At 36.8% G+C, this 142349-nt stretch overlaps 12 protein-coding genes and 1 pseudogene across 19 annotated transcripts in view; 2 read left to right on the forward strand and 11 right to left on the reverse strand.

The window, feature by feature from the left end:
* The first annotated feature begins 6987 nt into the window (after positions 1–6987).
* On the forward strand, positions 6988–7886 carry LOC117930066 (expansin-A23-like). The gene is made up of 2 exons (XM_034850512.1): positions 6988–7123; positions 7222–7886. Exons 1-2 carry the CDS (start codon positions 6988–6990, stop codon positions 7839–7841), a joined length of 756 nt encoding a protein of 251 aa, XP_034706403.1. The 3' UTR covers positions 7842–7886.
* A 2877-nt stretch (positions 7887–10763) lies between these two features.
* LOC117930280 (polyadenylate-binding protein 7-like) lies at positions 10764–62828 on the forward strand. Of its 2 annotated transcripts, none has more exons than XM_034850842.1 (18): positions 10764–10853; positions 23525–23540; positions 23641–23717; positions 38988–39053; positions 39172–39243; positions 41400–41472; positions 41700–41737; positions 41848–41964; positions 46935–47051; positions 47147–47227; positions 47322–47390; positions 49917–49994; positions 50112–50279; positions 60189–60299; positions 61366–61434; positions 61555–61617; positions 61739–61935; positions 62306–62828. In XM_034850842.1, the coding sequence occupies exons 1-18, from the start codon at positions 10845–10847 to the stop codon at positions 62622–62624; spliced, it is 1740 nt and encodes a 579-aa protein (XP_034706733.1). In that variant the 5' UTR covers positions 10764–10844; the 3' UTR covers positions 62625–62828. The 2 variants fall into 2 exon arrangements, with proteins under 2 accessions (XP_034706733.1, XP_034706734.1); XM_034850843.1 differs by having other exon boundaries at positions 10765–10853; positions 23644–23717.
* A 1207-nt stretch (positions 62829–64035) lies between these two features.
* LOC117930813 (F-box protein At5g39250) lies at positions 64036–70547 on the reverse strand. 2 transcript variants are annotated; one of them, XM_034851555.1, is made up of 3 exons: positions 70438–70547; positions 66018–66176; positions 64036–65066 (listed from the first exon to the last, which is right to left on the reverse strand). In XM_034851555.1, exon 3 carries the CDS (start codon positions 64988–64990, stop codon positions 64241–64243), a length of 750 nt encoding a protein of 249 aa, XP_034707446.1. In that variant the 5' UTR covers positions 64991–65066; positions 66018–66176; positions 70438–70547; the 3' UTR covers positions 64036–64240. The 2 variants fall into 2 exon arrangements, with proteins under 2 accessions (XP_034707446.1, XP_034707445.1); XM_034851554.1 differs by lacking the exon at positions 66018–66176.
* A 6212-nt stretch (positions 70548–76759) lies between these two features.
* On the reverse strand, positions 76760–82698 carry LOC117930689 (UDP-glycosyltransferase 83A1-like). Its single transcript, XM_034851322.1, has 2 exons — positions 82183–82698; positions 76760–77845 (listed from the first exon to the last, which is right to left on the reverse strand). The coding sequence occupies exons 1-2, from the start codon at positions 82661–82663 to the stop codon at positions 76962–76964; spliced, it is 1365 nt and encodes a 454-aa protein (XP_034707213.1). The 5' UTR covers positions 82664–82698; the 3' UTR covers positions 76760–76961.
* A 5834-nt stretch (positions 82699–88532) lies between these two features.
* LOC117929817 (UDP-glycosyltransferase 83A1-like) lies at positions 88533–93189 on the reverse strand. Its single transcript, XM_034850237.1, has 2 exons — positions 92666–93189; positions 88533–89597 (listed from the first exon to the last, which is right to left on the reverse strand). Exons 1-2 carry the CDS (start codon positions 93144–93146, stop codon positions 88714–88716), a joined length of 1365 nt encoding a protein of 454 aa, XP_034706128.1. The 5' UTR covers positions 93147–93189; the 3' UTR covers positions 88533–88713.
* A 4712-nt stretch (positions 93190–97901) lies between these two features.
* Positions 97902–99671, reverse strand: LOC117929720 (UDP-glycosyltransferase 83A1-like). Its single transcript, XM_034850106.1, has 2 exons — positions 99191–99671; positions 97902–98785 (listed from the first exon to the last, which is right to left on the reverse strand). Exons 1-2 carry the CDS (start codon positions 99669–99671, stop codon positions 97902–97904), a joined length of 1365 nt encoding a protein of 454 aa, XP_034705997.1.
* Positions 99672–101003: 1332 nt separating this feature from the next.
* On the reverse strand, positions 101004–102849 carry LOC117929691 (UDP-glycosyltransferase 83A1-like). Its single transcript, XM_034850071.1, has 2 exons — positions 102369–102849; positions 101004–101887 (listed from the first exon to the last, which is right to left on the reverse strand). The coding sequence occupies exons 1-2, from the start codon at positions 102847–102849 to the stop codon at positions 101004–101006; spliced, it is 1365 nt and encodes a 454-aa protein (XP_034705962.1).
* Positions 102850–103467: 618 nt separating this feature from the next.
* Positions 103468–105394, reverse strand: LOC117929956 (UDP-glycosyltransferase 83A1-like). The gene is made up of 2 exons (XM_034850403.1): positions 104882–105394; positions 103468–104719 (listed from the first exon to the last, which is right to left on the reverse strand). The coding sequence occupies exons 1-2, from the start codon at positions 105357–105359 to the stop codon at positions 103836–103838; spliced, it is 1362 nt and encodes a 453-aa protein (XP_034706294.1). The 5' UTR covers positions 105360–105394; the 3' UTR covers positions 103468–103835.
* A 1325-nt stretch (positions 105395–106719) lies between these two features.
* Positions 106720–107639, reverse strand: LOC117930067 (UDP-glycosyltransferase 83A1-like). Its single transcript, XM_034850513.1, has 2 exons — positions 107276–107639; positions 106720–107030 (listed from the first exon to the last, which is right to left on the reverse strand). Exons 1-2 carry the CDS (start codon positions 107637–107639, stop codon positions 106720–106722), a joined length of 675 nt encoding a protein of 224 aa, XP_034706404.1.
* A 2802-nt stretch (positions 107640–110441) lies between these two features.
* On the reverse strand, positions 110442–112291 carry LOC117931025 (UDP-glycosyltransferase 83A1-like). 2 transcript variants are annotated; one of them, XM_034851869.1, is made up of 2 exons: positions 111701–112291; positions 110442–111424 (listed from the first exon to the last, which is right to left on the reverse strand). In XM_034851869.1, the coding sequence occupies exons 1-2, from the start codon at positions 112185–112187 to the stop codon at positions 110562–110564; spliced, it is 1350 nt and encodes a 449-aa protein (XP_034707760.1). In that variant the 5' UTR covers positions 112188–112291; the 3' UTR covers positions 110442–110561. The 2 variants fall into 2 exon arrangements, with proteins under 2 accessions (XP_034707760.1, XP_034707758.1); XM_034851867.1 differs by having other exon boundaries at positions 110442–111508.
* Positions 112292–118949: 6658 nt separating this feature from the next.
* On the reverse strand, positions 118950–128224 carry LOC117931446 (annotated as a pseudogene).
* A 225-nt stretch (positions 128225–128449) lies between these two features.
* On the reverse strand, positions 128450–137021 carry LOC117931444. 4 transcript variants are annotated; one of them, XM_034852447.1, is made up of 10 exons: positions 136759–137021; positions 135591–135971; positions 132709–135374; positions 132475–132611; positions 130874–132173; positions 130326–130807; positions 129999–130047; positions 129636–129883; positions 129348–129455; positions 128450–129021 (listed from the first exon to the last, which is right to left on the reverse strand). In XM_034852447.1, the coding sequence occupies exons 2-10, from the start codon at positions 135778–135780 to the stop codon at positions 128784–128786; spliced, it is 5418 nt and encodes a 1805-aa protein (XP_034708338.1). In that variant the 5' UTR covers positions 135781–135971; positions 136759–137021; the 3' UTR covers positions 128450–128783. The 4 variants fall into 4 exon arrangements, with proteins under 4 accessions (XP_034708338.1, XP_034708339.1, XP_034708337.1 ...); XM_034852448.1 differs by having other exon boundaries at positions 130326–132173; positions 132709–132813; positions 132922–135374; positions 136759–137020; XM_034852446.1 differs by having other exon boundaries at positions 128450–129018; positions 130326–132173; positions 136759–137020.
* Positions 137022–139815: 2794 nt separating this feature from the next.
* LOC117929569 overlaps positions 139816–142349 on the reverse strand; it is a 48335-nt gene continuing 45801 nt past the window's right edge. For both annotated transcript variants that reach the window (XM_034849884.1, XM_034849883.1), the window contains exons 14-15: positions 141122–141190; positions 139816–140387 (exon numbers count right to left, since the gene is read on the reverse strand). In XM_034849884.1, the coding sequence (XP_034705775.1) occupies positions 140115–140387; positions 141122–141190 (342 nt within the window). In that variant the 3' untranslated portion in view covers positions 139816–140114. The remainder of the gene's footprint in view (positions 140388–141121; positions 141191–142349) is intronic.

Below are 142349 nucleotides of genomic sequence, written 5' to 3' on the forward strand. Positions count from 1 at the left end.
GAGTTTTTATTTTTAATAAGATAGAGTAAACACGTTATGCTACTCCCAACTAAAATAGTCCATTTTTAGTCTTTGATTTCATTATCAATGGTCTTTCCATTTCTTTTCCCTATTTATAAAATATTTTTATAAAAAATAAAAAGAAAAAGAAAAAATATATATTTTTAAACTCTTTTTTCACCTTGTGAGTGAGTTTGACTTCAATAATATAAAATGGTTTCATGAGATTTGGCCAATCGTCTTCATCGTGGGATATCATTGAGAAATAGGAATTTGTCTTTCCTACGATTATTTCTACTGTGAAATGAGTCAATCATCCACTTTGATATCTTATTGAACAAAAACGGTGATATTGTTCCCCTATTGTTGGAAATCAAGCCCACGTCGCCTTCCATCCTGTGCGTTCCTCCCCATATTTAGCATCCTCTGTTTACTTCCCTAAATTAGTGAAATATATTGCCTTTATTATAATTGATTTAGGAGTAATTCTAGCAAGGTAGTTTATTCACTTTCCATGTAAGAGTTTATTCTCTTTCCATGTAATAGTTTATTCACTTTCCATGTAAGAGTTTATTCTCTTTCCATGTAAGGTAAGAGTTATTCCTTTCCATGTAAGGGAAATTCCGTCCGGTGATAGTATACCAGTCCGGAATTGTCTCATATCTGTAGGCTATTTATTTATGCTTTCTTTCATTGTAATAAGAGTATCATAGAATGAATTGAGTCTATGTTCCTCCATAGTTAGTCTTCAAATTCTTCATGGTATCAGAGCAGGTTTAATCCTGTCTCATCGTCTTCATCTTTAGTCAGTTTTTTTTCTACTCAATTCTATTCTTCTAGGTTATGCCTAAATACGGTCCAGCCTTTGGAATGGCTACCAACTCATCATCCTCTACTTCTGATATCATCATCTCATCGTCTTCATCCTCTCATCAAATGGAAACCTCTCATCTGCCAATCACAGCCCATAAACTGAATGGGCAAAATTATTTGCAATGGTCTCAATCCATATTAATGTTTATACGGGGAAAGGAGAAAGATGACTACATCACCGGAGCTTCGGCGGCACCAGAAACCACAGCATCAACCTACAAGAAGTGGATAGCAGAAAATAATATGGTCATGTCCTGGCTAGTCAACTCTATGACCCCTGACATTGGTGAAAATTTTCTGTCATTTGATACTGCCAAAGAAATCTGGGACATTGCAAAAGAAACTTTCTCAGACAAGGAAAACACATCTGAAATCATCCAGATTGAAGGCATCCTCCACGATTTGCGTCAAGGAAACCTTACGGTAACTGAATATTTCAATACTCTTACTCGTCTATGGCGTCAACTTGATACGTTTGAGGTTCATAACTGGAATTGTGTTACAGATGGTTTGTTGTATAAAAAGATTGTCGAAGGGAAACGTGTGTTTAAATTTTTGTTAGGTTTGAACAAAAATCTTGATGAAATCAGAGGAAGAATCATGGGAGTAAAACCTCTACCTAGCCTCAGAGAGGCATTCTCTGAAGTGCGTCGTGAAGAAAGTCGGAAAAATCTCATGATGGGATCCCATCAACAACTGAATATGGCAGAAAGCTCGGCTCTTAAGACTCAATTCGCTCCTTTTGACAACCGTCAAAAAATTAAAGGAGGTAGACCTTGGTGTGATCATTGCAGAAAGCCGGGACACTCAAGAGAAACTTGCTGGAAGATTCATGGAAAGCCAGTAGATTGGAAGCCACGTCAACCACTTGAGAAAGAAGGACGAGGCAATCATGTGGCTACCGATGAACAATCGCCACAACCTGAAGCTAGCCCTTTTAATAAGGAGCAAATGGAGATGCTTCAGAAACTACTGTCTCCTCTTTTGTCAGTACAGTCACAAACTGGCTCATCTTCCAACCAGCTCATTGGTTCCGGAACCTTGGCTCACAAAGGTAATTTTTTGAGTGCCTTTACTGTTGGTAAGAAACGTAAAAAACCTTGGATCGTGGACTCAGGAGCATCTGATCATATGACGGGAGATGCGACAATTTTTGATACATATAGCTCATGTCCAAATAATTTAACAGTCCGAATAGCAGATGGTTCACTATCAAAGGTTGCCGGAACAGGTTCAGTTGTGCTATCAAGGGATCTTACTCTCAACTCTGTTCTCCTTGTTCCTAACTTGGACTGTAATCTATTGTCAATTAGTAAACTCACTAAGGAAAAGAGGTGTATTACTAATTTTTCCTCCACTCACTGTGAATTTCAGGATTTGGATTCGGGGAAGACGATTGGCAATGCTGAGGAATGCTCTGGACTCTACATCCTTAAGGAGCTCCATGATCCACAAGAACAACCTCAAATGGCAGTTGGTAGTAATTCTTTTTCGGTTTCATGTCAAAATAACGATAGTGCAATTATGTTGTGGCACTATCGCTTAGGTCATCCAAATGTTATGTATCTCAAGCATTTATTTCCTTCATTATTTCATAAAAATCCAAAATCCTTTGAGTGCGAAATCTGTCAATTATCAAAGCAAGTCCGGTCTCATTTTCCCATTCAACCCTATAAAGAGTCTAGTCCATTCTCAATGATTCATAGCGATATCTGGGGTCCGTCAAGAATAAAAGATGTAACTGGTACTAGGTGGTTTGTCTCATTCATAGATGATCACACTAGATTAACTTGGGTATTCCTCATGAAAGAAAAATCTGAAACGAGTCAAATTTTCAAAAATTTTAAAAATATGATTCAGACCCAATTCCAGTCAAAAATACAAATTCTAAAGTCTGATAATGCTAGGGATTATTTCAACTCCATTCTAGGAGAATTTCTAGCACAAGAAGGGATAGTTCACTTAAGTTCATGTGTTGATACCCCACAACAAAACGGAATCGCTGAAAGGAAAAATAGGCATTTGTTAGAGGTGGCTAGATCACTAATGTTCTCCATGAATGTTCCAAAATTATTCTGGGGGCAAGCTGTCCTTACGGCAGCCTACCTCATCAATAGGATGCCGTCTAGGGTACTAAAATTCCAAACACCTTGTCAAACACTCCTAAAATCCTTTCCGACTACTCGTCTCATCTCCACCGTCCCACCCAAAATTTTCGGGTGCTCTGTTTTTGTTCATATCAATCAACAACATCGAAGTAAACTTGATCCTAGGTCACTCAAGTGCATCTTTCTTGGGTATTCTTCAAATCAAAAAGGGTATAAGTGTTACTCTCCGGTCACAAGAAAATTCTACAATTCAATGGATGTCACATTTTTTGAAACCCAGCCTTACTATCCCAAAAACGATATTCAGGGGGAGAATTCAACTCAGGAATATCAATTTTGGGATCTTGAGTCATTCAGTGAGCCACCCATCATCACTGAAAATCACATTCCTCCAGAGTCATTTAATCAGCCCGAGTCCATTGTTGACTTGTGGGATAAGGAGCACATCCAAGAGGAAACGGAGGAAGGAGCACTTTCTCAACAAACCCATGAGGCTGAACCGGGTCCTAATCCAAGCAAACTTCCAGGTAACAACGCTCCTGATGGTACTGTTGATTCCGAGTTAGAAAATGATATTCTTAATATGCCCATAGCTTGGAGGAAAGGAATTCGATCATGCACTCAGCATCCCATTGGAAATTTTATTTCTTATGATAAGCTATCACCTACGTTTCGTGCATTCACTTCTAGCATCACAGAGATACAAGTTCCTCGGAATATTCAGGAAGCTTTCAAGTATCCTAAGTGGAAGGCGGCAGTCGATGAGGAAGTTCGGGCGCTGGAAAAGAATGGTACGTGGGAAATTACTGACCTCCCAAGAGGTAAGAAACCAGTTGGGTGTAAGTGGATTTTCACAGTAAAGTACAAGGCAGATGGTAATGTGGACAGGTATAAGGCTCGGTTGGTTGCCAAAGGATTCACCCAATCCTATGGCATTGACTATCAAGAAACTTTTGCTCCAGTTGCCAAGCTCAATACTGTTCGTGTACTTTTATCCTTGGCAGTTAATCTCGATTGGTCACTTCACCAACTTGATGTGAAGAATGCCTTCCTCAATGGTGACTTAGAGGAAGAAGTTTACATGGACATTCCTGCTGGACTTGAGACGACATCAAACTTCAACAAGGTTTGCAGACTCCGAAAATCCTTGTATGGTCTCAAACAATCTCCCAGGGCCTGGTTTGAACGGTTCACTAAGGTAGTGAAAGGGTACGGATTCGTTCAATGTCAATCTGATCACACATTATTTGTGAAACACTTCCCAGAAGGGAAGCTGGCAATTATCATTGTATATGTGGACGACATAATTTTGACAGGTGATCATGAAGAGAAAATTGACTTACTTAAAAAATTACTGACAAAGGAATTTGAGATCAAGGATCTTGGAAACCTCAAGTACTTTCTCGGAATGGAGATTGCTAGGTCAAAGAAAGGTATAGCAGTCTCACAACGCAAATACGTTCTGGACTTATTGAATGAAACAGGAATGCTAGGATGCAAGCCGGCAGAAACACCTATGGATACAACTGTCAAACTGGAAGAAAGTGATGGAAGTACGCCAGTTGATAAAGGAAGATATCAACGTCTTGTGGGGAAACTCATCTATCTTTCTCATACAAGGCCAGACATCGGCTTCTCCGTTAGTGTGGTAAGTCAATTCATGAATAATCCAACCGAAAAACACATGACTGCTGTGATCAGAATATTGAGGTACCTCAAGATGACACCAGGAAAGGGTCTCTTCTTTCAAAGAACAACAAAGAAAGAGATTGAGATTTTTTCAGATGCAGATTGGGCAGGTTCAGTGACTGATCGGAGATCAACTTCAGGCTATTGTTCATTTGTTTGGGGGAACTTGGTTACATGGCGAAGCAAGAAACAGTCAGTGGTAGCTCGTAGCAGTGCTGAGGCAGAATTTCGTGCTATGGCACAAGGTATCTGCGAGGGAATCTGGTTGAACAGGCTGTTAGAAGAATTACGGGTTCCATTGAAGCATCCCATGATGTTATACTGCGACAATCAAGCTGCCATCAGTATCGCTAAGAATCCGGTTCATCATGATCGAACTAAACACGTGGAGATAGATCGACACTTTATCAAGGAAAAGATTGAAGAAGGAGTTTTCAAAGTCAGCTACACTCCGACAAACTGTCAAACGGCTGACATTCTCACAAAAGCTCTTGCTCGAGTTAACTTCGAAGATCTGACAGGAAAACTTGGAATGATCAACATCTACAACGCGGCTTGAGGGGGAGTGTTGGAAATCAAGCCCACGTCGCCTTCCATCCTGTGCGTTCCTCCCCATATTTAGCATCCTCTGTTTACTTCCCTAAATTAGTGAAATATACTGCCTTTATTATAATTGATTTAGGAGTAATTCTAGCAAGGTAGTTTATTCACTTTCCATGTAAGAGTTTATTCTCTTTCCATGTAATAGTTTATTCACTTTCCATGTAAGAGTTTATTCTCTTTCCATGTAATAGTTTATTCACTTTCCATGTAAGAGTTTATTCTCTTTCCATGTAAGGGAAATTCCGTCCGGTGATAGTATACCAGTCCGGAATTGTCTCATATCTGTAGGCTATTTATTTATGTTTTCTTTCATTGTAATAAGAGTATCATAGAATGAATTGAGTCTATGTTCCTCCATAGTTAGTCTTCAAATTCTTCACCTATTGATAAAAAATTTGGATCTTTGGGAAGTACCATGATCATCTAGTAAGAAGATTTTCCATTTTTTCAAATGAATGATTTGAAGATGTATTGATTCAAAGATATTGCTTATACTCAAATCGTTTTTAGTAGAAGCGTTTTCTCTATTAAGAGAATCACCAAAGCCTATTTGACAGTAATTTTATGAAGCATTTTTAGCCTAACAAGTGCGCTTGAAGAATTTTATAAAACATTTTTAAAGATTTAAAAATTTACTTAGTGTTGAAAAATCACTTGTAGTGTTTTTTGAAAGAACCTTTGGTAAGTGATTCTCCTAAAAACACTTTCAAAGAAAATACTTTCATTTAAAACACTTTAAATAAAAATACTGCTTCACGCATTAGGTGTGTGTTTGATACTAATTTTAAAAACGTTTCTAAACTTTTTAACATTTGTATGATAAAAACTTTGAAGTGTTAGAAGGTTAGAAGTGTTTTCTAAAATCACTACCAAACAGGTTTTAAGAGTCTATTTGGTATTGACTTTAGAAAATGTTTCTAACATTTATAATATTTAAAGTATTTTTTCCAAAAAACACTATAAGTGATTTTCTAATATTATAAATAATTTTTCAAAATTTTAAAATTTATCAAACTCCTAATTTTTTTTCAAAAATATTTTTAAACTAAAAACGCTTTCTAAAATCACTATCAAATAAACTCTTAATTTGATTCAATATTTTCTATAATACCTAATTTTTTAATATTTTCAAATATTAACCCATGACATTTTTTAAAATCCATGTAAACTTAAAAAGTGCATAATAATTTGACCCACCAAAATTTTAATCTTGCAAAGGCGGTATTATTTCATATTCATAAATCACTAATTCTTATATATATACAAGGAAGATTTCTCAACTTCCCTTACCATTTCATATCTATTTTGAGTTGTTACGTATATGATCAGTAAGTAATAAAGAGTGGACACAAAGAAGATTATATTTTGGGTCATTCCCTTCACCATTGATTAAGCCAACATTACATCCTTTTACTATTAATTAAGCCAATGCTACAACTTCTTCTCTTATTTTGTCCACTTCACTTAATGTCTTGGGCAAAAAGCCAAACAAAACTCCATTATCATTAAGCAGTGTAAGGATGAAACTAACCATCCTTCAAACTTCTTACTAGATTAAGTTATTTCAATGCCATATATGACAGGTTGGTTTTACATCAACATTTGTAAAACCATTCTCATCCTTCTTCTACCCAACTTCTAAATCCATGCATTTCTATAAATTCCAAATTTCTCGAGTTTGCCCACATGTATAATCTTTCTCCCCAACACACCCATGGCCGGCTCTCATTTTTTGCTTGGTGGGGCAATGTTCACGGCTCTCTTGCTCTTAGGCTTAGCCAGCAGTCAGACGGGATGGTATGATGCCCATGCAACGTTTTACGGTGACATGCAGGGCAACGAGACGATGCGTATGCTTGTCTTCTGCATTAATGAAAACCTAGCTGCTTCTCTCCTAATTATGCATATGAAAGATGGATATTAATCGATTTGTGATTGGGTGTTGCAGAAGGTGCTTGTGGATATGGTGATCTCTTCAAACAAGGATACGGACTGGAGACCACGGCCCTGAGCACAGCGCTCTTCGACAATGGCCTTAGCTGCGGAGCATGCTTTGAGATCAAGTGTGTGAACGACCCACAATGGTGTATACCCGACGCTGGCACCATTACAGTAACTGCAACCAACTTCTGCCCTCCTAATTACAGCAAGCCTACGGGAAACTGGTGCAACCCTCCTCTGCAACACTTCGACTTGTCCATGCCCATGTTCGTAAGGATTGCCAAATACAAGGCCGGGATCATTCCTGTGCAGTACTGTCGAGTTAGGTGCCATAAGAGAGGAGGGATCAAGTTTAAGATCAAGGGGAATCGGTATTGGGTACTTGTGTTGGTGTTCAATGTTGGGGGTGTGGGGGATGTTTCCAATGTCAAGATTAAGGGCTCCAACACCCAGTGGCTTCAAATGTCGCGCAACTGGGGACAGAATTGGGAGGTCGGGGTGGTGCTGGTGGGGCAAAGCTTGTCGTTCCAAGTGACCACAAGGGATCAGAAGATGGTTCAGTCCGATAATGTTGCACCAGCTGATTGGAAATTTGGTCAGACATTTGAAGGGAAATCAAACTTTTAGCAGTCTTCTTACGTCTTTGGGTCATCCCTTTCTTCGCTGCACCATAGGCCACAGGTTGAATAAAGGTCTATCATCTATGTCTGTGGATAGGTTGACGATCAGATTGCTTTGAAGATGGCTTTCTCAGCAGCTGCTACCACTTCTTTTTGCCTAGTTGCCTCTTGTTTTTTTTTTTTTCTTAAATAATATATATATATATATATATATATTGACTTTTCAAAATAAAAATAGTAAAAAATAAGAACTCCTCTATTCTATTTTCTTAACGCTTAAAGAAAGTCAAATAATCCACTGAATGGATTTTCAATAAATATTCTTCAACTTTTTGGCCCTTCTACAAAATGATATTATGTTTCCTTTTCTTCTCTATTTTGTATTGGAAACAAAATGGGTTATTTAATTTGGCTTCCCAAAATTGGTTTTTTGGATTAAGGGAAGGGAAAAGTGGGTTTTTACTCCATAATTTAAAACATATAGAAAAAAATTCCAAATTTTATAAATCAATTTTATTTTCATATATTTTAAAATATATGCAATTTTTTATACGTTGGATAATTATTTATTGGAATGACTATTTTACTTATCAAGTTAATAATATCAATTGACAATTCTTTTTTTATATTTTATTGTGAGAACGGATTTGATATTAATAAAATAAAATTAAAATTACAGTTATTATAAAAAAAACCTTAAAATTAAAAATATAAAAATAAAATATTAACTTTCATTTCGCTAAAACATATTAGTAGAAATTATAAATATCGAGAAAAAGTTGAAATATAATAGGAGTCAATATTTATTTTTTAAAATTTTAAGTTTTTTTTGGTCTTAATTGTATTTATTTTTTAAGTATTATAGTTTTAATTGTATTTTTAAAATTTCTTATTTTATTATTATTGTCAATTGATAAATTTTTTTTATTCAATTTTATTTATAAAAAAAGATAAGAAAATGAGTGGATTTATATAATACATGATATAAATTTATTATTAATTAAGGAATTGAAAATATTTTATTTATCACTTGAAGATCACAATGATTTATGTCACATATTATATAATAAAAATTTATAATATATTTATTTGTAAGATACTTTTGTCAAATTAAAATGATAAATTAATTTTTTTAACAACTTTATTTAATATTATTAAGTAAAAAAATTTTCAATAAATAATTGTTTTACTCATGAAGAAATGTGTGTATTTTAAAATACTTTTAAATGAATGAAAATAAAATTAATTTATAAAAGTTATAATTTCTTCTCTTTTTAAATAAAAAACAAAAAATTAGTGAGTCAAGACCCATTTTCCCGAAATTTAGTTTACTTATTTTGAAATTTTATTATTAGGAGAATATATTTTTTTCAATATTTTATTTTAGGTTTTTAATATCATGTATTTTTTACACCATGACTAATTCCCACCAAGATTTTGCCGTGTACAACCATATCATTCTATTTCAAGTTCTTACTAGATTTATCCAACTTATGAATGACAAATAGCAAATTAAACAAATACAAACTATCCACTCATCCATTAATGTTAGAAAAGACAAAATTATAAAACTGGTTATCTCTAATTCAGTATTAATGACAATGACAAGAAAAATGCTACAATTAATATTGTTAAAGACACTGCTTCATTCTTCATTGACATTATAATTGCTCTTATTAGGTATGAATTAATAGGAATTCGTTTAGCCATGTTTTTAAAAAACACTTTTAACTTAAAAAATTTTGTTAGTGAAAAATGAGAGTTTCTTTGAGCGTGATTTTGGAAACGCTTTTAACGTAAAAAAAAGTTTTTTTTTTATAAATAATATTTGATAAAATTTATTAAATGCTTTTAAAATATTGAAAAATTATTTGAAAATTTGAAAGATCTCTTGTAGTATTTTTTAGAGAAATATTTTATAGGTAATTTAAAAAAAAAACATTTTTGGAGAAAACATTTTCATTACTCGATGTAGTAAAAGGACTTATGGTTTAGATGGTGATACAGATAATGGAATAAAGTGCTGCGCTTTGAGACTTAGTAGTTGAATCTATTATTGTTTTTAATAATATTTTCTATTGTATAATATGATGTTATTTGTGGAAGCAAAGACGATAGGTCAAATCATCGCTAATAATAATTATTATAATGATTATCAAAATCAATTATTTTTTTTATTTGATCATAATCATAATACCAAAAACATCAGAAGGCACATTTTTATCTTATTAAATGCATGAATTACACCTTATAAAAATGAGTCATATTCAATTAAGAGTATGTTTATTACTGATTTTATGAAGTGTTTTTACTTTTTTAAATACTTAAATTTTTTATCTTTCAAGCATTATAAAGGTTAAAAATACTTCTAATAATAACTATCAAATGCACTCTAAATTTGTCACAAATAAATTATAAGCTTTTTGTATTGGAAATGAACTCCAACAACTAGTCATTATTCCTTTTTATTGGATTCTAAAGAAAATTTTAATTTTTTATACCATTGTTTTGCTATATTACCTAAAGACCATCATGAGAAATTATTCAAGTTTTTTTTTTATAACAATAACTAATGTTTTAAAAATCGGATTGATCATTAAATCAAAAAAATTATTGATTCACAGTTTGATAGTTGGATCGATAGTCAAACGGAGAATGTCATAAATATATAATTTATATTTTATTAAAATAAAAAATATTTTTTGGAACTTTAGAGATTCGCTAAAAATATAATTTTATTTAATTTTTTTCAATTTACTTGAGTTTGTAGTAACTTATCTAACATTGCCAAAATAAATGTAAAACGGCGTCGTTTGAAGCTGCAACGCAGCGTTTAATTCGACTGAAGCCCACGAGGGCATTTCAGTCACTTCGATCGAAATGGATGCTTCCAATTTTACCCGTGTCATGGTCACTGCCTAACACATACTCCACTGGCTGGTCCGCGAAACATTTTTATTAGGGTTTTGATTTTTTTTCCTTTACGATCAGCTCCAGTTTCTCCGTCTCAATGGCGCAGGTAATTGATCGCCCTTTTCATCTGTTTGATTTTCCATGGAAACGGAAAAATACGAAAGACAAGAGGAAATTATAATTCATATGTTCCTTATTCTTTTTGGTTCTAGAAAATGTAGCTTCACTCTATCAAACCGAATTGTTGTACTTAGTTTGGTTCAATTTTTCATGTTATTTCAGCCTGCGAAAAAAATTTAATTCGAAAAGCCTTTTTTTCCCTCTTTTCTTTTATTACGTTGTGTAATTGCCACAAGTTTGCAGTTTCTTGTCAAATTTCAAATCAAGGTTTTGATTAATTGAATTTAGAAGGCTAATAATTTCTTTATCTGATGATTGAACGAGCCCTATTGTTTGTGTAGAGTGATGTTCTTGATTTTACTTTCGTTTTCAGAATTTTGGTATGGAACTTGCTAATTGATATCAAAACTAGTAAGGAATGCTCGTGGGTGATTGGTCGTTTAGAGGGTAGGTAATTTATTTTATAGCAGGATACGAGGTTACATCCATCGCAACTTAGATTGGAAATAATCCACAGAGAGTTTCTGTGTGTAGTGGGGAGTCCAGTAGGAAGATACATTTGGTCGGGTAGGATGTAGGGTGTTCTAAGAAGAATAAAGAGGGTGGGCTTAAGGGAACATGAGGCAGGTTGATTGATGGCTTCAAAGAGGGTATGAAAGATATGCAAGGGATGTGTGAACATTAGCTAATGATGGCTATTAAAATGAGATATGGTTCTTGAATAGGAAGACATTAAGTTTGGTATTGTTAGGGTGTGGAGATATGGGGTTCTGGAACTTTGGGTAATGGACTAGATCTCAAACTCTAGTGGGTTCTTTCCACACTGGTGAATCTCCCTAATGCTGTGTTTGGAACCAAATCCTGAAGGAGAAGAATTCAATTAATGGAATTTGAAATCAAAGGAATTGGATTACAATTTCTTTCTCATTTTTGGTATAAGAAGAAGTTGAATCTTTTTAACTTGTTTCGTGTTTAAATAAAATCAATTATAAAAAACAAATAAATCAGTTACAACAAATTGTAAAAATTAAAAGGTTAGTTTAAGAAAAATAAAAGAGAAGCAACCCACATGAAGTTCTTAATTCATTCAAAATAAAAGTTAGGTTTTTTTTTTTTTTGATAGATGAAAAGAAAGATATATTAATAAGGACTGCTAAAAGAGCAATCTATGGTATACAAAATGTATACACCTACCACCAACAAACACCACGATAAGCCAAAGTTACAAAATAAGAATGAATTAGGCTAACCCATCCTCACCTAGAGCCCAACCAATTTCTAAAACTAAAAAGAGTTAAAGGAACATCATCTATACACCCCTTTACTTTTGACCAAAGAAAACAAACAAAAGAACTTTTTAGACTTTGGATTAAAGGCTCTTTCCTGTCAAAGGCGATTCTATTTCTTGCCTTCCAAATCATCCAAAATAAACATAATGGACCCACTCTCCACACCTTTCTGTGCTTCTTGTCCACAAACGAACCATGCCACCCTAACAAAGTATCTCTAGTTGATGATGGTCGCTTCCAAGACACCCTAAGAAGGACAAAAAGCAACTCCCACAAGACTCTTGTCTTTACACAACGGACAAGGAGATGGTCTATGGATTCTTCCTGAAAATGACACAAAAAACATCGATTCGCCAATGACCTCCCCATTTTCTGGACTTGATCCAAAGTAAAGACTTTTCTCCAAGTTGCCTCCCAAGCAACGAAACCGACTCTAGGTTGTGCCCACGTCTTCCATATGTTGCTCCAAGGAAAAGAGATCGATTTCCCCGACTCCAAAGCAGTATAGAGCGACTTCACAGTGAACTTCCCATTCTTTGTCTTTGTCCAAAGCGCCCTATCTTCCTCATCCCTATGCACCCTCAACCCATCCAAGCATGAAAGAAACCTCTCCACACTTCCCGCTTCCCAATTATTGAGGGGTATAGAGAAATAAGGGCTCCAACCCCCCTTCCTAGGGACAAAAGAATCTCACACGTCCTCGATTCACACATCCTTAGAACTTGTTAAGGCAAATAAGGATGAAAAAGAGCTACACAAAGAAACATTCCCACACCACTTATCCTTCCAGAACTTGACCCTCCGCCTGTTACCCACCAAGAAAGGGATCCTACTACTCACAATACCCCACTTCTTCCTTATGGTTTTCCAAACACCAACACTAAATCCCTCCCTTATCTCCCTAGAACATCACTCCCTTTCTTCTTCCCCATACTTCCCATTGATAACATGATTCCAGAGGGCCCCATTTTCAATAGCAAAACGCCAATTCCACTTTCTCAGAAGAGCCTTATTAAGAGTGGAAAGATGCTTCACACCCAAGCCCCCTTTCCTCTTGTAAAGGCAAACTGTATCCCATCACATTAGATGTAGTTTCCACTCAAGAACTCCCCCACCCCAAAGAATGTCCCTTTGGATCTACTCTAATCTCAATCTAATAGACCTTGGGATGCATAATAAGGACATAAAATAGACCTTGGGATGGAACTCTTGTGTGCAGCCCAAATTAAGCTTCTTTGCATGGGAGGCTTCATGGGGGAGAGTTCTAACCTTGGATCGTTTGCAAAAGAGAGGTTGGGTTTTGGCAAATAGATGTTTTTTATGCCATACGTGTGAGGAGTCAATTGACCACCTCCTCATTCATTGTGAAAAAACAAGGGAAGTGTGGATGTTGCTCCTTTCTTTTTTTTGGAGTTTCTTGGGTTTTTCCTCTTTCGGTGAAGGAAACCCTTTTAGGATGGAGGGGCTCTTTTGTGAGTAAGAAGAGGAAGGTGGCATGGCAATTGGGACCGTTATGTTTGTTTTGGGTCATATGGAAGACTAGAAATTCAATTGCTTTTGAGGATTGCGTGTTGTCCATTCAAAGGCTGAAAGTTTTTTTTGTGTATTTACTGTGGTCGGAAACCAATTTGTGGATAAAAGATGGTCCTTCGACCTTAATAGATTTTATAGATTGGGTGTGTTTGCGATAAGGGAGAAGGTTTTTTGTTTTTTTCCTTGTTGTATGGGCCCTTTTGTAAGGGGGTGAGTTCCCTTATTCTGTTATTTTGTGGGTCGCTATTTTAGCGCCTCTTTGCAATACAATCTTATATTTATTGATAAAAAAAAATAATAAGGACATAAAATAAATGGCAAACTAGACAAGCTGCTTTAAATAAATGTAATTCTCCCTCATTTAGAGATGTATTGTCTCTTCCACATGAACAATCTTTTTTGAAACCTCTCTTCCACACCATCCCAAACCCCAATAAACTTAAATGGGGCACCCAACGAAGGTCCAAATAAGAGGAAGGGAGCCCACCCATCTTACAACCAAGCTCAAAAGCCAAATTCTCAATATTGTTCACCTTTCTCGTTGAAATTAACTCACTCTTATCCAAATTTATTTTCAAACCCGATAGGGCCTCAAACCACATAAGCAATTGACTTAGATAAGTCATATGCTCCTCACAGGCTTCACAAAAAACTAGGGTGTCATCTGTAAACAACAAATGGGAAATATTAACCCCTTCTCTACCCTTGCCCCTCATTTAGCAGCCCTTTAAGAAACCCTCAGTGATTGTCTTTTTTATTAAACAACCATGCACCTCCATAGCCACAACGAATAAGTAGGGTGAGAGGGGATCCTCCCGTCTTAAGCTTCTAGAGCTTTGAAAGAAATCAATTGGGGTACCATTAACCAAAACAGAGAAGCTTGTTGTGGAGACGCACCTTTTCATCCACCTAATCCACCTTTCACCAAATACAATCTTATGCAAAACCAATAGCAAAAAAGCCCAATCCACATGATTATAAGCTTTCTCTATGTCAAGCTTGCAAAGAATGCCACAATGATTACTTTTTCAGAATGGAATCAATGGCCTTATTGGCAATAGGTGAAGCATAAAATTTTTTTCTTCTCTCCACAAAAGCATTTTGAGCCTATGAGATCACTTTTTCAACCACCTTTTTGAGCCTATTGGCTAACACCTTGGCTAACCACTTTACAATCTGCCCACTAAACTGATTAGTCTAAAATCCCTCAAATCCTTTGCCCCACTTTTTTTTGGAATTAATCCAAAAAGGTTGCATTCAAGCTTTTCACAAAACTTCTGTGCTCGTGGAACTTTCTAAAGAAGCTCATAACTTCATTCTTCACAAAATCCCACGAAAACTGCCAAAAAGCCATTGGGAAGTTATCCGGTCTTGGTGCTTTATCACTGCCGCGACCCAATAGAGCCCCGTGGGGAAAAGCTTTAACTTTAGACCAAATCTAGAAGAGGGGTTGGGCTTTAGCAAATAGGTGTTATCTTTATCATACAAATGAGGAATCCCTAGATCACTTACTTCTCCATTGTGTAAAGACAAGGGCTTTGTGGGAGATGTTTTTTTCTCTTTTTGGAGTTTCCTTCTTCGATTAAGGAAACCCTCTCTAGTTGGAATCGGTCTTTTGTGGGTAAGAAGCGCAAGAAAGTTTGGAAAGTCTGCTCCTTGTCCATTTTTTGGACAATTTGGAAGGTAAGGAACAAAATCACCTTTGAAGATGATGTGTTGTCCATCCAAAGGCTAAAAGGTTCTTTTGTGTAATTATTATGGTAAGAGACTAAGTTGTTTGTAAAAGATGGTCCTTCGACGTTAATAAATTTCATTGATCGGGTGGGTTCCTTTTGAGGGAGAGGTTGTCTCTTGTATATCCTTTTGGACAGTTTTTTGTTTCAGCTTTAAGAGGGTGAGTGTATCTCTCTTGTATTTCACGGGCCGCTATTTTAGCATAATTTTTTAATACAATTATTTTTCTTTACTTATCAAAAAAAAAAAAAAAAGTCCCAAACACCGCCTCCTCTTAAAAAGGCTCCTCTAGCTTTGCTGCCTCCTACACCCTTAAGCTCTCAAACAACAACCCATCTATACTGGGCCTCTAATCTCTCGAGTCAGAAAGTAGCAATTGGAAGGCTTGGACCACCATTTCCTTGATATCAGCCTTCTCTGTGAGCCAAGACCCATTTATCTTGATTTTGGCTAGCGAATTCCTTTTCTTGTGTGCGTCGGCCATCTTATGAAAAAACTTGGTATTTCTGTCCCCTTCCTTTAGCCGCACTTCCCTTGATTTTTGTCTCTAAGAAATTTCTTCCATCAAAACCCATTTTTTAAACTCCTCTTTAGCTTCATTTTTGGCATTCCACTCCTCCAAAGATAGAATACCGGACCTATTCTTAGAATCACAGAAGGCCATCTGTTCCATAGCCATTGCCTTTTTGAACTGAATTTTTCCAAACACATCTCTATTCTTGTTTTTCAGGTTCGACTTCAAAGCTTTCAACTTGCTACCAAAATGAAGCTTGTAGACCAGCTAAACCTGTACCCCTCCCACCAGCTTTTCAACAAGTCCTTGAAGCCCTTTTCTTTCAACCACATAATCTTGAATCTAAAAGGAGTTGTTCCTTTCTTCACCCCTCCCCTATCTAGAATAATAGGAGCATAATCAAACACTAGTCTAGGGAGAGCACATTGCACAACCACACCGAAATGACACTCCCAATCCTCGGACATGATGAAACAATCCAACCTCGACTTGGCTTGATTATTTGGACCCTCGCTCTAAGTAAAAGGCCCCCTAAGCAATGATAAATCTTTCAACTCTAAGTCCTCAATTACCTTAGAGAACCTGTTCATGGTAGTTGATAGTTTACCCCCTCTATCATGCTCGAGTTAGAAATCTATTCATATTAAAGTCACCAGCCACACACCAAGGGTCACTCCAAAGACCCTTAATTGCCCCCAGCTCTTCCTAGAAGTCTTCCCTTCCCCCCTTAGTGTAGACCATGCACTCCTGTGAAAATCCAACAAAATTTATCCTCATAGTTTTTGAACCTGCACGAGATCGAGAAATTACCCACTTCCAACCCTATCAACTGAAGCACCCGATTATCCCAAAACACCAATACTCCACCCGCAATACCCCTTGAATTCATTGCTCCTTATTCTTGACATCTATCCACATTGAGGCTGCACATTATCCTAACATTCATCTCTTGGATCTTTGTTTTTTGCAAACACACTAAGTCCACCCTTTGAGGCTTAATCAAGGCTTTAATAATCTTTCTTTTTTCCTTGTCGTTTGCCCCTCGAACATTCCACGATAGAATTCGTAAATTCATTTGAAGCCTGAAATAGTCTCCACAATTCCCTCTTGCTCCACGAAAATTGACTAAGCACTCAAGTTTTCTCAATTCCCTCTCAAACTTAGAAGATCCTACTTTTTTCCTCCTAGCACTTGCATTTTCCTTCATCTCTTTTCTTACTTTCATCTTTTTCATCAAATTCAGAATCTCCCCCTCAAACCCCTCAGAAGACATGCCTAGAGCCTAACTAAACTTTGCCAAACAGTTGGATGCCCAGCAAACTGAGTCACTTCTCTCGTAGATGACAGTCCTTCCCCCATCCTCCTTGCTGACAAAGTCCCACCTACTTTGTCAACTACTCCTACCTTTGAAGAAGTTGGACCACCCACCATCGTCCCATCAACCACAATAATCCTCAACGGGTCCACAAATGGCTTACTATTTTCAACAAAATTATCCACACACCCTACAACATTGCTATTTATTGCATCCAAGGCCCCTTTGAGAAAAGAAAAAGGAGAATCCCGCCCCCCTAAGAAGGAAGAAGACTAAAAGGAATCAATTGAGTACCTGGATGCCTTTTCCAGTAGGGCTTCATTTGTCGGCAAAGGATGTCGGGGCTTTGACGCCTCACCTGACTGCAAATCTTGACACATCCCTTCCCCGACAAGATGCTCCTCTGTCTAAGTCTCCCCCGTTATAAGGGGCTCTCTAGAAGATCTAGCCCCTTTTAAAGACTGGATACCCTTGGGCCGGCCCATTACCTTATTTATAGACCCAACGGGTTGTCTCCCAGTCTCAACAGACCAAAGCCCACAGTCCTCTCTCTCTCCTTTGGCCTGACCCAAAGAAGATAAGTTAGAGGCTTCCAGCCTCTCGACCTCCTTTACAGCCTCAAGGCCCAACACAATGGGCCTAAGCTCATTCTCTCTCTATAAGGCCATAGTGGGAGCTTTGACTGATGTCCCACTTTGTCCTCTAGCTAGACTCCTTGTCCCATTTCTTCTCCAAGGACTTTCAACAGTGCCTTTAGTAGAGATGCTAGAGATCACCATAGCTTTACTACACCTTTCTCCACCTTCACTCAACACGATCTCCTCTGCAGATTGTACTATCGGTTGTCTCCAACTCATGCTCTTCCCAACGCCTGTAACATCATCACCCCTAAGCTTTCTCACTCCCCTACTTCTGCTACTCATCGAAGCCACAACCAACACCCATGGTGGAACCTCCCACCACCTAGTAGTGAACTAGGCAAGTCTCTTCCCTCTGATTTCACCAACACCCTCACCCATTGAAGTGGAGAAAAACTGGCTGTATCTTTATCCATTGCCATGAACCGTCCACAACAATCACCAATCTTCCTGAACGCCTCCCTGCTTCAAAAGTGCAGAGGGAGACCACCAACCTAACCCAAACTTACTTGGCGTGTGCATTTTTTCGAAAGCACCCCACCTCTGGACCCCACCTTTCCATATGCAGAATATTCTCCTTAAAGCGTTGAATCCCCTTGTGTCCCTTTTTGCCTCAGCTTTGTTCTCAAACATGAAAGTAAGAGACCACAATCTAACCTAGCAACATTCAACCCCCGTTTCAAGTTCCAATGATAGGCACCCCAACTTCTCAACAAAGCAACCTTTGAAACTGAACAGGAAATCTCTCCCCACCGCCCAACTAGACACCACCCAAGCTGTTCCTCCCTGACCATTGTTTCCCTTGCCCCAATTTGAACCCAAATAGCCTCTCCATAACGTCCAACCTTTTCATTAGCAACCTCCACTAAAGATTGATTTGTTTTTGCCAAAGCACCACGAGAACTCTTCTCACTCCCAGCACCACCAAAGACAGGAACAAGCGTTGATTTAGGGCGGGTGACGATGCCAAGGGTGCGAAGCCTCTTTGCTAAGGTAGCCCATCCTCCTACAAACCCCTTACCCTCCAGGAACACTAGACAAAACTTCTTCACTTCCAAATTCCAAATTGAGCACAAAATGAGCCTACCCACCTCATTAGACCGGCGTTCCATCCTATACTTCCTTCCCCCATTCTCTCAGCCATTCACGAGCCTCTTACCACTATCCTTCCTAGAACAAACTTCCACACTTTCCAACAAACACTGCAGACTAAGCTCTCCAAACCTTATCCATGAAGAAAAACCTTTACTTCTCTCCGAAGTAACTCCTCTTAACTTCCCTTCGCTCACCTCCACCAAGATTTTGAAAGACTTAGTATCCACCACAAACCAGCTCTTAACTAGTATTTCTTATACTGGTTAAAAAAATATTAAATGAATGTGTTAATTAGGATGATAAAATAGTTTCTAGTTGAATCCCTATATTAGCTTACTGTCAATTATAAAAATAAAAAATATAATTGAAAAACATATGCAAGATGAAAATTCAAAATTCACACAAATATCCATACCAATTTGAATTTTTTTTGTTTTTTTTGAGATGACTATATTATTTGAGAAGTATCAAAAGTAAAAAAAAAATGATGATGGTGATGATAATGAATGCAATAAATAGAAGACAATGAAAGAAAGTACATTTATATTAAGTTACAAAGAAGAATAAAAAGATAAGGATGATGATGAATGCAAGTGGCTGTGGAGATTTACCTGTGAGTGGTATGTTATATGAACAAAAGTTTGTGAGGGAGTATGGAGAGATGATAGGGGGTTGGTGCTTTAGTGGAGGTAGGGAGACTTTTGCTGGTGTCTTTGGAAACCTGTCAGTACAGAGTGGTGAGACTTTCAAGTAAGATCCGACTTTCTGTTGGTAATGGCTGGTGGACCAAACTTTGGTCAGATATGGTATGTAAAGTGCTTTTTAGGGTCAATTTCTGGTTTCCTTCAATTTAGCTGGTCATAAAGAAGCATGGGTATTAGACCATTGGGACAAGGGTGGGTGTGCCAGGGGTTGCTGGAACCCCACAATTAGACGGGAGTTTTTTTGATCGGCAGATGGAGACAATGGAGCATTTTTCAGCATATCTTTGATGGCCATACATAATGAAAAGAAGAGTTTGTGGCATGGTAAATAAGTGTTCTCACTGTTTGCAACAAGAAGAATCGGCTGACCATGTTCTAATTCATTGTGATGGTAATTGGAGGCTGGATCTATGATCTTTGGTGTTCATCCTCAGAAGCTAAGAGATAGGGTAGCTTGGCAGCTCCGTGGGGCATAGGAGGAAAGGTGGTTTAGAAAATGACCCCTTTGTGCTTGTTTTAGAATATTTGAATAGGAAAAATAGATGAGTGTTTGAAGGTTTGGATTTAAGATGTAGATGGTGAAAGATATATTTTTAAAGTCATTGTTTTCTTAGTTGATTTGTATTGCTTAGGTTACTAATGTATTATTTCTAGGTTTTGTTGATAGTTGGGGGATGACGTAGGCAAGGGTGGGGTTGTTTGGCTTCTTATTTTCTTTTGGCCTTGGTGCAACTTGTATGCATCATGTGTTATTTTGTAGTGGGGTTGTGTCTCCTTTTTGTTACGCGCCTTTATTAACTCATGTCATCTTAATTTGTCTGTATAAAAGGATTGGTCTTGAACTTATACAAATCATAAAGAATTAATAGACAAGGAGTATGTTAAGCTCACAAACCTTGTTTGCAAATTGGCCCTTATGTAAAGATTATATTGCACCTAATTTGTGTTTTGTGTGCATTGCTTTGTTCAAGAATTGGTTAGGATGGTAGTTATAAGCTGTCATCTATAGCATAAACCATATTATTGTGTGGAAGCTTGTTTCTTTTTTAGTTGGTTCCACTCGTTAAATTTCCCAGATTATCCTATGATGTCAATAGTATCCAATCTATTCAATTGTTGTCACTATTCATTCATTTTGGTGGCTACACAACTTGATTTGTTCATTTATTGAATTTATAACATCGTTTGTATTTTTGGGAAGGATTTCTCATCCTTCTCATGCATTTCAAGCTTGGTATTAATGAATTTTTGTTTTAGATAAAAAAAATATATAGTATCTTTTATGAAAGGATATGGGTTTATATTTTAAGACTTCCAATATAAACCTTGCATTGTGCACATTATGGAATGAGTAGTGGCATGTGTTATGCATACTTTGTCCAAAATTTAGGTGTAAGTGGAAGAATTGGCATGCATTGCTTTGTTTTGATAGAAAAAAATATATAGCAAAAAAACTCACTTTAGTTGGGAACTAGATTCTAGATGATGGCTGAAAGGAAGGGAATTGACTTCCTCAGCTCTAAGATAGAGAAGAGGGATTTGACAGGGAAAAACACCAATTTTCAACTCCTCCCAAATCATTTTGTCGATAATTTCTTTGCTCACTGACTTATCTTGCAATCTTGAGAAAAAAGACTTAACAATACCTAACTCCGAATCATTAAAGTGTATAGAAAAGCATAGATTCCATTGACCCTCTCCTATTGTCACATTCCATACATCTGCTACCCGCCTTTGGACAATAATGAAGCATACAAGGAAGGAAGGGATAGACACAAGTGCTCATTTCCAGAACTTCACCCTCATACCATTACCTACTAGAAATACAACCTTACTATTGAGAATTCCCATCCCTTCCTGATAGTTTTCTAAACACCAACCTTATACTCATCTTTCACATAATAAGAACACCAACTCCCTTCTTCCTTCCCATACTTCCCATTTGTAACATGTTTCCAAAAAAACATCCTTGTTAGAAATGAACCTCTAATCCTAGTTACGAAGAAGGGCCTGATTAAGAGATGAGGGACTTCTAATGCCCAAACCCACCTTCATCCTATCCATGCATACAATAACCCATTTAACTAATTGAAGCTTTTTCCCTAATGCCCCACCTCCTCATAAAAAGTCTCTTTAAATCTTCTTTGGTCTCAACCTTACCTTTCTAGGGATTGCAACCAAGGACATTAGTAGATAGACTGGATAAAGTATTTTAAATCAACGTGAATCTTTCCTCTTTAGAAACATACTGCCTCTTTCATATTGATAGCCTTCTACGAAATGTTTACTCCATCCAATTCCAAACTGAGCTTGATCTGAATAGAGCACCCGAAGGCAAACCTAAGTAAGTAGACGGAAACTCTCCCACCTTGCAACCCATCTCCATCGCTAACTCCACTACATCCACTACCCCCTTAATTGGGATCAAATCACTTTTATCCAAGTTTACTTTTAATCTCGAGGTTGCTTTAAACAATATGAGAAGCCAACTTAAATGAACCATTTGATCATGGGAATTCTCATAAAATACTAGAGTATCATTTGCAAACAAAAGGTGGGACACCTCAACATCCTTTTACCTAATTTTCCCCTCACCTTAAAACCCAACAAAAAACCACCATCCTTAGCCCTTTCCAAGAGGAAACTTAACACTTCCGTGGCCAATGCAAATAAATACAGGAAGAGGGGTTCCCTTTGTCTCAAACCCCTAGAACCTTGAAAAAAATTGGAAGGGGTTCTATTAACAAGCATTGAAAATCTTCCTGTGGATATGCACCATCTAATCCATCAAATCCATTTTTGACCAAATTGCATCATTTCAGAAATAGCCATAAAAAAAGCCCAATTAACATGGTCATAGTCCTTTTCAGTGCTACCACTGGAGGACCTTGACATGGTCATGCACCATTTAAGCAATGACCTTACTGTCTACAATGTTACTGTAGTATGATCCCTTTTGCTCTTCACCTTGGTCCCATTAATGGGATTTCCTTGGTTACTATGTCATGTTCACACCTTTCCAATTACTGATTTAATTGTTAAAACCTTTTAATTTCAGTATTTATACAATGTAAGTTGATAATTTGGAGGATGAGAAGTCACTTTTATAAATGGATATGGGTTATATTTGAGGATTTGGGCTTGCATAGAATGGCCTTCATTCACAAAAATATTTGGTCTTTTATTTTTTTATTTTCAATTTCTATTCCATTCTCTAGCTACAAGTTCCCAACTTCTTTTTATTTATTTATTTATTTATATTGATTATTGATAACCACAATATCCCCATTTCTTCTATTTTGATATTGCTTGAGGCTGGGCCAAACTGGCTCTTCACTAATTAAATAGCATAGATTAATATATAATTGGTTTTAAATCCTCATCTAAAGTGATATGGGGCCTAAAGATTATTTGGCAATCTTACTAAGATATGACTTAGTTCATTGTGTTTGGCATTCTATCATTGTTGTGATTTCTTTACTTTAAGTTCACTTGATTTTCTTCATATATTATCAATTAATTTGGGATATAGAATTGATAAACAACATGAATAGCAAGAACTAAAAATGGGATATCTACAATATCCTAATATATTAGTTTTGTTTTCAACAATATGACCCATTTTTATTGCATCTCCCACAAAAGAGGTTGAAAATGATCCCTCCTCTTTCTTAGTTTTTGTCTTTTGAGGACTTATTATGTTCTTGATGGTTTTCTTTCTGTTTTTTTTTTTGGTGGATAGCCAAGTGCTTGTTATTCACAGTTTCTTTTCTATATTTGACTTTTTTCTCATTTGGTTTAATTAGTTAACTTTGTTAATAATTTTGTCTTGCAGATTAATGATCTATCGGGTAATAATTTAATAGAGAACAGTACATCTCTCTCTCTCTCTCTCTCTATTTTGGAGTTTTAAATCTATTAATGATTCATTCAATGCTTCCTTGGATCTAGAAGAGCATGCAGTGAAGGGGTCAGAGGTTTTTGTTGGTGGTTTGTCTCGTACGATAACTGAAAGCAATATTCGAGAGGTTTGTCATTGTTTACATGTTTGCATTTTATAATTCATGTAAAAGAACTTACATGGAAATCAACTTTCTTAATTTACTTTTATTTTATTAAAGTGAAATGTGAATATGCATGTTGCTTTTTGTAGATTGGCTTTTGAATATGCAAGGATATCCTTTTTTTTTTTTTTTTCATATCATGAAATTTCAAGGTTGTTAAATGCTAATCATATTTGGTACTCCAACAATAGCTCTAACATGATTTGAACCTTAAATTTTGTAATAGTTAATATTGTTATTAGCCCGCATGCTTATTATAGTTGGTATCTGTCAAGAATTTTAATGTTTTGGTGAAGTTTTTAGGAGATAGCATAAATAGGGTGTTTTACATCCTCTGATGCAAGTTGTAAGCTTGTCAAGCTATCATATATTTTTTTTGATCAGTAAGAAAATATGTGTATTGCAAAAGAGGCGCTAAAGAAGTGACTCAAATAGATATAGAGAAGAACAACTCACCCCCTTACAAAAGAACCCAAACCACTAAGAAAGCACAAAAAAACTCTCTCCCTTAACGCATACACACCCATTTAATAAAATCTATTAAGGTCGAAGGCCTATCTTTTATCCACAATTTGGTTTCTGACCAAAGTAAATACACAAAAGAAATTTTCAGCTTTTGGATGGACAACACACCGTCCTCAAAAGCAATTGAATTCCTAGTCTTCCAAATAACCCAAAACAAGCATAACGGCCCCAAAAGCCACGCCACCTTCCTCTTCTTGCCTACAAAGGAGCCTCTCCAACCTATGAGAGTTTCCTTCACCGAATGCGGAAAAACCCAAGAAACTCCAAAGAAAGAGAGGAACAAAGTCCACACCTCCCTTGTTATTTCGCAATGAAGGAGAAGGTGGTCAATCGACTCCCCACACTTTTGACAAAGAAAACACCTATTTGCCAAAACCCAACCCCTCTTTTGCAACCGATCCAGTGTCAAAACTCTACCCCACGAAGCCTCCCACACAAAGAAGCTAATCTTGGGCTGAGCACATGACCTCCAAATGATCTTTGAAGGGAACAAAGCTAAAGAAGCCGGCTGCAGTGCCTTATACAAGGACTTTACCAAAAAAACCCCGTCCTTTGATTTCACCCAACTCACTCTGTCCTCCTCATCCACCCTCACCATCTTCCCTTCCAAATAACAAAGTAACCTTCCCACTTCTTCCATCTCCCAATCATTAAACGACCTATTGAAAGTAGGAGTCCAACTTCCCTTCCTATCCCCCTCGGTTGTCCAAACTTCATTTACCCAAGCCTCTTTTGACGTTGCTAATGCAAAAAGTGAAGGGAAAGCCTCACTTAAAGGGCTGGTACCACACCACTTATCTTTCCAAAACCTCACATTCTTACCATCCCTTACCTCAAAGCCAAAAAAAGGGGTTACAAGCTGTCCCACCTTATTTATAGCTTTCCACAAACCAACTCCATAAGCCTCCCTTATCTCACAAGATCTCCATCCTCCAATTTCCTCCCCGTACTTCCTTTTGATCACCTGATTCCAAAGGGCCTTTTTTTCGTTAGCAAAGCGCTAAGACCATTTGCCCAAGAGAGCCCTATTGAACAAACCAAGGCTCTTAACCCCCAAGCCTCCTTTACTTTTGTCTTCACACACTATCGGCCACCTTACTAAGTGAGGTTTTTGCTCGAGAGCCACTTCCCCATAGAAAATCCCTTTGTATTTTTTCCAACCTCATCCTAACCGCCCTAGGTAAATGGAAGATGGACATGAAATAGATCGGAAGGTTGGACAGAGTACTCCGAATTAAAGTAATCCTTCCTTCTTTTGAGATGTATTTTTTTTTTGATAAGTAAGCAAGGATTTCATTAAAAAGGCTAAACGCCACAAAGCATACAGGAAGTATACAAGCTGGCTACAGCCCAAAAAGGAAAAGGACCAGAAAGAACTACCTCCCCTCAAGTGGAAGCTATCCACTCCAAAAAACCTATAAGGGAGAAAGACTCCTCATCTAAATACACTTTGGCCCAGTTCCACAGGTTACAAGCAAAAGAATTCTTTAATCTCTGAATATTCAACTCACCCCCCCTAAAAGCTAATCTATTCCTCTCCTTCCAAACCGTCCAAAAAATACACAACGGAATGGATTTCCAAATCTTTTTCCTTTTCTTCCCTACAAATGAACCCCTCCAGAAGATAAGAGTCTCCTTTACAGTTTCTGGTAGGACCCACTTGATATCTATCAACCCAAAAATAATATCCCAAAGGACTCTAGTCACTATACAGTGTAAAAGAATATGATTTACATTCTCTCTTCACAGCCACACAAAAAACAACAATTTGGTAGTTGCACCCCTCTAATCTGAAGTCTATCCAGAGTGAGCACCTTCTCCCAAGTGGCCTCCCAAGCAAAAAAGCAGACTTTAGTTGGCACCCTATCCACCCATATTTTCTTTGCGGGAAACACTGTGGCATTAGGTTTATCCAACAGCCTATAAGCATCTTTAACCCTGAAAAAAACCATTCCTTCCTTGCCTCCAGTTAACAGAGTCATCCCCCAATGCAGGCCTATGACCCCTCAAAGTATTGAGCAAATCACCAACCATGTCCAACTCCCAGTCATTAAAGTCCCTCTCAAAAACAAGATTCCACTCTCCATGGCCCGAATCTTGATCCCACATTTCCTCAATCGTGGCATCTCTATGCGCAGCTAGAACAAAAAGATGGTTGAAGCATTGGGACAACGGAGTATCAGTACACCATTTGTCTTTCCAAAATTTAATTTTGGAACCCTTCCCAACTATAAAAGCCAAATTCTCCCAACACCAATCTGATTCTTTCATAATCTCCTTCCAAACCCCTACTCCCGCCGCCCCATTGACCTTCTTAGGCCTCCATCCATGATCCTCTTGCCCATATTTCGTAGAGATTACTTGTTTCCAAAGGTTATCCTTTTCACAAGCAAACCTCCAAATCCACTTGCCCAGCAAGGCTCTATTCAATGTGGCTATTCTCCTTAACCCTAGCCCACCATTGAGTTTTTCTGAACAGACCACATCCCACTTGACTAGATGAACTTTTCCTCCCAAGTGTCCACCCCCCCAAAGGAAATCTCTTTGGGTTTTCTCCACTCTTTTAGCAACGGCCTTGGGCATGCGGAAGATAGACATTGGTAGATTGGCATACTAGCCAAAGTACTTTAATGAGAGTGATCCTCCCCCCTTTGGAGATGTACTGTCTTTTCCAAAGAGCAAGTCTCCTCCTGACCCTCTCCTCCACTCCATCCCATATAGAAGAAGCCCTATTGGGGGCCCCTAAGGGGAGCCCCAAATAGTGAGAGGGCAAAGACCCCACCCTACACCCTAACTCAGCTGCCAACTCAAGAATCTCCTCCACTTCTCCAACTGGAATGATTTCGCTTTTGGCTAGATTAATACGAAGACCCGAGGCCGCTTCAAACCAAAAGAGAAGCCAACTTAAATGAGAAACTTGCGCTTTGCTCGCCTCACAAAACACAATGGTATCATCAGCAAAAAATAGATGAGAGATATTCAATGAAGATCTTCTACCACCCCCGAATATTGCACCCTGTTAGATATCCCCCCTCCACCGCTCTCCTGATAAGGACGTCCAGAATCTCCATTCCCATAACAAAGAGGTAAGGGGATAAAGGATCCCCTTGACGAAGCCCTCTAGTGCTAGGGAAAAACCCAGCTGGCACTCCATTAATAAGAATAGAGAATTTAGCAGAAGACACACAGTTCCACATCCATCCCACCCACTTGGTCCCAAAGCCCATTTTTTGGAGACCTTCATTAAGAATTTCCAATTAATACTGTCATACGCTTTTTCTATATCCAATTTGCAGATAATACCCTTTCCTTTCTCTTCTGCCACGAATCTATCACCTCATTAGCAATTAAGGAAGCATCCAAAATTTGTCTTCCCATAACAAAGGCATTCTGAGCGCCAGATACCACCTTACCAATCACCTTCTTGAGCCTATTAGCTAAGACTTTAGCCAAAAGTTTGTAGAGTCCCCCCAATAGGCTAATTGGTCTAAAGTCTCCCAGGTCCTCCGCCCCGCTTTTCTTAGGGATCAACACCAAGAAAGTGTTGTGAGGCTCCTAACAGAGGCATTATGTTCATAAAACTCTTTAAACATCTCCATGATCTCCTCTTTTGTGAATTCCCATACATTTTGCCAAAAGGCTACAGTAAAGCCATCCGGGCCTGGGGCTTTATCCCCATTCATCTCCATCAAAGCCGAATGGATCTCACCCTCTGAAAATGGAACTTCCAGACTCTCTGCTTCTTGCTGGCTGATGCAATCCACCTGGATGCTACCAATATCCGCCTGCCATACCATGTCTTCAGAAAGCACCTGCTGAAACGAGTTCACAACTCCTTCTCTCACCTCCTGCTCCTCTATCAGCCACTCCCCATTAACCTTAATTCTGCCCATAGTGTTGTTCCTTCGGTGAGCACTAGCCATTCTATGGAAGAACCCCGTATTTCTGTCCCCCTCCCTTAACCAAATCTCCCTTGAATGCTGTCTCCAATGGGCTTCCTCCAACAGCACCCATTTCTTAAATGAGTCCTTGGCTTCCTTTTTTAAGACAGCTTCCTCCACAGTCAAGTTTCTCTCACTTTCCACCCTATCCCAATGGTTTACTTGCTCTAATGCTGCAGCTTTATTGGTCTCCAACCTCCCAAAGACCTCTTTGTTCCAAACTCTCAGATTCTTTTTAATTTCCTTCATTTTAACATTCAATCTGAAGCTAGCGCTGCCCCTGACCTCAATCTCCTGCCACCATGATCTCACCATGTCCTTAAACCCTCAACCTTCAGCCACATATTTTCAAATCTAAACGGGGTAGGGCCTCTACTAATTCCACCCCCTCTAACACGATTGGGAAATGGTCAGAAATTGGACGAGATAACCTGATCTGAGTGACTCCATTAAACTGGTCTAACCAGCTTTGGGAGACTAAAATCTGTCAAGCCTCGCCCAAGCCTGATTATTAAAACCCCCATTCCAGGTGAACTCTCCCCCCTGCAAAGGCAAATCCACCAGCTCTAATTCATCCACCGTCTCTGCAAATCTCCTCATGGCTGAACTGATTCTACCTTGACTGCTCCTTTCTTGCTGAAACAGAATAACATTGAAGTCCCCTCCAAGACACCAGGGATCGTCCCAAGACCTCTTATCGCCCCAAGTTCCTCCCACATGCCCTTCCCTTTCCGCTTTAGTAAAAGGACCATACACTCCCGTAAAAACCCAAGTAGCCCCATTTTCAATAGTCTTGAATCTACAAGACAGAGTAAAAATGCCCTCCTCCCAATCCAATATATCCAAGACCCTCTTGTCCCACCAAATCAAGATGCCACCCGCAGCCCCCTCCGCATTAAGGACTCTCCAGTCTAAAAATCTTCCTGTACCCAGGCTTCTCACAATGCCTTCCGACATCTCCTGAATCTTGGTTTCTTGAATACACATTAGATCCACCCTCTGACTCCTTATATAGTTCTTAATAATTTTCCTCTTAGAGCTGTCATTAGCTCCCCTCACATTCCAACTTATAATCTTCAGCTTCATTGGACAACTATCATCTGATCCCCCTTGCCCTGAACATGACCTTTCTGTTTATTCCCCCCCTCGTAATTGACGGAGCATTCCAGCCTCTTTAGTTCCCTTTCGAATTTGGTTTTCTCCAAGAGCTCCTTACTGTGGATCTTTCCCTCCTCTTTCTGATTTTAGTCAGAAAGTTCAGTATCTCCCTCTCCAACCCCTCCGTAGAGAATCCCAAAAATTCACTAAATTTTGCTAAACTGCCATCCTCCCATAGTTCCTCTTTCTCATTTTCATTGACTTGAGGTCCTGATGCATCAGCATACCCCTCCTTGCCCCTAGCCTTGCCTCGGACTTTATTGGCCTCTCCCAACTTCCAAGATCCCTTCTCTTTTTCGACATTCCCCTCATAGACTGTTAGCCAAGTGACTTATCCCCCCATAACTCCTCCTCTAAACCCCCTGGATGATCAAAAGACTCCCCCTCTAGAGCCCGATCAAAATTAGAAGAAAGAGAAGAAGAATCCCCCATAGCCCGGTTTCCTTTAAGATTGGAACTCAGGACATACCTCTTGGCTTCTTCTTTAAGCGCACGGTCAGTCAAGGATAGACCTTCAGCCCTCTGATCCCTTCTGATCTCAACTAGCTCCCAACACAGCAATGGATCCTCTGGACTGGATCCTATTTTGGAGACGACACAGCCCAAAAGACCAGCCTTCTCTTTGGCAGCAATTGGGCCCTCCCTTTCCCAACCATCCAGTTCTGCACTAGAGGGGCAGCCCATCTCAGCAGCCCAGTTAGATGGCCCTATCTCTGCCTCCTCGGTCATCTTTGACTTTCCTTTTAATTTTCGGCCCATAAGCCCATCAAGCTTAACCAGCCCACCTTCCTTCTCCTGCTCCTTAATAAACTTATTTGGGCCATAAGAAGACGACCCAACCATTTTACCATTTGAGTAATCCCAATTCCCAGACGACGGGCCATGGGCTTGGATCCCGGGCCCTAAGTCCGGCCCATACTCCTGCAAAGCCTTCCCATCGTCTGGCAGGAGCAGTCCCTCGGTTCCCGCTCCTCTCGAATCCTTCCCCACGCTCTTCTCCGCGCGTAAAAGCACCTCATCCCTGTCCTTGGTTCTCCTGGTGCTTTCCACCGCGGAAAAGCTCCTTCTCACCACGGGTCTAACTTCCCACCACAGCGACAAGGAGTAGACCTCCTCCTCTACCTGAATTTCTAACATACTCGGTCTAATATCGCCTCTTAGCTTGACCAGAATCCTAGCCCATTGAATCTCCCCCATCGTCCTTGTCCGTTCATCAATTTCGACAAATCCCCCACATTCATCCCCTATTTTCTTCAATATCTTCGGACTCCATAACGAGATTGGCAGACCAAAGATTTTAAGCCAGGCTTCCTGAATCGTCTCCTCCTCTACCCAGCAGCCCGTCTTTGAGTTCCAGCGGTCTAAACTCAAATGGACTCCTCCTATTGCTCTGCTCCCCGATGAGGCCACTCTGCGAGCCTCTTTTATATCTTCAAACTCCAACAAGACCTTACCTCTTTCCAGCTTGGCCAGCCCAAGCTTGCTTTTTAAGCCCCACGAGCTCGCCCAAAGCCTCCCCAGCCTCTCCATATTTTCTTCTTGCTTTTTGTTGGATTTCCAGCTCGCGACAAGGCAGTGTTCCAACTTCTGTAAATTTCCAGCCAACTCCTCCCTCGAGACCTTCATCTTGATCGCATTTATGCCATTCCAGTTGGAGTGCTTGACTGCTTCTGCGTATGACTTCACCGGAGAGATTTTTCCGCCGGCCCGATCTTCCTGAATCTCCATTCTTCTTCCAGCCAGCTTTTCCATTTGACAGATCATCTCCGCCATGTCCGTCCAACCTTTTCTGTCCCTCCTTCCTCTCGGTAAGAAGATGCAGAACCTTCTGCGCTCCAGATCAACCACCCCCAACTTTAAAAAACCACCCGCGCTGTTGGAGCCCCGAGCCAAGGTAAACCGCTTTCCTCTTTCTCTCCACTCCTTCTCCCATTTCCCTTCTTCTTCGTCACGTATACAATGGATTAACCCTTCCTTAAAAAACCCTAAGCTTTCCAGCCCTAAGCGAACCCATGTCGAGACCCCCCTCTTTCTCTCCACGATGAGGATCTGACGCCTTCCTTTCCTTTCATCGAGAACAAGCTCGAAGGTCTTAGATTCCACCGAGAAGCACCGCTTTCGACTCGCCTCGCCGGACTCCTCATTGTCGCCGTCGCACGCGCCTTCACTCGCCCTCACGCCCCCTCGCTCTCTCACTCCCTCTCTCTCTCTCTCCCATCAGTTTCTGATATGTCTCCTTCTTTTGAGATGTATTGACGCTTTCACATAGCCAATCTCTTTCTGAATCTTTCCTCTATTCCATCCCATACACCGATAGATTTGAAAGGGGCACCCAAAGGCATTCCTAAATAGGTGGATGGCAAATTTCCCACTTTATATCCATATTCATCCGCCAACTCTCCCACATTTTCAACTCTATCAATTGGGATCAATTCACTGTTTTCCATATTCACTTTTAACCCTAACAAAGCCTCAAACCACATTAACAGCCAGCACAAGTGTGTCAACTGATCCTCTTTAGCTTCACAAAACACCAACGTGTCATCAGCAAACAATAAATGTGTAATCTGAACCCCTTCTTCCCCGCACAATACAAGGTGTCAAAAAATCTTGAGCAACTGCTATTTTCATCAAACAGCTAAAAGCCTCCATCACTATTACGAATAGATAAGGTGAAAGAGGGTCTCCTTGCCTTAAGCCCCTTGAGCCCTGGAAAAAACCCGTTAGACTGCCATTCATCGAGACCGAAAAACTGACAGTGGATAAACACCACTTTATCCAACTACACCACCTTCCTCCAAATCCCATTTTCCCTAACACCGCTAATAGAAATGACCAATCCACATGATCATAGGCTTTCTTGATATCTAATTTGCATAAAATTGCCTCATTATTAATTTTCAAAATTGAATCTATTGCTTCATTTGCGATCAGAACTGCGTCCATAATCTGCCGCCCCTCCACAAAAGCATTTTGAGACAAAGATATCACTTTGGCTAACACTCCTTTTAACCTGTTAGCCAACACCTTAGCCAACCATTTGTAAAGCCCTCCCACCAAACTTATTGGCCTAAAGTCCTTCAAGTCCTCAACCCCCCCTTTCTTAGGAATCAAAACTAAGAAAGTTGCATTCAAGCTTCTTACAAATTTCCCCATCTCATGAAACTGTCTAAACAAATTCATAACTTCCTCCTTCACAAAGTCCCACGCAAACTGCCAAAAGGCCATTGAGAAGCCATTCGGCCCTGGTGCTTTTTCTCCACAACAGTCTTCCAGCGCCTCAAAAACCTCCTCCTCTTAAAAGGGCTTCTCTAGCCTCTCCACATCCCCCATTTCTAGCCTTTCAAAAATTAACCCATCTATACTAGGCTTCTAGTCACCTGGATCTGTCAACAACTCTTGAAAATTTTTGCCAATCTCCGCTTTGATTTCACTTTCCTCAGTTAAACACCTCCCATTCACCTTTATTCTATTCAGCTGATTCCTCTTTCTGTGAGCATTTGCCATTTTATGGAAAAACTTGGTGTTTCTGTCCCCCCTATTTCAGCCAGATTTCCCTAGACTTTTGCCTCCATGAGACTTCTTCCAATAAAGCCCACTTCTTATATAACTCCCTTGCCTCCTTCCTAGCCTCTTCTTCTTCCATTGACAGAGAATGACCCCTCTCTTCCTTGTCCCAATAATCTATTAAAATCCACGCTTTCTGCTTTTCGCAGTCAATCTGTCCAAACACCTCTTTATTCTAGCTTCTTAACAAAGGTTTTAAAGCCTTCAATTTTTCAGTCAAGATGAAACTAGCTGATCCGCTCACTTGAATCCCCTCCCACCACTGTTTTAACACCTCTTTAAAGCCCTCACTTTTCAGCCACATATTCTCAAATCTAAAAGGTGTGGGTCCTCTCCTCATTCCTCCCCCATCCAGAAGAACCGGGGCATGATCAGAAACCGGCCTAGTCAGAACAGTTTGGATCGCCCCCTGAAAATGAGATTCCCACTCCTCAGAAATAAGGAATCGATCAATTTTTGACTTGGATCGATTATTGAGACCTCCACACCACGTGAAACTCCCCCCTTGAAGAGGCAAGTTCCTTAAATCTAGCTCCTCAACCACCTCTGAAAATCTCCTCATCTCCTGGGACAATCGGCCCCCTTTGCTCCTCTCAGAGGGGAATGTGATCATGTTGAAATCTCCTACTATGCACCAAGGTTCATTCCATATCCCTCTAATTGCCCCCAGCTCACTCCAAAGTTCTTTTCTCTCAGCTTTCATTGTGGGCCCATAAACTCCTGAGAAACACCAACAGAAACCATCCTCACAGTTCTTAAATCGGCAAGAAACAGTAAATTTGCCCACCTCCATCTCCTCTGATTGCAATACCCTGTTATCCCAAAACACCAAAAACCCCCCTAGCCGCTCACCTGGAATTTAAAACCCCCCACTCCAAGCATCCTCCAACCTCGAGGCTTTTGACCAAACCATTCGACATCTCCTGGATTTTTGTTTCCTGGAGACACACTAAGTCAACCTTCTGTGATTTAATCACCTCCTTTATTAATTTTCTCTTTTCCCTATCGTTTGCCCCCCTTACATTCCATGACAGGATTGTTAGTTTCGTCTAACAACCTCTTGATGGCTCCGATCCCCTTTTATTCCACCATAATTCACCGACCACTCTAGTTTCTTTAACTCCCGGTCAAATTTCGATAGTTTCTGGCCTTTCCTCTTTTTTCCGGTGACCCTCTCAGAAACATCCCTTCTTTCCCTTATTCTGTTGAGGAGTTTCAAGATCTCTCTTTCAAAGCCCTCCGTAGGCATTCCCAAACACTAACAAAATCTTGCCAGACAACTATACCTCCAAGACTCCTCGTCATCATCTTCTTTCTCAGCCTTGTCGTCCCTCCCCTCTTCCACCAAAAAAGAAATACTCGCTCCCATCTGATCGTCCCTTTCTTCCGTCGGACACTCTCTCAATGGAGTAAAGTTTAACCTCCCTTCACTTTCCTTCACCACAGTGTCAATATCACACCTTTCCTCCATCGCCATCACAACCCCCTTTCCCCCCAAGAACGTAGATGAGGAAGAGACCCGTTCCCCCCACAAGCAAACCGCAAAAGGCTTAAGAGTGGCATACCTGGCATTTTCCGCCATCAACCACTCGTCCGCACAGGAAGCCCTTCCATTCTCACTTCTCTCCGCTGCAACAACCATCTCGCCAGGTTGGAGCTGCTCTTCGAACCAGTTTACTGAGAGCGGCTGACCGAAAGAAGCCCTATCTTATTTTAAACGACTTTCCTTTGTGGGCCTAAAAGAATGGTAAGCCCACAAAGCTTCACTTGGTTGTCAAGCTATCATCTTTACTTTTCTGTTCTTTGTTTTTTGTTTGTATTTATAAAATACATTAAGAATAGTAGATAATAATAGAGATCATAATAAACAAAGAAAAAATATGTTAGAACATTATTAGGAGCTTTCCTTTTATAAAATGTTCATTTGTTATATTAGAAATGATGGAAGAGAGAAATATATTAACTTTTTGTAGAGGTTAAGTATATGATGACTCTATTGTGGATGCAAAAATAAGTTGAATTTGGTGTGATAAATAAACATGGTTGAAATGCAAAATATCAAAAAATAAATATCACCCATTCATGCTAGCATGATGTCTTTGTTGTGTACAATGGGATTGAAGGGCTTGTTAGAGAACTCACTTAGACTCCCATAGTCGGGTCAAGGATCAACTCTTGGTATCATTTGTAATGGTCCACTTTCTCCTGTGTAGATATTGTTCGGTTTGGGTCTAATGGATCCTCATGGATTTAAAACGCGTTTATGTGGTTAAGAGGAAACTACTAAATATATTGTGTTAGGAACTTTTCCATGTACCAATGTAAGATATCATAATTATCCTTTTATGTAAGCACAACATCTCATGTTGTGTCTCATAAAATTGTGAGGTCAAATAGATATACACCTTTTATAAGGCCAAATAGGAATCCACTCTAATATCATTTGTAACGGTTTGCACGTTCTTGTGTATGTATTGACTGCTCTAGACTCAATGGACCCTCATGACTTTAAAATGCATCTACATAGCTAAGAAAAGTTCATTGCATATACGGTGTTAGGAACTTTTCCCCTTTACCCTAATTGTGTAGATGTGTTTTAAAGTCGTGAGGGTCCATTGAACCCAAAGTTGATAATATCTACACGGATGGGAGCAAGTCATTGCAAATGATATCAGGGTAGATTCTTGACTTTTGTGTAAGACTCTATTTGGCCTCATAAGGGGTATTTGTTTGTTTGACCCTATAATTCCATGGGACATGACAAGAAAGTTATGTTTGCATGGAGTGTGATTGTGATATCCCATATTGACATGGTGGGTCCTTGCATAGGAGGTACTTGTGATATCTTACATCGGATTGAGGAAAACACTCTTAGTCCTATATATGTAGTGAACTTTTTTTAACTGTGTAGACACGTTTTAAAGCTGTGAAGATCCATTGGACTCAAAGCGGATAATATTTATATGAGAGGGAGCAAACTGTTACAAATGATATCAAAGCTTATCTTTAGTTCTAATGTGGGAGTTGGACTGAGTGTTCTGATTGGTGCCACAATTCCATGGTAAATAATGAGGACATTATGCATGCATGGGGGTGATTGTGATATTTCGCATTGGGTAGGGATAGACGTGTTTTAAAGGCTAGGGGCTTCGGTTAATAGGTGCTTACACATGGTGGCATTAGGCAATAGCAAAAAATATCTACAAGGGAGGAAGTGAGTTGTTACAAATGGTATAAGAGTCAATCCCCAACCCTAGTGTGAGGGTTTGGGTGCATATTTTGATTGATCTCGTAATTTCATGAGACACAACGAAGACATTGTGCTTGTGTATAGTGGTTATTGTGATATTTCACATTTGTTCGATTAAAGTTTATAACATTATAGATGTGATATTTCACATTTTGTATTTTGTGGGAAAGACCTTTCATCCTTGTCTTGAACTTTACTATTATCAATATATATTTTGTTTTTGATAAAAAAACAAAAAAAGAATATTGATGGTTAATTGGTTCAAAAGGAGGGGTTGGAGGACCCCAAGTAGATGCTACTTGTGCAAAGGAGAAGAGTAAACAAATGATCATATAAAAAATATAATTTTTTTGAAAAGAATAGGGGTTTTTTCTCTTTGCTTCTTTTTTCCATTTCTTTCCATTTCCTTTGTTCTTTTAGTGATCGTTATATAGTTTCCATTTTCAAGGTAACTCCCCTTGTTTTCTATATGACTATGTAATGCATGGTGCTGATGTTTTCTTAGTATTTTTGGAAGCTCTTGATCTGGTAGCAATTTATGGTGCAATCCACCAGCCGGCTACCCAAACTCATTGTTATGCAGGTGCTATTGTTATTTGAAGTCACTAAACCATTTATAATACTTTATTGAAGCTGGCCCTTTTTTTTTTGTTATTTTGTATTCTTAGAAAAATATTGTTGCATTATCTTCTATTAAAGAGTCACTTTGGAAGAGGGTTATTGTTAGGAAGTATGGGGAGGAGGGGGGCTGGTGTACTAGGGAAAGTAGGGATTGTCATTTGATTTGGGTTGTGGAAGGCCATCAAGAGTGGTTGAGACGTCAGTAGTAGCAGAACCTCTTACAATGGGGGCAATGGTAGAAGGGTGATGTTTTGGAATCACATCTGGTGTGGTGATTCAACTCTAAGAGAATATTTTACCTCATTATTTTTCATATCCTTGACAAAGGAAGTTTAGATGGTGGATGTTTGGGACCCCCATGAAGAAGGAGGGATTTAGAATCCTGTTTCTCAAGGAATTTGAATGATTGGGAGTTGGAAAGGGTTCAAGAGTTTCTCTCAAGACTTTAAGGAAAGGAGGTGAGAAGGAATGAAGACTACAAGCTAGATTGGTTGGATGCTAAGAAGGGGAAGTTTCTAGTCAATTCCTACTCCTTTATAAAGTAGGACAAAGTTAGCCACTTTTCCATCTAAGGCTATTTGAAACCCATTGGCCCTATTCTTTTTTGTTTGTTTTTTTTTTTTAATTTTGCATGGGAAGCTTCATGGGGAAAGCCTTAGATGTTGGATTAGTTGCAAAGAATAGGATAGCACCCGGTGAATTGATGTTTTCTTTGTATGGAGGAAGAGACTATTAATCACATTCTCCTTCATGGTGCTTGAGCTCGAGACTTAAGGAGTTTTGTATTTGCTTTGGTTAGAGTAGAGTGGGTGATGCCTTGGTTGGTGAAGAGACTCTGTTAGGGCAGCATGGTTCCTTTGTGGGTAAAATGAGGAAGACGGTTTGGAGGGTTATCTTGTTGTGTATTTTTTGGACTTTATAGACGGAGAGGAATTAAAGATCTTTTGAGAGCAAAGAAGTGTCTGTTCATAACCTTGTTTTATTTTTATTTTTATTTTTATTTTATTTTTTTTGCTTTGTAATCTTTTTTTTTTTGTTTTTAATGGGTGAGGGTGTACATTGATGGAGGCTCCCTAACCATGGTAGATTTTATAGATTGGTTAGGTTTGTCTTGATGGGGCGTTTGTTTTTTGTTGCTTTCCTGGCTCCCTTTTTATGCAACCTGTGTACTTTGGTGCACCTTCAGTTAGCACCTTTAATATACTTTGTTCTGTTTACCTATAAAACAAAAAATCTCCTGTTAAAGGTATCAAGGGTAAAAGAGTAATTTCAGAATTCTTCAAAGAGTTGTTCCGTATGATAAGTTGACAACCACTTGTTTGGGGAAGGGACTTAGGAATCAAATGTGTGCCACCGGGTGTTACATTTACCCTCTGCCCTCTGCTTGTGAAGAAGTACAATTTTAGATCAAATGACCTGTAATTCATCTGGCTTGAGAAGTTCGATTGGATTGGAGTTGATGAATGCCTTTCTTTACTTGGACTTTTCCTAATCAAAGCAATCATGTGCTCAAGCTCATTTTGAATACTTGTTTTCAATTAAATGAAAAGTTGCTCATTCAATAAATGAGGCTTGTTTAGTGAATTTGAAACACACACAAAAAAAAAAAAAAAAAAAGGAAGGCAAAACATGTTGCAATAAAGAACAGCAGATTGTGTTTTTATTTAATTATTGTCATTTTATTTGTGGAAGATATTGCCATCTTGATGTGTTTGATTTTAGTCTAGAATATCATGGGTGATAAAATGTTTGATGACTTCTATCACCATATTTCTATATGGGGGTGGGCATTACCCAATTTTCTTTCTTTATTTTTTGTTTTTTATTTTCTATTTTTTGCCTATGTAATCCAAATTGTCAGAATACTATTTTGTTAGGTCCTTTTTATTTTTCTTTATTTACCTATAAAATAAAAAATAATTGACTACATGAATCACGATAATTAGTTCTAATTGTTTTTCTTCAAAGACTTGATAAATAGTGTTATTTCTTTAGAAATAAAAATTAATAAGCTTTGAATGAGTTGAGTTGAGTTGCTCCAGAGTGATGTTAGTTTAATTGGTTAGGGTTTTGCTGACTAGATTCAACCTATTTGATAGTCCATTTTTATTGGGATAGACTTTCTTATATACACACTTGTCCTACTTGTTGATTGTGCTTTCTCATTTTCAGGTATTCTCTACTTGTGGGGAAATCATAGAAGTACGTATGATGACAGATCAGAATGGCAAATCGAAGGTTTTAATTCTTTTCTATCTGCATTTGCTTTATGCATTTCAATATGTGCTTCTATTTTTTTTTTTTTTTTAATTGAATCATTGTTCTACTCAGTTGAGTTCCTTTTTCATTGTCACAGGGATATTGCTTTGTACGTTTCACAACAAAAGAGGCTGCTAACAAGGCTATAAAAGAAAAATCCGGATTCATGGTAAATGACATTGGATTGGCATATGACTTTCTTTCCTGTCTTCTGTTTCTTTTCCATTTTAAAAAAAAGTAATATCAGAGTTGTTTTCCTGTTTGTTAGAGCTGGTTTTGATTTTTCCCTTGTGCTTCTGTTACCCTATGTAAGTACAAATAAATTTTGGGTAGTGAAGCACAAATTTTCAGAGCTGCAGTTGTTAAAGTTGGTTCATCTTGAAGGTATGAGACCTTCATGCAGTTCAGAGGAGTGCTAAGGAGAACAGCTGGGTGGTGGCTGCTTTTCTGACTGGTGGATTCATATTGAATAAATTTATGCACTGAATAGGCTCCAAGAGGATTCATCTAGAAGGATAAAATAGCCTAATTAGCCCCAGCCTAATATTAGCTCGGCCTTACTGAAATGAGCAATTATTTTACATCACGTGGCATCACTCTACTATGCAACGTCCATCTTACCACGTCATGTATGAACTCTCTAATAGTTGATGCTCTCAATCTCTTGAAAGTGTTTTTGAGGCTTGCCTCAAAGCAAGAGGCAGTTTAACAACCCCTTAAGCTTAAGAGTAAGCAAATTGGTTAAAGGTATTAGGCTGGGAAAGTTGGGAGGGTAAAACTTAGGTTGTTTAAGGTGTTGGTGGTTTTCAGTAGGGTGCTTTTCAGAGATGCCTTACAAAGCTCTCAGCTTGATTGCTGTGTTCCTTTGGGTGATGAAATTTCTTTTGTTGGAAAATTTTCTTCCTCCCTAAGTATATAGCACATTTTTATTGCTAGTATCTTGCTTTTTCTTCCTATAATTTGTGAAGATAATTTAAGTTTTTTGTGGAGTAGCATACATTTTCTACGTTTATATCAACAATTGTATTTCTTGGAAGGATTAATTGTCCTTCTTTTTTATTTAATTTTAATGCAATGAATATTTTTGGTTGTGATAAAAAGAAAAAAAAAAAAATTAATGCTTCGGAAAAAGTATTTAAGTTTTTTGTGGAGTAGCATACATTTTCTACTTATAGATCAACAATTGTATATCTTGGAAGGATTGCTCGTCCTTTTTATTTACTTTGTGATGCAATGAGTATTTTTGGTTGTGATAACAAGAAGGAAAAAATGAAGAAATTAATGCTTTAGAAAAAGTATTTAAGTTTTTTGTAGAGTAGCATACGTTTTCCACTTTCAGATCAACAATTGTATATCTTGTAAGGATTGCTCATCCTTTTTTTTTTATTTACTTTGTAATGCAATGAATATTTTTGGTTGTGATAAAAAGAAAAAAAATAAAGAAATTAATTCTTTGGAAAAAGTACTAACTCAAATGCGATGTTATTCCTGTTTCTCATATTTTTGGTCATTGACTTCTTTAGAGTTATTCCAGTCAAAATCATTCTTCATGATTTTTTCTAATTCATCAAATATTATTCTTTTCTCCTTAGCCAAATTTATATGGAAATCTAAAGTCCCATATATAAGGCTAAGAGGTCTTTGCTTGGTTAGTGGCACTCAAAAAGGTAAATGCTAACGACATGCTACAATTGAGAAGACCTTTCAAATCCCTTAGACTTTATTGGTGCGTTTTATGTAAGGGGAGTTGGGAGTCTATTGATCATCTTTTTCTACATTGTCCGATAACTTTGGGGCTTTTGCATTGTCTATTCAAATAAGTTAGGAGTGATTTGGTTCTACCCAAGACGGGGAGCTCCATTAGAGGCAAGACCCTTTGGCAAATAGCTTGTCTCACATTGCTTTGGATTGTGTGTGGTGAGAGAGAAATGCCTTACTTCACTTCTATTCCTCCTTTTGGGTCCCATGCAACGAGGCTTTTAAAGGCATTTCTCTCAGTGTTATGCAACTCAATTGGCATTCAGTGTGTACATCAATTGGATTTGGACATCATTGGGAGGAGCTTAGTCTTAACTTTAGGAAATGACATCTTTGTATATTATGATGTATCAATATACGATCTAAACCTCTTGGATAGACTCCTTGTATTGTGGAGAAATTCAATCATATTGGATCAGGTTTTTTTGTAATTGTGGGGAGGACTCCTCATTCTTCTTATGTTTCATTAACATTAATATAGACATCTGTTGTTTTTGATTAAAAAAAAAAGTTTAGACCATTTATAATTTAACGTATTCTTTGTCTTCTTTGGCCTTCATGTTTCAGGTGGAGGGAAAAAAGATTGGTGTTGTTCCATCAACAGATCAAACTACTTTGTTTTTTGGAAACCTTCCCAAAGGTCAGTCTCTTCAGTTACCATTTTTTGAGGTCTTGTTTAATTGGCATTATGACATATTTCTTTTGAAGGAGAAGCATAAAGAGCATGCTAATCAAATGTGCTCAGTTGGTGCTGACTGCTTGTTTCTTCATGTTGAGCATTTCTCATTCTGTCATTTGACATGATTGAGCTTCATGGTCTTCTTTCATAACAGTAGTTTTTATTATGAATCTGTTGTCATCTCTCAGATTGGAGTCCTGATGAATTTGATAAAATGGTTTGCCAGGTACATATGGTTTTAGACATTTCCATGACAATTATCTGTATCCTTTATATATATATATATTATTTTTTTACTGTAGGTTTTAAAGTGTTATTTGCTCTCTTGTTCCTCAGGCTTTTCAAGATGTTACATCTGTTGATCTTGCAATGCCCTTTGGCAGTGGAGATACTTCTCTTGGTCAAAAACAACAAAACAGAGGCTTTGCTTTTGTGAAGTTTTCATCTCATGCTGTAAGTTGATTTTCTATTTATTTTCATTGTCATTTTATTATTTATATTCAAAATTTTATATTGATTCAAATGTGAGTAGCTTTGAAATGACTTGTCTGTTACATCTCAACTCATACAGGATAGAGGCTCAGATTCAAGGTTTTGAATCTCAATTCCAGCATCGATTTGGGCCCTTGTTGAAATTGGAATAAATCCCAAAAGTTCCTAAAGAATTTTCTGAAATATTTGAAATTTCATTCCAGCCCCTGAAAATTTCGAAAGTTCCAAAGTTAACAAATAGTTTAAAATCGATTTGAGATCTCACAACTTTGAATTTTTTGAGATTTAGACCCTAGTAGGTTGTATACATGATGTGCTTCCTTTTTCTGACCACCTGTTTTTCAGTTGACTATGTGGCGGAAAGGATACATCCTATTTACGTCATACAGCCTTATGAGATTGATCAGCACAAAGAGTTAGCAATTGTCCAAAAAATATCTGGTTCAGTACCTTCCTAGGATCTTATGACTACTGATCCTTCGTAATTGTTGAATTAGGATGTAAAAACTTGATTGTTTGTATCTTCCTATATTTCCTAGGACATGCATTCTGCCAAAATCGTGATTCTTCTGCCTTGTGAGATTTATAGTTGGAGACTGTTCAAAGTTAGATTCTAGAAAGATCTTAAGTGTAGGGATCAACTTCCTTTTTTCTTTCTCCATCTTTATAGAATCTCTAGATGGGAGGAACTTCCCACCTTTACACATTGTGGCTGCTCTAATAAATTTTTCGAATAGGAGTTTTGACTTACTAAGAAATGTTAATGATCGTTGACGGAAAAAATTGATTGTTTTTGTTCTAATTTTTTTAAGATATAAAGAGAGGATTTATTTGTTTAATTCTGTCTAAGATGAGAGGTCATGGTCTTTGGCTAATAGGGGTTCTTCACCTTAAATTCCTTTTTACCGTTGCTCTTGAATCATGATAATTTATCCTAGATTTTCCCAATCATGTCGATTTGGAGAGCCAAAGTCCCTAACTAAGTCCCTTCCAAAGTTATAAATTTGCTTAGCTAAAAACTACTTGATATCATTGACATGCTTCAAGCGGTCTTGTAAAATGTTAAGGGTGTCATGTTACTATTGTTGTGATCATTCGATTATCACTTAAGCGTGCATCTTTTAGAGTTGTTTTTGACCTTGTTTATTTTCTAGAAGCCATGTCCTTTTGTTCTTCTGTCTTACATGCATGCTTGATTTTTGAGAAACTATGGTTGGTGAGTGGCTCTTCAAATTGCTTATAATCAAGTTTTACCCTCTTTCAATAGTTTACTTAGTTTTTCATGATTTAATTTGGATACTATTCCTCATACTTTGGTCATCAAACTCTTTGCTGTCGCTGAAAGTTTCTATGCCTTATAATGCAAATACTTGTAGATAATCATTCTACTTCTAATTTACAAACATTTCATTTCATTGAATTGTTCCAAAGGGGCCTAAATCTCCACCTCAAATACCAATCCAAGACTTGTTAGCAAAGGATTGTAATACACTACGATCCCTAATCACCCTATCAATCCCTTGTTTGACCCAAGTTACCCTATCCAAGGAACAACCTTCAAAGTTAAGCTTGAGTTCCTACTAGATGAAGTTTCATTCAGGTTTCACATCAAATACACTTTTCTTGGATGAGCATCAAGGTTCCAGTCTAGCAAGATCAAGTTTAGTGGGGTTCCATCAAATGCATTGGGAACTGATGCCTAGAAGGATGAAAGAAGATGTATGACCTCCCATATAGCCTCCATAATCTAGCCTCTATGAAGTTGATTAAATGTCCAAAACTCAACATTCATCATGCCCACCACTCTTGTGAGGAACCTGATCTATCTTTGAAAGCCTAAATAATCTATGTGAAGCTCTAAAGCCACTGGGCAGTGAAAAAAGGCACGGTCCACTGACTCACTTATTGCCAATGATGAAAATATTAGCGTTGAAGGAAATATTGGTGATTAGATTTTATGGAAATATCAATGGAAATATTGATATTGGTGGAAATTCCTGTAAAAATTGAAAAAAAAAATGATGGAAATTGACTAAAAAAATATGGAAATTTTGGATGATTTTTTTTAAATAATATATGCATAAAAATTAATAATGTTGATCAATAATATAAATTTTTCTTGCATCAAATAATTTTTGAAAGTGAATATCAATAATAGTGTTAAATAAAAATTTTGTTTCATTGAATTTCTATACTTAAAAACACAAATTATGTTTCAATACATGAAAACACATTATATTTATAAAGTAGTTTAAAGCTGTTTAATATATATATATATTTAACTAAAATACTTACATTCTTGTTTATCAACTTATATTCACTTAAACTTCGACTAAAATTATTGTAAATTCCTTTTAATCCACATATATTCATTTATTAAAAAAAACCCAAAACATTCTTAATGAAATTGTTAATTTTTTGGGAATAATTTTTATTACCTTTTGAATAGAAAAAAAGTTATTAAAATTTTGTTAACAAAAATTTCATATTATTATTGAAAATTTCCTTTAAAAATCTTGAGAAATTTTTTTCTTACTAGATTTTTAAAATTATTAAGATTATTGAAACTTGTATTTATATTTTTTTTTATCAAATTAATTTTCTTATTTAAAAAATAATCTTCATGAATATGAAAAATTTTATTTTTTTTTAAAGTTTTTAAATATTTTGGTTGTTACAATTTAAGACGTTTACATTTTTTTTTAAAAATTTTTTTTTAAGTGCTAGATATCTAAAGCGATGAAATTAAAATGATAAATGTCTTAATAAATATTTTATATTTAAAGTGATAAATATGCTTTATAATTGAATGGATAGAATCCAAATGATGATTTCTTGAAAAAAAAAAAAAAACAAAAAAACATTTGATTAAAATCGGAAAAATTTGATCTAGTATATATATATATATATATATATATATATATATATATATAAATTTTTAAGGTTATTATCTTCCCAATTATAAATAAACATTAATAAAGTGATAATAGATAGCCATTATTCTTTAAACGTAATGGGTAGGTAAAATTGGAATTTTTGTTTTTTGATTTTTAGTTATTAGTTTTTTTTCTTTTTCTTAAATTTATTTAAATTTATAATTTTGAAAAATTCACAGATAAATCGGTGATTTGTCATCTAGAAACTACCATAATAAAAAATGCACATTCACTTCATGAAAATATCAGGGTGTGTTGGTATTTTTTTTTTTTTTTTTTTGTATTTTGCCAATTAATTGCTGATGAATATCTTACCTCTTGTTTCAGATTTGGGACCCATCGAAACACCATTTTTTTGGGTCAAAATTGTTTAAAAACCCTGCTTTGTGCTAGGTACATAACACACAATTAGAGTAGAGAGCCTTACCAAGTCTCCTTAACTACAATATGCCATTAATATTAACCCTTTTATTTGCTACTAATTGATCAAAATGCTTGACTCTGTTACGTCATCTTTTGGCCCCTTTTACTATATTTGCATTATTTTCTTATAAAAAGAAATGATTGACTCTTAGAGGGCTATGGCATTCTAGATAAATATGGTGAGGGAGAAAATCTAGGGATGATATAAATAAGAGAGGGCATAGTAAAAAGAATGAGCTGAAAAACATCCTATAGACAATCAAAGACCAAATTCTCTTATTGGGAAAGAGGCATATAAGTGCACGATAATTAAATAAGACCAAAGTGTAAAGACAATACATGGATTTGTTAAATTAGGCTGACGGTTAAAATTCCAAATGACTGAAGAGGAGGCATGGTGTACCAACACCTTTAAAGGTATTCCTTTCAATGTTATTCAGTTCAGTTGGCATTCAGTATGTAAATAAGAGGGTTTGGATAGCAATGCGGGGAGCTTGGTCTGGAATTGAGGAGATGACACCTATGTATATCCTTTAGTGGACTAAAACATATTATATAGGTCTCCTTGTATAGTGGAGGAGTTTAGTCATATTTTGATTAGTTTCTTGTATATTGTGGGGAGGACCCTTCATCCTTTCATGTACCTTTTTTCCACAATCAATGGTGCTGAAGACTTGCTTAATATCTTAATATTTTGATTCTCCAATTTACCCATCACTTCTTGGCATGCAGTTGCATTATGATCACTTTAAGAATTGCATTAATTTTGAACTATTTACAACTCATTGGCTTTACTAATAGGTGAATATAGAATAGCTGCCTAGGAATCTGTACCAATTTGCAGGAATGATTTTGATCAAGATTTATTCCATGCTCAACTGGCTCAGCATGGCCTTCTTATTTTTTCAATCTATTTTCCCTAAGTTGTCTCATCATATTATACAATTGCTAAATGATGTGATTTTGGGTCACAATTTTTTTTTTAATAGATTTGGGTCACAATCTTTTAGTTACCCTTATTAAAGATTGTTTACCCTGTAGCTACTTCAATTTTTCATCATATCAAGAACTTGCTCAAATTTACCCTTACTAAAGATTGTTTACGTTTTAGCTACTTCAATTTTTCATCATGTCAAGAACTTGCTCAAATTTCCTTCAATCTTTACCATTTATCAATAAGAGATTCAACGTTTTAATTGGTACTCATACTCATTTTGTCCCTCTTTAGAATCATATGTTGGTCAAAACAATTATACTCTCACATATGTATTATTCATTCCAAAAGTGAACTGTGGATTGCACCATATCGAACTACTGGAAATCATGCCACAATGACTATCTATAATTCAATTTAACCATGCCTTAACCATTCCTTCTCCCTGAAAATCTTGTGCATTGATGGAACCATCCTGCATCATTGCCAACAGCTATTTTGCTTAAATCTCTGAACTTTTGTCGAGTTTGTGCATCTTGACTACGAATATAATCATGTGAGGGCTTATCAGATCCATGAACATACCATCCTAGCCTCTAGGAATTTGATCCCCCCTCCTTGGAAATTCTCAATCACAGGCTGCGGCACGCGCACACCGGATGGGTTCCAAATCAGATTTTTTACTTGGTGACAGTTGGCATCCAGTTGTGGAATGGGCTGAGGAGCCTGAAATTGATCCTGAAGAACTTGCTAAGGTGCATCACTCATTGTCATTTGTACATTAACTGTATGTTCCTTTGTATATTCTTATCAGTTTGTAGCTTATTTTACTTGGTTTGTTGGACTTCAGATAACGATAGCGTTTGTTGGAAATCTTCCAAAAGATGCTAATGAAGACTACTTGAAGAAACTGTTTGGACCATTTGGGAAGGTTTGAAATGTGAAATTGACCTTGATTTGTTCATAAAGAAAATAAAGCAAAAATTACTTCTGGAATTCTGATTGAGTACATTCACCTGTTTCAGGTGGAAAAAGTGCTATTATCGAAGAAGGGTCAATCCCCAGTCGGGTTTGTCCACTTTGCTAAACGCTCAGTACACTCTCTCTCTCTCTCTCTCTCTCTCTCTCTGTGTCATTTACCAATTTCCATGAATAGTTCCAAAATGATTTCTTTTCTTTGATTTTCCTTCATTTTCTGGAGATTTGGGCTTGCCGTTGACTCTCAATAAAACAATACGTCTGAGCTCATCATTTTTATCAAAACACAATTTGTACTCCAGGGAGCCTTTGTCATGCATCACACTGATGGATGGTATGCGGTTATAGTGTACACCACACTTTTTTCAGGGACTTAGTTTATATCTCTATGTTCAATTGTTTCCACAATAATTTTTATGCTCCCATTTTGCCTTCATTTTCTGGAAAATGTGGGCTTGCTATTGGCTGTCAATAAAACAATACTTTTGGACTTTCATTGTATTAATCAAAACCTATATTCTTTACCTAAGGGAGCCTCTCATTGTGCATTCAAACGAGTGACATGTGGTGATGGTGTAACTGTAAAATTTCTCCCTAGGTTTTCCCAAGTGCTCCACTTTGTGATGAAAGATCCACACACAAAACTATCCCTTTTTTGTGTGTGAACGTGTGGCATTTTTCTATGTGATTTTTCTAGGCAAAGCAATGAAAGATACACTGTTGGAATTTTACAGGGACAAATTTCTCAGCTTGTATTGACTCAACTTGATACAAGATACAAATTTCTGACTGCACTCCTTGCCTCTCACAAGACAAATTCCCCCTTGTGCACATTGAGCTGTTACATGAGCATATATACCCATCCTGGTTACAATTAGATACAATTAACTGCCCATTTAAGTTATCTAACCAAATTCTGATAACTATTCTTGTTGTTTGGGGGAAGTTGGGGAGTTATTTAACCCACCAAAACTGTGCAACTGTTGAATCATGACTCCTTTTCCTTTGGGTCTTGCACTCAAATGAGCCCTTGGTGTGTTGTGCCTTTGCAGCCCATTGCCTTCAGCCAATCAGCACATATGCCCCCAACTGTGCCTTGCATGCAGCCAACCACCTTCTTGCATAGGCACTAGCATACAGCTCCTTACCTTTTGTTAGTGCATCATTGTGTGCCGCTAATATTTTTCTACATGCCTTAACGTGGGTGTCATGCCTAGCTTATGATTGATGCACCATGGCATTGTCTCCATGGCCTTTAGGTGGTTGCCCATATCGTGAGGCCCAGCATGGTATTACCCCCATGACATTACTTGATGTTTGAGGTTCATCTTGCATGCCATTGTATGCCACTAAGTCTCAACCAATATTGAGGCGCATGGTGCCATGGTTTGTGCCCATGGTCTATGCCAATTGAAGCACATGGCATGATGCCCATGCGTGTGTCTGCTAAGTGCCAACGAACACTTGTCAAGGCCTTAGGGTGTTCAATGACTATTTTGAACATTACAACCCCCCACCCTTACGGAGGAGATATCCACTATACTTCAATCGACATGATGGTTTTCCAGGAATTATAATAAAATTTAGAAAAATAATTTGGAGGAATCTCAACTTCAAAACTGATCTGAATTATTAGTAACGAGGACAAAATATTAAAAAAATTTGACACTTGAATTTTCATCAAGTGTTGAGCCCCATGTCACTGCAGTGCCTGCTCATGTAGCATGTGTTGCACCCAGGTTCGTGCACCTGTGTGCACCCCCTTGCCGCTATGTCCTGTGCACTTGTGGGTCTGCCTGCTTGTGCACAGTCTATGCCTCCTAAGTACTTTTTGCTTGCCGGTGGACCTGTGCATGCTGCATGCCTCTTACTGCCAACTTAGGTGCACCTTGCACTAAGCACACCTATGCTTGCCATTGCTCCAGTACACCAAGAGGCGTATCAATCCTACCTTAAGGGCTGTTAATGGCCACTTTGCTTGATGTGCACCATTTGTTTGCCAGAAAGGCTGCAATGACTTGTCCTTTCTTGAACCAAGCCAATTTCACTTAGAACACCCTTGGACTTATTCTGAAACTCCCAACTTGTCCCTTCGACAGTATTTCAGAAAGTTGGACACGGTGATTTTGCCGAATTCAATGCCTTACCATCCCATTACCATTGACTTGTATTGCTTTGAGTGGACACCAGGTGTAGCACTGTAGGTTAAGATCTTATTCCTACACAGGCAATGCTATAAATTGGATGTATGAGAATATAATTTCAACCTCATCATTGGTTACTTTTGTATAAAATTATGGTTATGATCACTATAAAATTTGATTGATGGAATATTGCTTCTAAATGATATTTAATTTGGGATATTTCTCATACTCTTTGCTATATTTGTTTTTTTTTTTTGATTATTATTACTATTTTTTAAAAATTTCTTTGTTTTTTTTTTTCTTATGTAATGTATGATTGTCGACCTCAAAAAATTATATACATATTTTGCCTAAAGAAAAATGTATATTAAAAGATAAAAGCGCCCCAAAGGTGATATGTTGCCCTTTGATATTGTTCTAGTAAGAAACATCAGGGGTTTGTCTTTTCATAATTTTGGTTATGGCTTCTCAAGTGACTTTGTTTCTTTCTTTTTATAGGATCTTGACAATGCAATCAAGGAAATGAATGAAAAGACAGTTCAAGGTCCTAGTAGAGGTCCTGCATTTAAGCTTCAGGTAAGTTAAACCACGAGCCTCCTGCTGTAGTCTGCTCAATCTTTCCATTAAAATTTAAAAAGCTATTTCTTTCTTTGAGATGCACCATAACCAGATGCAAATTTTGTGGGTCAACAGGTGGCGGTTGCAAAGCCACTGGACAGAAAAAGGAAACGAGCTCGTGATGAATCTCAAAGCAAGTCAGCTAGCAAGATGAGTAATCCGGTACTTCTGAGGAGTGATCAGTCCCACGGATCTCCTGCTGGTGGTCAACCAAAAGCTCCTAAACAGAAGTACTTAATAGAGGTTGGTTTATTACGTCTGATATCCTAAAGTTTGTGCTTCTTGAGAGTCTTGAAATCTGGTCCCACAGTAATATACGGTTGAAATTATAAGGCAGCTTACAATGTCTTTTTCTGGATTATGATCTAGTCTAACCCCTTTCCCTGGACTTTAGAACACTTTAAATATCCCTTGAAACTTCAACAGAGTACTTTTGTCTTATCATGATAGAATTTAGAATATTACGGCTTCACCATTTCACATCTTTATTCTTTTTAATCATTCAAAAAGTTTTTATTTTTATTTTTAAATCTCACATAATAATTACACTGCTCTGTATGTGTGTGTGTGAAACTGTCATTTAGCCAAATATATCACTTCATAGATTATTGGTAACATTTTAACGGATATGCTCTGCACATACTGGTGTTTCATAGGGTTTGATGTTTGAAACTAAATGTTATGTATTCCAAAATTGCTTTGGAAATAAATGAATAGCTTTTAACTCCATTAATGCATGACACCTGTGTTGGTGTGAGGGACTTCGTCTTTGAAGAAAATACATTTACATACTAATTCTGATATATGAATTATGAAGCAGGGAGTAGACAGAGCTCTGTTTTCATGAGTGATGGGTGTCATAATAGGCATAGACAAGTAGTGGCTTATGACTTATGATGATGTTAGTAGGATATGGATATGGGTTTAGTCCTAACAACAATGAGGATTTCGTTTGGATATCATTTATGAAGTTGTACTGAAGATCATACTTGGTGTTGATCCAGAAGGGTCTAGTGACAATGGCAGATTTAAAATCCACTGCTTGATTATTTTTTGTTGCCTTATATAGACTTGTTGAAGAGGTGTGAATTGTGATGTGGGCCAAAGGGGAACCAAAAGCTAAAGAGATTTATCAGAAAGGCAGTGTTCTCCTTCTTGCATGTTTGGCATTTGAGAAAGGGTTGTTATTTGTAAGAATCCTTTTATTTGAATGAGTGGTTCTCAATTAGAAAAGCAAGTGCAGAGACATTAGGTGTTCTCACCAGCAAAAGGCGATCTCTTAATTGAGAGTTTGCAGGTTATCTGAGTGAGTGCTTTGAAGAATAAAGATTTGATTTTTTTTTTTTTTTTTTTTTTTTTTTTTCAGAAGTGGGTTCTGAAAGCAAATTCAGTTCTATATGGTTCTTTCTGCTATGGCTGAATTGAGCTGAGAGGCTTCCCATTTCACTTGGCCAGAGAAATTCTGCTGGGAATTGGCTGGAACAAGGGAAATGTTGGTGAGATTGATTATTCTTTGTTGAAGCTCATCTATTTGTCCAAAGCAAAACTAAGAGGGGAAATCCCTATGAAGTAAACAACATGTAAGTGAGGTAGGGATGGGTATTTGAAATTTACAATGATAATGCAGTTGCTGGGGGTCAAGGTCTTGTTTCTCCTTGTTTGAGTGGACTAGGTTGATGAATCCAACTCACCCATATGTTGCACTGCTCAGGTTAACTTGATAGATGGGGCAAGGGGACGCTGGCTAGAAACAGTATTGTGGCATGCCTGAACAAAATTTATAATATAGGTGGAAGGCATCTTTTTCAAGTTCAGATTTTTGGGGAGCTCGGTCTAAGTTTGAGGTATTGGACCTCCCATGTGGAAGGGGAAAAAGGAATGGTAGACATGTATTAGCATTTATGAAGACTTCAGGGACTTGCCTCACTGGACCTAGGCCCTGAGTGTTACTAATCTCTAGGCCAAGTTTATGAAATGAACAAGTGTCCAGTTACTGGCAGGTTGGTGAAAGGGGCACAGAAAGGATCTTTTGCTTAAAATCCCATTGAGTGTGGCCCAAGGCCCCCTTCTGCCTGTTGTCATATCTCACAATAAAGAATTGGCAGAGAGTTGAGGTTCTCCTTTTTAGATCCTGTGAGTGGCACTTGAGTGATGGAAAATGTAAAGTTGAAGCAATAGGTTTGTTTTATGTCAATAAAGCCTTACCTTCTTCTAAGGTGCTGGTAGGATGAAGGCAAATTAAGGTTAGGATACCCTTGTAGGCAGAACTGCTGTTGGAACTTGGAACGACATGGTCAGTCTAAATTTTGGGTTGAATTTATCTGGAGTAGCACAAGGGTCAAGTGCTCTAAGGTTGCAAGCTGTTCTGTCTTTTTGATGTCCGATCAAGTATTTTTCTCCAAGGTTGTCACCACGATTGTGGTGATGGTTGGTTTTGGATGGAACCTTGGACTTTGATTACTATTTGGCCATTAATGGAAAGTTGCTCTCCTCTTTGCTAATCTCTCTGCTAGGCACTTAAACAAATCCTTTACCTAATTTGTCTCTCTTTCTTGGTATTTGACCCTTATCTAATCACAATGATGCTGATTCTATTGCTGTATGAAAAGTGGTACCTTTTGCTATTAGCAACTCTTGCCTAAATGAAGGCCCTTTTCACAGGACCATCTCATTTTTGCTAGGGAAGCTTTTCCCTCCTGTGGGAATTTGGTGGTGACTGCCTCTCCTACACCATAAGCAAATCCACCCCCACACTACCCCCAACCACAACCCTTCTTTCCTCTGCTTTGTCTTAACCCCTGTCTAAGGTCTTAGTCCTATTGAATATTCAATGTCTGGTCCTTGATGTTGCAATGTATCTTAGTTTTATCTACTCCTCAAAGAGGGCCTACCTAAAAATTACCCCCTCCAATAAAGTGTATAGATGTGCTAATTCAAATTAAAGATGAAAGTCTACTTGAGGAGATGACTTTGATTCTCTAAGATTCATAAACTTGGGTTTGGCGTTTAGTTGGTTTTGTCTTTGGGTTTTGCTGTTGTGAATCTTGTGATGATGATTGGGTTGGGTGGGGAAAGAGGTGCAATATTCTTATTATGAATTAAAAAGAGCCGCCAAAAGAGCGACCCAAGGTATACAAGAAACAAACTTCCTTCTACTACCAAGGCTCAAACAGGAGAAAAAACCAAAAGAAATAGAGCCTCAACAAGTGCCCAACCAATGAAAGAAACTCACTAAAGTCAAAGGACAATCGTCTAAAAACAAAGAAAGAGGTACAATATTATCGATCCCTTTTGTGAAGAAACTTTGAATGTTATCTTTTTAAAGGAGCTAAATTAGAACTCATTGATAAGTTGCTTCTGAAAAATGTTTGGGAAGTTAAGAACGATTGTTTTAAGAGAATGGGCTTGTCAGCTCCCTCTCTCCTGGAGACACTCTCTTTACCTGATCACACATGTGGGACACTCATTTTTTTAATTATTATTTATTGAAAAATTCCCAAAATGTATTGGGAATTTTGCAAGGTGCTCTATTATTGTTGTTGTTGTTGTTGAAAAGCACCTTGCAAAATTCCTAAAACATATTGGGAATCTAGATTCCCTCGTATCCTTCAAGAAGCCTTTCCAAGTCCAACTGCTAATCACTCTCCTGTAGTAGTGAACTCTATCCAATCAATTGGAGGCAAACTCTTTTTCGATTTGAGAACATGTGGCTTTATCACCTCGGCTTTAGGGGTTCAGTCTGGGAATCGAAGAAAGGCACAGTGTGATGAGTAGGAAGAGCATAAGTTTATGCAGTAGCTTAGGTTTGTCAAAATTAAGTTCAAAGAATGGAATATAGATACTTTTGCAGATTTAAGTGAGAAGAAAGCTGCAATTTTAAGGATGTTGGGTTCTTGGATATCTTTGGAAAGTTGGTGCTAGATGATCAAGATAGTGTTTTTTGGATGTTTTTGTATTTTTACAAACCAGCTTCATGAAAGAGGAATAATCCTAATTGAAGGATTGAACGTTTAGATTGGTCTCCATATCCAAAAAGAACTTGATGTGGTTGGAGTGCTATTCTTTGAGGAGGAGATTAAAGATTAACACTCACTTATCAAAAAAAAGATTAACGCATGTTTACAATCTATTATAGAAACACTTTTCATTTCTCTTCATTATTTATGGTTCGATTACCCTTGTTTCAGTGCTGTTTAGGGTTCTTTTGGACCATCAGATGTTAGTCCTGTTTTGGCATGGGAAACAATATTGGAAGATGCTCATGTTAACTTGATGCTACTTATGCAAAAATAAAAATAAAGAGTAAAATATAATAAAATAATTAAAAACCTCGGCAAATTCTTCTTCACTTTTGAGGTAGTGAGACATATTTGTGCTTTAGTTTTTTCTTTGTCCAAGATTTCTTTGGTTTTGCCTTGCTCCAAAAGTGAAGAACTATTAAAGGTCTGCTTTATTTGTTTTGAAGCTAAAAGGTATATTCATGAAGTCTTGATTTTATGGTATGGATGTATTTGGTGAGAGAGAACCTAACAAAATATTTTAAAGGTTTTAAAATAGTAGCGTTTTTAGTAAAAGTAACAGTGCTATATAGTAGCGTTTTTAGTAAAAGTAACAGTGCTATCTTTATTGCTTCTTGTTTCCAAGCGAGTCTGCTAATAGTATTATAGATTTCAGTGTCATTAGTGTGGTTGGGAGACAAAGATCTTCACCAAGGTCCTCTCCAAATGTTTATGGAGATCAATCCAAAAGAGGCTTCTCTTCACATGGAGCTTTTTTGTTAGGGTTAGACAGATTTTGAATGCTGTGTTGATTGCTAATAAATTGGTTGAATGAAATAATTCACTCAGAGGAAGAGGGGGTAGTTTAAGATTGATTTGCGAAAAGCTTACCACCACCTTGTTAGCTTTTTAGGCCATGCTTTTTTCAGGAAAGGGTTTAGTTCTAGATAAGGTATATGAGTTTGAGGTTGCTTCTCTTTTAGCCTCACTATTCTCATTAATGGTAGAGCAAGGAGATGGCTAGAGGCCTCAAGTGGTGGAGTGCTTAGGGATCATTATGGTTCAATGATAAAAGCCTTTTCCAAACTTGCATGCGAAGGTTTTTCTTATGAGACCAAGACTCCAGCTCTTCTAGAGGGCTTGTTGTAGGCCAAAATTTTGGGTCTCTCCAACCTTGTAGTGAAGGGAGACTACATTATTGTCAATTCATCAACGGCTAAGAAGGAAAGAGGGCCATGGAAATTTGATGGGTAACACAATTTTTTTTTTAAATATTTTTATAGAGATCGGATATTCTTTTTCTTAGGTTCCTTGCTTAGCCAATCAAGTGGCATACCTTTTAGCCAAACAAGGAGCAAAGCTGAAGGTGGCTTTTTTAGGAGATCTTTTGTCTCCTTGAGCCATACCTAATAGTTATTTGAGCTGTTTTATTGTAACCTTTCTCAAGTTTGTAGATTGTTTTGTTTCTCTTTTAGGGAGTTTCTGTGTGTGTGTGTGTGTTTCTTTCTTTCTTTTCCTTTTGGGTTTAGATTGTACATTGTGAAAGAATAATGCATCCTCCTTGTCTACTTCTTACTAATTGAAATGACATGTTTGTTTTTTGATAAAAAAAATGGTTAAAGGCCTCAAGGATCTTAGATGGGAGATCCTCTCCTTCGTTTTATTTTTATTGTTTGTCTAATATACATTGTTAGATCACTACCTAATTGGTAGCTTAACATGGTATAAGAGCTTTGATAGCTAGAGGTTTCTTTCTTTCTATTGATTTGTTACTTATGATTTATATTTTGCTTCGCCCTAAGATCGTTTTGGGCTAAAGTGTGCTAGCTGTATTACTGTGTATCGGGATCATCTTGGTAGATTTCCACAAAGATCACCATCTTCATGGAATGTGGGTCGAATGGTTGGCTCATTTCTCATCTAGGTTTTCTATTAGATGGGAATCCTTTTTTCTTTTTTATCTTTTTTTTTTTAAATAGAAACAATCTTCTTCATTTATCTTAAAAAGGCAAGTACAAGAAGGACAAACAATCCTTTAAGGATGTACAAAAAGGTTAAAAAGTAACCAAGTGTCAAGCCTCGCTAGGGAGAAAAAATATGAAGGAGAGAAATATAGCACACTCAAGAGGGAAGAAGGTCTCTAACAAAGAAGGTCAAATGCATTGCTCCTTTTTTAGCTAACTAGTCTGTGACTTGCTTGGCTAAACTAGGAACCCAAGAGAGGGAGCAACCTAGCTCATTGACAACATCCAATATTTTGCATATCCAATTGTCAAACTTCCATGCACTTGAGGCCTAGCTCAAGTGGTAAAGGGATGGGGAGGTTCTAGGTTCAAGTCCTAATGGTGACAAAAATTTGCGTATCAGAAAAAAAAATAAAAAATAAAAAATAATGACCTAAGATATAATAGTAGTAGAATCTCCCTCTATAGTTAGGGTGGAGAGGCCTAAAGCTTTTGCCTGCAACAAACCCTCCGACAATGCCAAAATCTCTGCCAGTGTGATCTCTAATCACACCTCCAATACCTATTTGACCAAGGTTACCCAAGGAAGATCCATCAAAGTTTAACTTTACTAAACCTACTAGAGGGGAGGACCAACCAATCACAATTTTCTTCCTTGACCTGTTTGAGAAGCAAACATTTTTCCAATCCAACATTAAAAGAAACAGAGGAATATCTGCAAAAGGCTTGGTGAGGTCCAAAGGGAAGAGAAAAAGTAAATAAAGTCCCAAATGGCATCTAACAATTTCTGTTTGTCCTAAAAAATACTTGCATTCCCCTCCAACCATATAGACCATATCAAAGATATTATGAAAACCTACAACAGGATCTTCCTTGTTGGAAGGTTCCAAAACCTTTAAAGGAGATGCCCATCATTTCTGCTATGCCTCTAGGAGGAACTAAATCAAGATTAGCTTGGCAAAAAATCTATGCCAAAGTGCTTGTGCAATGGGGCAATGAAGAAAGAGAGGATCAATTGATTCACTACTCTTCAAACACAACACAATAAGGCCTCCTCAAGTAAAGCATGTCATTGGTATTAACCTTATTAGCCACAAGCCAAGCAAAAGTTTGAGCATGTTGGTAACCTTCTCATTAGGTGGGAACTCTAGCAGCCCAGTTTTGGAACTCTTTATCAGAAATAACTTTGAGCATGTTGAGGGTTGGAAATAGGCCTTCTTGTCTTTAGGTGGGAGCGTTCTAGTTTAGTTACACCTTGCCCATATCCCCCATGTATCATATTTCTATTTATTTTCGAAATTCTTATCAAGGGTTGCTTTTGGAATTGAGAGAATCTGATAGACTTTCTTGGATCTGGTTCAGGGAAGGAAAGGGAGATCCTTTAATAAGATGGACAGAGGTTGGTATTTAAGGAGTGAAAAGGGGTTGGGTTTCAGGAGGAATCTCAGCACAGTTGATTGAGGTTAGTACTTCTAGGAGTGAAAAGGGATTATGTCTCAGGAGGAATATCAAGAAAATGGTTATGGAGGTTTATATGGACAGCAACTTGTTGCGGCATTACATTATTGAAAGCAGTTATTGACTGCACTAATGATGTTCAGGCTGCCAATCTTGTGGTAAGATGGTCTCATCACAATCACTCAAAAGCTATCTCATTGGGGCTTCTCCATCTCCTTTCATCAGTTCACTATTTTGTTAGCAATGATTCCAAAATTATATTATGGGAGGATTTGTGGTGGCAGAGGGACATCTTTGCCTTCAATACCCCAATAGCTCTTTTATTATAGATCAGTCTCCAATGTATCTTGTCCTTTTATTTCCCTTACAAGAGGATCTGGATCTTGGTTCCCTCAGGGTTGTTTTCCTTGAAGTCCTTGCCTGTCCTGTATAAAAATGATATGCCAGTTATATTCCCTCAAGCTAAAATTCATTTGGAAGTTTAAGGTAGAAAGTGAGAGCCTTGCTTCAGATCTAGAGGCTTCTTGAAGCCCTCAGAATAGGGTGGTTAAATAATGTGTCATGTTTTTCCTTTGCCTTGTTGCTTTGTAGTCATGTCTGAGATTGATCAAGCTGGTGTTTCCTGGGTTACTTCTAGAATTGTGACCAATATGACAATTATGACAATTATTTACTTTAAGGGCTTTGGAAAAAGTCCCAGGATCAGAATGTTACAAAATGGAATTATGCTTGCTATCTTATGGGTACTTTGGTTGGAAAGAAATGGCAGGATATTTGAAAACAAGCATACATGATAATCTTCAAAGCCATTATGGGGTGCAGTCCACTTTGTCACTTCTTTTTGGGTGTCTGTCTCAAAGTAGTTTTGGGGCACTCTGTTGAGCTTGAATATTGTTAGATCGGAGACAGGTTCACATTTTCAAGATAGAAGCTGGGGTTATGGCAGAATGGTATCCCCCTTCCACAGGTCGGCATGATTTCAGCTTTTACACACATAGTTGGAAAACTTGGATCAGTTGGGGATTGGTGGTATTTTTGTAGATCACATAGGCAAAGATGGTTAGAGCTATCTTCAGGCTAACTGCTGGTTAGTCATGGAGCAAGAGATCTTTTGCTTGCTCAAATGTTATGTTGAGGCAAAACACCTCAGGCCTTAACTATTTTGGAGTGGAATGAGACTCTTATCTTACTTTCAGGGGAAGAGGAATTCTTGGGGGTTAGGTCTGGCTCTGTAAAGTAATAATAGTGCTTGCTCTTCGGAGCTGCTCCCAGCTCACGGTTGGAGGTCCAAAGTGGAAAAAGGTCCTGAGGGGTTTCCTGTTTGCTACAGCTGGCTACTGTTTTGTTGGCTGCTCTCTCCATGCTTTCTACAGCAGCTTCACTGATTATAGAGTGGTATTTTCTCCTCTTTTCTGCGCTGTATTGGTTGGATACTTCGAGGGTGTTGGGGTGGTGGATTCGAGCGAGTCAAACCATATTACTCTTATTCTTGATATGTCACTGTTGGAAGTTGCAGAGGATATTAGATATGCTCCTCTTTGTCTTTGGCAGTTGTTGATGCGGTTTACTTCTTTCTTAGTATCCTGGTGCAGTTGTCTTGTTATTCTCAATAGATTTGTTTGTTTCTTCTCTTGGATGCCTAGATCATCAAACAAGAAGCAAACTGGCTGAATAAGCTTGGCACCTCTTCAATGAAGGATTTTGTTGGGGATTACATGCATATCTGAGGGATTCTATGTTGGGCTTTTTTGGATATATTTGCTATCTAGTTTTTTGGGGAAATCTTCTCAAACTTTTCTCCTGGGAATTTTGGAGGATAGCTCTCACCCTTTCCTTTTTATATAGATATATACTTCTCTTTTCTTGGGGTCAAACCCAGAACCTGACTCCTGTGCCCAGCCTGCCTGAGCCAGGCCTAAAAATCATAGTTCATCCTTGTTTTTGGTTGATTGATTTGTTAATGAATTGTTGCATTTCCTGTCCCGGGGAAAAAAGAAACTAACCTCTGTCTCCATAGCCATAAAGAAAGAGTCTCAGCTAAGGGGGAACTGGGGACGTGTATGGGTGGGGAACCTGACCCAACAAGAAAAAGCTCTTTTTTGTTAGGAATTTGTGAATTCTTTGTCTGAAAATATGGTCGATTGGCTTCACCTATGAGAATTTGTGAATTCTTGATTTTTATTCATCGAAGCTCATCTGCAAAGTTGGCTTTATTATGTGCTCACTGCCAATCTGCTTAACCAATTGTGACTAGAGGCCCATTAAAACACGCCAATATTTATATCCATTTACTTCAAAACAATCAGTTGAGTGTTTCCTCTGGCACAGTGTACGTTAATGGCCACTCAAAATTGTAGGACATGATTATACTCATGATGTAGGAGTAGAGCTCTCTTATTTTGGGAAAGTGCATGGACTGCTGCCCTTGTGCTTGAGCCCAAAAAGGAATACTAGTAGAAAAAGGGGGAAGATCATTCTCTTTATGGAGGCTCGCCAATGCCACTTTATGGAGGAATTGATATCTCGACACAAGCCAAGAGTATCTAAAGGATTTGCTCTCTGCACTGCCTCCTCCTACTCTAATAATAATAATTCTCATGTCTCTCTCTGTTGAATTGTGATATATCTATCCATTTTATCTCTTTGCAGGTACCTCATGGATCAACATACATTTTAGTCTTGATGCTCGCTGTTCTGTTGTGATTGATTAACTTCTGATCTGTGCTATCCAGGAGCAGGTGCCTGATTCTGATCCATATGAAGCAGCTGTTGTCTCATTACCTGCAGCTGTTAAAGAACGCTTACTTCGGATCCTGCGACTTGGTATTGCTACCAGATTTGATGTAAGTCCTTTCATTGTTAGTAGTAGAACTTTTGTATTTGAAACAGACAATTCATTTCATTGAATTGCATGTGAATGTTCAGAGAAGGATGAGTTATTATTGTTCAGAGAAGATAGTAGTAATTCATTGTTAGATGCTGAACCATATTTTTAGGTTTAACAATGCTTGCACTATATGTTGCATGGGCATCTCCAAAAACAGAAAAGCATCAATTACCAACATTCAACTTGTTAAGCTTTCATGCTATATTTTGGTTCTTGTTTCTCTAACTCCTAATGGATGGCATTGTAAAATGTACTTCAGGATAAATGGAGACCTACAGAGAATTTGTTTTTCCAGAAAAATATTTCTACAGCGATTCTTTTACTGAGAAAATCTACCATTTTATTCTATTTGTTAGTTATTTTGATCATCGTCATGTCTCCCTATGCAAAGGAGCCATAGAAAAGCTTAATGCTGGTAGGAAACCATTTTTAAGTAAAATATAGAAGTTCATAACCAGTAACTTAGTTGTTTCATATGGAAAATTTAAAAATAAATAAATAAGGCCTATGCTTAAGAGTACCCTGGATCTATTAACCCAGGAGGGATGCAATATTCCAACACACCTAGATGAAAATTAATTTACCTTTGTGGGATCAAGACAAAACCGAAGAGATCATATTACTCTTAAAAGTGACAATTTTTTTTTTTCTTAAAATACTCTTCTTGAAGGCTATCTCCCTACTTTGTTGTGAAAAGAAACAGAAAAGAACACCTTATGCATTATTAGAAGTTTCATCCAAATATTTAAATTTGTTCTTCCAACTCAATCTGGATTTGGGATATTGGAACAACTTTCAATTCCTCCTGTCTTCATTTAAGTCCCAAATTCCAAGTTCTCTTGTAATCTACTCTCTTAGTCTCATTCCCAGTATGATATTGTTGGCTGTTAGAAGAATATTGGCACCTAAACCGCTTTGTCTCTCATTCTTCATTGCTGATCTGGTCCTTGAAGGTGGGTTTAGACTCATCCCTTTAAGGTTATTTTGCTCGTGTTATGATTTTCTGGTCTGTTCCTTTGCAGATTGACATCCAATGCATAACCAGCCTCCATAAACTTCCTGAATTGGCTGCTATATCTGTGCTTGATCAGGTCTTTCACTATTTTCCTTTGTAGTAATTTTCTCTTTAGTCTTTTGTTTTGCTTCTTGCAATCTGCTTCTGTCCCGTTTTATTCTTTAATGATTTTATCTTGCCATGCTTTGTTCTGCAGTTCATGTTGTCAGGGGCTGATAAGCTTGACAAGGGAGCATATCTTGCTGGGTTAATGTCCAAGGTGTATAGCCCACCATAATAGATTTGAATGTTAAACCTAATTATTCTTTGATAGGATACGGTTTGATATTTTTGAATATATATTAATAATCTTGTATGCATTCTCTCAATGACCTGTACAGCACCAGATTGATAGATTGGGAGTAAACAGAATCCCACAGCACCAAGTTGATAAATTGGGAGTGAACAGAATCCCATTGCATTTACCAAGGGTAGAGGATACTGCTCCTGGGGAATCAGTACTGCCTAGTTTGTCCAGTAGAGTTCACCGGCCAGCTTTTGATTCTCTTGCTTCGCGTTTGGGCACAACTGCAGCTAGGTATGTTTCATATTTTATTTTAACAATTATGCAATATCTCTCATGTCAGCATGCAGACTACAAAATATTTTCTGAGAAAGATTAACTGGAGACTTCTGGAGTGGATGGAGTTGTTTAAAGTATTAGGACTGTCAATATCTTATGTCCTATTAGATGCAAATTTCAAACATGATTACATGACATTTGAAAATTTTTATATGCTAGCTTTGAACATAAAAAATTTCCTGTATTTCAAGGTAATATTATTCAAGCTGCAAGCTCCATGATATCTTCATTTCTTAAGCTTGTTTGGCGTCTCCATTTAGAAAGACAAATTTTGTGTCCTCAAAGAAAAGTATTTCAACTCTTCCAAATACCTGTTTTCTGACAGGTACGACGGTTATGAAACATCCCCAGCATTGTCTCGCTACTCTACTTACAGTTATACTGATTATCCCCTGTCTCGACAATTGGGCTTTGATAAACTGGAAGAAACAAGTCCTACCCCACTCTATAGAGCAGCAGTTTCTTCTTCGAGCTATGGCAGAGCTGAATTGGATCCTCGCCTCATAGCCACTTCTGTGGCCCCACCTGCTCGCCCTCAAATGAGGTTTGACCCTTTCACAGGTGAACCTTACAAATTTGACCCTTTTACCGGTGAGCCCATAGAGCCAGATGGTGTGCGTTCCCAATCTGGGAGCCGATACTGATATAACAGAACAGCAAATAGCTTAATATGTATAGGAGGGGATTGCTGTCTCTCCTTGTTCAATCTAAGAATCAGAGAATGTAGGACGGATTTCATTCACGAACCTGGTAGATTGGTTTTGAGGGTGTATTTTTGTTGGGGGTTGTGCGTCGTGACATAAATTTATAATCGTAGATTGTTTATTAATTTCATGTCCATTAGATCACATGCATCCCAGGATTTGCTCCTGATGTGGGGCAATTTTTATCCCTCCAAGGAGTGGGTGAAACAAATATCGTCATATTCTTTTTCTTGGGTTGGAGAAAATTTTGACAAATATTTGTTGTAAAGATAATTAAAAAATATTTAAGAATAATTTATAATTTAAAACAAAATATGTCATTAAAGATCACTTTTCTTTTTTTTAAAAAAAAAATTCTTAATTCAACTAAACATATAGAGATATTTGTGGATGCAAAGGTAACTTCTCACAATATCATAATAATGTAAGTAAATAATTTTACTTATTTGTTCCTAAAACAAGCTATGATGTCAATATTACAAGGATAAATTAGGCATTTGATATAAAACAAAAAAAGATAAAAAAAAGTGAATGATCAACCAACTTTTCCCTCAAACTAACCGTTACCTGACTGTTGGATAGGGCGGCATTTATAACATTTGTCGTGCAAAAAGCAAAGCAGCGTTTGCTTGAGCCGGGCTGGCATGATGGCTCCACGTGATGGCACCGGGGGCTGTCCCCCTAGGCTCAAAGGATCCGGCCATGCCAGCACATCCCGCTACAACTGGGCTGGGCTGACCAGTCTTTTGGCATGCCAAGCCACGGATCCCATTTGACTGCGCCTATGAGTCCTTTTCAAAATTAGGATGCACTTTGGAAGATATGGCATATAGGGAATTGGGAAAGAGTGGAAATCGCAAAAGAACCACTTGCACACACCACAAATATTTTCCAATAATAAAAATTTCAGTGTTACACCTTATTTTGGATGCAAGCCTTTTCTCTATGAGAAGATTTTAGCAGTTCAGTTACTCAAAATCGCTGTGGCTGTTGAGGTCAAATTCACCACCTTCAAGCTAGAGATAACAGCTTGAATGAATAGTATAGATCAACCAGAAGTTGAATGGTAGGATAAAAAACTACTTTATTATATCATTTCACCTACCTCCTGTTGGACAAGGCCACTTTTCCGAAGGCTGACTCAGTCACAATAGAATTTGTTGCTCGTTCATCAGCATGCTTAAATAATGACTGTTCAATGTCCAAGCCAGAGCCAACCTGCAATATTCCAACTCTAGTTCAAACTTTGACCATGGAATGATAGGGCATCTAAGAATGGTAATTACAACATGTAAAAGACACTAGTGCAAAATACTTAACAGCATGCTTTAAAAGGTATCCTGCAGAACAGTAATCATGAAAATTGTCCACATTTATTGAATATGTACACAGTTTGAACATAGAATAAGATAACACTTAATTCAGCTCCCAACAATGGAGGGGGGAGTCGAAGGTATTTGTCTTAGGTACCACATATTAAAGAACCAAAGAAGGTAGCAAAATAGTGCATTACATACACATACAGGAACCTTGTGCTGCTAAACCAGTTGGTGTCTTCACTTCCAATCAAGCATGTCTAATAGCCAAAGGACCTCTGGCTCAGAGTTTGCAGCATCACAGAAATCCATTTCAAGCCCAAAGACATTAATGACACCTTCGTTTCCATCTTCCATGAAAAGCAATGAAATCCACGCCCTGATGCCAGAAATGAAGGGATATATGGGGGAGAAGTCAAGGTAGTCAAATGCGAGGGCCCTATAAGCTGTCCGATCAATATAATCAAACATGGATTTGTTGATTATGCAAGCAACCTTCTTGGAGTCTTTCCGTCCCACAAGCACTGATACGCTCACAGTTGCCATCAGAGGAACGGTAAACCTAGGCTCCACAAGTAGGGTCATCTTGTACTCAGGACCCTCAAGGTGAAACCTAAGCATGTCGCATATGCCAGGTGGTGGGACAACAATTCCAGTTTGGAGAACAGGGCCTGGGACCACTTCAGAGAAGATTGATCTCTCTCCTGTCCAAATGTCAATATAAAATTCCAGGTCACTAAAGGACAGTCTTGGAGGGGGAAGAGCTCGGCAATGCTGACGTTTGTAGAAGGTTTGGCATAACTTGTAATAAGTTACAGTTGGAGGAGAAGGACGCTTGCATATTGAAGGCCATCTCTTGGCACATACGCATTTCCAGAAATAATCATCTTGGGCTATGTCTCTCCACTGCTTACACACCAGCATGCAGGATGCAAGGTCTGCACCCTCCAGTAGAGGGAAAACAGCCTTCAAAACTTCTTCATATGCCATTCTCAAAGGTGAACTTAGAACAGAACAAAAGCATGCTCCTGCAAGTCTCTACAGCATTGGATGGCCTAGAATCAAGCTGGAACAATTCCATAAGGAAAGCAAAAAATTTAAGTCAATAATCAATTTCAGTTCGAAACAACCATATTAAATCCCAACATGTTCTTGAGAACTGTTGGTAGAAAACACTTTAAAGACTAACATGCTCTTGAAAATTGTTGATAGAAGGAAACTACACAATGGGAGCAGGCAAACTGAACATCTTGGAAATTAGGCAAGGATATTCCATCACAAAGGAACAGAAAGGAGCATCCAGTTAGCCTTGTTCAAATTCAGAAATTTGAAGTAAAGGAAAGGACTTACAAAGGGGATCACTGAAATGCTCATTCAAATTCAGAAGTTTCAAATAAAGGAAATGATTCAAATAGGGGATCCCTAAAATACTTACAGATAAAGAAAAGCAAGAAGAAGAGAAAAAAGCTACTGTTTTTTTATCTTAAAAAATGTAATCTAGGGAGTGCCACTAGAAAAGAAACCTGTAGAAGTCATGTAGTCAGAAAATCTATCCAGACTTGATAGATGCCAATCATGTAAACTTTAAACTACAAATGACATAAATTGGAACAACCATGACGAAAATCGTAAAAACATGAACATGGACAAAAGGATGAGGCCTTTATCTTTTTCTCAATGCATGGAGAAAAAAAGCCAATAAGACTCATCTATGCCATTTTGGCATTTTGATGAATCAAAAAGTATCGTCCAGCAAAATAGAAGATTTCTTGAGGCACCACCTGACATTAACTGCCTATGACATTAGCTTGCATAAATTTAACCTAATATGAGTAGGAAGATGACCATACCTATTTATTTACACAGTTTAAATTTATGCAACCTAGGATAACAAATACATTGAGGCAGCTTTGTAATTAGGAAACATTTCAGTTTGATGTCCAACAGCTACATATTGAGGCAATTGTTAACAAAATAACATGGCACATTAAAATCTTAATAGTGCACAGAAAAAGACCTAGTGTTGAATCATGGAATCTCCCTAAGCTACGGTATGGGGTTATTCGCAGTTCTTTTCTTTTCTTTTTTGTACCCTCTTTTCCACCTTTATTGTAGGAGCTTGGGAAGTTATTCATGGTAGACAATGCAGCAGCCTAGGCCTTACGTTAAGGAAACTCTGCATCAGTACATGATTGTAGTTTAGAGTCCTATTACAAACCATATAGATTATCAAACTAAAGAAACACAATACCATAGGGGGTGTATCAACAATTGTGGGTGGGTGCATTAGTCTCAGATTTTCAGCATGCTTTTTTGGCAGGGAGACAAATTCTGTATGCTATCTTAATAGCAAATGAGGCCACTGATTCCAAACTTAAAGATAATTTGCATGGAATCTTATGCAAGCTTGATATCGAAAAGGCTTATGACCATATAAATTGGAACTCTGTCCTTGCAGTTCTGAAAAAAATGGGGTTTGGCTCCAAGTGGTTAGGTTGGATCAGATGGCGTATCTCTATAGCACACTTCTGTGTCTTGTTAAATGGCTCCCCTTCAGGCTTTTTTCAAAGCTTTAGGGATTTGAGACAAAGAAACCCTTTATCTCCTTATTTGTTCATCTTGGCGATGGAGACTCTCTCCTGCTTGCACTCTAGGGCAAAGGAAGGTGGTTTTATTGATGGTTTCCTAATCAAAGAAAGACGTGATGTAGGAGTGGAGGGGTCTCCCACTTGTTATTTATAAATTATCCCCCTCATCCTTTGTGATGCTAGTAAGGAAAATCTTGAGTATCTGACTTGGGTCTTCATGTGGTTTGAGGTGTGTTCAGGGCAATGTTGTCAAAAGTAAAAGGTGAGATGTCAAGATGATAAGACTCCTTTTAGCCCAAGGTGAAAGACAAAAAACAAGGAAATAGACTAATTATAATAAAGTAATAAAAAATATACATATATTTACCCATTCGATACTTAAACCAATATGAGCATTGTCTTCAACAATCAATACTATTTATTTTTCATCCCACATGATGTCTTCCCAAATTAACAAAATATTAATAATTATTCAAAGTGTTAAATATTATACCCCACATCATAAGAAACATCATATTAGAGATGTTCGTCTTGTTTAAATTGATATTCTAATTTTTCAGACATCTAAAAATCATAATAAAGAGCAAAATAAGAGAATGAACATCCTAGAAAAGTTTTGGACATCATCATCATAGCCATCATTGAAATTAAAATTGTCATCACTTCCATCAAAATTAAATCGATAGCCCTCCATCTCATTATCTCTATGATTGATAAAATAATATTTCATCTCATATTTTGTTTAATCGAATGTTAGATTGAATGAAATTATAATCTAAGTATGTTTAATCTTAACTCATGGTCAAAGGCGACTGCCTCTATGCCTTGCGCCTTATCCCAAGGTGATCACTTAAGCGTTGCCTCTTTGAAGCCACCTTGCTTGGGTATTTAAGAGGTGACTTTCATCTGATCTGCCTTGCCTATTCTAATGGCCTAGGCAGCTTGGGTGATCACCTTTAATAACATTGGTTCAAGGCCAAAGATTAATTTGGAGAAAAGTGAGTTGATTCTAGTTGGGAATGTCCCAAATATGAAGGAGCTTGCTGAGGTTCTAGGATACAAGGTGGGTGCTCTCCCAACCACCTACTTAAGTCTCCTTTTGGATGCTCCTTACAAGTCTTTTAGGGTTTAGGAAGAGGTGGAGGAGCAGTTCCAGAAAAGGCTTGTTATGTGGAAGAGGTAGTATCTCTGAAAAGGTGGAAGACAGACACTTATTAAGAGCATTTTATCCAGTTTACCGATTTATTACATGTCCCTTTTTGTCATCCCTAAAAGGGTAGTGACTAAATTGGAAAAGATTCAAAGGGACTTTCTTTGGAGAGGAGGAGATTTGGCTAACAAGCCTCATCTGGTGAATTGGTTAGTTGTTTGCTTAGAAAAATAAAAAGAGAGCTTGGGTTTTAGAAGCTTGTCAAACTTTAACAAGGCTCTCTTAGGAAAATGGGCTTGAAGATTTGTGAGTGAAAGAGACCCTCTTTGGAAAAGGCTAATTGTTGCCAAGTATAGGTAAACGATGGGGGTTGGTGCATGAAAGAGGTGAGAAAGAGATATGAAGTGGGGGTATGGAAGACGATTAGAAATGGATGAGGGACTTTCAATTTTAAAACTTGCTTTAAGGTTAGCTCTTGTAATAGGGTGAAGTTCTAGAAAGATAAGTGGCAAAGGGATTTGCCTTTGAGGGACTCTTTCCCGAATCTTTTGCTATTGACTCTTTCAAAGATGCTTGGGTGGCTGATATCTGGGATGGTGGTAGTTTGGGTCTTAGGTTTATTAGACAATTGAATGACTGAGAGTTAGAGGAAGTAGATATCTTTTTTGGGAGGCTCCATGATTACTCCACCTCTCTAGAAATTGATAACATTATGGTGCGGGTAGAGACAAAGAACAGTAACTTTTCAGTTAAGTCTTTCTACTCTTCCTTGGTAAGTAGGCGAGCAGAGCCATTCCCTCATATGGTATAATTTGGAACTTCTGGGCCCTTATAACAACTAGCTTTTTTTGCTTGGGAAGCAACCTGGGCCAAGATTTTGACTAAAGATCGACTTAAAAAAAGGGGTTGGAGGATACCTAATAGATGCTATATGTGCAAAGAAGATGAAGAAACAAGTGATCACATTCTCCTTCATTGTTCAAAAGCTCGCATTTTGTGTAGTTGATTTTTGCTTTTTTTTTTTAAATTTTTTAATTTATGTATAGTGGGTAATACATTCTTCAGTAAGAGAGTTGTTCTTAAGTTGGGGTGACTCTTTTGTTGGCAGAAAAAGGAAAAAGGCTTAGAAAGTTGCTCCTTCATACATTTTTTAGACCATTTGAAGGGAGAGAAATAAGAGAGCCTTTGAGAATTGTGAAAATTTAGACCAAACGATTAAAAGTTCTTTTTTTGTATAACTTTTGGAATTCGGTTAGATTGCATGTTGGGGATGGTTCTATGTTGTTGTTAGATTTTGTGGATCGGTTAGGCTCTTCGTAAGGAGTGGTTCCTGGTTTTTGTGTATTCACGCCTTCTTTCATTTTGTTTGTTTTGTATACGTCATGTATACTTTTATTTATTAATACAACCTGCATTTACCTATCAAAAAAAAAAAATCAACTACATGTCGGCTTGTTAGGGCAGCTCAACAATGTGGGATCTTGTGGAAAGATGCCTTAATATATCCAAGAAACCCTACTTCATATTGTTTCTCTCACCTAAGATTGAACAATTCCTTAGGAGTTCATTTTAATGAGGAGAACTGAGGAAGTTAACAATAGAAAATAAAAAATAGAGGGCACCGCTTGAAGTAGAGATCATTATAAACCAAAAACTTAAGCACTTGGAAGTAAACATATCACTTTCAAATCCAATTATGAATTCACTTTTCATAACCATGGGAACTCCATTTGATTAATGAAAGAAAAAAAAAAAACTTAATTTACAAAAAACAAAAAAAAAACAAAAAAAAACAAAGGGGGTAAACCAAAGGTTTGAATCTTGATGTCTCATCACTGGTATTAACTGAGCCTCTTATAACCATTTGGCTTAGTTGAGTTAAGTATATTATTTTTCAGTAACCAGAAACACCATGAAAAATAAAACCAAACTCTTCTTTCTTTTTCCTTAATTAGTTTTCTCAACTAGCAAACAGAGAATGGTAATAACACAAACAATGTAAACAATATCTTAAATTATCTAGAGTAATCTGGAAAGAAAGCTGCTTTAAGTTCTGAAAACTCAATGCCACGGTCTCAAGATCATAGATACCAGTTGGGATACTAAGAATGAAAAACAAAAAACACAAATTCAGAGTACATGAATCAATATATTGAACAAATTGATAACCTCATAAAACAGCATAACATGGCCATAGAAAATTATGATAGAATATCTGAAAATAAAATAAAAAAACAAAAAAATAAAACCCCAAATTTTCTATTCCAAAATCACACTATAGCCTCAACACTCAGAAGTTCAGTAGAAATAAGTCAATCGCTCTGTTCGGCCATGAGAACATGCAGGGGAAAAGAAAAAAAAAAAAAAAACCTAAAGTTTAACCACAACAAACCAAATTCGATCACTCAACGTCACACGAAAAAGGAAGGGGGGAGGAAGTTAATCCCTAAATTCTCTGTTTGGCCGCCAAGAAAATTACAACAACAATAATTGAAGCTCTAAATCTAACATTTTCATCATTTGGAATAGAAACCATCAGACAAAAAACTCATGAAGATGGTAACCAAGAGAATATCAAAATCCGTATAAATCAGGGGCAAAAACTAAAGAAAAACAGAAGAAATAATCAGAGCACCATACCAAAAAACACAAAAAGAAAACGAAACAGAAAGCAAGAAATGAAAGGCAAACAGAATCACCTTTTTCTCGCAGGAAGAAGAAAAATCCGGTAAAACCCTAGAAATGGTCGAACAAGCCTACAGGCCGATATCATCCAGAGATCTGAGAAAAGTACGCCTCTCTCTCTCTCTATTCTAAAATCAAGGGTCGATTAGGTGTGTTTTGACCTACTCTATATTGTTCTGTTACCGGGTCCCACTGCTATCCTGTCCCATACGCGTAAACTGTATAACGGACAGGATTGATCGACGGCTGAGAGCGTTGAAGATCGATGAAGGTGCTCTGTAAATTCTTGTGGTGCGCGTCATAGCAGCCGTCTCCCGAGGGCCCACTTTTGTCTTCGCTGTTGGTAGCTTTCACATCATTTTGAAAAAAGAAAAGGGGGTTTAGTTGATTTTATGATATGTGATATTATTACACAATAATATTTTAATTGTTTATTTGAATACATTTTTTTTAAAATCAAAATTTTATTATATAAAAATATAAAATATTTATTTTATATATTTAAAAAATACTTTAATAAATTTTAAATTTTGTTGATATCTAATTTATTTTTTCAAAAAATAATTATTTTCATAACTTAAGTCTACGAAGGTTTTTATATTTTATATAAAAATTATTAAAATAATTTTAATGGGTGGAGAGTGTTTCTTTTGTCGAGCTATTCTCTCATCATCTATGGATGATGTATGATATTTATAACTACTTTTGACGCCTATTTAAACTTTATCAAAACTTTCGATTGTTATTGAATAGTTTTTAGATATCAAACGGATCTTATCGTAAATGAATTTTAATATGATCGATTTCCTCTCTTTTACAATTAGTTCCACTACAATACCCTATGTTTTAGTTAATGGATAAAATAAAAGTATATTCAAATAGACAATAAAAAATCTATATGAAAAGTAAGATTTTCAACTTGATATCTAGAAAAGCATTGATGTTAGACCATATGATTAGGTGAAGTCCAGATATAGTTCTTTTGGATTTCGTTTTCGCCAATCGTGTAGAAGCAGAAGGTATGAACTTTGACTTGGATCGGGGGTCACCGCATTTGGGTTGGGCTTTCCTTAGAAAAAGGTATGAAGTTGGGGAGGCTTAAATCCAAGCCCATATCCACTAACATTGGTACAACCATGTAGGCCAGGGCGCAGGCTGTGATTTTGAGGGCCTGGGCCTGGAAAGATGGTAAGCATCAGTACATGAAAGTAACATAAATAAGCAAGAGCGAAGTGTCGGCATGAGATGAGCGTGGATGATGGAGTAGTCACGCAAAGAAATTGAGACAAGGACTATCAATGATATGCAATAGTAGAGAGAGAGAGAGAGGAGGACCACAATTTGATTGAGAGAGACAAGTCTTCTCGTAGGGCAGCATCAATCTCAACTACAAATCAGTATAAGTTGGAAATGTTAGACAAACCTGGACCCCTTCACCAACATGAACATAAAATCTAAGCGAACTACAGCCCACACCTAGCTAGCGATTAGGTGTGTAATGGGTGGCTCTTCACTGCCCGCGTTTCTCCATTCCTCGTGTCGCTTGTCATAATTGGTTTGATAACGATTTCTCCTCCCAACACCTTATTCCTTTGTCGTTCTACACGTTGTTCCTTTGTCATTCTACGTACATGTCTCTTCTTCTTCTTCTTCTTCTCCTTCTTCCGTATGGGTGATTTTACTTAGACTATGAATTCCAGTATGAAACAAACACATTTGATATGGATGATGATTTGGTTTGGTACGTGGTAGAAGGTTGAATGGAAGAAATGGGGAGGCGTGCGGGGATATGAGTCATTTGTTTGGACATGGGCGTAATCTCCTGCTTTTGGGATCTTTCTTTTTGTAGTCTTCCGACCAGTTTCCGGCATCCTCGCCAGTGTGTTGAGACACCAATCAGGCGGTCACCACCAGCCGAAGCGACGTGTGGTTTTATCTTTCTTAAGCAATTTTCATGAATTCAAGTAGCATCCCTTTTGATCCTTCTAAAAAACAAAGAGAAATACATGTATGGTATGTGGCTCATATTTAAACGAAAAGACATTCGAAGAAAAATGGGCAAAATCCAGAGAGAGAAGCGAGTGGAATGGAGAGCTTGTCATAATTAGATTTATATGATTGGTATGGTTAAGGGGTATTTTTGGAATTTTTATTCCTAAGGGTTAATATAAATATCTTTTTATGTAACCTTCATTTTATACATAATGAAAATCCTATTCTCTATTCCCATGGACGTAGACAATTAGTTGAACTATGTTAAATCTGCGTGTTCTTCTTTCTCGTTTTTTTTCTATTATTTTTCACCATAAATTATTACACAGATTTCAACAATATACATATTCATTCTTACCAATGCCAAAACATTTCTTTAAAAATTTATATCCATATAATAGTGAATTCTCAATAAAATAAGAATAATATCCATCATAATTAATCAATTGAGGATGTGCCTAACATCGAAAAATGTGGTATATCTCTAGTTTGGATAGAAGGAAAATTTCCAAAGGATGATCACATGGCCTACAAGAAAAAGAGGGAAGGGAACACAAATCCAAGTCAGAGGGGTGGGCATGGTGGACAAAAGAAGTGGGGCATGGGCTCATGGGGAGGGTTGGAACACAAAAGAATCAGTAAGGCATGTTACCCAAAAAAACACAAAGGGAATAAAGGTGGACACTCCCAAACATCTAATGCACATGACTCTCTTACACATAACACATTACACACAGCTCAATCAGATGAGTAACAGAGCAGAGAGGCAGTGTTGGTGAACCCAAAAAAAGCTGTTAAATCACATCCTCAGTATGCTCTGATGATGTGTTTGCATTTTGGGTCCTCATCATCTTGTCCCCCCTCTCAATCATGCTATTCTTCTCCCCCTTCTTCCTTCTAGACTCAAGAGTGGTTGGGTATATACTTGGATCTCCTCACATGTTTTACAACTTAAAAGCAAATTTCATTTGGCTAACTTTATGTGATAATTAATTAAATTCATTTCTCTTTGTTTTAGATTTTTTTTTTTTTTTTTTTTTGTCTTTTTTTGTTTGTATTATGAAACACTTGAAAATGTTAAAAAAAAAAAAAGAAAAGAAAAGAAAAGAAAAAAGAAGGGAAGAAAACCCATCTCAGCAAAGAGGGAATTTACTCACAAAAAGACAACTTTGCCAAGAACCTAAACCAAATAGCAACAACCTTAGTTTTAATGATTTGATGTATATAATAATAACAAGAAGATCACATTCATTTCACACATGCTGGTAGCTTGAAAATTAATCAATTGAATTAAGGCCCATGTGTAGGAAATCAAAATAATATAAATTATACCCACATAGAGCACTAAAAAAATGAAACAAAATCAATAATAAAAACAAGAATGGTTATGGAGAAAGAGAGAAAGGGGGGCTGCCAAAGGGGTCACTTCCATGCAGGGAATGTGCAGAACATGCTGTACATTTCATGCTGCTTCACTGTCTCTCCTTTGTCACATGCCCATCCCCACCTCTGCATGTGCCCTCCCATGTGCTCTCTCTCTCTTCCAATGGCCCCATTTCACCTTCACATGTGCCCTTTGGGGAGGCCACTACCCCCAATACATTTCCTTACTCTCACCTTTCTTCTCTACTTGCTTGACTCTTTTGCCCACCTCCACCCTCCCCCCTCCCAATTATCCCTCTCTTGCCATTTTACTTGCTTGTATATTCAGCTGCAGGCTTTGTCTCCCTGTATGTACATGGTAGCATACCTTGAGAAAGAACAAAACTACACTCCTTGTCAACTCCAGCTCTGAATTGATAATTCCCAAGAGTATTTTTAAACCTTTATCAGTGGGTGCTTGTACTTGCATTAATTGCTATTAAACTATTGAAATGTACTTCTCTCTCTCTCTCTCTGAATTTAGTGAGCTTCTTTCATCATGGATAAATGTAGTATGGCTTTAAATTTTATGTTATAAACTTATAGGCAATTTTACAGAGACTCATGTTCTAACAAATTTGACATCAGGGTTTCACTTTTTCTACTTTAGAAACCACATGCCACCAAAAAAAGAGTAAATAGTGTTCAATCAAAAAGCTGCAAAAATGTTGAAATGATGAGGGGGAGGCCATATTGGTAATTAGGATTTCAAAACCATGACTTCACATGTGCAGTTTGCAGATGTGCAGGCTTTTGCTGGCAAGACACCTCTCTCTCTCTCTCTCTCTCTCTCTCATTTCACTTTCCTTGCAGATAATTTTGCAAGTGAGATACCAAATTGTGTGTCCTTTATTGACCAAATTTTACAATAACATTGGAAAAAAAAATAAAAAAAATCTCTGTATACATGGGATTATACCCATTAAAGTTGGATATGCATGGGTCATCAGCAACTTGCAGTTTTTGAAATGATATGTGCTGGTGGGGTACCCCACCAAATAAAAGGTACCCCTATGTGCCCAAATTTTTGTTCATTTCCTTGTGCTTTCCCGCCCTCCTAAATAGGCCATGTTGGTATTGTTAAAAGAAAAATGGGGAAATGCTTTTCAAAGGGGTGTAGAATGTCCATGTTTTAATATATGTAAAGATGACAATGCGACAAGTTTTGTTTTCTTTGTTGGACGGGTTTAGGATGAATATGTCTAAGGTGAATTTTAGTTTTTATTTTTCAATAAATTTGAGCATACCTTTCAATCGACTTCTTTATATAGGGAAGACAGAAAGGCAGAATAGGTATGAAAAATTTTAAAAATGGATTTATATAAATAAGAGAAAATTGGAATTAGAGCAATCGGTCAGAAAATTTCATATTGTAAAACATTAATAATTTATTGTGATAACAAATAAATAGATACATTGATAAGCAGGGTTTGATACACCTTACTACAAAAACTAGAACAAAATTGACAAAGATGAGAGTGGCAATCTCGTAGTTTTCTTCAAACCGAGTGGTTATATTCCAACTTTTGGTTACTTAAACCCTTGGGGCCTTCTCAAACACGATATAGAGTTCAATCTCCCATCTCACTGCTAGTGCTAGCACGGCGTTTTTATTCTCCCGTTAAGTGTCGCAAGTGTGCTTAAGAAGACATACTTTGTTACAATGAGCTGCAAGCGTATAGCCAAAATGAGGAGGAGGAGGTCGAGAAGACCAAACGCGCGCCTTTGTTGCAGAGTACGAAGGGGCTCGAGAAGCTTCGGCAATGGCGGAGATTCGAGCTCTATGGTTTCGGACAAGTTGGAGGCACTCAGGAGCCTCGTTCCTGTCCACAATGGAGACATCCAAGCCGACCAGCTGTTCCAAGAAACCGCCGACTACATCGTCCTCCTCAGAAAGCAGGTCGTGATTTTGCAGAGATTGATTCAGTTTTACGGATCTGGCCACGAGGAAAATGCTGTATAGTAACTTCTTTTTTCAATGAGGAAAGAAGAAGGAAAAAAAAAAAAAAATGCATTTCTTGGTTTACGGTCCGTTTGGATGCCGAGAAAATGACGGAAAATTTGGAATTTTTGCTAAACTCATTTGCAAAGCCACAAAAAGCTCTAATCTCCAGAATTTTCTCTCCTTTTCCTACATTTTCTCGCTATGTCCAAATGTTCTTTTTGGTAGAGTTTTCATTTTTCCTTCTTCAAGTTTAGATTACTGTATCTCTCTGGGAATGCCTTCAATCCCAGTAAATGCATTTGGCTCTAAGTTCCATTGAGAAGTCTTTGATTCTTCCAAAGCCTATAAAATTATTGAACTTTCTGTATTTGAATATCAAATATGAAATAGCTGTATTTTTCGATACAATAATCAGCAGAAAAGATTTTCCTCCTTCAAGCCATATAAATTTATTTGAATTAATTCATATCTATAATAAATAATTTATTCGATTTTTCCCACTTTATAAACGTTTTAGATATTTCATTGAGAAATTATAAAATTTTCTCTCTTTTTCACCTGAAAGAACATTTTCTTTTGGTTGCCGACACAGTGACAAAGGTGATATAATATAAGGTTTTTCTAATGGTTTGGAAATTGGTAGGTTTCTTTGATTTTTCTAATCTATCTATCTAATTTACAGTGAGATGTGAGTCATGTGATCTAATGTTGTGTAGAATGAGGGCATTTGTCTTGGTATTTTTTTAAGGCAGAAAATGAAAATTTGAAAGATGTTGGTTCAAGCAAGTTATGATTGTGTGTATGCTGTCATTGTAAGTCAATGTCTAAATTATTTTAAGGATTTTCTAGTGGATGAAATTGATGTGGAAGTAGACTACTTCCAGCTTTTTGATGAACAAATTAAGCTTTCCTTAATTGTCAGACTAATGAAGAAAATGGAGCATGGAGTTTGTCTTATCAATTGAAAAGCTTTGAGATCCATCATCAAGCACAGATTTGAATCTATTCATAAGAGATACGTCTTAAAAGGAAAAAAATGATGGATAATGATGATGAGTGATGACAGAGGAACAGGGTGGTGAAGTTGGAGTTGGAAAGTGGATATGATGTTTGGATTTTATTATGACAATCCAAAGCTTTTAACCGAACAACATCTTGAGAAAAGCTTGAATTATTTGTCTATGACTTGATCCATTCAATGAAATTCTTCAGGTTGTTGTGAGACTTGCCACCTTCTTTAACATTATGGGCTGTCATTTCCTTAAGCTCCATAACCCTGGCTTTGAATTTTTCATCCATGAGCAGCTGATCCACCTTATTTTTAATTTCTTCCCCTAGTATGACACCTCTTTCATCTGGGTTAAGCCCCAGTCCCACCCTCCAAACATCACAGATGTATCCCTTGTTAAGGATCTGATCACCAAAGTAAGGCCAGCAGAGGAAGGGGACCCCATTGCTTACTCCTTCCATGGTAGAGTTCCAGCCACAGTGGCTTAAGAAGCAAGCAACAGAAGGATGGCTCAGAACCTTCTGCTGCGGTGCCCAGCCCACCATCAGCCCACGAGTGGAGACCCTCTCTTGAAACCCCTCGGGGTAGGCATCATTTGCCCCAGTGGTGATATCTGGCCTCACGACCCATAGGAATGGCCTGTTGCAGAGCTCAAGTCCTAAAGCCAATTCTCGGAACTGGGCTTTGTCAAAAACTGTGAAGCTTCCAAATGCGACATAGATGACTGAGCAGGCAGGCTGTTGATCCAGCCATTCAAGGCAAGTCGAGTTCTCTGGCCAGAAGTGTCCTGCGGAGTTTGCCTGCCGATTGCTTGCCAAAAGTGGGCCTACTGGTAGCAGAGTCTGAGCTAAGGAAAATGCATCAGGCTCAAGGTCATAGGTGGAGTTGCAAATGAGCCAATCTGCGACAGTGATGGATTTGTTGTTTCTTAGCAGATACTTGAATACGAGTGTTTGTGCGGCCAAGTCACCGATGCTGGTCCATGGGAGGTTCGCTGTGTTGATTGGGGGCATGTTTGGCGACAAGTGAAACTTCTGGCTTTTTATTGGAGTTCCTGCAAAGAAAAATCCCAACAGAAACCAAGGACGTTAGGGAGAAGTTCTTCACAGCATTATGATCCATTCTTCTATTCTCATGTCCTCTAAGGCTATCCAGTTTGAGCAGCACTGACTCGAGGTTAGTGTGGTAGATGAAGTATGACAAGTTCTCTGGATAAATCAGATATCACCATTTTCGCTATTGGTGTTATAACTTATATAGCAGTCCTGAATTAGCATACCAAAATTTGATTGTGTACCTATGCTGCATTTACTGTGAACTGTTTCTTCCGTATGTTATGCTCCTCGTCACTCAAGGTTATTTCTCAAGTCACTTCCTCATACTCGCAATATCATTCTTATTGGGAAAGAAGAAAAAAAATTTCAGAGCAAGTTATTTGGGGCTGTTTTTTAGAAATTGCTATTAAAATCAAAAAATTGTTTGTAGACTTTGAAACACATTTGATGTTTTTTGGCAACATAGTTTAATTATTTTTAATTTATTTCACTTATTTTTTTGGGGATGTTTTTAAAAAAAAATATAAATACTAAAAATAGTTGAAAATGAAGTACTGTAGATAAAAATATTATTCAAAAAACACTTAAAAACACATAAAAATAGATTGAGAATATTCTAAGTACTTAAACAAACTTTTATTTTATAAAAATATTTTGAAAATTGTTCTCAAAAAATGTTTTTTAAGAATTATTTTCAATAATGTTCCCAAATAAGCCCAAATCTCCTATTGCCAATATCCTGTGCAACAAAGCATAGATGATCATCATCTATCATTCAAAACTGTAGCAAAAAATTCCTAACAACATAACAATCCTAAATCATTGTATTGTAATCCTTGATAGTAATTTTTTTTTTATTCAAATGTCGAAGGGAACTAGAGGGTTTTATGACCCAAGGAGAAGATGCAATTCGAGAGAACAAATTTTGGTTTTTTTATTGAGAATTTTTTCATGATTTTCCCCATTACAATCTCCCTATTTTATATAGGCTACTTGCCTTGAGGATAGACTCAATAAAGAAACTAAAAAGATGGTAAGAAATTAAATTAAAAAAAAAAAAAGAAGATACTAAGGGTCATTATGATGCTAACATTCCCCTCTAGTCATACATCTTAAATATTGTTCCATACATTTATTAACTATTACCGTTTCACCATCGTTTTGTGGGTGATAAAAAGTACTCATTAGTAGTTGAGTTCCTTGAAATGTAAAGAGTACCAAAATTGATCGGTGAAAATTTGATCTTTATCACTTAGAATAGTCCCTTGCAAACCATGTAACTTGTAGATGTTATCCATGAATAACTATGATACATATTTAGTTGTATAGGGATGTGTCATTGCTAGGAAATGAGCATGCTTGCTTAAACTGTCAACAATCACCCTAATGACCTACCTACCATGTGATTTAGAAGCCCCTTTACAAAATCCACAGTGACATCAGACTAGATTTGTTTTGGTATTGGTAGTGGTTGCAATAGTCCCATATAAACTATATTTCCAACCTTATTCCTCTTGCATATATCACACTTAGCTACAAACTTATAAGTTTCTCATTTCATCTTTTGCCAATAAAAAACCCTTCTTATCCTTTCTAAGGTATTTTTAACTCCAAAATGCCTTCCAACTGCCACACTATGAGCTTATTGTAGTACCTGCATTTTGAGATCAAATTGATTCCCTAACCAAAATCTCCCCTTTATAACTCAATTGGTTATTTTCCTAAGTAAAATTTAGAGTGTAAGGTTAGATCCGCATGTATTTGTTGAATGAGTTGTTGTATCGTTTTATCTTTCTTCTATTAATTTTAAGTTAACTAGTATGGTGATGACTTTTTCTTAATGTTGCCATAGATCTTCGTGGTCTGATGAGAGGTTGAACTAGATATTGCATTGATTGAAACCATAAGATCATCCTCTTTAATATCATTTTTAGCTTCACATGTCGCTTTGCCTTCACTTTCATCATCATTTAATAGAAAAATTTGCTTTCTTTTACATCTATAGCCAAACTCATACTTCTTATCACAATAATAAGAAAGTTTTTTTTTCACGTCTCTCTTACATCTCTATGGTTGAAATCCTCTTAATGGGTGGTAATTGACTATATATTATGATTCATTCTAATTCCCATAGAGTTTATTGTAATCCCTTCACTTCTATTAGAGCCATTGACTTCATTGAGAATTGCCTCTATTACTCCTTCTTGTAGTAGGGCTAACTTGATGGCTTGGGCTAGTGTGTTTAATCAAAACATGGTGATTTGATTTTTAATAACCTCTTTTAAGTTGCTAATGAAGCATTAAACAAAATCTCATTTGACAATCCATCAGTTTTGACCATCAACACTTCAAACTACTCCTGGTATGCCCTAACTATAGAAACATATTTTAGTTATTTGCCTAATCGGACTATCACAAGCACTAGGCCAAAACTAGAAACATCTATAGAAAATTGTTCCCATTTAATTTCTTTGTTACTAGCCTTGTATTCTTGAAACCATGCTAAGGTCCTTCCTTCTATGTGTAATGTAGCTAATCCTACCTTCTCATGTTCCCTAATTCCATTGATTTTAAAAAAATCTATCACATTTGTAAATCCACCCACTAGGATTCCCATCTTCAAAATTTGGAAAACTAAGTTTGGAAAACTTGGTTTGAAAGGAATTTGTACCTCATAATTTATTGTTTGTCCTGCATCTATTAATTGAGGCATTGTCTTCATTACCTAACTCCTGTATTCTAGAAATCATGTATTCAAATTTCAAGTTCATAGTTGCGACCATCTTCAATAGTTCTGATAAGGGCGCTACTTGTTTATCTAATAAATCTTTCAATTTTTTAACAATATATTCAAGTCAGCATTGTTCTTGCACTCTAATCCCTTCCACCATGATTTATGCCAAGACTATCATTTGATACCAATATTTATGAGCAAGGAGAAGATGTAATTTGAGAGAACAAATTCTGGGTCTTCTTATAGAGAATTTTTGTATGATTTTCGCCATTACAATCTCCTTATTTAGTATAGGCTACTTGCAGGATAGAGTATAAGGAAACTAAATTAAGAAACTAGAAAATGAAATTAAAGAAAGTAAAGATGACAAGAGATCTTAGGGATCCTTCACTACGGCGTAACAGAGGGTAAGAATCCCAATAGTTGAAGAAAGCAATCAGACAATTACATGAGAGCTTTGATCTGCAGTCTGAAGCTCTTAAACAACAAACTAAAACTCTCAAAAGAGTTACGAGAATGGATGGCAGCCATGAACGAAGTATGAGCTCTCATAATCAAAGTCCTTTTGAGAGCTCCTTCATCAACGCTAATCAGTTAGGTTCCAGCCATGGTAATTTCCAAGCATGGTACGATAAAATTGATTTCCCAAAATTTAATGGCATTGATCTTCATGGTTAGGTGTTTAGGAATGTGGGATTTTTGCTACAGATTCCCATCTCCTTTCTCTTGGAGGATGTGTCATGGTTTTGGACATCCAATGGCTCACCACAATTGTTCCTATTGTGTGAGGTTTCAAACAATTCTGCATGGACTTCAACTATGTTGTAGTATGTGGCTCATACTGAGGGAAAGACATATATGAAGAAAAATGGGCAAATATCGAAGTAAAACGATAATATTTGTTATTTGAGTTTGTATTTTTATTGTTAAGAGTGAACGATAGGTTGGGGGGGCAACACCCCCTACTATACGGTTCAAGGGTATTTTTGGAATTTCATTACCTGAATGTTAGTATAAATACCCTTTTATTGTAACCCTAATTTGACATATAGTAAAAATCTTCTTCCTTGTTCTTGTGAATGTAGGCAATCAGTCAAATCACGTTAAATCTGTCTTTTTTCTTTTTGTTTTTCTCTAATTTCTTCACTAGGAATTGTTGCATGAAAATCAACAAACTACGAGGACAAGAAACATATGTTATGTAGTGCTACAAGTGGAATCATTAAATTGGTTAGTGTTGGTCATATAAATGAGGCTGAGTACAACTCTTGCAGTTACTACTATGGAGGTGATCAATTGGATGGATTAATTGACAATAGCTAAAAACCACGCATGAAAAAAATAAGTGAAAACAACTAAAAGATATTATTAAAAAAATTCTAAAATAAAAAAATATTTTATATTTTTTGGTTATTATTCATGCTTTCATATATTTTTTTGAATAACAAAAAATTGTTTTCCAAAAAATTACAATTGTAAATCACTACCTTATATTTTTTGGTTGCAGGCAAATTAGTTGATCAGTAAGCAGAAGTATGTATGATTTTCTAATGTGTTAAATGCTGTTGGAACACAATCAAAAGTGGTGACGGGGAGGCTTACCATCATCATCTACTATCCCATCATCGATCAGGTTTTGCATGCGAAACGTCAAGACCATCATTGCAGCTGCTGATGGCCAGAAGGCCGCTCTCTTGATTCCCAATTTCTCTGCCACTTCCAGAGCCCAACCCATATGCCCATCTGCAATGACACAAGCGATCTCATGGTCGTCCGTACGATTGATTTCCTGTATGAGCTCTTCCAGCTTCTTAGGCATGACCCGAAGAATTCCTTCACATGCCTTCCCCAAGTCATTCCTATCCTCCCAGGCTTCTAACCCATCGGGGATTGAAACCAGACGGATCTGATCCCTTACATCATCCTTTCCTGCGAAAGATTTCACAATCCGCTCTTGAGAGAAGTCTGTGTTTACAAATGTGACTTTGAAGCCATGCATGACCAAGTTTTGTGAGAGCTCCATGAGGGGAATTACATGGCCTTGTGCTGCGTAAGGTATAGCTAAAACATGTAAACTCCCCATTTTTACTCTCTCTCTTGTGCTGCTCACAGACTCTGATCCCTTCTGTAGAACTTTTTTGACTTCTTGCTGTCATTGGGTCCACTTTCCTTATCCTTATGGATTGTCATTATCCACATTTTGATATTATCCTGGTTGTTTTTTATACGGGAGTGTATATGTGGTTGGAAATTGAAGATATATATATATATATATATATATATATATATATATATATATATATATATATATATATATATATATATATATATGATATCATTAAAATTTACTTTTTTTTTTTTTCAAGTTGTTTCAAAATTAAGTATTTGGAGTTATAAATATTACAAAAAAGTAAACTTGAATTTGGGTTACGTTTAAGGATGACGACGAGGCGTTCGGGACTATTAAGGGTCGCCCCCATCCTAACCCTGCCCCGTTTATTCAAAGTAATTCCGATCCCCGTCCCATTTAAAAAATTAAACGGGGTAGGACGGGTATGATAAATTCCCATACCTGTCTGCCCCATCTCGTTTAACTTTTTTTTTTTTAAATTACTTTTAAAATTTTTAATTATATTAAAATAAATATATTTTATAAATAATTAAATTATTATATTTTTTATAAATTATTTTATTAAAAATATTTTATTATTATCTATATATTAAAAATAGTAAAATAAAAATTAAATTAAATTAATTTTAAAAATTAATGTTATATATAATTGGGGTGGAGCGGGGCAATACCCGAACCCGCCCCGGGTTTTAAAAAAATTTCTAAACCCATTTATTAAAATTGAACCTTGTCTCATTAGGGGCGGGACGGGACGGGTACCCCAAAAAACCCGCCCTATTGCCATCCTAGTTATGTTCAGACATCTATTCAAGCCAAACCGAGTTTGAGTTAGAAAGTCAAATTAGAGTATTTAAAATGGTATTCCAAATTTGCTCAAGCATTTTTAGATTAAGGTTGGATAGGATCAAGTCCACCAAATTACACCACTATCTTCTAACCGTTTAAAAATACCATAGAAAAATGAGATGTAGGATTTCACATCTCCAACCAAATTTTGCATGTCATGCTTAAAGAAAGAATTAGGTGTTGGAATTTATATATAGCTGAATGGAAATTAGGGCTATTTTTTTTTTTTTTTTTGGAAGACATGTTTTTTAATAAACACAACCTGTTTCAAAGGATGTGTCTGGTATTTTAAAGACAATCTTTTCTAAAGAATGTGTCTGATGTTTTAAGATAGAACCTTTAATGGATATGTTTAGTATCTTAAAGATACATTTCTTCTAATAATCAATAAAATCTACAAATAAGCTCTTCATTATTTCCTCTCATTTTTTGTTTTTTTTTATTTACTCACTCACTCATCCATTCTCTCCATTTTTTCGCCTTTTAGTCTAGTAAACTTTTATATCCTTCTTAGCTTCAAGTTTAGTCTTTTTTTTTTTTTTCTATTAAGGTTTTTTTTTTTTTGTATTCAAGAGAGTACAAATAGCTAAGTGATTTGTTATTTCTTGTGATTCAGAGTGCTACTATCACAAAAAAGTGATCGTTGTATCTTGGAAGACAATTACTTGTATCGTAAAGACCTAAGCAGGATGAAATTTGTCTTAAGGATATAAAGTCAAACTCTAACCTCAATCAACCCTAGAAGTCCATCTAGTCAATAGTTGGGGACAACAATCTAAAGACAAATTTTCTTTTGCAACTAATTTTATTACAATGGATTTTTAGTGAAGATGACTTCTACATCTTTTATTATACCTCTTCCAGTTGCATATGGTGAGAAATTTGAGAAGTTTACTAGGACAAACTTCAAGAGGTGGCAATAAAAAATGTTGTTCTACCTCACAACTTTGAATCTTGCTCGGGTCCTATATGAGGATGCCCCTATGTTAAAGGAGGATGAAACTGATAAACAAGTGCAGGTAGCTGTGGAAGCTTGGAATCATTATGACTTATCATGCAAGAGCTACATCCTTAATAGTTTGGACAACACTTTATATAGTGTGTATAATCCAATAAGAATTTCTAAGGAACTATGGGATTCCTTGGAGAAAAAAAAAACACAAGAAAAAGGATGTTAACTTGAAGAAATTTGAAGTCAGTAGATTTTTGGAATTCAAAATGATAGATCCAAGGCAGTTATGAGTCAAGTCCAAGAACTACAAATCATTTTGCATGAGATACATGCAGAAAAGATGTTGTTGAGTGAGTCTTACCGAGTTACAATTATAATATTAAAAATTACCACCATCTTGGAAAGACAATCGAGTTTCTAACAAGAAGATAGGAAAGCTTCCTATAGAGTCTAAGGAAAACTTGGTAGAACAAAAAACTAGCAATAAAAGGAAATACTCTGATGAATGTCCTAATAAGAGGAAAGGTAAGTTTAAAAAATTCAATGGAAAGTGCTACATGTGCAACAAACAAGGCCACCAAGCTAAGGATTCCCACTCCAAAGGACATGACAAAAAAATCAAGTACATATGATCGAAGAAAAGAAGTTGACAACTGATGTGTCAAATCTAGTGCTTTCTGATATGGTATTTGAAGCCAATATGGTGAACAACCCTAAGGAATAGTGGATAGACATAGGAGCTACTTGCCATATATGTTTAGATAGAAAGATGTTTTCTTATTATGTACAAATAAATGGAAGAGAGCTATACATGGGTAATTAAACTGCTTCCAAAATCGAAGGCATAGGAAAGGTGATACTAAAGATGACTTTAGAAAAGGAACTCACTCTCAATGATGCGCTGATCCAATTTGAGTACCTCTACAGGATATACCTCAACAAAAAATTGAAGAGTAACGATAACAAGTGATTGAGTTCAAGAGTTCCTCATATAAAATTATTGACTCTAGAGATATAGTAATATGGAGAAGACAAAACTGTTTCAAGTATCGACAGAACCAGAAGTGCCCCTTGTTTCAAAGAGAGGAGGACAGGTTATTCACATTTCATTTGATGGTCAGATGCGAATTGAAAGTTAAGCAATGGTAATTTTAAAGATTCCCCAGGAGAAAAATAGAGATGTTTCCTACATTACTCATAATACGTGGAAGTATTAACGTAATTTCATAGAGTGATTTGGTTTGAATGTTACATGAAGAACATAAGCCAAATGACGAAACGAGCGGACCTAGGATGTAAAAGATCATAACATGAGTGATTGGAAAATTAGGATTCCTATATATCCACTCAAGTGGTACTTCATTATACGATATGTATAAGATCCATCTGTATAGATATCGGCATGTGCCTGATCAATATCCACAAAAATTTAGTGTCTGGCTCATTATTGAGAAAGAATGAGTTCAAAATGGCTTTTAAATCCAATAAGTTTTTACTCACCAAGAATGAGGTGTATGTGGACAAAAGGTATCTTGCAAATGGGCTTTTTAAGATGAATGTAATGACTGTCTTGCGAGATTTCCATAATAATAAAGCTAGTTCTTTTGTTTATTTGCTTGAGTCTTTTAATTTGTGGCATAACAAATTAGGACATATGAATTTTAATTCTTTGTGCAAATTAAGAAATTTAAATCATTGCCTAGCTATTACATTGATCCTAATCATAAGTACGAGACATGTGTAAAAGCTAAGCTAGCTAAAGCACTCTTTCATTATATTGAAAGGAATACTGAGCCTTTAGATCTAATTCACAGTGATATCTATGATTTAAAGTTTGTGCAAACTAGAGGAGGGAAAAAATATTTCATCACTTTCATTGATGATTGCATAAGATACGGTTATGTATATTTGCTAAGAAGGAAAGGTGAGTCCTTGGGAGTGTTTAAACACTATAAGAATAAGATTGAAAGTCAACTTAGCAAGAAGATGAAGATAATAAGAAGCAATATAGTTGGAGAATATTAAGCACCTTTTGATTGGTTCTGTTTAGAACATGGTATTATTTATCAAACCAATGCTCCTTAGTCACCTCAATCAAATGAGATAGTTGAACACAAGAAGAACCAAACATTAAAGGAGATGATGAATGATATGTTGATAAGTTCTAATTTACCTCATAATTTGTAAGGAGAAACAATTCTTTCTGCAAACCATATTTTGTGAACAAAATACCACATAAGAAAATGGATGTAACTCCATATGAATTATGAAAATGACGAAAACCATCCTAGAAATATTTGAAAGTGTGTGGGTGTTGAGCTAAAGTAGTTGTTCCTAGCCTTAAAAAGGTTAAGATAGGGCCAAAAACAGTTGAATGTGTGTTTATTATTTATGCTAATAATAGTAGTGCATATCGGTTGCTTATATATAAATCGTACATTCTTGATATTCATGAAAATATAATCATTGAGTTAAGAAATGCCTCAAAACGCATTTCCTTGTAAAAGTACTTTAGAGAAAAGTTCTTAGAAAAGAACATATGATGCTACTAGTAGTAGTCATCAAGATGTTGAAGAACCCAATGACCAAAGTATCTAAGTCATTTTGTCTTGATTATCTAACTTATATAACAGAAAATGAACCTCAAACATTCAATGAAGCAATGTCTACTCTAGAAGCTTTGTTATGGAAAGAAGCTATTAATGATGAAATTGAATCCATCATGAAAAATCACACATTGGAACCGGTGGATCTTTCACCAAGTAATAAGCCTTTAGCTTGTAAATATAACTTTTGAAAGGATATTGAAGATCAATGGAGCAATTGATAAATATAAAGCTAGATTGGTAACTAAAGGTTTTTAAAAAAAAGAAGACCTTGACTTTTTTGATACATATTCACCAGTCACAAGAATAACTTCCATTAGAGTGCTGATTGCTATCGCTGCATTGCATAATCTTGAAATTCATCAAATGGATGTTAAGACAACATTTTTAAATGGTTTATTGCTCCTGAACAAGAGAAAAAGGTATACAAGCTTGTTTATCAAGAACATTGAAGCTTCCAAATGCAACATATATGACTGAGTAGACTGGCTGTTTATCAAGCCATTTCAGACAAGTACCCTGCCGAGTTTCTGAGCTGGTTACTTGCCAAAAGTGAGCCAATAGGTACTGTCTTCTGATCTGAGGTAAAAGCTGCAGGCTCAAGGTCTTTACTTGAACTGCAAATGGCTTTGTTGTTTCATAGCATAAAATCAAATGACTCTTTTTCTGTGGTTAAGTCACCAAGGCAGACACTAATCACGAGATGGCCTAATGGTTTGGAAATTGGTAGGCTTATTTATTTATTCGTTTAAAATTAAATTATATATGCCTTTTTATGGATTTGGAGAAAGTGGTTCCAAAAGGTTTACAAAGTTACAGTGAGACGAGAGTCATGTGACCTAGTGTTGTGTAAAATGAGGTCACATGTCTTAGGTGTTTGTTTTTTTACTTAATTCTAAATAGAACCTTAATACTTAATAGTGTTAAATATTAAGTTTTTGGTTTTTATAGTATTTTATTTATATTAAGTATTAAAAAGTAAAGAAAAACCAATATGTTATTTTTTCTATTTAAAAAAAGTTACATATTTTGATTTTTTTTATTTAGTAAAAAATTTATAATAAATCATAAAAAAATAGAAAAACAAACAACCTAAATTCTAAAAGCAAATTGCTTTCAACAAAAAGTAAAAAAAACAAACACTATCTTAGTGTTGTTGCAGGCAGAGAATCACATTTTGAAAGATGTTGGTTCAAATAAGTTATGATTGTGTGTATGTTGTTATAATAAATCCATATCAAAATTATTTCAAGGATTTTTTAATGGATGAAATTGATGTGGAAGTAGACTACTTCCAGCTTTTTGATGAACAAATTAAACTTTCCTTGATTGTCAGACTAATGAAGAAAATGAAGCATGGAGTTTGTCTTCTCAATTGAAAAGCTTTGAGATCCATCACCAAGCACAGATTTGAATCTATTCATAAGATGGTACGTCTTAAAAGGAAAATATGATGGATAATGATGATGAGTGATGACAGACAAACAGGGTGGTGAAGTTGGACTCACAAAGTGCATGGATATACTGTTTGGATTTTATGACAATCAAAAGCTTTTAACCAAACAACATCAATCTTGAGAAAATCTTGAATTATTTGTCTATGACTTGATCCATTCAATGAAATTCTTCAAGTTGTTGTGAGACTTGCCACCTTCTTTAACATTAAGGGCTGTCATTTCCTTGAGCTCCATAGCCCTGGCTTTGAATTTTTCATCAATGAGCAGCTCATCCACCTTATTCTTAATTTCTTCCCCTAGTATGACACCTCTTTCATCTGGGTTAAGCCCCAGTCCCACCCTCCAAACATCACAGATGTATCCCTGGTTAAATATCTGGTCAGCAAAGTAAGGCCAGCAGAGGAAGGGGACCCCATTGCTTACTCCTTCAAGGACAGAGTTCCAGCCACAGTGGCTTAAGAAGCAAGCAACAGAAGGATGGCTCAGAACCTTCTGCTGCGGTGCCCAGCCCACCATCAGCCCACGAGTGGACACCCTCTCTTGAAACCCCTCGGGGTAGGCATCATTTGCCCCAGTGGTGATATCTGGCCTCACGACCCATAGGAATGGCCTGTTGCAGAGCTCAAGTCCTAAAGTCAATTCTCGGAACTGGGCTTTGTCAAAAACTGTGAAGCTTCCAAATGCGACATAGATGACTGAGCAGGCAGGCTGTTGATCCAGCCATTCAAGGCAAGTCGAGTCCTCTGACCAGAAGTGTCCTGCGGTGTTTGCCTGCCGGTTGCTTGCCAAAAGTGGGCCTACTGGTAGCAGAGTCTGAGCTAAGGTAAATGCTTCAGGCTCAAGGTCATAGGTGGAGTTGCAAATGAGCCAATCTGCGACAGTGATGGATATGCTGTTTCTTAGCAGATACTTGAATACAAGTCTTTGTGCGGTTGAGTCACCCATGCAGGCCCAGGGGAGGTTCGCTGTGTTGATTGGGGGCATGTTTGGCGACAGCTGAAAATTCTGGTTTTTTATTGGAGTTCCTGCAAAGAAAAATTCCAACAGAAACCAAGGACGTTAGGGAGAAGTTTTTCATATTTTGATTGATGAAGCGTAACAAGGTCTGTGGATAAATCAGATGTCAACATAATCGCTATTGCTGTTATGGGAGTCCTGAATTGAAAAACCATATTTTGATTGTGAACATATCCCCTGGATTTACTGTGAAGTGTTTCTTCTGTATGCTATGCCCTCGTCCAAGTTCTTCATCGTATTCACAGTATTACCAATACTGGGAAATAATAATAAAAAAAAATTAAGAGCAGTTATTTGGGGACCTGTTTTTAGAAATTGTTTTTGGAAACAAAAAAATGTTTTCTAAACTCGAAACCCATCTAATAGTTTTTTAATCGAAAATATTTTTTTAGAATTTGACATGAAAACTTAGTGTTTTTTAAGAATATATTTTAATTTTTAAATTTATTTTTCTTATTATTTAAATATTAAGTAAAATATAAATATTAAGTAATATAGATAATAAATAGTGAAAACACCAAATAAATAAATAAATAAATAAAATTGAGAGCTTAAACAACATCTAAGATCATTGTATTATAATCCTCGATAGTAGCCAAGTTACATATGCCACCATAATTTTATTTTTTATTTTTTTTATTTATGTAATCAATTGTAACCTTCTTGTATTTTTTTTATGTTCTTATTAATTTTATAGGTACATAAGAAAGGGGATTAAAGGTGGTTTACATGATGAGCTATTGAATATGTCATTACAAGTGATGCATTTAATTAATTAGTTTCGGGGATATATTAAGCAACCAAGAGCATGGTTGCTTAGGATTTAAGGGTTTATTTGATAATTGTTTTCGAGAACAATTTTCTGTTCTTCAGAACAAAAAAAATAGAAAAACATGATTGGTAATTAGAAAACCATTTTCTGTTTATTGTTTTTAAAAACAAAAAAAAAAGGGTATTTGTAGAGAAAATCTTTTAGTTATTTTTATTTTTTTTATGAGAATTGTTTTAAAAAATAATTATACGGAGATATAAAATGATTAAAACTAAAATATTATATATAAAAATTACTTTTAAAAATATTAAAAACATGTTAAAAGTATTTTAATTAGGTGTCAAATAGACTTTTATTCAACAAAACATTAAAGAATAGTTTTCAAAATTGTTTTCGAAAACAATTGTCAAATAAGACCTAAGCCTTCTCAAGAGAAATTATACCTGTAGACCTTGAGTAACCGATTACAAAGGAGTAAGAAGTAGAAGAATCTACTACTTCATGCACTTTCAAGCACACTCCCCTACCAAATTATGCACATCAAAGGTAAGTGTCATCAAATAGAAGCTTATAACTATTTTGATTGATTTGGAGAGTACTCAGTTTTTTAGACCCTAAAATTTGTTTAAAGAATTAAGAGTGTGTTTTGGAGTGATTCTATAAAATGTTTATAGTATTTTTAACACTTAAATGATAAAAATTTTCAAGTGTTAGAAAGATTAAAAACGTTTCCTATAATCACTGTCAAATGGACTTTAAAAATCCATTTGGTAGTGTTTTTAAAAAATACTTGTAACTTAAACATTGTTTTTGAAGAAAACTCGAGCATTTAACAAAATTTAGATAACATTTTTAAAAAGTTGTTTTTTGAAGAAATATTTGATATATGATTCTCTCATAAACTTTTTTTTTTTTTAAAGAAAATACTTTCATTAAAAGTACTTCGAAGAGAAAAATGGAAAATGCATTTTAAAATTTTCTTTTAATCAAACTAACCATTTTCCTATGGTTGTAGCAAAGGGGTCAAAAGTTTTTCTCTCATGTTGGAATGGCATATGCAGGGCACTCTTCTTTCTCTACAGATTCCAATCTCCTTTCTCTTGGAGGATCGGACATGGGTCTGAGCATCCAATGGATCACCGGCCACACTTGTCCCATTGTGTGAGATTTCAAACAACTCCGCGTGGAGTTCAACTATGACAAGAAACATGTGCTACGTACGCATGTGGTGCTGCAAGTGTAGTCATCAAATTAATTAGTCACGGGTCGTATGAAGAAAACCGTAACCCAGGTAGGGCATGGGATGGTTGCTCAATTGTTCTCTATTGAAACAGAATTGATCCATGCCATCAACAGAGTCACAAAATAGCCCCCACTTGCTAGAGCTTCTTGCCAACTTTGAAGATATCTTTGTTAAGCCTAGGAGCTAGCCAAGCACCGCATCATGACCATATAATTCCCCTCAAATCAACAAGTGATCTATTCCCCCTATCCTTATCCCTATCCCAAGACCCAACTTAAACAATATCCACTAATGGTCATTTTCCTAACTTGCTGCCAATTCCCCTAAAACACCTCATTTCCTTTGTCTATGTATCATTATCAACAAGTGCCTTTTGCTTACACCACTTGATCCATAATTTCTCTACCTAAGAATGTTGATTCCCTAAACGACAATGTCCCTCTTGCACCCTCGTCCTTTGACCTTGTCAATTTGGCTGGCAATCATGACGATTTCATGTCAAGTTTTGCCTACATGCCAATTTGATCTCTTAGGATATGTCTGGTTCTTGGAAAAAGTACAAAAAAAAGAAAATTGAGAAAATAAAAACAAAAAATAGATTTAAAATTAATAAATTATCTTAATATGCTACCTCAAATTCCCCGTTTTTTATAAAAATTAAATGATTTTCATCAATGAAATCATATTAGAGAAAAATAATTTTTTTTTAGCATTTTTTTTTCCTTCTACTTATTTCTCTTTATTTTATTTTTTTAACCATTTTTCCACAAATTTTTTGGAACCAAACATAAACATACCCCAAGTGTATTTACTTAGATCCAAGGTTGGTGTGTTCGATCATCGGAGCCACCATCTTGATATTAAGAAAGAAAAGGAAATTAGATCTCCCACGGTTAATGCCATGTATATATAGCAAATCCTAGCAAAACAGGTTCCTTAATCACTACATCATAAATTTTTGGTTTCAGGCAAATTAGATCAGTGAGCAAACATTTGTATGATTTTCCCATGCATTATATGCTGTTGGAAAACAATCAAAAGCGGGCGACAGAGAGGCTTACCATCATTATCTACTATTCCATCATCAATCAGCTTTTGCATGCGATATGCCAAGACCATCATTGCAGCTGCAGCCGGCAAGAAGACCGCACGCTTGATTCCCATTTTCTCTGCCACTTCCAGAGCCCAACCCATATTCCCATCTGCAATGACACAAGTGATCTTATTGTCGTCCCTGCCATTGATTTCCTGCATGAGCTCTTCCAGCTTCTTAGGCATGACCCGAACAATTCCTTCACATGACTTCCCCATGTCATTCCTATCTTCCCAGGCTTCTAACCCATCTGGGATTGAAACCAGACGGATCTGATCCCCTACATTATCCTTTCCTGTGAAAGATTTCACAATCCGCTCTTGAGAGAAGTCTGTGTTTACAAATGTGACTTTGAAGCCATGCTTGACCAAGTTTTGTGAGAGCTCCATGAAGGGAATTACATGGCCTTGTGCTGGAAAAGGCATAACTAAAACATGTAAACTCCCCATTTTTACTCTCTCCTTCTCTCTCTCTCTCTTATGCTCCTCACAGATTCTGCTAATATTTAGTAGTAGTTATAAGCTCCAAATGATTATGATACTGCTTTTTATAGGGAGCTTGAAATAAGATAGCCAGTTGTCACGTACGGACTGTTTGTTTGGTGTCCGTGAGAACTCTAGGCCCGTGACGAAGTGCTCTCGTGGAACCTTTTTTTGACTTGTTGCTATCAGTGGGTCCATTTTCCTTGGCATTGTACCGCCCACTAACCGATGTATTCTCATTATACACTTTTTCATATTATCATGGTTGTTTTTTATTCGGGAGTATATGGTTGGAAATTGAAGTCATATATCATATCATTAGAATTTACTCTTTTTTTTTTCTTTCAAACTGTTTCAAAAGCATTTAAAGATACTGGATTTGGGTTATGTTCAGGCATCCTAACCTTAGATCAAGTTCATTCCAAACCGAGTTTGAGTTAGAAAAATGAAATCTTTATATTAGCGTTGGATAGGATCAAGTCGACCAAATTACATCCCTAGCTTCCAACCCTTTAAAAATGCCATAGAAAAAATGAGATCTAGGATTTCACATCTCCAACACAGGGTTTGGATCATCTTTATTAGATTCTTTCTTGAATATTCAGGAAAATTTTGCATGTCTGGCTTAAAGAAAGAATCAGGCTCATGGAAAAATATCACTGTAATGTTTATGGTTGATCAATATGCCAATCCTACACCCTATACCAGCACAAGAAAGGAACCCCATTGCTGTTTCTCAAGAACATTGAAGCTTCCAAATGCAACATTTATGACTGAGTAGACTGGCTGTTTAATTGTCAGCCATTTCAGACAAGCTGTCTTCCAACCTGGTTACTTGCCAAAGGTTGGCCAACAGTTACTGTCTTCTGATCTAAGGTAAAAGCTGCAGGCTCAAGGTCCTTGTGTTAGTGCATTACGTTAGTAAGATTAAGTTGACAATTTCTTATTTCAAAATAATAGAATTATTACTTTGAAAATTAGTATGATAATCTTATGAGATAAAATGAGGATGTTGTCTCTACAATGATGAAATCATACGAAACCGATAAAAAAATTATTGACACTTTGTATATATTAATTTTTCTTAATTATATAAATATGTTTTAAAATTGTGAGAGTTTTTAGACTATCGAGTGAACAGATCATTAAGTCTAGGATTGAATCAGGATGAATCTGGTCCCCTACTTCCTCGCCGTCAACATGCCCACAACCCTGCTTATGATCAAACTCTCTGTTTACTTTGAGGCCATGCTTGACTAGGTGTTGTGAGAGCTCTACCAGGGGAATTGCATGGCCTTGAGCTGGATACGGTAAAGATAAAATTGAGCATGTCGACTGCCCATTAATATTTTAGTTCTCTGCTTGTAATTATGGTATATTTAATTAGTTACAAAGTCCAAATCCTATTCGTTTTTATAGCGACTAAAACAGTAGGTACCTTTGCTTTTCAGCGCAATTCACCATATTCATCTTACTTTTGTCTTTTTGCTATCATTTGGTTTGCAGTTCTTGTCCTTGCAGTCCACTTCAGGTGACACTGTCATATCAATAGGTCAATTTTCCTTCATTGCACCTCTATAATGCTACCATAATGGTTCTTTCAGAGACAAACAGCCAGGGAGTTGTCCCCTCTTCATTATATCCCTGTCTTCAATAATGGAGATGATCTGGCCCGGCTGGATTAGAGAGAGAACTAGGGGCCACCATTTGACTGATTCATATAACAGTTAATTGGTTAATGGGACATCTGGGAGATGCACTGGAGAAAGGTAAACCCCTGTTTTCTGGGGAGGTTTTTTGGATCCAAATTTGCCTAATAACTCATTTCAATCAATAACAATCAGAGCCGAAGGGACAGCCCTAAGACCATCAAGAGTGTAAAACTCAAGTGCATTCCAGGTATTGGGGGAATTCTTTTCCCATGGCGAGCCAATCAACATACTTTACACTAACATCCAGGCCAAATGGGTCCCCTGATGCTGAAGGCGTTTGGTTCCCTTACAATTTGATTTACTCTCAAACTTTTGCTGCTTTTGACTCTCCGTTTGTAGCATATATTAAAGCAGAAAATCCAGTTGCCTTAACTGTTTCTCGTACAAGCTTAATGGAACTTTTTTCTTTCATCTGCTTTAAAATAGAAATACTATTTGGCAAAGCATCAGAAAGCGGACACCAACTGACTAGTTCCATGTCGGTGTCCTTCTTCCACATTATATTTGATGAGAAGTTTAATTTCTTTAGGGGGCTTTGGACAATTTGGGTTATGATTTTTCTAAAAAGAAAAAAAAAAACTATATTATGAAGATTAATAAAGGTGCTTTGATAGTTATGAAAAGAGAAAAAGGTGAAAAACTTAAACACTTTAATTGGAAAGACAAATTTAGATGAAACTGTGAAAGTGGAGCCAATCCATTCAGAGTCTTTTGCTAGTGTTAAAGAAGTTGTCAAAGTAAAAAAACTCAAAAAAATGATTAAGACTTTTTTTTTATTAAGAGTACTCGTTGGTACAAGAATGATGATAATTGTAAAAGGAATGAAGTTATGAAGAAGACAAATATGATTTCTCAAGTCAAGTTTTATTAGAGTTTAAACTTGACTTATGTTTATTCTCGTTAATTGTGTAGGATTAAAATAATTTGAGTTATGATGCAATTTGTTGAAATTTAACTTGAATTATTTATTTTTTATTTTTAGGAAAGTCAATATTTATAGAGTTCATGTTTTGATAAATTACCTTTTAAAGTTTAATTAGAATTAGGAAATAATATTTTAGGGTTAATACATAGGACTATATAAATATGTGGTTTTATATTAGAGAAAAGAAAAAAGGTAAAAAACAATTGAAGAGATAAACAAAGGGTGTGTTGAGTTTTGGGTAGAGAAAAGTTCAAGAGTTCGAAGTGTATGATTTTAAAGATTATAATAAATTTGATCTTTATTTCCCTTACACCAAAACAAATAAATTATTTATCTTCTCTATTACGTTTGGGGATTGTGATTCTCCTAACAAGTGGTCGCAGCTTCTGCCGCATACCCAATAGAGAGTAAGCCTATGCTATGATGTTTGTCTTTGCCAGATTAGCTTTAGGGTGTACCACTCACTCTTATTTCTATGGTGGCGTTGTGCAGCATGGCGCCTAAGCTTCGCACAGGTAAAGTGGTTTCCTTTCTCCTTTATTGTAAAGTTGTGGACTTTGTTTACCAAGGGATGGTAACGGGGTGGATTTTTTCGGGTACCCATCCCGTCCCGATTATATATAAAATTAATTTTAAAATTTTATTTTACTATTTTTAATAGATAGATAATAATAAATTTTTTAATAAAATAAGTTATAAAAAATATAATAAATTTATTATTTATAAAATATATTTATTTTAATGTAATTAAAAAATTTAAAAGTAATTTAAAAAAAAAATTAAACGGGATGAGGCAGGTATGTAAAATTCCTATACCCACCCCGCCCTGCCCTGTTTAATTTTTTAAACGAGACGGGGATGAGAATTGTTTTTAATAAACGGGGTGGGATTGGGATGGGGGCGACCTATCCCGAACCCGCTCCGTTGCCATTCCTAACCAAGTTGGGTTGGAGTTAGGCTTGACGGTCTATTTCCTTGACCTATTTTTGTTGTCTGACTTAGGCTTTCACTTTATTTAATTTACCTTACCTTGGAGGATTGCTCCTTGGCTTTTTCAATCTTGTCCTTTATTCTATTTTGTTCCCCGATTTGGGTGTGGGTGATGACAGTTTCAAGGAACATTTGCTTCCTTTTATACTTCATATCATTCATATGACCTATTCAAGATTTTAAAGGATTTTTATAAGGTACATAGCTATAAAAGGTTCAAGAAGTTGTATATCTGCATTGGCTAGGTCATTGATAAATATATGATAGGCATGAATTTGAGATGATGCATATGTATCCTCAATTATTTGAAAATTTATGAAATTTCTTATGGCATATTTTTAGGTCCCGATATTTTCCAAGATATATTTCTTAGTCAGAATTTCTGATATTTCTTTAGCATACTTAATACAGTAATACACATCAAATAGTTCATTCGATGAGGTGTTCAATTGCATGGTGAACTTGCTTATAACGAATTTTCCTATGCAGACAGATTATCAAAAGCATCTTCTGATTTGGGGTTAGTCAGAATATGTCAAGTATTTATTGGATTGAGTTTGAGGTTCTTGAAGTAGTTCCACCCTCCTTTGAGATTAAATTTTGATGCAGTAGGATAAGACTGGGAGCTCCACCTATAAGGTTCTATAGCAAATAATGCTTGTAGAGGAATACTCTTTAGCAAAGCTCTTCAATTTGTTTCCTTTAAGAACTCAGGTATTGTGGAAATTTTTTTCCCATGGTAAAGCCAATCAACATGCTTTTACACAAACAACCAGGCAAAATGGTTCCCCTGATGCTGAAGGTGGTTGGCTCCCTTACAATTGAAGACTGGCAGAGATTGTCAGCCCATCCATTTCTTTGTTTTAACTCTCAATGTTTTGTTACTTTGAAGTACTTTCCATGTCTAACGTATCTTAAAGTAGAAAATCCTGTTGCCCTAACTGCTTGGCATACAAGCTTAATGAAATGTTTTTCTTTAATCCGATTACAAATAGAACTATTATTTGGCAAAGCATCAGAAAGTGGATACCAATTAGTTCCACATCGGTGTCCTTCCACAGTCTATTTGGTGCTTGCAGAACTTGAGTTATTTGTCTATGATTTAATCCATTCAATAAAATTCTTGAAATTCTTGTGAGAGTTGCCACCTTCTGTAACACTATTCATAGCCATTTCCTTGAGGACCAGAGCCCTTGCTTTGATTTTTTCATCAAGGAGCAATTGGTTCACCTTGTTCTTAATTTCTCCTTGCTGGATTATGCCCCTCTCATCTCTGTTAAACCCCAGTCCTACCTTCCAAACATCACAAATGTACCCCTGGTTTAGAAACTGGTCAGCAAAGTAAGGCCAGCACAGGAAAGGAACCCCATTGCTGACACCTTCCATGGTAGAGTTCCAACCACAATGGCTGAAGAAGCAAGCAATGGAAGGATGACTCAGAACCTTCTGCTGCGGTGCCCAGCCCACCATCAGCCCATGAGTGCCTACCCTCTCTTGAAATCCTTCTGGGTAGCCCTCATGTTTCCCGGTGGTGATATCAGGCCGCACAACCCACAGGAACGGCCTGTTGGTGAGTTCAAGCCCCAGAGCCAATTCCTGGAACTGGGTTTCATCAAAGACTGTGAAGCTTCCAAATGCAACATATATGACCGAACAAGCTGTCTGGTTATCAAGCCATCTCAGGCAAGTTGAGTCTTCTGGCCAGAAATTCCCTATGGACTTGCCAAGCCGATTGCTCGCCAGAAGTGGGCCTATAGGTAGCATCTCAGGTGCTAAGTTAAGTGCTGCAGGCTCAAGGTCATAAATGGAGTTGCAAACGAGCCATTCTGCTGGTAGAATGTCTTTGTTGTTTCTTCTAATCATATCAAAAAGAAATTTTTGGGTGTTCAAGTCACCAATGCAAGTCCATGCAAAGTGTGCCGTGTTCATGGCAGGCATGGTCTCTGACAATTTAATCATCTGGTTTTTCACAGGAATTCCTAAAAAAAAAAATCCAACAGAAATTGAGGACTTTCATCAAAATATGAAATTTCTACTCTCAAACACTTTAATCTTAAAATGAAATAAAAATTATTAGTTGGAACAAGACCACAATTTATATCCTTAAGACGGAGTTAAGAAAAGTTGACTTGTTTTTGGAGAGATACTGTCTTAAAGTTATAATCGTTACGAGCAAATACGTGCAAATACCAACGGTCAATAACCACTCCAAGATATATCACCAATGACTCTTAGAAGCGTTCTGTTCATGAGTATGCTCATAAGATGACCAATTGAATCATCCAGATCTTGTTGCCCAAAGAAAAAAGAAAATAATAGAAGCAAAGCTGTTTTTTTGACTTGGAAGGGGGTTGGTGGAATTTTCTTTAGACAAAGGGTCTTACCTTCATTTGTGAGGATTCCATCGTCAACCAGCTTTCGGACACTAAATATCAATGCCAGTAGGGCAGCTGCTGCTGGCCAGAAGGCTGCTCGTTTTATTCCCATCTTCTCTGCAACTCCCATAGCCCATCCCAAATTCCCATCAGCTATAACACAAGTGATCTCATCATCCGAACCATTGATCTCTTCTATGAGCTCTTCCAGCTTGCCAGGCATAACACGAAGGATTGCTTTAGTTAGCTTCCCCAGGTCATTCCTATCCTCCCAAGCCTCTAATCCATCTGGAATGGAAACCAGACGAATCTGACCCCCTATATCATCCTTTGCCGACAATGCGTTCACAACCCGCTTATGATTAAAATCTGAGTTTACAAATGTGACTTTGAAGCCAAGCTTGACTAACCATTGTGAGAGTTCCATGAGGGGAATCACATGCCCTTGCGCTGGATAAGGTAGAGCTAAAACATGTGGCTTCTTGCCCATTTTAATTCTTTTTCTTATACTTGTCACAGATTTTTCAGATATGAAAGTATAGATTTAGACTCAAGTTCATGTCACTTTTATAGGGAGGCTGGTGTAAATTCATGGCTGAGGATCCAATGCTCAAGGTGTTGTCTTCATTCCTTTTGGCATTTATTTATCTCCCAGTTGAGGAATCAAATGCTTTTGTTTCTCAGTGAGTTGATCCATTATCTTTGTTGTTTTCTTTTGGGTTTTTTCTATGGTTTGGTTTATTTTCTTTGTTTTTATAGCCCTCTTATGCCATGTATTGGCTTCAGATTCATCGACTATGGTTTTTGCTTATGTTCCTTCTATTGGTTCAACATCATTAGATATATGTCATCTTCATGGTACTTGGAAAAAGATGAGAAGTGCTTGGATTTGCAGACAGTCTTAGTTAACATGGATCATCACAAAAGAAATCTTGTCATGTTGGCATAGAGAAAGGAACTGGATCCACTATTTGATTCATCAAATAATACCAAAAGAAAATCATTCTCATGAATTAGTTGGATGGAATTTTCAAATCAAGCCATCACTGGGCTTGATTTATAAAACAGGACCATTGCATGGGCCCATTTCATATTCTTTCGAATCATATTCAACCCGAAGAATATCCGTAAGCAAACCATTCATAGGATGTATTGGAGTAGAGCCAAACCTTTGGTAACGGTTGGTGTATCCATTTTCGATTGGGTCAATTTACAAAATATTTTAACAAAAAATCCATGTTAAATTTATGTCATATTAACAGGATGCATGTTTGAGAATTTATTTTGTTGATTTGAATCTTTTAAAAAATAAAGATATTGAAGTTTGGATTAAATTGACTTTAGTTAAATCAGAGTTCTCTTATGTGGTTCATGATGATGAGAATACACACTGAGGATGGGGTTGAGAATTAAATGAGCATAGTGTTGAGATTTTGAATCAAGTGTATGGTTAAGAGGTACAAGTTTGAGGAATTTATATTATGGGGAAAAAATAATATGAAATAAATTGTATAGAGTTAATGCATGGAAAATTGGAAATCAATGAAGTGGATTGGGTGGTGAGGATGAAGAATAGAAGGAATGGATAGCTAGGATTGAATTTGTCAGAAGCCTTTTGCATCTTGGGTAAACAAGGAAGGGGGTTTTATGTTGGCTAATGAACTGTTTCAAACCATGGTTGAGATATTAGGAATGTATTAGAAAAGGTAAGACAAGGATACTCATTAGTAGTTACTGAGTTAGGCAAGGTTTTCACATTGATGTTCTCTTTGTGCCTTCCTTTTCATGTTCTTTTTCCATGCCAAACAGATAAGAAAAATGTCTATGCCTTAATCCATTCAATGAAATTCTTGAAATTTTTGTAAGAGCGGCCACCTTCTTGGACACCATTCATGGCCATTTCCTTGAGATTTAAAGCTCTTGCCTTAAACTCGCTCTCACCAAACAGTAGCTCCATCTTATTTCTGATTTCTTCTCGCATGATGATCCCATTTTCAGCTGGATCAAACCCCAATCCGACCTTCCAAATATCACAGATGTAGGTCTTATTAAGGAACTGGTCAGCAAAGTAAGGCCAGCACAGGAAAGGGACCCCATTGCTGACACCTTCCATGGTAGAGTTCCAACCACAATGGCTCAAGAAGCAAGCAATGGAAGGATGACTCAGAACCATCTGCTGTGGAGCCCAGCCTACCATCAGCCCTTGGGAGGATACTCTCTCTTGAAATCCTTCTGGGTAAGCATCATTTGTCCCACTGGTAATATCGGGCCGCACAACCCACAGGAATGGCCTGTTGGAGAGTTCAAGCCCTAGAGCCAATTCTTGGAACTGAGTTTTGTCAAAAACTGTGAAGCTTCCAAATGCAACATATATGACTGAGCAGGGTGGCTGCTGATCAAGCCATTGCAGGCAGGTTGAGTCTTCTGGCCAGAAGTATCCTGCTGACTTTCCAAGCCTGCTACTTGCCAAAAGTGGGCCTATGGGTAGGATCTCTGGAGCTAAGGTAAATGTTCCAGGCTCAAGGTCATAACTTGAGTTACAAATGACCCATTCTGCCAAAAGCAAAGCTTTGTTGTTTCTTAAAATAACATCAAAGACAATTTTTTGTGTGGACAAGTCACCTATGCAGGCCCATAAGAATTGTGCTGTGTTCATGGCAGGCATGGTTTCTGACAATTTAATCATCTGATGTTTAGTAGGAGTTCCTGCAAAAAAAAATTCCAACCGACATCAAGGACCTCACAACTTAATTAACCTTGACATATTTCTCTTTAGTCCTATGTAGAAGTGTTTCTTAGTTTTTGTGCCAAAAGTTTGTCTGCAATATGATCTATAAATTACCCATAAGCAAGTTGGATTCGATCATTGATATGATCCAATTGGTTTTGTTAGAGTAAAATGTGCATCTGTTTTATGGTTATAATTGCTGCAATATATACATTATGACAAGCCCTTAAGATAAGTATTTTCATCATCATCATTACTATTGTTATATAAGGTGTCCTGAAATAGAACCATTTATTTTGACAAAGCATATATATCCTGGTTTTATGGTGCACACTTTGATTATTCATGCCCATTGCGAATTGTTTTCAATTGTTACATGGCAATTACCAAAAATTTGTACGACTGTTGTGTTGGATTAAGCAGTTAACAGAAGAATAAGAGGTTGGTAATAGGTCTCACCATTATTGTCAATGATTCCATCATCAATCAGCTTTTGGACACTAAAAAATAAGGCCAGCAGTGCAGCTGATGCTGGCCAGAAGACGGCTCGCTGGATTCCCATTTTCTCTGCAACTTCAAGCGCCCATCCCATACTTTCATCAGCAATAACACAAGTGATATTATCCTCATCTGACCCGTTGATCTCTTCTATGAGCTCCTCCAGCTTCTTGGGCATGATGCGGAAGCCCACTTCTGTTAACTTCCCCAAATCATTCCTATCCTCCCAGGCTTCCAAGCCATCGGGGATTGAAACCAGATGAATATGATCCCCTACATCATCCTTCTTTGTCAATGCGTTCGTGACCCGCTTGTGATTGAACTGTGTGTTTACAAATGTGATTTTAAAGCCATGCTTGACCAAGTGTTGTGAGAGCTCCAGGAGGGGAATTACATGCCCTTGAGCTGGATAAGGTATAACTAAAATATGTGGATTGCCCATTTTTATTCTCTCAGAATTCTCACAGATTTTGCTTATATGTATTTGTTGTTACAAACTCGCCTTTTTTATATATGGAGTTTGGAAGCCATGACTGAGCAGCCAATGCTCCTGGAACTGTCTTCATTTGTTTTGGTGTTAATTTACCTCATAGTTGGGGAATCAACCTCTTTTGTAACTTTTGTGTCAATTTATTGTCTTTGTCTTCTCATTTTTGACTGATTGTTCTCATTTGGATTATTTTCCTTGTCTTTACAACATTCTCATTTCAGCTGTGTTAGCTTCAGATTCATCTGTTTCTGTTGATCATTTTGTTGTTTTGCTGTCCTTATGTGCATGTCATGGACTTGGCCCCTCTCCATCATAGTGCTTTTGTTCAGCAATGGATGAAAACTTGCCAGGCCGGCATAAAGAAAGAACTTGGCCCACCATGAAGTGACCCTATTTATTATATTCCAACCAAAAATAAAAAGCAATCTAAGGAAAATTTCCAATCAAGAAAAAAATTTGGTCATGCTTGAAAGCAAGTTCTGGGACCAGATTTTCCATGACAGAAAAACATTTCGCCTGATAATGTTAGGAGCAAGGCATCAAGAACAGATGTTTGGATACAAATTCAAGTGCTCTGGAAGTTCTAAATATGATAATGTTCATGTCTTGGGGAAATTTTCCTAATTGTAATGCCTCCACATGCTGATAACAAATGGCTTAGCAAGGCAGGATCAGGATCCCAGACTTCCTCCTAAAGGCCACCTGATTCTCACAGGGCATTTCATCCCTCAATCGGAACCCTGTATGAATCGGCCTTCCATTCTCTATTTCAAATGTTTGAACTCTGCATCTTTTCTTGCTTCTTGGCATGTATGGAACATTTTATGATATATTTTTTTTAAACTTATTTTCAGTACCTGATCTCCATGCAAGCAAATGAAATGAAAAGAAAACAAAGACAAGAAACATGAAGTTTGAACAGAGCACAAAGCATTTGTCTATGCTTTCAACCATTCAACAAAATTCTTGAAATTGTTGTGAGAGGGACCGCCTTCTTTGACACTATCAATGGCTATTTCCTTGAGATTTAGAGCCCTTGACCGGAATTTTTCGTCACCAAGCAGCTGCCCCACCTTATTTTTAATTTCTTTTCGCGTGATGATCCCATTCTCGTCTGGGTTAAACCCCAATCCAATCTTCCAAACATCACAAATGTAGGTCTCATTAACGAACTGGTCAGCAAAGTAAGGCCAGCACAAGAAAGGGACCCCATTGCTAACACCTTCTACAGTAGAGTTCCAACCACAATGGCTCAAAAAGCAAGCAACAGAAGGATGACCCAAAACCTTTCGTTGAGGTGCCCACCCTACTATCTGTCCTTGAGTGGCTACCCTGTCTTGAAATCCTTCTGGGTAGGCATCATTTTTCCCATCAGTACTATCCGGTCGCACGACCCACAGGAATGGCATGTTTGAGAGTTCGAGTCCTAATGCCAATTCCTGGAACTGGGTCTGGTTAAAAATTGTGCTGCTACCAAATGCAACATATATTACTGAGCAGGGTGGCTGTTGATTGAGCCATTCAAGACAAGTCTGGTCTTCTGGCCAGAAGTTTCCTGCTGAATTTCCATGCCGATTGCTCGCCACAAGTGGTCCTATAGGTATGAGCTTTGGGATCAAGGCAAATGCTGCAGGCTCAAAATCATAAGTTGAATTGGAGAAAAACCAATCTGCCTTTTCTGCAGCTTCTCTGTTTCTAAACCCAATTTCAAAAGTAGTTTTCTGCATGGTTACATTCCCCATGCGAACCCATGGAAAGTTTTTAGTGTTGATGGCAGGAGCGGTAGGTGACAACTGAATCATCTGGTGCTCTATTGGAATTCCTGCAATGAACAGCAAGAAAAAAGTTGTAAGGACAAAATAGCATACAACCTACTGTTGAAGTATCAATCCTTTCTTAGTACTTGAACTTCTGTTGATACAAAGGATTCCTAAGGTGGCAAAAATTACAAAATTATGCTAAAGAAGTCAGTGACAGGTCTCACCATCACAATTTATGACGCCATCCTCAATCAGCTTAGGAACGCTCTGTCCCAAGGCCAACACCAACGCTGATGCAGGAAAGAAGGCAACTTGCGGGATTCCCATCTTTGCTGCAATTTCCAGGCCCCAACCTATAGACTGGTCAGAAACAACACAAGTAATCCCATCGCCATCAACACTGTTGATTTCTTCCATGAGCTCCTCCACCTTCTGCGGCATAAACTGCCAGATTCCTTCAGTCAACTTCGCTGGTCTCTCCTTGTCCTCATGGAATTCCAACCCTGGGACAGAAACCAGGCGAAGTTGATCTCCTATAGTACGCCTCTCTGCAAAAGCATTCATGACCCGATTATGATTGAACTCTGTGTTTACAAATGTAACTCTACATCCATGTTCGACCAAGCATAGAGAGAATTCCATAAGAGGAATTACATGGCCCTGGGCTGGCCAAGGTATAACTACAACATGTGGGTTACCCATTTATCTTCCCTTCACTCTCCTACAGATCATATGATATTTTCAGGCAGTTCTTATACTCAAACATGCCATCCCTCTACTACTCTACTTGCTCTTCTATGCGTCATTCATACGTCTCACTCTTTTTTTTTTTCCTTCTTTTGTCCACTTTTTTCTGTCGTTTCTTTGTATTAGCTTTAATATCATTGTATGTCATTTTCATGCAAATATTAATACTTCTTTTAAAATTAAGAGTTCCACATTTGTAGCTCGCTTTGATGTGGATGTGGCACCTCCCCAGATCAAGTGCTAAGAGGGAAGATCACTGGACCTATAAACTTAGAAAATTCTTACCTTTTTTTATAATCATTTTAGGATGCATCCAATCACTTGGTTGAATCATTGATAATATTTTATCTAGATGTGTAAATGGGATTTTGTTGTCACACTAAATTTTCACTTAAGTTCTTTCGTAACATCCCTTAATTTTTATCTTTCATCACAAGTCTACTTGTCATCTATTGATCAGTTAAAATTATAATTGTTCGTACCAAAAGAATATTTTTTGGAATTATATTGCCGTATTTATAAGAATATTGTATTACATAATATGATCTAATGGTCGTATTCTAAACAATAAGATTATTATTAGGTTAACTCATGTTGATACCCTAAGATGATTAGCCTATAGCTAGTTATATTCACTATAGTACCCACTTAATATTCCTTTCGTGGTTGTGTGGTGGATGCACTAGGACAAATTCTCAAATATATAAATATAGTCTCCCAATTAACTACGTACAACATCCCCTTCGCCACTAACCTATCTTCTCAAGGGCATACACCATTGGATACATATTGAATTTATTTAATCAATTTTCAATTTGGAAACATTAAAGTTATGTTTGGTTCTAAAAATACTAATTAATAATAATAATAACATTAACATTAAAAATAATTGTCATACTAATAATAAGAAGAAGAAGAAGAAGGTAAAAGAGTAAGTTGAAAGAGAAATAGTAATAAATAAAAAGAGAAAATGATAAGATAAAGAAAAAGATAAAAAGGAAGGGTATTTATACCTTTATCTCCTTCCTTATTATTCTTTTATTTTCCTTTTAATTTACTGTTAGCTAGTTTCTTTAAAAAAAAAATCATTTTCAAATCCTATTTCCAAAAAATAAATAAATAAATAACCTAGAATTCTTTTTAAATATATAAAAAAGGATAAAATAAAATAAATTAAATTAAATTAAAAATAAGAAATTACATAAAACAAGAACATATGTACATAATAAATTTAGATGCAAATATCCAATATTCATTAATAGGAGAAATTATAATTTATACATGTAATTTAATATCCTACCAAAAGAATAATCTCTTAATTAAGTAAATGATAATAAAGGAATCCTTCTGGGTATGCATCATTTATACCATCAGTAGAGTTCAGTCGTACAACCCACAGGAATGGCCTGTTGGAGAGTGCAAGCCCCGGTGCCAACTCTTGGAACTGGATCTGGTTAAAAGTTGTGATGCTGCCAAAAGCCACATATATGACTGGGCAAGGTGGTTGTTCATCCAGCCATTTGATACAGGTGAGGTCTTCTGGCGATAAGTGTCCTGCTGAATTTCCAAGCCGATTGCTTTCCAAAAGTGGACCTATGGGTATGATCCCTTGAGCTGAGTCCAAAGCTGCAGGCTCAAAATCATAAACTGAGTTACAAAGCAGCCAGTCTGCCACTTTGACTGCTTCGTGATTTCTTAATGAAATGTCGAACATATTTTTCTGCGAGGTGAGTCCATCGAAACAAGCCCACATCAAGTTTTTATTATTCATGGCAGGAGCCGTTGGCAACAATTGAATCGTCTGGTCTACTATTGGAGTTCGTGCATTTAAAATCCAACGGAGAAAAAACTTATGGTGTATGTAAAATCACTGTCTATGACTCCATCATCAATCAGCTTTGGGATGCTAAGTCCCACCACAGAAACCATGGCCGCAGATGGCCAGAAGGCAGCTCGCCAAATTCCCATCTTTGCCGCAGCTTCCAGGGCCCACCCTATATGTACATGAGCAACCATACAAGTCATTTCTTGGCTGTCAACTCTGTTAATCTCTTTTATTAGCTCCTCCACCTTCTTTCCCATACCCCACCAGACCGCTCCTGGTATATTCCATGGCTTATCCCTTTCCTCATCGGATTCCAACACGAATGCATCCACGATCCTCTTATGAGTGAACTCGGTGTTTGCGAATGTAATTCTGAAGCCGTGTTTGACTAGGCACAGAGAAAGCTCCATTAGAGGAAGTATATGACCTTGTGCAGGCGGGTATGACAAGAACATGTGGATTACTCATTCTTATTCTTTATGTTTTCCACTCTCTCCTGATGCTAACATTTAGTTTTGTGGGTAGGTTCATGCGGCTTTAATAGGATGCTTGGAATTTAGTGGGGAGCCAGCACTGAAGGAGTTGTCGCCATGCTATGATGTAATTCTTAACTATTCTACTCGATAAATGAATCCAAACCCACGAATAATAATAATCCTAACAAAAGTATAAATTTAAATGTTATCTAATTATTAAATAAAAAACATCTTACATATAACTTATTCAATTCATTTAATAATCAAATATTCCTATTTAATAATCAAAATGAGTTATATCTTATATACGTCAATATGATTAATTTCTCAATCAAACACTCAATTAATCTATTTATTTAAAAACAAATTTTAAATGAGTCAAAATATGAGTTAAATAGTTTAAAGGTATAATTGGGTTAAGAAATAGGATTATTGAATACGTCCATTCAAATCAAATTTATGCTATGGAGGTAGATAAAAAAATTATTTATTTTTGAAATGGAATGTGCAAATCTATATGAATTTGAGTCAAACTCATTTATACTTAAGTTAAACCCACAAAAAATATGTTGGATTTACGTCGTGTTAACGAATTCTATCACATTTTATCACCCCTACCTGTAGCCTTCCATAACATTATTTGAAAATGAAGGGAAAAAAAAAATGTTTCATTCAGCACCAAAATTATAATTATTAATTCTTGTATCTTCTTTACTCTTCCTACCATATATAATTTTCAAACATTATTTAAAGGAGCTATTGTGTATAGATGCTAAATTTCTTTTCTAAAATTATAGGTATATAATAATTAATAGCTCCTATATATCATATCTTTATAGTAATTGCATTCTTGTTACATTATTAGTCCTAATTGTCCACCCTTCCATTAAAAATATTGCTTCCATAATCTTTCTTTTTGAAAGAAAAAAACCTCTACACAAAAATGATACTTAAAGACATCTATTGTAATATTTGCCTTCTTTTTTGTGATAAAACCTACATGGATGTTATATAATCTTTTGATCAAAATATACCCTTTAATTAAAAAAATAAAATTAATCCCTTTCTTGTATCAAATACTTTGTGGGCAATTTTCAATATATGAAAATTATTTTTCCTAATATGGGTATTATCTCAACAATTTTAATAAAATATTTCATCTTATATTATCTTTTCTTTATGTTTTTAATTAGTAGATATAACACTCACATATATAAGAAATAAAATTACAATATCAAGGATTTAAAAATCATAATGTGACAGTTGAAAAAAGAGAACAAAGAAAAACCATAGTTGACACTAGTATAAGAAAACCATTTTAATTGAGGTACTAGTGATGCTTAGAAATATGGTGATCACTAGTTTAGTTTGACCTATTATTAACAAGTCTATAGACCAAGTCTACCATATGCATATGGGCTGTGATCTCATACTGAACTCTGCTATCAGAGATGGTGTTGGAAAATCTGATACAAATTGACAATGGACTTCTCTGATGCTTTACACTGATTATTGATATGGCCTATCAAATTCACACAACAAAAAGATAGGTTTATAGTTGCGGTCATATCCCGTGGCTACAAGAAACAAAATTGTGACTATAAGAGTTAAGTGCAGATAAAATAGACCGCAACTCAAATTGTTATGCAACTATATATATATATACTCTTGCATTGTGGATTTTATTGACCCCTCCTAAAATTACGTGAGCATATCTTGCTTTTCTTGTAGTGTAAGTATGGGATTTGCCACTGTGCTATCAGTTTGATATTGAAACTCGTTAATGTGAGTATCTAGATAGGCTTGAAGGTCTTCAATGTGAGAGCTACCATGAACCCTCAGCCGATCAATGGATGCAAACATATGCTCCATAAACTGACTCAAATGATCCTCCCGATTTGAGATTGTCCAGCAACAAAACAGAACTACTGACACGTCCTCTAATACCTCGATTGTGAGTCCTTGGATTGCCCCTCCCTACACCACCCTGCTCCATCTCCTAAATCGCAGCCTCCTCTCCAGCTGGTGGAAGATGATAAAGTTTTAATTCTCCCCAATTTTAATCTTCTTTTGTAACTGTTTATGATTCTCTTTCAACTCTATCACTCCAACAATAATTGTTTATGCATTTTTAGAGCTAATCTACTCCTTTAACCTAAACGCATTCTAAGTCCTCGTTTGAGGCCTAATGATTTTATCTAGTAGAATGCAGCAAAAGGAGAATAAAAAGCATGAAATTGACAAGTTTTTCAAGGCAACGCAAAGACCTGATCGAGGCTTATAGAAGCAAGGTCAAAATGTAGAAAAAGACTCGAAGCATTTCAACAATGGAGATGGCATATATGTAACTTTGGGACAAACCTAGTATTAAAGTATATGCAAATCAAACACCATTGGAAAGCCTTACGAGTCAAGAGTCTATTTAATCTTGAAAATATGATAGGTTTTTGTAACTTCTAGTTTGGGTCACAGAAGGAAATTCAACTTTAATAAAGATTTTTTTCCCTCTAAACTATTGAGCAGTGAGTTGGAAGTCTTGGTAGGCTCCCAAGGGTAGTGACCTGAGTGTGTTCTTTTTTCTTTTAAGTAATTTTTATGTAGCCGTTTGGTGTTTTTCTTGGGTTTCTTTTCTCTAGCTTCATTATTCTAGCATATATCATTTTTATATCAGAGAAAATCCAGTGTTAACCTGTGGCATGGTTGTCTTTATTTTTATTTTAAATGCTGTTACAATGCTTGTTCCAGGATCTGAGATACTGTTTATTTCTTATCAAACATGGTAAGGTTGGCTCCATCTCCTATATATGGCGGATTGAAGGCCGGAAAAAGCATAACAGTTTCAAACCTTGGTGGAGATCATAAGCGCATTGTAAAAGGAACACAAAGACAATCAAACAAAGTGTTGAAAAAACCCTTGTCAGCCTTTAGCCTTTCAGTGAAACGTTGGAAATTACTATAAGAGGAACCGCCTTCTCTCACGCTGTTGGAGGCCACTTCCTTTAGACTTGAAGCTCTTTCCTTCAAATTTTTGTCACCAAGTAGCTGCTCCACCTTATTTTTAATTTCTTCTCGCCTGACAATCTCAGTTTCATCTGGATCAAACCCTAATCCAACCTTCCAAACATCACAAATGTAGCTTTTATTAATAAACTGATCAGCAAAGACTGGCCAACACAAGAAAGGGAGCCCATTGCTCGCGCCTTCCATGGTAGAGTTCCAACCGCAATGGCTTAAAAAGCAAGCAACAGAAGGATGACTCAGAACCTTCTGTTGAGGAACCCAGTCCACAATCTTCCCTCGAGTGGCCACTCTATCAAGAAATCCTTCTGGGTATGCATCATTTATACCATCAGTAGAGTTCAATCGTACAACCCACAGGAATGGCATGTTGGAGAGTTCAAGCCCCAGTGCCAGTTCTTGGAATTGGTTATGATTAAAATTAGTTGTGCTACTTCCAAAAGCAACATATATGACTGAGCAAGGTGACTGTTGATCCAGCCATTTCAAACAAGTTAAATCTTCTGGCCACAAGCTTCCCAGAGAATTTCCAAGTCTATTGCTTGCTAAAAGTGGGCCTATAGGTATCATCTGTGGAGCTAAGGAAAATGCTTCAGGCTCAAATTCATAAGTTGAGTTGCAAAACAGCCAGTCTGCCTCTTTCACAGCTTTGTTACCTTTTTCTATAATTTCAAACACAAATTTCTGCATGGCCAAGTCACCTACACGAGTCCAGTGAAAGTTTTTAGTACTGATGGGAGGAACAGTTGGCAACAACTGAAACATTTGCTCTTTCGTTGGAGTTCCTGCAGTGACGATCCAGAGGAAATCAAGAGCCATATAGCATAAAAAGAATCATATTGATAATTTGTACAGTCCCAAGTAGAATCATTTCTCAGAACTGTAAATTTCAGTGTATCAGTAAAGTTTTGTACAGTTGTTGAATATTTGTATTATGCTGCTACAGAATATATCGAGATCAGGGGGGAGGGTCTCACCATCATTGTTTAGAATGCCATCACTAATCAGCTTTGGAATGCGTAACGACAAAGCAAAGGTTGTGGCTGATGCAGTATAGAAGGCTGCTCGCGGAATTCCCATCTTTGCAGCCACATCGAGGATCCACCCTATACCCCAATCCACGACAACGCAAGCAATCTCATCACCACCACCACCTCCCTTGATCTCTTCTATAAGCTCCTCCAGCCTCTTGGGCAAAGCCCTCAAGAATTCTGCAGTTGACTTCCCTGAATTATCATTCCTGCCATGATCATCTGATCCCAACCCATATTGGACTGAAACCAGATGAAGTTGGTTCCCTACATTATCCCTTTTGCATGCACTCACAATCACTTCCTGATTGAACAGGGTGTTTACGAATGTGACTCTGAAGCCATGTTTGACCAAGCACAGAGAGAGCTCCATTAGAGGAACTACATGGCCTTGCTTAGGAGCAGGTACAACAACAATATGTGGATTAGTCATTTTCCTTCTTCCTTTCACTCTCTGCAGATCGTATAGTATTTAGATATAGCTATGTTGAACTCAACTTCGTGTGACATTAATAAGGAGCTTCGGGTACAGTTGGGGAGTCAATTCTCAATCAGTTGTGATCATGTCCTTTGTGTTTATAATTATTTGGTTCCCAAATTAAGTTGGGAAATCTTCTGCCACATATTCTATAGAACAGCGATTTGTTAAGGGATAAAATAATAGTTAGAGTTGGGTATACTCAATGTGTTTCTATACTCAATGTGTTTCTTATCTTCTATTTTCTCAAGGGATAAAAATAATAATATATATCAAACTATTCTAAATTTAGCACTTATAGTTAGAGTTGGGTATAGTCAATGTGTTTCTTATCTTTTATTTTCTCATTTAAATTTAAAGGGATAAAATGGAATATTAATATATGTCAAACTATTCTAAATTTAGAAAAGGAAAAGGAAAATATCAAATCATTTCCATAATCCACTATGATTCAAAGCATAAAAAATATTTAACTTTGTGCAAGGCTATATTTGATTCCCAAAAAATCTGGAAGAAAATATATATAAGAAAAAGAAAATAAAGAGAAAAAGTAAAAACAAAAATAAATAAAAGAAAATAAATTAAAAATAGATTAAAGCTACTAATTATTTTTATACACCACTCCAAACTCATATCACTTATTTTAACACTTCTATATAAAAATTAATATATATCATGCACCATTGCATAAGAATGATAACTATAAGCAAATTATGTACATGGGTTTCTCATTAATTTTTTTTTTCTTTTTTTTTAAACTTACAATGTCTAGCTTCAACCAACTTGTTCAAATTCTCAAAATAATAATAATAATAATAATAATAATAAACAAGTTATCACCTAATATCTTGACTATACCAAACTTAATTAGTTAAGTAAAAATCATAATTGAACCAAAAAAAGCAAGGGCTCTACCCTAAACAACTTGTGTAAGTTAGTCGGATTGGTCAAGTTTTCAAAGAAACTAGTGATGCATAGTTAGGGGCGTACTTTAACTTTCTTGTGTTTGGTCTAGAAAATACCAAAATGGGATATTTTTAATGTTTTTATTTAGTAGTGGTAACTAAAATGGGATAAGTGTTTCCATCAAATTCAATATTCCTCAGCACTCTATCTAATAAAGCATTGCAAGGTTGAAAGATTTAAGCTAAACAAGTAGACCTATGAAAGTTTATTATAATGATAATAAAGCATATTAAGTTAAGATAAAATTTATTAGATGACTTTGAAGTGGGTCCGTCCATTATAATGATAATTCAAGGAAAGTTAAAAGATTAGCCATCATATGGGCTTATTATCTACACTGTTTTTGGATCTTTAGCTCACGCATAAATGATTATTTATTAAGAAAACATAAAAGCCCTTTTTGATAAATAAAAAAAAAAACCGTCGTCCTACCTAACCATATGTCCTGTTCAATTAGTTGCATATCTGTAAGCATGATCGTAGCAATACAAATAGGTGCAGTAGATGAAGGAACCATATCTTTAGTTCATCTATATATGATCACTCGGTGGAATAAATGCAAATAAGAACCCAACTTCTTATTGTTTGACCCTCATGATCTCTTTTTCGCCTCTACAGATAATATGATGTTTGGTGTAGTTTTCGTACTCAAATTTCAATCGTATGTGACTTTGGCAGGTTAACAAATGAGGTAGGGAGAAGCCAATTCTCAGTGAGTGGTTGTCTTCATGTTCTTTATATATTATTTGATTCTCAATCTTGAGGTCGTTTTCATGGAAATTAAGCTTTCTTGTCTCCATGTTTTTGTTGAAGTATCATTTGTCTGAATATCTTCCAGAAATTAGTCTTAAGTTGAAGTATCATTTATCTAAAAAATCTTCCAAAAATCAGCTCTAATACTATTTAATTAAAGAAGATCAAACTATCTTATGTCAACTGCTTTAGAAGTTGAGATTTCTTTTCAAATAAATATTCTTCTTAATTGAATAGCACGCAACAAGAAAGAAAGAAAGTGTTGGAAAGCTCACAGACTTAAGATGGGGTTTCTTAAGTGTTTAAGATGGGGTTTCTTAAGAACTGTGATGATGATGCTTCACAGATTTAATTTTATCTTATGAGCAGGAAAGCTCAATCTTAAAGCAACTACAGCGGTGGCCTAAGGCCTCCTCTCCAAAAAGATCCTCTTCCAATTGAGGGATTTGAACAAGGAAAGGGAAAAAAATTGAATTTCTAATTGCAATGTTGGAAATGAAAGGAATCAATAAAGAAAAAAAAAAAAGCTATGCAATTTAGTTTGATTTTTAGAAGTTTTTAATTCCTTGGTCAAATTTAAAAGAATTTGATAGTTAATATATTCTTGCGGAACATTTTTTTTTTTCCTTTTAGGTAAGAGTCTATAAAGGTTGTATTTTAATTAATAAAATCTATTATTAATTTAAAAAAAAATCTCATCCAAAGGAGGACATGATGATAATTGTATTATAACATATGAAATGTGATCCCACCAAGAACGAAAAAACTCTAGTCCTACTAAAGTTTGATTTGATGCAAGAATGAATGAATGAATGGATGGATAAATTATATATATGATTTAATTAATAAATCACTAATTAGTGTTTAATATTGCTTGGGGAATAGAGTCCTAGAGTAGAATGTTGAGCAAATTTAGATAGACAACGGCAATCTACTGGTCATTTTAAGTAAGTATATATGTCTAAATTAATCAATGATTACATAACTTCTGCAACGAAATATCCCTAGGATGTTTGATATTTCATGGGAAATAGAATCATGGAACCATCTAATGCATGCCCACAAAAATGACATTTATGTGGACTAAAATTAGCAGGTTAACAAATGAGGTAGGGAGAAGCCAATTCTCAGTGAGTGGTTGTCTCCATGTTCTTTATATATTATTTGATTCTCAATCTTGAGGTCGTTTTCATGGAAATTAAGCTTTCTTGTCTCCATGTTTTTGTTGAAGTATCATTTGTCTGAATATCTTCCAGAAATTAGTCTTAAGTTGAAGTATCATTTATCTAAAAAATCTTCCAAAAATCAGCTCTAATACTATTTAATTAAAGAAGAAAACTATCTTATGTCAACTGCTTTAAAGGTTGAGATTTCTTTTCAAATAAATATTCTTCTTAATTGAATAGCACGCAACAAGAAAGAAAGAAAGTGTTGGGAAGCTCACAGACTTAAGATGGGGTTTCTTAAGTGTTTAAGATGGGGTTTCTTAAGAACTATGATGATGATGCTTCACATACTTAATTTTATCTTATGAGCAGGAAAGCTCAATCTTAAAGCAACTAAAGCGGTGGCCTAAGGCCTCCTCTCCAAAAAGATCTTCTTCCAATTGAGGGATTTGAACAAGGAAAGGGAAAAAAATTGAATTTCTAATTGCAATGTTGGAAATGAAAGGCATCAATAAAGAAAAAAAAAAAGCTATGCAATTTAGTTTGATTTTTAGAAGTTTTTAATTCCTTGGTCAAATTTAAAAGAATTTGAAAGTTAATATATTCTTGTGGAACATTTTTTTTTTCCTTTTAGGTAAGAGTCTATAAAGGTTGTATTTTTATTAACAAAATCTATTATTAATTTAAAAAAAAAATCTCATCCAAAGGCGGACATCATGATAATTGTATTATAACATATGAAATGTGATCCCACCAAGAATGAAAAAACTCTAGCCCTACTGAAGTTTGATTTGATGCAAGAATGAATGAATGAATGAATGGATAAATTATATATGATTTAATTAATAAATCACTAATTAGTGTTTAATATTGCTTGGGGAATGGAGTCCTAGAGTAGAATGTTGAGCAAATTTAGATTGACAATGGCAATCTACTGGTAATTTTAAGTAAGCATAAATGTCTAAATTAATCAATGATTACATAACTTCTGCAACGAACTATCCCTAGGATGTTTGATATTTCATGGGAAATAGAATCATGGAACCATCTAATGCATGCCCACAAAAATTAGATAGCACCTTGAGCTGTATATAACTTTGTAAGAAATGAACATCTGTGTGAATTATGAATAAAACTTGTATATATCAATGTTTCTTAATTAATAGGAAGTGGTTCCAATACTCACGAACCATCAAATGTTGACTAAATTTAGCAACCACATGGCTTTGTACAATATCAATTTGTAAGAATTTTAATTGTCCATGGTAAATAGAAACAATTTGTGGAATTTTAATTGCCACACTGACATAGCATGTGACGACTTACAAATGCAATTTATGTACAAATTGAATAATTGTCTAAGTTGATGAATGAATCGGAATTATTGTGGCATTCATGACCACATGAAATTAATCCCCACTATTCTAAAAGTTCATGACCAAAGTTATCAACTCAATGTATTTATATTTCTCATATACATCTAATGTATATAGGGAAGATTAAATGTATAAAGGGAAGATTAAATGTATAAGATATATGGAAAAATATAAGGTATCATGACCAAAGTCATGAACCTATTAAATGGTGTACTCTTATACAATGACCAAAATCATGTACCTACATTAAAATCTTCATATACCATAACGCTACAGGAAATTAAAAAAGGTGAATCCATGTGTATTGAGAAGGAAGTGTTCATTTGTGACTCTTGATGGAAGGTTATAACACAATATAAAAGGGCTTTTGGTCTTTCTCTGCACTCATCCTAAGTTTATAAGATTTCTCATCATTTGTACAAACATTTAATGAGAGAGAATAAGTCATGAACCTACCAAATGTTGTACAAGACACAATGACCAAAATCATGTACCTACATTAAAGTTTTCATATACCATAATACTACATGAAATTGAAAAAGGTGAATTCATGTATATTGAGAAGGAAGTATTCATTTGTGACTCTTGATGGAAGGTCATGGCTTGACATGATATAAATGGGCTCTTGATCCTTCTCCGCACTCATCCTAAGTTTGTAAGGTTTCTTATCATTTGTACAAACACTTAATGAGAGAAAGGAGAGGGAAGATACAAGGTATCAATAATAATACAACGAAACAACATGCTACTAAGTAACTCAACTTTATAAGCAATGCAAGAAAGGTGATCTTTATCACAACGGCACAAGGTGAGTTTTGTAGATCTATTTTGGTTCATTAAACTAGAATTTGTGAGATCTTATTTACTTGATTTTTTGACACTCAAGACATCATGGTTTTGAAAATTAATAGATCTAGATTAGGAAATACCTAGAAGGGGTGAATAGGTGTTTAATTATTTTTAGCCCAAAAATTTATTATTTTTAACTTTCTCCTTTGATATAGGAAAGTGAAAAAAATTAAGTTTAAGACACAAGAATTTTTGTGGAAAACCAATTACCGTCTTTCAAAGATTATGCAGATATAAAAACTATGGGGTTAAAGACTTCTAATCATAAATTTATTATCAAAAGAACAATATATAGTCTTTCTAGGCTAATGTTATTCCTAAGTCTTGCTCACTAGTAAAATTTATTATCGAAAGAACAATATACAAACTTATTTAGCAAATGTTATCTCTAAGTCTTGCTCTCTAGTTCCTAACTATATTGAACTCCACATCCGCGACACAGCACCAGTCGCTTCAATGGACTCTATCTCAACTCTTAAGGAGATGCAAATCTCCTTATCCAATATTTGCATCAAAGAACAAATATTTTTAGCATGATATTTATAGAATAAAAAAATACCTAATGGACTAAAACTCAAATTTTCAAAATAAAACTGATTAAGATACAGAAAAAATAATAATAATTATGAAGATATGAAATTTTATCTGCAAGCAGCGCTTGAGCTCTCAAGGAACTTTTAAAACCATTTTTTAAAACAGTTATGCTCAATTTTAAAACCTAAGGTCCACTCCATGTCTTAATTAATGCCAATTAGCCTTTACCGGACCTCTTATACTTACCTATATCATCCCAGTTGATCAACACAGCATTCTTGTATCTTCAATAGAGAGCAGTACATATAAAATTAGAAAAGGCCTAAGGATGAATGATCCATGTGGGGATATCACAAAAGAAGGATTGTTTGATATTCTTATCAGTGTCCTGCATGAGGTTCTTTTACAGTGAATATATAAATGATCCATATAGTTAAAAACAATGCTTGCTGTAGAAGCTGGTCTCATGGAGTTATAAGCACACCAATTAAAACAGGTGGCATTTCTCCCTACCAGCTATCAATTAATACCATAATTATTGGTCTGGAGAAAGACTTGGACAGAAACCTGCAGCCTAGGCTTTTGTCTGGTTATCGAGGTCATGGTCATCCACCATGTCAGTCTAATTAAGCTCCTTTAGAGATCTATCTAATTCTATATATTCATCTTGATCCTGACGCTTAGTTCACTTTGATGCCTGTTGTTACTCCATAATGATGTAGATGTACACAGAAAACTGCATGCTTGTTTCAATAGGGGCAGGGTGGTGTAAAAGCAACAAAGAAACCATGTTCTGGTGGTGTAGAGAGATCCTGATACCAAGGGTGTTTACCACATCTACGCTCTGATGGTTAAAAGTTCAAATTGCTTTCCCTTTTTAGAAGGAAATTAAATTGTAATAAGAACCTCTTATGAAGAAGTTTAGATTTTGGGTAGTAGCTAGCAACTGATTGTTTTTATTTTTCATTCTTAGAACCAATCCAAACACATATATAAAGGGAAATGTTCCAACATATCAAACATGACGTGACTAAAAATATTAGAAAACAATATTCCAAAGATGGCATGAGGGAAATACTAGAAACAAGGACAAGTAAAACAAAAGTGGAAAAATGCAGGAAGAAGTGTCTATGCCTTGAGCATTTCAATCAAATGTTGGAGATTGTTGTAAGAGGAACCACCTTCTCTCACACTATTGAGTGCCACTTCCTTGAGATTCAAAGTCCTTTCCCTTAACCTGGGGTCACCAACCAATGGCTCCACCTTAATTTTAATTGCTTGTCGCGTAATGAACCCGCTTTCATCAGGCTAAGCCTCAGTCCAACCTTCCACTCGTCACAAATGTAGCTCTCGTTAAGGAACTGGTCAGCAAAGTAAGGCCAGCACAAAAAAGGAAGGCCACTGTTTACACCTTCGACCGCAGAATTCCAACCACAATGGCTTAAAAGGCAAGCGACAGAAAGATGAGCCAGAACCTTCTGTTGCGGTGCCCAGTGCACTATCTTCCCTCGAGTGCCTCCTCTGTCTTGAAATCCTGGTGGATAGGCCTCTTTTTTACATTCAACAGTATTTGGTCGCACAACCCATAGGAATGGAATGTTGGAGAGTTCAAGCCCAAGTGCCAGTTCTTGGAACCGAGTCTGATCAAAACTTGTGAAGCTGCCAAATGCAACATACATGACTGACCTTGGTGGCTGTTGATCAAGCCACTTCAAACAAGTGGAGTCTTCTTCCCATAAGTGTCCTACAGAATTCCCAAGCCGGTTGCTTAAAAGTGGACCTACGGGTATGTTGGAGAAATTACAGGTATAAAGCTGCAAATTAATGAAGAAAAGGCTACAGATGAGAAGCTAATGATATTATTCCATTTGAGATGAGATATTTATACAAGAAAAATAACAAAATCTTCCTATCTTTCCTGCATATTTATTTAGGCTGATACACCTGTTTTTGAAATTTAAAACAAACAGAATCATAACAAACTTGAGTTAATCTTCAGCAAAGACTAAGTCTTCAAGGATTAGAATCTGGAATGCCAACAACTGAACACTCCTCCTTGGCATCCGGATGACAAACACCTATCTTCTGCTTAAGAGCTTCAAACCTTTCCATTGGTAAAGTCTTTGTGAATATATCTGCAAGTTGATTTTCAGAGGAACAATGAACAAGTAACACTTCATTGGATTGTTGAACTTCTCTAATAAAATGATACTTGATCTTTATATGCTTTGTTCGACCATGAAACACCGGATTTTTCGAAATTGATACTGTAGAAATGTTGTCACACATAATGTTGGTTGCTTCAACTTGCTCTTGCCCCAAGTCTTTCAATATTTTTCTTAACCATAAAGCTTGATTTACAGCAGATGCAGCAACAATGTATTCTACCTCTGCTGTTGATTGGGCTATGGTTTCTTGTTTCTTTGAGCTCCAAGTGAAACAACCTGAGCCTAGGGAGAGTAAGTACCCTGAAGTACTTCTTGAATCATCAACACAACCTCCCCAATCGCTGTCAGAGTAGCCTAGCAGCTTCAAATCACCTTTTGTAGATTTTGAAAATTGAACTCCAAGATCAATTGTTCCCTTGATGTACCTTAATACTCTTTTAGCTGCTGAAAAATGTTTCTCACTTGGTGAGTGCATGAACCTGGAAAGCACACTAACAGCAAATAGTATGTCAGGTCTGCTAGCTGTTAGGTATAAAAGGCTACCAATTAAGCTTCTATATAAGCCTTCATTTATTTTCTCGGAGCCGTAATCCTTGTTTAACTTCTCGCTGGTTGTCATAAGAGTAGACACAGGCTTGTAATCTTGCATTTTAAATTTTTTCAGCATATCCATAGCATACTTCTGTTGGCATATGAAAATTCTTGAACATGACTGCATCACTTCCATTCCCAAAAAGTACTTCATGACTCCAAGATCGGTCATTTCAAAGACTTTGTTCATCTCATCCTTGAAGCTTTGAATTAACTTGGGCTGATTTCTTGTTACAAGCATGTCGTCTACATAAAGAGAGATTATTAAAAGTTGGACATCATCAGTTTTTACATATAAGGTTGCTTCACTCTAACTTATAACAAAACCAAGTTTAGTCAGATGCTTGTCCATGGTTTCATACCAAGCCCTGGGGGCTTGTTTCAAGCCATACAATGCCTTCCTTAGAAGGTACACATAGTCCTCTTTGCCTAGAGCCACAACCCCATTTGGTTGCTCTACATATATCTCTTCATCAACAAATCCATTTAAGAAGGCAGATTTAACATCTAACTGATGAATATGCCAAGAATTTTGAGCAGCAAGTACAAAAAGTAGCCTGATAGTGTCATACCTTGCCACAGGAGCAAAAGTTTCCTGATAATCAACACCATATTGTTGAGCATATCCTTTCACCACTAGCCTAGCTTTATGTTTGCATATCAAACCATCAAAATTGAGTTTTGTTTTGAAAACCCATTTCACTCCAATCACCTTGTGATTTTTGGGTCTCTCCACAAGCTGCCAGGTTTCATTCTTGTTAATCATCTTCAATTCTTCTTGCATTGCTCTCCTCCATGCTTCAAAAACTTTGGCTTCTACATAACTTGTTGGTTCAGTTATTGCTAAACTGCACCTTTGATAGATGTCCTCCAAGCTTCTTGTGCCCCTCACTGGAAAATCATCTACGAATTTAGAAGTTTGAAAGTCTTCATGATTATCGAAGCCAGCATCAGATTGCGCATCTTTTTTATTTTTCTAATCCCAAGTTGTCATTTCATCAACTTTTACATTCCTGCTCAAGACAACTTTGTTAGTTTGCAAACAGAATATTCTATAGCCCTTAATTGATGTCCCTTAGCCAATGAGAATGCCCTTCTGAGCTCTGTTATCCAGCTTGCTTCTTTTAGGTTCTGGTACATGATAATAGCATATGCGTCCAAATATTTTAAGATGATTAACAAAGGGCTTGACACCATACCATGCTTCATATGGTGTTTTGTTCTTCAAGGATTTTGTAGGCAATCTGTTCAGCAAATATACATAGGTGTTAACTACCTCTGCCCAAAAATTACTTGGCATTTTTTTCTCAAATAGAAGACACCTGGCCATCTCCATTACAGTTCGATTCTTCCTCTCCGAGACACCATTTTGTTGTGGAGTGTATGGAGTTGTTAGCTAACGTTCGATGCCTGCAGTGCTATAAAACTCAACAAATTGACTGGAGGTATATTCCGTACCATTGTCGGACCTTAAGATTTTAATGCTCAAGTTGCTTTGATTTTCTACAAGGGCTTTGAATTGTTTGAAAATAGAGAAAACGTCATTCTTTAGTTTGATAAAATATACCCAACACATTATGGTATAGTCATCTATAAAGAGAATGAAGTATTTGTTACCACTCAAAGAAGTTGTTTTCATGGGACCACAAACATCGGTGTGTATGAGTTGAAGTTTTTCAGTGGCTCTCCATGCTTGATTATTTTTTAATGGAAACCTTGCTTGTTTGCCTTGTTGACAAATCTCACATATTTGAGCTTCATCCGATATGTTTAGCATGTCTTCCACCAGCTCAAGTTTTTTTAGCTCTACTAAGCTCCTTTGGTTATAGTGTCCAATTATACCATAGGTCTGAAACACTTTGAATAACTCCAGCATATGCATATTCAGCAGCATTCTCCCAATTGATGGCAAAGCTCTTGCTTTTCATCTTCATACAAAGCAATTTCTCTCCATATGGATCAAAGATGATGCATTGGTTGTCTTTGAATTGTAGGGAATATTGCTTTTCAAGCATTTGACCTACACTCAATAGATTTTGACTAATATCAGGTACAAATAACACATCAGAGATGAGCTTGATACCTGAATTTGTTTTGACAGCAACCATGCCTCTTCCCTTGACATCCACGTATCCACCATTGCCTACTTTCATCGTAGAGTTGTAGGTTTTGTCAAGGTCCTTGAATATTGTAGCATTGTGACACATGTGGTGTGTGCATCCACTATCAATGAGCCAAGCATTATAAGAGTCTTGACTTGAGAAACATGATGCTACAAAGAGTTTCTCCTTATGCGAATCTGCATCAGCAACTTGTGCTTGCTGAAATTGAGGACCTTTATTTTTATATTTGCAGACTTTGGTAACATGCCCAAGTTGTTTGCAGTTGTCGCATATTGCATCTGGCCTCCACCAATAGTATTTCTCTAGATGCGTAGTCTTCTTGCAATGTGAGCAGGTTGGATATTTCTTTTGTTGGGCCCCTTCTTTGCTGCTATTCTCTCTGCTTTTACTCTTCTTCTTGTTGAACTGGTTTTTGTCTTTATTAGATTGTAAGGTCTGCATTTGAAAAGCACCTTCTGTGACGTTCTCTTGCCTCAAAGCTCTTCTTTGCTCTTGTGCTTGGAGTGCATTCATTAGTTCAGCAAGTGAAATTTGTAAAAGGTCCCTAGATTCTTCAAGAGGTGAAATCTTGGACTCAAACCTCTCAGGAAGTGTCACAAGAACCTTTTCCACAATCCTTGCATCAGGAAATTCTTCACCAAGCGACCTGATTTTGTTAACAATCAAAGCAATTCTGTTAGAATACTTGGTGATAGTTTCATCTTCTTGCATGGTTAGAGACTCGAAGTCCCTTTTCAAATTCAGCACTTGCATTTGTTTGGTTCTATCACTTCCTTGATACTCCAATTTAAGCTTGTCCCAGACTTCTTTGGTTGTCCTGCAATTCATAATTCTATGAAATATTGAGTCAACAACTGAATTTTGGATTAAAGTCTTAGCTTTAAACTTTTTGGTCTTTTCGTCAGTATGAGCTCTGATTTGTGCTAAGGTAGGATTCGCCAGAAGTGGAGCTATTGGTTCGTCTTCAGCTACAACTTCCCAAAGATCAAATGCTTCGAGGTACATTTGCATCTTTACGGAGCAAATTTGATAGTTTTCTCCCACAAATATTTGAGGAGCTAACAAAGAGATGTTTCTGGTTGCCATTTTCTAGTGTGGTTTCAAATGGGTTATGAAGTGAACTTTCTTGGTTTTCTCTCAAAACACAGGTCTTGTAAGACCAACTGTGGCTCTGATACCACTTGTTGGAGAAATTACAGGTATAAAGTTGCAAATTAATGAAGAAAAGGCTACAGATATGATAGAGAGAAGCTAATGATATTATTCCATTTGAGATGAGATATTTATACAAGAAAAATAACAAAATCTTCCTATCTTTCCTGCATATTTATTTAGGTTGTTACACCTGTTTTTGAAATTTAAAACAAACAGAGTCATAACAAACTTGAGCTAATCTTCAGCAAAGACTTAAGTCTTCAAGGATTGGAATCTGGAATGCCAACAACTGAACAGGGTATGATCTCAGGAGCCAAGTCAAATGCAGCAGGTTCTAACTCGTAATATGAGTTGCAAATCAACAACTCTGCCACTTTTCTGCATGCTTAAGTTGCCCAGGCGAGCCCAGGGGAAGTTTCTAGTGTTCATTGCAGGAGCTTTCGGTGACAACTGAATCACATGGTCATTTACAGGAGTTCCTACAACAAAATCAATAACCAAATGGTAAGTTTCATCAATCGATATGTAAATTTTTTGTAATTGTTGTATCATCTTATGCTGCTGCACAACGTTCAAAATCTAGTGATAGAATATCTCACCGTCATTGTTAATGATCCCATCACCAATCAGATTTGGGACGGTAATTTGCCAGGCAAAAATCGTGGCTGCAATTGGACAGAAGGCTGCTCTCCGAATCCCCATCTTCGCTGCAACCTCCAGAGCCCAACCTGTATGGTTATCAGCAATAACACAAGTAATATTCCCAATGCAGCCACCTCCATTGATTTCTGCTATGAGCTCCTCCGGCTTCTGTTCCATAAGCTGCTCACTTGCTTCATTTGTCTTCCTTGGCTGATTCTTGTCCTTAGCCGGGTCCAACCAGTCTGGGAGGGAAACCAGACGAAGTTGATCCCCTAAATCACCCTTCTCTTTGCATTCACTCATTAGCCTCTCATGAATGAACTCATTATTTACAAATGTGATTGTGAAGCCATGTTTAAGTAAGCATAAACAGAGCTCCATTAGAGGAAATACATGGCCCTGGGCAGGGTAGGGTAGAGCAAGGACAGGTGGATCACTAATCTTCATTCTTTCTTTTTCAAACTTTTGGTCCTTTTCATGAGAACGCGCGCACGTTTACAGATCAGGATCTTTGACGTGTGAATCTACATTTATCAACAACATATCTGGCTTCAGATTATGGATGGCCACTAATTGAATACACTTTCAAGATAACTGAAAAGAGTTTAAATTTTTCATATCTATGAGCTATGACAGAACCAAGAAAGAAGTGTCTTTAAGATACGGTTTCTTAATTAAGCAGTTTACTAATGCTTCCTTCATATAAAACTGTCCTAAAACGCTGGCCTAACACCCATTTCCATAAAAAGACCCTCTTGCAATTGTTAGGTGTTATGAAAAAACGACAGCGAAAGCTTTCATGCAAACATCATTAATAAAAAATACAAAGATAAAACAATAACACATATAGTACACAAGGTTTTAACGTGGTTCAATCAACTATACCTACATTCATGGATGAGAGAAAATCATTCCACTATACAATAGAGAACATTGTAGATAACAAAACCAAAACATTACAAAGGACATAACCGAATACAACTATTGGGTTACCGAAACATCTCATATTTCCCCACTCTTCATATCCCTACCCTATCACAAGCTCTCTCGCTCCACCAGATACCTCTCGTATTTCCTCACATCTCTATCCATCTCGTATTGTCTTTACAAGCCCATCTCTATCTTATTACTTTTTCTCATCATGACCTAAAATATTTATAAAGATATTTTTAACAATCTTCCTTATAAATTTAAGACACTAATTTAAATATATATATATATATATATCATGCTATGGCACAAAGAACGCGTGCTTCTTTTCCATAGACCAACAATTAACTGCAATTAAGTGTTCTCTGAGCTTGGGTCTTCCAAATCCTTCTTTTAACTACTTGCCTAATAAAGATCAAATATATTGAAAGATGGATAAGAATGACCAGTCAAGTTTTTAGATTACTAACGGTAATCTTTTAAAAAATTAAGAACCTTTAGTCATTGGGTAATTTCTTTTTAGTAAATCTTTTTGTGCTCTATTTCAAAATTTATTCAACTTTAAGTAGGATCCATCCACCTTTAGCTATAAGAAAATTTTCAACAATTGGATTACGTTCTTCCTCGTTTATTTAAACTTGAGTTATTATTTAATGGTAGAGAACACTAGGCACTTGACACACTCCATTAAACTCCTCTTCCATTATAAGTGTGGGTTTGTTTGTCTCCTAAGAAAATCCAACCCATTTTAACCTTAAAATAATTTTAATTGGATTTTTTTATGATCTTTGGTGCAAATTTTTTATTATCTTCAATCATGTATATATCAAGCTGGAAAATGTTTTTAAAAAATTTTTTGGACATGTATTAATAACTTGACTAAGATACAAAAATTAAAAAAAAAAAAAAAAAAAAAATAGTAACTAAAGTATAAAAAGTATGACCTAAAAAAATTGTGACCTAAGTATAAGAATATGACTAAAGTAGGAAAAATAAATAGGACTGAAGAATATGATCATGGTATAAAAAATACAACTAGAGTATGAAGAATATAATTAAGGTACAACAAATGTGATCAAGATACTAATATATGAATATGAAAAATATGAGCATGGTATTAATATAATATCGAGGCATTTACCAATAACTTTGTTTTTGAATGCTGTTCAGGAAAATTATTGCTACTTTTTCTTTTTTATTCCTTTGATTCTAACTATTTTGTTCTTCTTCTTCTACGCTCCTTACTCCTTTCTAAAATCTTTGTACCTACTGGATAAGTAACACAAAGTAGATGATAGCCCACAGAAAAGAATTACCACACTTGAACCCGTAAACAAAAGTTTGGGCTTGTTCGAGCCCACCAAATTTCAAATAATTGGGCTTTCCCTGGAGATTGGATTAAAGAACTTTGTAAATACTGAGTACACATTTCAGCATAAGATTATAATTGCCACCCTCCCAGCTGCTGATGTGTAGAGAATATTTGTATATGGTTTACTTTCATCAACTTTTTCTGCATGGCATCAGATGAAGTACCACTTGTATCTGCAAATGATGATGTGGGATTGTTAACGGCCCTCTGCTATGTAGCATGCGTCCATTGATTGGATTTTGGCTGTTGTTTGTCTTCTTTTTCTTGGGTGTCTTTGGTTTTATCTGTGAAGTAAATACTATTGCCTCAGCTTCTCAGCAACATCATCTCTACTCACAACCAAACACAGAAACACCAACATCAGCCCCACTATGTCTCTCTCTCAATACACACAAAACCCACTCTCGGTCAAGGGGCAGCACCAGGAGACACCGCAAAAATTGAAGTAACCACTCAAATCAAAAAATACAAAAGTTGGAAAGGCCAAAGCCAGAAGCAGCAAGTGCAGCAGGCATTGAGGAGGTGATGAGGACAGTTGAGGACCCACTCTGAGACCAAAGCCAAGGGGCACATCACCCATCCCCACGTGGTTCTGATGATGATGGATACAAAGAAAATGCCCAGGTGGTTTCAGGGGGATAATGTTTGAAAAACATCAACGCCCCCATGTTGTCGCAAACTCCCTTATCTTTGGTCAGCCCCACCCACTCATTATTATATGGCAAAGATGGATTGGTTTTCTTTTCTGTTATTTTTTTTTTTTGGTTTCTTCTTGTTTATTCTTTTGGTGAAAAAAGAAAAAAAGAAAAAGAAAGGACTTGGCCTTCTCTCTCACATCACTCTCCCAATCATGAATGCATGAATGAATCGGATACTGATACTGCACTGATACTGACAGGGTGGGCATGTTTAGATTATCCCAAACACTGACGTCAGTGACCTTTTCAATCAATTTTTAAAAAAGAATGGAATGAATGTTATGAAAGACAACATCAAGTACAGAGAGAGAGAGAGAGAGAGAAACGCCTTTATGTGTCCCCTACAACAATAAAAGCCTCTCCTTGTCCTTTACTCCAAATCTTTGCCCTTTTATCAGCATTGAGGGACACAGAATCAGTATCTGAAGCCTTGTACTTTTCAGAATAACAACAAACAAACAAATATATAATCACACAAGTGTCTGTCCGTACCGCTGCCTCGGATCCTTTTCAGGGTACCTTTGCTACCCTAGTTAGATGCTTGTGAAGATATCAAAACACACATGTGACTGAAGAAAAAGAATTCCTAATCAAATGCTAAGTCATAGAAGAAGAAGCCATTTACCAAAATTGCAATCTTCTCTGACCCCATCTTAGTGGGGGAGGTCCCCTCCAGTGGCAGCACCTGTTATTTAATATTACAAATAAATGTTTTACCTTTTGGAGTATTTCACTGGCTTCTCCTTCCACAAACCAGGCCTGCTTTTTTTCAGCTTACAACAGAATGAACCTGAAAATGGGGAAAAGTAAAAGAGAAAAAGGAACAGAAGAGCCACACCTAGAAATACTATTAGGTTGAATGTAGCTAAATGAATAAAGCAAATTCAGGAAACCTAGAGGGAATATCCATCCATTTACTCTTTCTAAGAGAGGGGAAAAAGCATTGAGTACTTGAAGATTCTTCTTAAATTTTCATGAAAATATACAAAAACCAATATATACTTTCTCAAAAATGACAACAATTGGCCACGATTCAAAAAGATCGAACAGCCTCAGTTACTTTTACTGGACTTATCCTGCATTCCATCTTTTCATTCCTCGTGTTGTTTCTTGCATGTCAGCATATTGGTTATGGAACAGAGACCAAAGACAGATGCATGGAGGATATGGAATGCAGAGTATAGATCAAAACAGGATGCAGATTGGGAGGCGAACAATCAATTGATAATCAAAGTGAAAGGCATTGTACCCCCTCGGGTAATTTACTAGGCAATGGAAGGGCAGTAACATATCTCTGCGGAACTGATTTCAGCACAGTTCCAGCTGCTCCAGAGGCTGATGAGGTTTCAGCTGTACCTGCTTGTCCCCTGCTATGGAACCTGGCAAAACGATTGATGACAGAAAACTTCTCCAACTCCTGGCATTCCACTTTTATGTCTAAAATTGATGCTGCCTTGTCCAATCTGCTGCATCATTGGATGCACTGCATTACTAGGTCATTCATATAAGAGAATACAATTACATATGGGATAACTACTAGAAGGCTAACTACATCATTTTCTATGTGGCATAGATGACAGATCTGCATCCAGCAAATACAATAAGAAACCAACTCCTATCATGTCCGTGTAATGTGTTTTCGCATTTGAGTTTGTAGCCACTTGAACAACTACATCATTTGGCTACATTTTGCTTTGCTCATATAACATAGACTTGCAGCTAAGAATATTAGAAGATAGAATATTCACCATCATGTTAAAATAATTTCATGAACAAGAAACCAGTTTCATACCTCAATAATTCATCTTCCAGGTTCTTTACTCTTCCAGTGAAGCCTTCCACAACCTTAGAGAAATACTGGTCACCAATTCTTTCAGGTGATTTAAGCTTCTCGCACATCCTGACAAATTTTATAAATAGTTCATATTCAGAGTGTCAAAAACCTCTAGTTTATACATGATTTTGGAATTACAGTCTAGATTCTCACCTTCTTAATAAATTTTGTTCTGTTTAAAATAACAAAAAAACCAAAAGAACAAAAAATAAGTCTTCATGATAAGTCTTGAAGAGCAATTCTTACATGTTACAGTTGTCCAGTGAGCTACACAAATCACTTCTTGCACAAGAGGATAGGCTGCATGCATCCCCTAATGCTAATTTTGCAATGTAGTACACCACACAATCATAGTCTGAAGTAGCATCTGCCGAGAGAATGGCCCTTGGTGCAGGTCGAAGCAATTGCTGCATAAGTTGTGTTGTCAAGATAAGCCTTCTCTTTGGTCGAACCATTGGCTGTCTATCTTCAATCACTTCAGCCTCATATTCCACCTGAACATTAGAAATAAAGCAATTAGAACCCATCTCAGATCCTAAAGATTTTAAAAAAAAAATATTCTAAAGAGAATTAAATTTCATTAGTTCAGCCATTCAATTAAGAATGCACCTTCTCAATTAGCCGATTTGTGGTTTGTGCCCATTCTCGTTCTGCCATTCTGCAAAAATAAATGTGCTCTTAAGTTTTAACAAAATGAACAGAAAAGGAACCAGTCACTTAAATATAAATTTTAGAAAGCAAAAGTTAAAACCAAGCAGATGTAGGAGCAAAAGACGTTGGGAACCATAACAACAGCAAGGTGTAAATTTTCAAATTTTCATTCCATCATGCCATCTTTTCTGTAACCAGGCCAAGCATAAAAATAACAGAACGGAAATATCAAAGAAGATTGAACTGCTTAATAAGCAGAATAAATGTACTAATTAAGGCAAATACCTGATATTCTGAAGCCTTTGAGAATCTTGTGTCACTTCTTTATGCCATGGTAGAAGCTCAGAAAATGCAATTTTACGCTTCTTTGTTCCCATATCAGCCAAGCTTTGATCAATGCTATCTGTGGGCAACATATAAGGGGGTGTTAAGTGCCCACTCCCTACCAAGGTGGCAGCTGTACTCGGCCAAACACTGTTGACCTGACTAGCATCAGCAGCATTGACTCCCCCAACAGAAGCATGTACAAGCAAATTCTCAGATGACTTCCCACTGGATAACTGTTCTGCAACAGTCTTTGCAATCCTCGTATCATACATCGACAACATTTGCCCATTTCTTAAGGTCCCAAATTGCTTAAACCAGGAAGGTGCCATTTGCAGATTAATCTGGGAACTATCTCTAGGATTAGGTGCCAAATTGGTGCTTGTCGAATGACTCTGGGAATCTTGTCGACCAAATGTGACCATCTCCTGAGACGATACATCCTGGAAAACAGGTTGTGATGAAGCTTTAACATTCTGATCTTCTCTTGCAGCTGAAAAGAAGCTTACCATTTTCTTTTCTCCAGTTCGAAATGGCCCGGGCTGTGATTCTGCGTTGAGTTCATCATCAAGAGGATAACTGACCTTGCTTGGATCAGTCTCCACATTTCTCATGGCTTGTGTTTGGTGCACAAAGTAGTTTTGATGGAAAGTGTGTGATGGTTTCAAAGACCGGCCAAAGGCCTCAAAATCCCTTTCAGAAGTTGCTCGGGATTGATTTTCCTTGTACCGTACTGAGCCAGAGGTAACAGCACTTGCATCCGACATATGCTTCACCACAGATTGTGGCTCTTGAGGTAAACCACTTGTCTGTGAAGGTGGGCCGAGTATCTCAGATACCATTCGTTGCTGGGATCTTTCTTTCCCCGGTTGCTCTTCCCCATAGTCAAAGCCCTGTGAATTCATAGAACATGCACCAAATTCCAACGATTCATTCCCACCTTTCTGGGAATTTTGATCATTTAACTCTTGTGGAGACAATGAAGGGGTTTCCAGATTCCTCTTTGATGAATCTGTGGAAGGAAGCGAACTGGAAGGAACATTGTGAGGTTCAGTACCAGATAGATGTCGCTGAGTTGGTATATTTGTCCACACATTGTTTGGCCTCGCTGAAAACCCACTCAGTTGAGACATTCCCGGCATAATAGAAGGTTGAGTGACTGGAACAGCCTCCAAAACTGGGAATGATTGACCAAAAGAGTTGGCATAAATCTGTTGAGAGGTATCTTGAGATGGAGCAAGATTAAAAGGTGGAAGCCTGCCAGCTGTACCAGGTGATGATGCCTGCAAAGTTTGGCGTACCACAGGTGCATTAGGGATCAGTTGCTTTTGAAGCTGGTTTCTTAGATATGGAGAAACAGAAGTAAAAACTGCAGGAGAATTTCCCTGCAGATTAGAATGTGAGTTTTCAATTCCTGCATGCCCTGAAATACTGGATTTATCATCCCAGCATCCTGTTTGAGACGATTCATGTGGAGGCAAAGACTGCATTGAAGATGGAGAAGCTAACCAGGTCTGTCCCTTCTGAGATAACTCAGGATTGACATGCCTAACCTTTAGATTACTTGCTGCTTGTGAGGAACCCTGGGAGGAGAAAAAATGGTTTGAATTGGGCAGCCGTTGCGATGGAGGGGCCAACCTCAAACCAAATCCTTGAGAGGCAGAATTGTATGGTTGAGCAACAGACATATCAGGAGTTTCTGGTTCAGGCACCCTGGATAATGGATTACAGTCCGGAGTGCCAAAGTGCGTTACAGTGCTATCTTCTCTTGTTTGGTCAACCTTGTGAAGAAGCTCAAGCATGTTTTGACTGCCATGATTGAAAGTCAGTTACAACTTCCTTGAAATTATACAAATAGAAGCAATGCAATATATGAGCAGTTTCTAAAATAAGAATGGATGAATAAATAACAAAAGTAGTAATGATTTTTCAAACCAAAAAAGTTAGCCTAAGAGAATAATTAAGGCCTATCAATTTATAAGCAATAAGGGAACTATAATAATGTACTGTAGTCCGGATAGGAATAAGGCAATGATCAGTCTGCATAATGAAAAACAACCATAAATTTCAAGCTTCAAATTTATAAAAGAAAAATGATATACCCAATTACCTTGTTGGGATAGTAACATTGGGACTATAGAAGCCACCTGACCTATCAGATGAAGCAAATGCATTAGATCGAAGGCTAACTCCAGAAGGAACCTCCTCCGGTGCTTTAAAGTTTCCTTGGAAATCAGGTAAGTTCCCCTATATATAGAAGATTAAGAACATCACTCATTAAGAAAATTTAAAAAGATGCAATCAACAGAAATCTCCTCAATAAATATGGAAAACTATCATTCACCTTTTCCATATCCATGTTACTGTTTGAAACATTGCCAACAATCTGAAATTGCCCCAAATATTGTTCACGACTAGTCAATCCCTCAGATACCTGTTGGCATGGTACCTGTGGATTTGTCACATGTTTTAGAGTGTCAGCAGGTTCAACACTCACTCCTAAATTTCCCATTGGATGATAGAGAAATCTACGAGAACTAGAAGCTATCCAACCAACCTGACCGGATGACTTTTGGTCACTCCCAGCCAGAGTTCGCGGATCACTTGCATTTAACCACACATTTTCTCTCCCTTCACGTCCTGTGATGGTATGCTGGGATGCATTAGAGTTATAACTGTCACTTGAATTCTCTCTTTGGAAGCAGTTCTGCCTCTTATCATAGACCTCACCTGCTCCTTTGTAAGAGCTATCTAAAACCTGAAGGTTGTTATTTAGCTGATGCTGGTGTTTCCCCATGTTCTCATTTTCCTTGTGTTTTACAGCAATATCAACATGCTTCATGTAATCAAGCTGATGACCATCTGAAACTTGTTGATTAGTTTCCTGATCAACCTTACAGATTGAATTTGGTACAGCAGCAAAGTTATTTATTTGAGAATCTTCTCCATTAACTAGAGTATCATCTGCACCAGATTGGACTTGCTCTAACCCACCAGTTGAATTAGAAAAGGAGCTTGCCCCACGATTACCATCGGCCTTCCACAGACGACCATCAGGATCCCTTTCCTTGTATATGGCTCCATTAATATCACCAGCCCAACAATTTCCCACATGATTCTCATTGGCACCCATGTTCAATGTAGCATTTCCACTGGGTGAAAGGGACTGAAAATTCCCACCTTTTGGCTTATTGCATGGTTGACTACCATTGTTATATGAGGATACATTCTCTCTATGTGAACTGCTTTCTGACTGCTCAAAAATCTGCCCACCCCATGCAGTTTCCAAATGCGCCAGTGATTGCATCTGTTGAGTTCCCTCCATATGCTGCTTTTGTTGAGAATTACAATCTAACCACCTGCCAGCATTTTTAGGAGACTGCTGAATGGATTCATGAGAAGAATCTGGACGCATTCTCTCCCTACTTTCCAATGAAAATTGCATGCCTGACTGCTGAAAACCAGGGAAGCTAGAGCTCATATTGGAATCATTAAATGCAGGAAAAGGTTTCGAACTCAAAGACGAGGCACTCTGCAAATTGTTATCAACCCAACCAGTTTCTTGCTTCGCACTGTCCATGAAGTGTGAAGGCTGATTATCAGTTGACAGTTCTGTATTCTGAAAAGTCAAGCCACTCCACTCTTCCTGTAGTCCAGTATCACTACTAGAAGCTTCAGCAACAGCAGACTGCATAAGAGCACTCCAGCTCCCACTATTAACAGAAGGATATGTGTTCATGTAATCTGTATGTTCCCATGCATTGCCACAGCTTCCAGTGCCCATGTCAGTGCGCTTGCCAAAAGAAGCATCCCAATTGTCATCCATGTTGAACAGAATCTTCTCTTCCATTGGATCTAGGGCAGACAGACCCGGAGAAGGGTCCATCTGTGTCGCTTTTTCTTGTGAGTACCCAGGCCAACCTGTTCGCTCTTGCTTCCCATTAAGTTCCTGAACTGATGCATTCCTTTGTAAGGCATTCCCCTGATGGAAGTTTTCTGATATAACTCCACTATTTAAATCCTGAATGGGAATTTGGCCAAACAAATTCCTCCCCTGAAATCCATGTTTGGCTATGAAAGTTCCATCGGGCATGCAAGCCTGCTCCTGAGAAGCAATGCCTAGAAAGGGATTACTGAAGGCAGATGGCTGCATTGGAGGCTTCTGCGATTGGTTAGCACTGACATTGGCCAAAAAACTGGTGGAATCATGAGACATCCCTCGAAGATGCGTATAGGGGCTTGTGTTGCTTCGTGCACTTGCAACAGGAGTACCATACAAAGATGCATCAAGCTGTTGCGGAACCAGACCCATTGATCGCACAGCCTGACCTTGCTCTTGTGCATTTGGCAGTCTGTTTGGAAGTCCTTGCACAGATGGAGGTGCACCACGCTGCACCAAGTTCATAAACATCTGTGATGCATCATGAATAGGTGTTCCATTGATCAGAGGTGGAAACTGACCCCCAGATGCCTGTTTTGCAAGAGTAGACAGCTGGTTTATAGAATTATTTTGCTTGGTATCACCCAACCGCTGAAGTTGCTGCTGCCTCTGAAGTTCTTGCAGCTGCTTGAACATGATGTGCTGCTGTACCAACTGAATATCATTAAACCCAGATGGTTGTCTCGGACGAGGTTGTGGCATAACTTGCTGTTGGGACTTGATGAAATGCTGCTGCCCACCAAGAAAGTTGAAATCAGGAGTTTCAGCAGTTTCAGACCTTTCCGAATTTGTTGTTAGAGTGGGACTATCCTCAGAAGCACTCTTTTGCTGTAATTGAAGATTCGATAACCCTTTTGATGTTAGATTATACTGGTAACATGTATTTTCACCCGAAAACTCTGTTTGATTCTGCCTTGTTTGCAGATTCTGGTGCCCAAACATAAGGCCATTTGAATTCAATTGTTGATATCTACTGTAACTCTTTGAGAACTGAGGCCTCAGAGTTACTTGTGCATGGTTTTGATCAAATGACACTTGCAAAGACTCACTGCCAGGTCCTACCACAGAATCTGCAAATACCAAACAAAAAATGGTATTTGTTTGCATGAGCATGAAATTTCTCTGTGTTTCAAACTAAATGCACAATTTGTCTTTCAAATGATAAATCGAGACAATTATGATGCCCCCTCTTACTAAAGAGAACTAGCTCTTGAGCAATTATGACAAGCAACACAAAATATAAATGAAGTAACGAAGAATATTATAACTAGTCAGAATTGCCATACCTAATTGCCGTACATTGAAATTCTTCGGATTGAAATTGATAGCTTCTCCAATCTGCCTCTGGTTTCCAACCCACTGGTTATAATTTACAGGCCAACTCCCACCCACAGTTTGAGATTGAAGGTGGCCCTGGGAAGAATTGTCCTGCTCAAAGAAATTGCAGATCCTGTCTTCGACTTCGTTACCAGGCATAGATAATGAAGCCAGAAAATTTTTAGCTAGTTCTTTTGGCAGAAGATAGTTCTATCCATAAGGGAGATCATTATGGATCAAAACCACCTCATCCATACAGCTCTACTCGTGCAATTAAGAATGCAAATTGGCTGCAAACTATATGCTTAAATGACACTTCAATTTCTGTGGTTGTTCTGCTCAATGTAACCCTGCATAATAAAATTACAGTGAGCAAACAAGAACTAAAAATGATATCAGATAAGAGCTACAAGCAGTGGCAGCTTCTTTCAGACAGGTCCACGATGAATTTCTTCACAAAAATAGCACGGGTTTGATTCCTACAACAGAGCCTGTAAATATAATACAACTGCAGCACCATCCAGCTTCCACCTCAACAAAGTCAATTAAATTTGATCAAATTGCTCCGTACATTAGCATAAGGAAAGAAATCAAACTTGAAATGTTGGAACCAAGTAAGGTTCAAGTCGCGAAATCATATATTTCCACTCTTTTTCCTCGGCGTCCAAACAGGGAAATGAAACTCGATTTTAGGTTTACAACAAATTAAGGAAACTTACACCACTTTTGAGAAATAAATACACAATTAAATGGAGAGAAAACTCAACCAGAAAAAAGAAACACTAATATTCCAAAAACAGTTAGATTCACACTAATGCGAGCTCAAGAACTTCAAACAAAATAGTTATAATTGAACATAACGCCTTCCAAAGCAAAATTTAAGACAAATATGGCAGCAGTTGAGCAAAACCCAAAGCAAACCCCCTACTCAAAAACCCTAAAAATCCATCACGCATCAAACAAACCACACACCAACACCCCAATTCCCCAAAACAAGCAATTAACCACCAGAGAACACCAATTCCAAGCAAATTCCACCAAAAACCAGAATCAGAAACACACAATTAACACTGAAACCAGTGATTCTCACAGCAGAAGAAAGCAACAGCGAAGAGAACCAGCTGAAAGAGAAATTACCAGAAGAAGCAGAGACTCAGAGCTCGGTTAGGGTTTTGGAAGTGTGATCTGAGTGAGACACAATTAGGGTTGTTGGAAGTGTGTTTGTCTCCCTAACGACGCCGTTTCAGTGGTGATCACCCTCAGCTGGCGCTCTCAAAACGACAACGTACTAACAAATGCTCTTCACACACTCTCTTTCTCTCTCTACTTTCTATCTCTAGATTTGGTGATGAGAGAGAAACGATGGTTTTCAGACCAGGCCGAAGATAAAGCGATCGAAAAACACTGAAAATGTTTTCAACGAACTTAGAAGCAACAGCAGTCTAGGTTCGGACCCAGGCCTCAGCCTCGGAAAGCCACCCCTAAAACCCGAACCTGACAAAAGAAATCACTCTGCTGTTTCTCAAGCGTATGTCACCCCTACAAGTCCCACCCTCGGATTTAGATATTTGGCGGAATCGACGGTGGGGAGGTGAGGAGGACGTACTCCCTCCTTTAGTGGGGTGCGCGTCGCGCAAAAGTGGTCTGGGATATGCTGAACCACGCGCTTTTGCGCACGCGTGGGGAAGGGCGTGCCCTTTTTACACTTTTGTGTGTATTTCTGATTTTTTTTTTAATTTACTTTTCTGGGAAATGTTTTTTTTTTAATTTTATTTTGATTTTTTGGGGTTTTAATATTTAATTTTCCCGCCGCCATAGGAAGCAAAATCAAGCAAGGATGAGTGGAGGTGGGGATGGGTTAGGTTTGCTTTGTGCTGAAACTTTGGGCCAGGCCCTTGCGGGAGCCCTACTTCACCAACCCAAGCCCTTGAGGGCCCAATACTCTTGGCTTCATTTTTTTCCAACTATTCTTTTTTTTTTTCTATTTTAAATGTTTAAAATTTTAAGCCTCTTAATTTAAGAATTTTACATTTATTTTATTGAATATATTAGAAATTTTAAAATCTAGTTAAAATTACACTTAAATTGAACAATAATAATTAAATTAAAAGTCGGTTGAATAGTAATTCCAAAAAGTGTTTATAATCTAAAAAAATAAGAGCCCATTTGAAAATAAATTTAAAAAGTATTTCTACCATTTTTAACATTTAAAATTTTTTATCTTCCGGGTATTAGAAATGCTAAAAATATTTTTTATAATCACTACTAAACACACTCTAAAGTGTTTTTAATTAAAAAAAATGTTTTTGAAAAAAAAAAAAAGATGTTTGATAAAATTATGAAACACTTCTAAAAATCTAAAATTTCACATCATGTTAGACATGATTCGCCTAAAAAACACTTTCATAGAAAACACTTCCGTTAAAAATACTTTAAATAAAATCACTTTAAAATACACTCTAAAAATGCATTTAAACTAATTTTAGAAAATGTTTCTAATTTTTCTGATACTTAAAAAATAAAAAATTTCAAACGTTAAAATTAAAAATATTTCCTGAAATCATTGTCAAACCTTGTTTAAATTTGAGTAGAATTTGAAATAATGTTGTAAGATTATTACAAAATATTAAAATACAACTTTTTTGCATACAACTTTTTTATTTTTGGATTGATTGAAATAAATGATTTCACATTAGAATTAAGAAAATATTTTTCTGTTTCTTAGAAACAAAGATGTGTCTGATCGTATTAATTTTAAAAACACGATTAATAAGACTCAACTGATTTTAGATATTATGATGGTAGAGAGAGAGAGAGAGAGAGAGAGAGAGAGAGAGAAATTGTATCATTTATCACATGCACATAAGATGAGGTACAAAATGAAATTAATGAGGAGCAGTTGTAGTTATGTAAGGCTGCTGCATCTCCAAAGGTCTAATAATTTATCTTTCAAGCTTGGGACATTGGGCCATCCTCAGCCTCTATGTAAATTAGGATTCCCCTTCCATGCCTTTGAGAGGCTGTCCACACTAACATATCTTCATTTTATAAACAATTTTTTTATAAATATGTATATTTTTTACATCTAATTTTAATCAAAGATTAAGGGAATATTTTATTTTATTTTATTTTTTTAGAGAAATAATAAGAAAAAAATGATTTTCTTACGTTAGAAATTTAAAAAATGTAAATAATTATTGGGAATATGGAAATTTAGAAAATAAAAGATTTAGCTTTTGTTGAAATGTGGAAATGAAAATGGGAAAGAAAGAAGGTGAAGGTGAGGGTGTAGAAACTAGAAAGGCTTTGGGTCCATAGCATACATAGCTGGAGAATTGAATTCAAGTCAACACAATACCCAGACTTTTAGGCATCACCTATTCGCCATTCTCCCTGCCCCCCCCCCCCCCCCCCCCCCCCCCCCCCCCCTCCCTCCATGTCAGTGCCTGAAAGCAGTTCCTAGGTTTTCTAAACATCACCCTCCTCTCTCTCTCTCTCTCTCTCTCTCAAGATTAGGCCTTGACTGGACAGCATTGACCACAAGTCTTGAGACTTGACTTAAGGTCTTATCTTTGGAATAAACAATGTCAAAAAGCTAGTGCAGAGGCCACACCCCACCCCCACATGCTTCCTCAACCCTTCACCCACTCACCCATCCATGCAGAAAAGCCTTACCATGAAGTTTCCTTTTCCTTTTCCTTTTCCCTTTTTTTTTTTTTTTTGTTGTCAGATGCTTTCATAAATGATTAGATTATGGGAGTAAATTTGTAATTTTTTTTCTTTTTTATATAATATTATAATTTACCTCCATTCTCATTTTTACTCTCACTTCTGTTCATGCCCACCCTAAATATTAAGGGCTAATCTTAATCTGGATGAGGATAATGCCATAACTAAGTGAATTTAATGTCTACTAAATAATATTAATTAAAAAGACAAGTCATAATTGAATTTTCTTTTGCCTCAATAGTGACGTGGAGAGTATGACATATTTTATCCTTTTCACACTAGCACGTGGATAGTTCTAGAATATGCCAATGATAATTCCAATGAACTCACTTTGACTAATCATTAACATGACGTGGCCCAAATCCATAATTTGTAGTACTAGAATGGGCAAAAAAATAAACAAGTTGGCTACTGTCTGGGGGTTTAGAGACAGTGTGTGATAGGAAAAACACAAGGAAGAAAAAATTAAAGGAAAAAACACGGCTCATGATTTATTTACTCAGTCAACAAAGATTCAGAAAGCTAAGCAGGAGGGAAGTAGAGGGCATTTTCAGTGAAGACAAAGCAGCCTATGGAACACATCTGGGAAAGTTGTTGTAAGCTTGGAAACTATGTCTGAATTTGATTAGCTTTAACATCCATGGCTACATGCTGCCAGAAATGCAGGTCCTCGCAAGAACATGGAGGATTCAATGATAATGTTAGCATTGATACAAGGAATGAAAAGGGCCTATTTTTACAGAATGAAGTAATGGATGATCAGCTTATTGTCTTAGCCACAACTGATACTCTGATCCTTTATCCACAAACTTTTGCCAGCTCCCGTCCAAGTCATTTTCCTTTGAAGGGTTCCAATCAAAATGTCCAATCTTCATTACCAGCGCATCCCCGATCCTTGCAACATAACCTTCGTTGTTCGCGTGGTATATCTTCACAGAACTCCGGCAATGAATGCCAGTCCTTCTTCGGGCTTCAATTAACTCAGTTATGACATCTCGGAGGCCAAAATCATAGAAATGATCATAAAATACTACAGGCTGCAAAATGAAAACACACGAAAATATAACTTGCTGTGGCTCATAAAATATTAAGCAATCATCCTCCTATATCTCAATTGTGTTGCCTGCCTATTGGCGAGTTCTAGGAGTCAAGCATCCAAAGCCTGAGTGAAGTTATCTTAGACTAGTCTTTCCTGGAAAAAGGAAAGGAAACAAAACTAGGGGAATATGGAAAATTTAAGTAGCTAGTTTTCAGTGGTGCACATCTCTAGGGACAAATGAAAGGAGCTATTTAAAATAAGCAAGTTTAGAAAATGAGAGCAGTTTTCTCCAGCACACATAGGATTAAGTCTCAGAAAAGGTTGGTCTACTCCATCATTGAGTAGCTTATTTTGATAGCTCTTGAAATTGGTAGCAGCAGATCCACCAGGAAAGCTTCAAGTCCATGAATTTCAGGATTCATCCATTGCTTGGTTAAACTGCCTAAGCAGGGTAACATTTAAATAGAAGCACCTAAGCAGCTAAGTGACAGTTTATTCTCAACATTTAAAGAGCAGTGGACTATAGGAGATGAATGTGCAAAGTGAAGATATAGCTTTGGCACCTATTACTAAAAACAACTTCCAATAAGAGTGAGAGAGAGAGAGATTTCACTGTCCAAACATGGGAAATTGAAATGGTGGGAGTCCTACAGAAAAATCTTCTGGACCTACTTCTGTAGGAACCTAAAACAAAATTGCAAGAAAATTTTAGTAGCTCCACTGAGAAATTACCGTTCCAGGATGGGTTAAAATGTATGCATATCCCTGTGTAAGCTTATCTCGTGGAAATGGCCAATGACCCTGAAATAAAACACAAACATTACAAGTTATTCTCATCCTTTGAGCTTCATTGCTACATTAGTTTGACATGGACATGAGTAAGCAAAACAGGTACTGATTATTGAGTTAAGAAAAATTGGGTGGGCTTGTTTCCATTCTTGATGCATAAGGTGCCAGCAGACAAGCAGGCACATTGGAGCTGTGATAGGGTTTGTTGCAAATAGTTACATGTCAGGTGCTTCTGTGGGTCCTCTCTAATTATTTAGTCTTATAATCTGATCAATGTCTGAGCAAAACAAGTACTAATATTAGTAAGTAATCTGATAACTCACTGAATATCCATCTGAACAAATGGCTGGATCAATGAGCAGGTATGATAGTTTTTAAGACTCATAAACTGACATGGACTGAAAGTTAGCCAGACAAGGTTGGCTCAGTAATTTAGTCCAGTAACTGGAATTAACACATATCTGAAATAATATAACTATAGAAATAATAAAATTTAACTTACTTGATCTGCATTTTATTCATAAACTGCTAACCTGGCTCAACCTGACCATGTTTTATGGTTAGCTAAATTGACTGCTACTTCAGTTCTAGCTAAATTGACTGCTCCTTCAGCCGAGTTTGTAGACTAGAAGTTTCTATTAACCATAACCAAAACCAAAACTTGAAAAAGTCGAATTTCTTGATTCAGCTTCTTGCAAAGTTATAGTACAGTACTGGGGTGTGTTCATCCTGGTGCAAGATACTCTACATGCCAATTAGGCTCATGTAAAGCAAAAGCAGGAGTTTTAATAATTACTAGAATATCACATCATCCACAGGCATTCCTTGTGTATCACAAGACAGATACGCATATGCAGAAAGATATGGTAAAAAGATACAATGTGAACAAGTATGCTGTCAATAATGAAGGACAGTTCCAATAAAATAAAAAATAAAAAAAAATAAAAAATAATGAAGGACGGTTAAGAAAAATAACTCAACTGTAGTCATAACACGTGTATACACAGTGAGAGAACTATTCAATGAGCATCAAGTGTGGATAACTCCTTACACACCATTGGAACCCTAAAAAGGTAGTTGGAGAAAATTCATTACAAAATGATAAAGAAGTGGCCTCTTTTGTCTGTGCTAACTGGCTGCTAAGGAGCTTGGCACCAGTGGTCAAATGGAG

Source organism: Vitis riparia, chromosome 14 (assembly GCF_004353265.1).
Source record: "Vitis riparia cultivar Riparia Gloire de Montpellier isolate 1030 chromosome 14, EGFV_Vit.rip_1.0, whole genome shotgun sequence".
NCBI lineage: Eukaryota > Viridiplantae > Streptophyta > Magnoliopsida > Vitales > Vitaceae > Vitis > Vitis riparia.

What these genes read in the sequence shown, in the direction of transcription:
- LOC117929720 (XM_034850106.1), bottom strand. Translation starts at nt 99,671, where the DNA reads ATGGGCAAGAAGCCACATGTTTTAGCTCTACCTTATCCAGCGCAAGGG. An exon ending in TGGAATCCTCACAAATGAAG is followed by an intron (nt 98,786 to 99,190) that starts GTAAGACCCTTT and finishes TTTTTTTTTTAG; the next exon opens with GAATTCCTGTGAAAAACCAG.
- LOC117930813 (XM_034851554.1), bottom strand. Translation starts at nt 64,990, where the DNA reads ATGGCATATGAAGAAGTTTTGAAGGCTGTTTTCCCTCTACTGGAGGGT.
- LOC117930067 (XM_034850513.1), bottom strand. Translation starts at nt 107,639, where the DNA reads ATGGAGCTTTCTCTGTGCCTAGTCAAACACGGCTTCAGAATTACATTC. An exon ending in TGATGATGGAGTCATAGACA is followed by an intron (nt 107,031 to 107,275) that starts GTGATTTTACAT and finishes TTGAGCCTGCAG; the next exon opens with CTTTGGACTCAGCTCAAGGG.
- LOC117930689 (XM_034851322.1), bottom strand. Translation starts at nt 82,663, where the DNA reads ATGGGGAGTTTACATGTTTTAGCTATACCTTACGCAGCACAAGGCCAT. An exon ending in TGGGATAGTAGATGATGATG is followed by an intron (nt 77,846 to 82,182) that starts GTAAGCCTCCCC and finishes TTTTCTTTGCAG; the next exon opens with GAACTCCAATAAAAAGCCAG.
- LOC117931444 (XM_034852445.1), bottom strand. Translation starts at nt 135,780, where the DNA reads ATGCCTGGTAACGAAGTCGAAGACAGGATCTGCAATTTCTTTGAGCAG. An exon ending in GTAACATGGATATGGAAAAG is followed by an intron (nt 132,612 to 132,708) that starts GTGAATGATAGT and finishes TTCTATATATAG; the next exon opens with GGGAACTTACCTGATTTCCA. An exon ending in CTGGAAGATGAATTATTGAG is followed by an intron (nt 129,022 to 129,347) that starts GTATGAAACTGG and finishes CCAATGATGCAG; the next exon opens with CAGATTGGACAAGGCAGCAT.
- LOC117929691 (XM_034850071.1), bottom strand. Translation starts at nt 102,849, where the DNA reads ATGGGCAATCCACATATTTTAGTTATACCTTATCCAGCTCAAGGGCAT. An exon ending in TGGAATCATTGACAATAATG is followed by an intron (nt 101,888 to 102,368) that starts GTGAGACCTATT and finishes TTTTTTTTGCAG; the next exon opens with GAACTCCTACTAAACATCAG.
- LOC117930066 (XM_034850512.1), top strand. Translation starts at nt 6,988, where the DNA reads ATGGCCGGCTCTCATTTTTTGCTTGGTGGGGCAATGTTCACGGCTCTC. An exon ending in GCAGGGCAACGAGACGATGC is followed by an intron (nt 7,124 to 7,221) that starts GTATGCTTGTCT and finishes TGGGTGTTGCAG; the next exon opens with AAGGTGCTTGTGGATATGGT.
- LOC117929956 (XM_034850403.1), bottom strand. Translation starts at nt 105,359, where the DNA reads ATGGGTAACCCACATGTTGTAGTTATACCTTGGCCAGCCCAGGGCCAT. An exon ending in TGGCGTCATAAATTGTGATG is followed by an intron (nt 104,720 to 104,881) that starts GTGAGACCTGTC and finishes TGTTCATTGCAG; the next exon opens with GAATTCCAATAGAGCACCAG.
- LOC117930280 (XM_034850842.1), top strand. An exon ending in CTGAAAGCAATATTCGAGAG is followed by an intron (nt 23,718 to 38,987) that starts GTTTGTCATTGT and finishes TCTCATTTTCAG; the next exon opens with GTATTCTCTACTTGTGGGGA. An exon ending in CTATATCTGTGCTTGATCAG is followed by an intron (nt 61,435 to 61,554) that starts GTCTTTCACTAT and finishes TTTGTTCTGCAG; the next exon opens with TTCATGTTGTCAGGGGCTGA.
- LOC117929817 (XM_034850237.1), bottom strand. Translation starts at nt 93,146, where the DNA reads ATGGGGAGTTTACATGTTTTAGTTATGCCTTTTCCAGCACAAGGCCAT. An exon ending in TGGAATAGTAGATAATGATG is followed by an intron (nt 89,598 to 92,665) that starts GTAAGCCTCTCT and finishes TTTTCTTTGCAG; the next exon opens with GAACTCCAATAAAAAACCAG.
- LOC117931025 (XM_034851867.1), bottom strand. Translation starts at nt 112,187, where the DNA reads ATGACTAATCCACATATTGTTGTTGTACCTGCTCCTAAGCAAGGCCAT. An exon ending in TGGCATTCTAAACAATGATG is followed by an intron (nt 111,509 to 111,700) that starts GTGAGACCCTCC and finishes TCGTCACTGCAG; the next exon opens with GAACTCCAACGAAAGAGCAA.